At 39.1% G+C, this 144179-nt stretch overlaps 7 protein-coding genes across 20 annotated transcripts; 3 read left to right on the forward strand and 4 right to left on the reverse strand.

The window, feature by feature from the left end:
- The first annotated feature begins 3262 nt into the window (after window positions 1–3262).
- Window positions 3263–61391, forward strand: LOC121856022 (protein CREBRF homolog). Of its 8 annotated transcripts, none has more exons than XM_042351274.1 (10): window positions 3263–3626; window positions 37261–37315; window positions 43350–43511; window positions 49100–50198; window positions 51075–51179; window positions 51376–51580; window positions 52193–52301; window positions 52671–52756; window positions 53034–53299; window positions 55017–61391. In XM_042351274.1, the coding sequence occupies exons 2-10, from the start codon at window positions 37313–37315 to the stop codon at window positions 55184–55186; spliced, it is 2205 nt and encodes a 734-aa protein (XP_042207208.1). In that variant the 5' UTR covers window positions 3263–3626; window positions 37261–37312; the 3' UTR covers window positions 55187–61391. The 8 variants fall into 8 exon arrangements, with proteins under 8 accessions (XP_042207208.1, XP_042207212.1, XP_042207215.1 ...); XM_042351273.1 differs by lacking the exon at window positions 3263–3626 and adding an exon at window positions 32834–33123; XM_042351275.1 differs by lacking the exon at window positions 3263–3626 and adding an exon at window positions 32834–33032.
- Window positions 61392–65698: 4307 nt separating this feature from the next.
- On the reverse strand, window positions 65699–87453 carry LOC121856046 (luc7-like protein 3). 3 transcript variants are annotated; one of them, XM_042351315.1, is made up of 11 exons: window positions 87394–87452; window positions 85413–85564; window positions 83235–83315; window positions 81618–81785; window positions 80331–80534; window positions 78693–78857; window positions 78239–78384; window positions 77623–77826; window positions 77192–77247; window positions 74852–74982; window positions 65699–66321 (listed from the first exon to the last, which is right to left on the reverse strand). In XM_042351315.1, exons 2-10 carry the CDS (start codon window positions 85515–85517, stop codon window positions 74957–74959), a joined length of 1155 nt encoding a protein of 384 aa, XP_042207249.1. In that variant the 5' UTR covers window positions 85518–85564; window positions 87394–87452; the 3' UTR covers window positions 65699–66321; window positions 74852–74956. The 3 variants fall into 3 exon arrangements, with proteins under 3 accessions (XP_042207249.1, XP_042207247.1, XP_042207248.1); XM_042351313.1 differs by having other exon boundaries at window positions 78693–78878; window positions 87394–87451; XM_042351314.1 differs by lacking the exon at window positions 65699–66321 and having other exon boundaries at window positions 74846–74982; window positions 77181–77247; window positions 78693–78878; window positions 87394–87453.
- A 355-nt stretch (window positions 87454–87808) lies between these two features.
- Window positions 87809–102910, forward strand: LOC121856037 (leucine-rich repeat protein soc-2 homolog). 2 transcript variants are annotated; one of them, XM_042351302.1, is made up of 12 exons: window positions 87809–87970; window positions 91038–91136; window positions 92832–93065; window positions 94078–94229; window positions 94797–94904; window positions 95591–95840; window positions 96029–96258; window positions 97873–98186; window positions 98707–98831; window positions 99559–99716; window positions 99905–100142; window positions 100512–102910. In XM_042351302.1, the coding sequence occupies exons 2-12, from the start codon at window positions 91059–91061 to the stop codon at window positions 100545–100547; spliced, it is 1923 nt and encodes a 640-aa protein (XP_042207236.1). In that variant the 5' UTR covers window positions 87809–87970; window positions 91038–91058; the 3' UTR covers window positions 100548–102910. The 2 variants fall into 2 exon arrangements, with proteins under 2 accessions (XP_042207236.1, XP_042207237.1); XM_042351303.1 differs by lacking the exons at window positions 87809–87970; window positions 91038–91136 and adding an exon at window positions 93650–93763 and having other exon boundaries at window positions 92926–93065.
- Window positions 102911–102976: 66 nt separating this feature from the next.
- Window positions 102977–107415, reverse strand: LOC121856038 (elongation factor Tu 2-like). The gene is made up of 6 exons (XM_042351304.1): window positions 107253–107415; window positions 105901–106166; window positions 104610–105168; window positions 103855–103985; window positions 103357–103505; window positions 102977–103217 (listed from the first exon to the last, which is right to left on the reverse strand). Exons 1-6 carry the CDS (start codon window positions 107376–107378, stop codon window positions 103036–103038), a joined length of 1413 nt encoding a protein of 470 aa, XP_042207238.1. The 5' UTR covers window positions 107379–107415; the 3' UTR covers window positions 102977–103035.
- Window positions 107416–108895: 1480 nt separating this feature from the next.
- Window positions 108896–112212, reverse strand: LOC121856039 (transcription factor 23-like). The gene is made up of 5 exons (XM_042351306.1): window positions 111736–112212; window positions 111335–111439; window positions 110569–110681; window positions 110048–110260; window positions 108896–109870 (listed from the first exon to the last, which is right to left on the reverse strand). The coding sequence occupies exons 1-5, from the start codon at window positions 111875–111877 to the stop codon at window positions 109352–109354; spliced, it is 1092 nt and encodes a 363-aa protein (XP_042207240.1). The 5' UTR covers window positions 111878–112212; the 3' UTR covers window positions 108896–109351.
- Window positions 112213–114181: 1969 nt separating this feature from the next.
- Window positions 114182–123776, forward strand: LOC121856041 (charged multivesicular body protein 1a-like). 2 transcript variants are annotated; one of them, XR_006086876.1, is made up of 6 exons: window positions 114182–114336; window positions 115376–115449; window positions 117404–117546; window positions 117996–118152; window positions 118856–121888; window positions 122065–123776. XR_006086876.1 is itself a non-coding variant. In XM_042351310.1 (5 exons), the coding sequence occupies exons 1-5, from the start codon at window positions 114297–114299 to the stop codon at window positions 119072–119074; spliced, it is 633 nt and encodes a 210-aa protein (XP_042207244.1). In that variant the 5' UTR covers window positions 114182–114296; the 3' UTR covers window positions 119075–123776. The 2 variants fall into 2 exon arrangements, 1 of the variants encoding a protein (XP_042207244.1); XM_042351310.1 differs by having other exon boundaries at window positions 118856–123776.
- On the reverse strand, window positions 123668–138017 carry LOC121856040 (DNA repair protein XRCC1-like). 3 transcript variants are annotated; one of them, XM_042351307.1, is made up of 14 exons: window positions 137957–138017; window positions 137428–137696; window positions 135382–135576; window positions 134736–134942; window positions 134067–134202; window positions 132980–133111; window positions 132246–132675; window positions 131368–131481; window positions 130400–130536; window positions 130082–130139; window positions 129240–129528; window positions 128532–128677; window positions 127489–127564; window positions 123668–126838 (listed from the first exon to the last, which is right to left on the reverse strand). In XM_042351307.1, exons 2-14 carry the CDS (start codon window positions 137476–137478, stop codon window positions 126725–126727), a joined length of 2085 nt encoding a protein of 694 aa, XP_042207241.1. In that variant the 5' UTR covers window positions 137479–137696; window positions 137957–138017; the 3' UTR covers window positions 123668–126724. The 3 variants fall into 3 exon arrangements, with proteins under 3 accessions (XP_042207241.1, XP_042207242.1, XP_042207243.1); XM_042351308.1 differs by having other exon boundaries at window positions 128532–128665; window positions 137957–138013; XM_042351309.1 differs by lacking the exons at window positions 137428–137696; window positions 137957–138017 and adding an exon at window positions 135781–135953.
- Between the last annotated feature and the right edge of the window lie 6162 nt (window positions 138018–144179).

Raw genomic sequence — 144179 nt, forward strand, 5'->3', positions numbered from 1 at the left:
GAGTAGCGTCACCCAATTGGTCCAAAGTTTACCAATGTGTTCAACATAAAAAGTACATTTTCATTTTTATTTGGGAATGTTATTCGAGAAAGATGAAATAAAAATTCGGTAATTGTATATAATTAAATGTTTTAATTTCATATTCTTTATAAAATCCATGCGTGGTGTTAATTATTAAATTTGTAGTTAGTATTGCTAATGCGTAATTAGTTACCAATAATCATTTATCATTCTCAAAGGGACCGTACATGACCAAATTGATAAATTGTTTTGAACATCTTCACGAATTAAATGTATTATAGGGAATAAAGATAATTTTCAAAATCTCTGTTGATCGAATATTGTTAACTATAATAACAGTAAAAATAATTATTAATTGAAGTAAATTTCCGCTATTGCTGTTTATATACTGTATACACAGGGTTGAGATATGAACTCTTGAGAAAAATGGTTAATTAAATACAAATATACCACAAAATATACCGAGATATTATTCAATTTTCAGACATAATGCATTAGATAAACCAAACCAAACCAAACCTAACCAAATCTACTCGAGGATCCTGCCGTAGGGTAGTTTGCAGTCCTGTGGTGTGTTATACAGGCAAAAAATGTTTAGCTAAACTGTTTGTGGTGTTTTACAGAATTGTCTACCTAGGTCACGTACTGTGCCGTGTATCATGTAGGCTAATTTAGCTCGGCCACTTTTGTGTCATGATATAAATGATGGGAGTCATTAATACGTTTGTTACCGTGTATAGCGAGGTAGTTGAACAAGTGGTGTCAACAAGGTATTTCTCTCGTTCATCTATACTAATTCCCGTTTAGTTAAGTAACTTCAAGGTCAATCACGCGTCTATTAATAAACTTTGAAGAGTGAAATATACACCACAGTCTCCCCATGAGTCACGTGAACCACCCAACACAATAGTATCACTAGTCGGTTAGTTCTTGTTAACATCACACATCATAACATTAACCTAAACTTACCTACATTTATATCCTGATCCATAACCTAGTTTAACTTAACGTAAACTGAACAATCAACACAATGTGGTAAAAATGTGACAATATGTAGCACTGTGTCGAAAACACCACAATATTTATAGGATAGAAATAATAATCACTCTTTGTTTTAGTCGGTTAAACACCTGCACTGACCTATATTCTTAAGTAAGAATTTTGGGTACTCGTCCCTCGAAAAGCTGCCTGCCAAGGGTAGACCTATTTTAGTCTCTCTCTCTCTCTCTCTCTCTCTCTCTCTCTCTCCTAATGGAACTCTATCCTAACCTTACTTATCCTAACTTAACCTAACCTACTCTAGACTACTTTAACTTACCCTACTCTAACCTTACCCTACTCTAACCTTACCCTACCCTAACCTTACCCTACCCTAACCAAATCCTACACTACCATAACCTTACCAACCCTACTTTACCCTACCCTAACCTACTCTCCCCACCTTACCCTACCCTACCAAACCTAACCTAACCTCATACCCATCGCCCTCAGTAATACCCTCGTTATACCCTGTTTGGTATTCCGTGCCCCGTCACCAGGGTACCACTGTTGGTCTCCAGGAAGATAGATACTGGTGCCAACCCCAACCAAAAAAAAACCTTACTTTTTTACCTACCTGTTAATGAGAAGTGCCACAGGTATGTACCTCTCTCACACCTTCTGTTGTCTGGAGGTAATTCTCTCTCTCTCTCTCTCTCACTGGGCAATATAATTTGAACTCCCAGTGCAGTGGTGGTAGGGTGGTTGTGGTGATAAGTGTATGGATGGTGGTAGTGGTGTTAGGGTCGTGAATGGTGGTTGTGGTGATAGGTGTATGGATGGTGGTAGTGGTGTTAGGGTCGTGAATGGTGGTAGTGATGATAGGTGTATGGATGGTGGCAGTGGTGGTAGGGTCGTGAATGGTGGTAGTGATGATAGGTGTATGGATGGTGGTAGTGGTGGTAGGGTCGTGGGTACTGGTAAACACGGCTTGAGGTGGTGGTGTACCCAGAGTTACCTAAGACGCCCACCACCACCACCACCACACCCTCCCTACTCACTGCCGAGGTGGTGTTTGTGTGTGTTTGTGGCTGTTACATGTTTTTGTTTGTTTGTGGCCTTGTGCAAGCTTGATTGTGTTTGTGTACTTGTCTGTGTTCTTTGTGACTGTTTGTTTATATCGTTTGTTACTATGTTCATGTTTGTTTGCGTTCGTGGTAACACTGTCTAGGTATATTGTATACCTGCACTGTCTATGTACATTGAATTCCTGCTGTTTCTATGTAGATTGTGTGTATATCTGCAATGTGTATGGGGTGTTTGTATACCTACACTAAGTACAATGTTTTAACCTGTCTACATTGTTTATATTCCAGCAATACCCGTGTACATGATATAATTTTAGTGCCTATGTATATTATATACTTTTACTGTATATACACAGTCTTAATCAATGCAGTCTTCTATAAAAATGTTTACTAAATATACTGTATAGCCATCTTGCCTTCATACAGTGGTTTAAGCTTTAAACACTAACACGTTTTCTGTGATTAACACCCCCCTCCCCGCCCTCCCCCAGGCCAGAGGTTCACATTTCTACCACCAGATGGCAGAGTATTACGTGCACTTTTTATCGATCGTTCTTCTCAGAAACTTCCCGACATCTTTACTTCCAGCGTCAGGCGTACCAACTGTACTCTGTATTGATTGAGCAAATTATCCACGATGGACGGGTTGATTTATGTGATCAAACATAAGTTAACGTGAAACACTGGTGAATTATATTATTATGTTTTATCAATATACGATGAAAACATTGTAGTAGCGACAAATGTTGTTACGTGTACAGATTTTCATATATTGGTAGACCACCAAAACAGTAGACGTCATCTTGACGTCAGAGTTGTCAAGGTCTTCGTAGAAGGACAGTTTATAATAGTCACCAGAAAAATAAATCTAAACACAAATAAAGAACACATGATGAATTTATATATATTGTCAGCTACAACAACAAAAACTAAAAAAAATAATACATAAATTAAATTTAAACAAGCTGTATCTTTCGTTACCGTCGACAAAACAGGGTGTAGGAATATTCGAGAAGGCAGAGACAACCATGTGGATCCATGTTTACAGCCAGAACCGAAGCAGTATGATAACCGCGTCATGATTGGTTGATGGCTCTATACAAATGAGAGGAGGGCAGCCATTGGTGGAAAGATGCACTTCAGTAACCCCCTGGACTTCCTCGAGTAAGACCAAAACAAACCCGAGAGTGAAACCACCCGAAGTGAAACTATCCAGTGAGAAATTGTAACAAAACAGACCTCAAGCGCTTGTGTGTGTTCTTAACGTGACAAGAGTGTTATTAACGTCTTTGTGAACGTTTGGACACACAGATAACAGCGAGAAACCTGTCGTAAGTGCAAGATTTACTGGATATTAAGAGAATAATAATAAGTATTTACAACGGGGCTTCAGTACTTTCAACTGTAAGTGCACTAGAGAGTTGGAGTCCCGAGGAAACCTTTTCCTTATATTTGAACACTAATAATAATACCCTATCATTGACAACATAAAGAAGAGCACAAGTCGGACTCCCGTGAGGCAGCAGCAGCGTTGTGGTGGTGAGTATCGTACGACAAAAAATAATACGTGGCACCTCATACAAACATTTCCGACATTAATTTAATCTTGAATTTTTATTTGTTTTCTCTCAGATACAAATACCATTAAAAATATTTGTAATCATTGCATCCAATATATAATTATAGTGGTAATATTAACGTGTTGAATAGAAAAGTTTGTAGTTGTAACTGTACTCGTACCCTCACTTCCTTTGTTTGCTGATTACCAGAAGTGTTGGCTTTGTGCGTTATTTATATACCTATACCGACTATCTACAGTACATTATATAGCTACATTGTGTGTATAGTATATTAAATTATATAGATGCGGAGTCAATGTGAATTTGTATAACGATATTACTGAACATAATATATATATACCATATAATCCAGTTTAAACTGATGTTACCAGTACTGTACATTATATAATTAACCCACGCTTGCAGTCATTTCCCGCGCTTTTATGACAACAACCAATGAGGAGCGACATTTTTCCCGCCATTGGACAGGAAAGGCCCCCCACCCCACGCCATATAATAAAGGTCACATTGATGATCGCATTTTTTTCACTGTTGCTGCGTACACAAGAGTCACTGTAACGTGATTCTTTACTAATTTAACTTGAAGTTTTGTCTTAAACTCAATATTATGGTTTATTTTGTAAATTATTTGAACTGGAGATATTGTATGCGTACAGAATTCACCCTTTGCAATTTCCCTAATTCCCTATTGTTTTGTTATATAGGGATCAACCTTCTCGTTCAATCTAATTCCTTTACTTTACCATAAACACAAATTAGTAATGAGACACAAACGATAATTTGATACACAGGTAAATAAAGGTAATTGAAGGTGTGGATATAGACATAACAACAAAACAGCGAAGAGGATAAAAGTAAATAAAAGTAAAGAAACAAAATGGCAACACTCGTACACGGCTTCTCTCCCAGGGGCCCCGTATTGAGCGTAGTGGCTATGTTTACGTCAAGGCCACGGTGCCACATATATGTTTGTTTTGATAACTTAATTTCTAGTTATAAGCATTGAAATCGCGCATCACATTATATTTATTATTTATAATTAATGTAATAGATGATATGAATATATTTATTATAGCTAAAGTAGGTGTTATTCATTTAAGATTTGCCAAATTTATAGACTTGGCACAGGAGAGATTATTGACTGTGATCACGTGGTCTACCTGTGGGGTGTGTGTGGGTTAAGATAGTTTGCCAGCTAGCCACAAGGTAGGTATTGGACATATTGTTGTTTTAATATCCTCTGCTGCATTATGATTCGTGTTAATAATGAAGGGAAGTCGAAGGGACACTGTGTAATATTCTGAATAACAATAAACCGACGCTTCATCCGTTGTTGATAAGGTGCTGTTACGTAATGCCATGAAGCCTGTGTTTTCTCTTCTTTAATCGTTAATATCGGTGATTTTCCTTGTATCTTATAGTATTATTATATAAGATAGACTAAGAACACCACGAGTATGATAAAATAACAGTTTAAAAGACTCTAAAGATCATTAGGAATTATTCGTTAAGGCCAATAATTTTGTTTACACATGGTGGAGTGCTGTGAAGGTCAAATATCGTCTCTGTTAACCCAAGACCATTTATTGGTGTTTTCAGTAATTGCTATAGCCCATAGTTAGTGCTTTAACAAGGTGATTCGTAACTGTGAGCTATATATACTCTTCTACAACCATAACAACAACACAATTTTTTATACTAATATTTATTACTGTATTATTATTATATGTGTCTGACCTCAAGTATGTATCCTTGGATGAAAAGGATAAGGGGGAGGGGGGGCAGAAGAGGGAGGGGAAGGGAGGAGGGGGAGGGGCAGAAGAGGGAGGGAGGGGGAGGGAGAAGTAGAAGAGAGAAAAGGTAAAGACAAGAAAAATGAGGAAAAAAGGAAATACATAAAGAAAAAAGGAAGGAGAGGAAAGTGAGAGAGGACGAGAACAGAAGAGGGGGAATAAGAGAAGGACAGTGGGAGGAGGAATAAGAGGGGCACAGAAGAGGGAGGAATAAAAGGAAGAGGGGGAAAGATGAATAAGAGGAGGAGGGGGGCAGAGGAAGGAGAGGAGGATAGAAGAGGTCCTATTACAGTATATATACCTGTACCTGTGATAATTCCTCAACCAATCCTGAATGTAGATACTGTGTGATAATTTTGACCACACACACACACACACATACAGGGTTGAGGGGTACAGCTGCACTACATTCGGGGCGTCTCTCTCTCTCTCTCTCTCTCTCTCTCTCTCTCTCTCTCTCTCTCTCTGCGTTTGAAAGCTTTTAAGTGTATGCTGCTTGCGTGTGTATATGTGTGTGTGTGTGTGTGTGTGTCACGAAGGCAGCATTGCAGTGTATCAGGACAGGTATAGAGCAGTGTGGGGCCGCAGGTGTGGCGGAGAAACAGGTGTGCTCCACATATTGGTTCAGGGTGTGACCAACATAATTATCTCACCTGTAATCTGGCTTCTCGCTTAAGCTGCAATACAAAGGTAGAGTCTCAAAGGTCCCTACGTTAATTGATGTCTCCCTTAGCTCTTAACAGAAGTACAACTGACCCACCCACTTGAGCTACGACACAAACATGATATTGCAGAGGTTAAGTTAGGTTAGGTTAGTATAGTTTAGGTTAGGTTAGGTTAGGCTAGGTTAGGTTAGGTTTGGTTAGGTGTTTGAGAATCCACCATCACTGTGTGTCGGAAGTTAAGTGATAAATAAACTTTAGAGAATTTTTGTGTTGATAATTGTGTGTGGACGGACAGTAAACACCTGTGGCACCACCATAACACATAGTGCCAGCAAGCCTCATCACACACACACACACACACTAAACACTTGTAACATGAGAGTAGTGCCAAACACAGTGCCAAGAATACCAAACCTGTACGTGGGAAGGACAGTAACGTACAGCAGTTAATTAAGGACGGGGTAGTACGTTAGTGGCGATCATAGTACATTACAGAACATTACAACTATTTCTCTTCAGTTTAATAGTGTAGGTGTGACATATCAAGAAGCGCTCAACACACTGACCCTTTCGACTCTCACTGACCATCACCACGACCTCATCTGCAAATTTGGTAAGAAGCTTCTACACCATCCTCGACACCGGCTCTTACTACCACCTGAGATCCCTTGTCCGAGAATTGCTGTTCGACACCACAACCGCATCCAGCCCATACGTGCACGAACTGATCGCTATAAGAACAGCCCAGTCCCAACCATTGTAAAAATTATCAATAACATGTAATAAATCAGTGTATTCACTCCCGGTAAACACTGCTCCTTACACTGTCACTATGTTGAAATGAACTGTAGTTTGAGCTGATCTCCATCTAAGTTATTATATGTCTTATTTGTGTCACTTATATTACTTGTATATTATTTGTAATTCGTAACCCATTCCCCAAATATGTAACTGTATATTTTCAGCCTTCTGGCTGCCAAGCTCTTTCAATACACCGTTAATTATTATTATTATTATTATTACACACACACACACACACACACACACACACACACACACACACCACTAGCTTCATGTCTAAAAGTGTCCTGTAAAATTTGGCTAACATTCAAAAACAAAGACTTCTCGAATCCTCCTCCTCATTTTCCTCTCTGCGTATTTGACCAATGCTTATTACTGACAAGAGAGAAGCGTATAGTGTTGCGTCATCTAGCGAGGCGTATGTGTGAGTATGGCTGAGTGTGAGGGAGTGCTGCGTGCATGTGGTAGAATGGAGGGGTAAGGGGGGGGGGAGGTTGGATGGGGGCGTATCGTCATCCAGTGAGGTGTAGATAAGTGTAAAGTTGGGATGGGGTTGGATGGAACGGGGAGGGGAAGGGTAGGAGAGGGTGGAGGCGCCACGTGACCCATCAGCTGATAGTCACGTGGCTTTGTTTACCTGTGGTAGTATACTCGCGCTGTGTGGTGTGGCTGTACTTGCCAGTATCAACTACGCTGGAGGACACTAGTACTACCTCCTCCTCCCTCTTCCTCCTCCTCCCTCTTCCTCCTCCTCCTCCTCCTCCTCCTCCTCCTCCTCCTCCTTCTCCTACACCCTTGTTGTTCTTCCTCCTTCTCCTCCTAGCTTAATGAAATTCCTCTCGCCTACATACAAATTCTTCCATGTCTACATACATACATACAAATACAAATGCATACGCTCATGTCATATAAACATACATACATACATACATAAATATATATCACAGGAGGTGGCGAAAAACAACACACACACACACACACATAACGCACCCAGACGTTTCCCAGAACCTGTTGTGTAGTTGGCGTGGGCAGCGGGGTGAAAGAAGGGTAAGGCTGAGAAAGTGGGGGTTGGCAAGGGAAGGGGTAAGAAGAGGGTACAGGAAGTGGTGGGGCAAGGATTGACAGTAGGAAGGTGGTGGGGGTAAATGTGGGGTGGGGGTAGAGTTCATTGTGAGGGAGGGGTGAGGAATGGTGTTAGGGGAAGTGAGGAGGGGCAAGGGATGGTGGTAGGGGAAGTGAGGAGGGGCAAGGGATGGTGGTAGGGGAAGTGAGGAGGGGCAAGGGATGGTGGTAGGGGAATTTGAAGGACAATGAGGGAGGGGAGGAGGTGGGGGGATAATGATGGTTGAGGGGGTAGGGAAGTGGTGTAAACAGTGAAGGGGGAGGAGATCATTGTCTTGTCATTTAGAACAAACAAACAAACAAACAAACAGACAAACAAACAAGGGGTTGGTGACAGCTGTATCCTTGTGGTGATGGTGGTGGTAGTAGTGGTGGTGGTTGTAGTGGTGGTACTGGTAGTGGAAATAGCAATCACAAGCACCACATCATCACCACCACTACTACTACCTCACCATCACAACAGCTGATAGTCCAATGTTTGTAAACAAATCGATACACGTGGCCGACTCTATCCTGTTGAGTCACGTTGACACACTAGAGTTGAGTCACTATCCTTGTAGCTTGTTTTACTCTCACTATGGAATTGGAGGAAGAAGAAGGAGGGAAGGAGAATAAGGAAGGAAGGAGGGAAGGAGGAGAAAGTTTTGTAAAGTCAGCCATCTTGTTTTTGTTTTCTTGTTGTGTTGTCAGCCATCTTGTCAGCCACTGAACAACTCGGCAGTAGTGATGGTTATATATGTTGTAATTTAACGTCTTGCCTCGTGGGTGCGGTGCTTGCGGCGGCTGTTCTGGATGCCGTGAGCGCTGTTGCTACGCTGGCAGGCAGGCGGAAGTGGTAGTAGGGTGGGGAGAGGGAGGGGATGGTGGGGAGTGGGAGGGGATGGTGGGGAGTGGGAGGGATGGTGGGGAGGGGGAGGAGGGGATGGTGGGAGGAGGGGATGGTGGGGAGTGGGAGGGATGGTGGGGTGGGAGGATGGAGGAGAGGAGGGATGGTGGGGAGGGGAGGGTTGTGTGGGAAGGGGGGGGACAGGTGATGGGAGGAGAGAGAGAGAGAAGTGAAAGGGAGGGTAGTGGGGAAGGGGATAAAGGAGAAGTGGGGAGAGGAGGAAAATTATCTTTGTGAAAGTGGTTCGAGGGGGGGAGAAGGATGAGGGGGGGGGAGAGGAAACGGACGGTTAAAGACAGGGTGAGAGGAGGAGGAGGAAGAGGAGGAGGAGGGAGATATTCGGCTTCGTACTCTCATAGCAACAACATCCTCTCTCCTCCGCCCCGCCCCGCCCACTTAAAGCTTCAATACACATCTGCCTCGCTCACACACCTGGATCGTTCACACACACACACACACACACTAGGAAAGGTGAGAAATATGAGGCCACATCAGAATAAAGGATAACAGGTGTCTACTCTAATGTTGACCCAAATTAATGTTTCATAAGAGAATTGAGGAGACATAGCACTCAACTGGGGCACTCCTAGTCAACTCAGGTGTAGTTGGGTTAGGTTAGGTTAGGTTTTGGTTAGCTTAAGTTAGGTTAGGTTAAGGTTAAATTAGAGTCAGTTTAATTTTCTTTATCTAGACTTGGTTAGGTTAGGTTAGGTCTCGGTGTAATTTTGTGTATCTAGATTCGGAAAGTGGCGGGTTGAAGGTGGACCTCGAAATTGATTCACGCCGAGTAATCGCTTGATATGTCATGGGGTGCATAGATATTTTCTCCCCCTCCTCATCTTCTTCTCTTCCTCTTCCCCCTATTATTTTCTATTCCTCTCCCCCTGTTCCTTCTCCAGTGCTCCTCCTCCTCTTCTTCTCCCCCTCTTCCTTCTCCAGTGCTCCTCCTCCTCTTCTTCTCCCCCTCTTCCTTCTCCAGTGCTCCTCCCTCCTCCATCAGCTCTCCTCCTCCGCCCCCTCCCCCCTGTACAGTACATGTCACCTTCACGGCGGACACCTGGCCATCTTGTGTGTGTACATTGACCAGATGGTGTACATGTGTCCTCCGGAAGTGTACATAACTTCAGGCCCTGTACATTTCCCTCGTACACAAAGCTCCTATTGTACATATCGTCAGATTGTGTACATTTAACTCTGTACATCTCGTCTCTGTTGCCTAGAAAATTGTCACACATTCAGACGCTTGTACATTTTCTCTGTACACTTAGGAATTGTACAGTTAATCTAGAAGTTGTACATATTAGCTCCAGGTTTAGTACACTGTAATCCTGACACTCTATGTAACTTGCTGACATAATGCATGGTCCTTCAGGCACTTACGCCCTTAATGCATGAGTTAGGATGACAAGCAATAACTCCGCGTGCTTCCCTGTTGACCGCAGTTAACACTTGTACGCTTAATAATAATAATAAATAATTAACGGTTTATTGAAAGAGCTTGGCAGCCAGAAGGCTGAAAATATACAGTTACATATTTGGGGAATGGGTTACGAATTACAAATAATATACAAGTAACATAAGTGACACAAATAAGACATATAATAACTAGATGGGGAAAAGCTCAAACTACAGTTCATTTCAACATAGTGACAGTGCAAGGAGTAGTGTTTACTGGGAGTGAATACACTGGTTTATTGCAAGTTATTGATAATTTTTACAATGGTTGGGACTGGGCTGTTCTTATAGCGATCAGTTCGTGCACGTATGGGCTGGATGCGGTTGTGGTGTCGAACAGCAATTCTCGGACTAGAGATCTCGGGTGGTAGTAGGAGCTTCGCCTTACACGGGTGCAAGGGGGTGCTCAATAAACTAGCACCCTCGCGGGGCGAATCATTAAAATGTGAGGTCAACAGAGGAGGAGGACGAAGGGTACAGAGGTCCACAGAGAATGAGGGAGGGAGGGTACAGAGGAGGGAGGAGGGAGGGTACAGAGGTCCACAGAGGAGGAGGAGGAGAGGGAGGGAGGGTACAGAGGTAACAGAGGGAGGAGGGAGGGAGGGGAGAGGAGGAGGGAGGGGAGTGTAGTGAAAGGGGAGGAGGAGGAGGGGGGTACAGAGGTCCACGGGTGATTGCATCATGTGGTGCAGGCAGGCGGGGGGGAGGAGGAGGGATGGACCCGCTTGGAGGGGTTAAGGAGAGGGAGAGGGGGGGGAGTACCTCTCTCAATCCCTCACCCCATTATACATTCTTCTCCACCATTCCAAGTGAGAGAATGAGAGAACTGGTCCTAGGCATCTAAACCACACTTGAGTACAGCACTAAACCTTGAGTACGCAATGAGGCAGCCACTGTACTCAACCACACCTGATTACGAGGTGTACTGTGTTATCTACTTGAACTTTATCAATGTTAAGTGTGTCAGTGTGAGGTAACTAGCAATAGTCAAGGTTAGGTTAGGTTTGGTTAGGTTAGGTATGGTATGGTTTGGTTTGGTTAGGTATGGTTTGGTTATGTTGAATTAGGTTTGGTTTGGTTAGGTTGAGGTTGTGTTGTGGTCAGGGAACCTCAGCTGATAGTTAAATAACTTAGGAGTTGCTTCATGACTTTTCTTCTTCATTAATAAATTGGTGCCACAGTTTACCAGGTCAATAGTTAAGGGAAATATTCAACTTTAGAACTATTGAGAGCACATCAATATGTCGTAGTTTTAGTGAGACACTTTCTCTCAGCTCCAGTACGACACTTTCTCTCACCTTCAGTTAGATACTTTCTCACTGCCAGTTAGGGGAAATATTAACTTACAAGTCTTTGGGAATCATCTTTGTGTCTCGCCTTAACTGTTGGTCCTGGGGAGGAACTTTAACCTGGTGGTGTGTGTGTGGCCCCCGGGGTGGTCACTCCACGAGTGAGTGTGGCCCCCGGGGTGGTCACTCCACGTTTGAGTGTGATCCCCGAGGTGGTCACTCCACGTGAGTGTGGCCCCCGGGGTGGTCACCCCACGTGTGAGTGTGGCCCCCGGAGTGGTCATTCCACGTGTGAGTGTGGCCCCCGGGGTGGTCACCCCACGTGTGAGTGTGGCCCCCGGAGTGGTCACTCCACGTGTGAGTGTGGCCCCCGGGGTGGTCACTCCATGTGTGAGTGTGGCCCCCTGGGTGGTCACTCCACGTGTGAGTGTGGCCCCAGGGTGAGCTCCGCCAGTCATGATGAATATATTCTAGTCATGCTCCGAGACTCACCTGAGGTGACTTGACTGAGAGAAAAATAGAGACTTTCTCTTGCCCCAGCTGGACCTAGACGGTGGGAGAGACACGTCTCCTGCTGATGAAGTAAACATTTTTATCAAACACATCACCACCACCACCTTACCTCACCTCATCCTCTAGCACCAAACACCACCTTACCTTACTCCATCACCACACACACCACCACCAAGAAGTTGTAGGAGGCAGTAAGGGGAAGGGGTTGCAGGTGTTTTCCGCTGTCACTTGTCAGCTGCAATACCGAGAGTAGCCTTCGTTTCCCAGCTGTTGGTTTGGTAAATTATAGTAATGTTGTGGCATAGTGATGGTGGGTGGTGGCACAAAGGTGTGTGTGTGGAGGGCAGAACTAGTTTCTTTGTCCACCCCGCTATGACATTAAGACGTGAACCTCATCTATGACAACTGGTATATACATGCTGTAGTTAAGCTTATATAACATACCCCTCTATTAAATAATTCACTATTAAAATTAATAATGCTTGTCATAATGGACAATCTCCTTTTAAATCTCATTAATATTTATCATAAAATGTTTGCTTACAAGATACTCATTATCATTGATGTATAAAAAAAAACTCGGTAAGTTTTGGCGGGAAATCCCACGTGAGGCAGAGTGGCCAGCTCGTAGTCACGTGGCTCGCTTTGTTTATAAACACGTCCCCGTCCCACCTACCCCTGCTACCCCTACTGGGTGAGTAACAGCGGTCAGGCCACTAAGAATTGATTTCCTTGTCTCAGTATTTTTTTCAGCGGTGTTTGTTCAGTTTCGTATTTTAAATAAAGTTTTTTATGATATATATTTTTGTTTATCATGAAAGGTTATCGTCCTTATAGAAAACAATGTGATTTCTTTGTTATGGTAGCGCGCTCTGCAACAAATTCTACCGTGGTGGCCTGGCAGGCGACCAAGGCCGGATTTAGCCTGGGGCGGGCGGTGTTCCTGAGCCGCGGGCACAGGAAAAAAAAAAGACAACTCACATTATGCTCAGTAAGTGGCCCTCTGTTGAGAACGCGGGAGAACTCTTGTGTAACAACACTTAGGTTCTCGAATGCACAAGAAGGTGGATAAAAGTGATTAATTGTTTCATTGATTTTTGAACGTTTATACAATATAGATGTAAACACACTCAGCTTTTACAGTAAAATTCCATCGTTGTCACATCCGCGGCCTCTTATGCCCGACAAGTTGCTGCAAGTCGGATGTGATCAGATTAAGTTAAATATTTCGTTTTTTCCGCGTTTGTTACCATTAGTGAGGCTCCTCTTCCACTGGTATTGTACAGTGGATGCAGTGCAGTACTCTATAGCTTAAATGTTTGTTACATTATAGTACTGTACATAACAATGGAACTTTAACTTGAGTTTATACCGCTGTTTGTTTACTTGCATTGTTTACATTGTATACTTAGTCTCACTACCTAACCAAAACTAACCAAACTTAACTACCCAACCTAAACAAACCTAACCTAATTTAATACCAACCAAAATAAACCATACCTAATCTAATCCATCCTAGCCTAACTTAAACTAATTTAACCAGACCAAACCTAACCTAACCTAACCTAATTTAACCCAAATTCAATCAAAAGGACAAAGTCAGAATACTGTAATATTAACCACCTTCTAACACCTTAACCACACCCACACATTAACCAATGACTCACCGTGATCCTCCCCCCACCTTAACAGTGTATAAGTGGGGGGAGGGTACGTAGATGTGACGTCACGTGTTCTGGGTATGGAGTCAAGCCGTTCTATAAGCGATCTGTTTATTTTAAGAGTGTTTAAAACCATTGCCAACTGTTACCTTCAGCGCTGTTGTTAGTGGCACTCTGTTGTTGGCATTAACTAGTGTGGTGGTGTAATGTGCTTAATTAGTATCCTTGTTAATGGTGTAGTTAAGATACGAAGGTGATTAGAATAGTTGTTAGTGTTTATTGTTTTAATATGAAGAGGTCCCATATTGTCCCCTTGTGGTACGCAGATGTCAGTTTGTGTTCATCTCTCTCCTGCTTGCATTCCTTCCCTCCTCCATCCCCCTTCTTCCCGCGCTTGTATTCCTTCCTTCCTTCCTTCCCTCCTATGACCCACCATCACCTAACTTAACCCAGGACCAGATTTTCCAAGGTTAATATACTAATTTACCTCTTTAACTTGTGTGTGTAATGCGACGACTCACTTAACCTAACCCACGACACAAAGATGGATTATTCTCGAAGGTTCGCTCATCTGCCTGACTCATTTAAGATGAACAGAATACAACCCCCCCCCCCTCCAAAAAAAGAAGAGATTTTATCGTAACTTATGTGAACGTAAGTAAAAACGTTCTCACTTACGATAATTTGAGAATCTACCTTTGTGCTCTAACCGTCCAGCCTACCAGGTCAAGGTTAAGAAGGCAATAAGTGTGTGTGTGTGTGTGTGTGTGTGTGTGTGTGTGTGTGTGTGTGTGTGTGTGTTTAATGAGGAAGTAGGAATGTTATGAGTGGGGGAAGGGATGGGAAGGTAGAGAGGGAAGGTGAGAGAGTGGATTGGGAGAGAAGGAGGAGGAGGAAGCTCTCAAAATACACCTCCAGTGAACATGTTTGATCCTGTTTGGCCAACACGTAAACAAAACTCTAACACGTAAACAAACCTCTAAACACATAAACAAAATTAACACGTAAACAAAACTGGCACGTAAACAAAACACTAACACGTAAACAAATAAGTTACCGTAAGAAGTTATGAATGTAAACATAACACTATCTACCTAGTAACTCTTAATGCAGATATACAGTATTAATAAATAGCAGGAGATAATAGTAAGGATGAAGAATTAAGATGATCGATGATTGACAGTTAATACAGGTGAGGGAGTGAGTAGAGGTGCACACGGCTTGCTGGTGCTGCCTGGCGTATGATAATCGATGACCTTGCACGATCTCTTCACCTCTTCTTTCTTTCTTCTCTCCTCCCTACCTCTCACTCTTCCCTCTCTCTCTCCTGCATAGGGATACACACACACACACACACACACACACACACACACACACACACACACACACACACACACATGAGCGCCAGTGCGGGCAATCGGTGGCGCCTGGCTGTCTTATCCTCACTCGTCTTAGCATTTAATGACTATGTTGATAATAAAACCAATTTGACACAAGACGCTGGCAGCTGAGGACACGAACGAAGACTGTCCTCCTCTTCCTCCCTCCTCCTCCTCTCTTCATCGCCACCACTTCCCCTCCCACCTCCTCTCCTTTCACTTTACTTCTCTCGTCCCCACACCCCGCCCCCCTTTCTCATAAATTACTGACAATAATAAGGATGGTGGTGTGTGTGTGTGTGTGTGTGTGTGTGTGTGTGTGTGTAAACGAGAGCTAACTTGGATAACACGAGATAAGAAAATACCTTGAAAATTTTTATTACAAGCTAGAGTGTTTAGGAAAGGAGGGAGAGAGGAAGGAGAGAGGAGGAGAGAGGAGGAGAGAGGGAGGGAGAGAGAAGGAAGAGAGGGAGGAGAGAGAAGGAAGAGAGGGAGGGGAGAGGAAGGAAGAGAGGGAGGGAGAGAGAGGGAGGAGAGAGGAAGGAAGAGAGGAGGAAGAGAGGGAGGAAGAGAGGAAGGAAGAGAGGAGGGAGAGAGGAAGGAAGAGAGGGAGGGAGAGAGGGAGGAGAGAGGAAGGAAGAGAGGGATGGAGAGAGGAAGGAAGAGGGAGGGAGAGAGAAGGAAGAGAGGAGGGAGAGAGGGAAGGAAGAGGGGGAGGGAGAGAGGGAGGGAGAGAGGGGAGGAAGAGAGGGAGGGGAGAGGGAGGGAGAGAGGAAGGAAGAGAGGGAGGAGAGAGGAAGGAAAGAGAGAGGAGAGAGGGAGGAAGAGAGGGAGGGGAGGAAAGAGAGGGGAGGGAGAGAGGAAGGAAGAGAGGGAGGGAGAGGAGAGAGAGGGAGGAAGAGAGGGAGGAAGAGAGGGAGGAAGAGAGAAAGGAAGAGAGGGAGGGAGAGAGGGAAGGAAGAGGAGGGAGAGAGGAAGGAAGAGAGGGAGGGAGAGAGGAAGGAAGAGAGGAGGAGGGGGGTAAGTGAAGATCAGTGTTATACGTTTTATACACAGCTTTTAGTGGTTAAAATAACGTGTGTGTGTGTGTGTGTGTGTGTGTGTGTGTGTGTGTGTGTGTGTGTGTGTGTCTTGTCTCCTGCAAGTCTGGCAGGGGTGAGTGTGCGTGTATAGTCATCACCTGCACTGTCACACACACATACACACACACACAGTCACCATCGTCACTATCACTCACATTATTGTTACCATCATTAACACCAATACACCATATACCACCATCACCACACCACACCCAACAATCCATCACCACACTATCACCGCCACATCACACCACCACTACACCATACTACCACCCCACCATCACCACCACACACCATCACCACCACACAATAGCTTTCACTATAGCCTTTATACTACCTAGGCACTGTAAACGGTGCCATAACGTCGCCATCTTGGAACTGCCATATGAGTGTTTATACAGTATGTACTTTGTTTACATATAACCAACATATGTTACCCATACATATTGTTATATGTATTAAGGTGTTATATGTGTTATAGGTCAGGTAAATGATTATATGTATGTCCTGATGAATACAGTATAATATGTAGTGAATTTATGTATTATTATGTATCCCCTGTGTGTGTGTGTGCGTGTGTGTGTGTGTGTGTGTGTGTGCGTGTGTGTTTAAAAAGGAAATTCGAACTACCTGATGATTCATCCTCCAGCTTATTTCACTGAAGATTAAGCACACTAAAGTTAACCTAACCCCAGTAGCGAGTGTTGGGGTGGGTAATCTTCAGGTGAAACAAATGGGAGTGTTTGAGAAGTCTTGGTGGAGTAAACAGTGTGGTGATGGTGTGGTCAGCTGATGGGTGTGGTGTGCTCTCTCCCTCCTTCCCTCCCGTCGATATTGTTGTTGTGAGGACGACCCCCCTCCCTCCCTCTCTCGTCTTGGGCTGATCCACTGCACATCTTCCCTCCTCCTCCTCCTCCTCCGTCTGTGCGTCATAGCTACGTTACTCGCCACTTCACACAGAGATAGTAGTGAGGGGTACAGTGTTACCTAGGTACCTTGTGTTTTCCCAGGTGAGGGTATCTCTGACATAGAGGGGAGGAGGATACATCATTATCTTGTGTAGAGATAACGGGGCGTGTGGGCTGGGCTGTGAGTCATTAACCCAACGACACCTGTACCTACTGGTGGAGAGAGAGAGAGAGAGAGAGAGAGAGAGAGAGAGAGAGAGAGAGAGACCTATAAACACCAGGTCACAATAGTATTCCCTTACCTCTATTATGACAGTACATTGATACCTTGATACACAGTGAGGAGGTAGAGTAACCCCGCTATAGTGGTACAGTAAACCCGGCTATAGTGGTACAGTAAACCCGGCTATAGTGGCAGTAAACCCCGCTATAGTGTTACATAAGAGACAGTAGGTTCTGGTAGGAGAGAATTAAAGGTGGAAGCTTGGACCCGTTGCCCTCCTCCTCTTACCAATGAAAAACCTCTATTTAACGTATTATTTAAAGAGGAAAGTCCGTTATATCGAGGGTCCGTTAGATGTGAAACCAGGTTCTATTAGGCCCCACACACGTACCTAATTATGGTACAGTCTCAGCTCAGTTTGGACGCCATTTTGTATCTTATATATGGAATAATAAGTGTGATTTAACTTCGTCAACCATCACTGTAATGCGTCATCTACACCATCATCACTACCCCCCCGCCCCCCCACAGCACCTGGCAACATACCTCCTCACTCTCTACCCCCTTCCACACCTTGTCCAGGCACCTGTCACCTGCCCAGAGTTTCAGGTGCCCGCTTGACCTTGAATCTGTAAAGGTCATCTAAGATATTTTAGGGGGGGGGGGTCATATCAGGAGGTCAAATATGTCACACCTGTACACATTATTTAAAAAAGCAGTATAGCCAATTTTGAACCCCGGAAAGAATACATATAAGCAGGGCCGTCCCTAGGAGGGTGCGGGGCCCGGGGCAACTCAGCCACTGCGGGGCCCTAGAAAAAAAAAAGTATATATATATATATATATATATATATATATATATATATATATATATATATATATATATATATATATATATATATATATAGTATATTATGGGCCGCCCCTAGGAGGGTGCGGGGCCCGGGGCAACTCAGCCACTGAGGGGCCCCAGGACAGGACACAACCTGATCTCACTGGTTACTGACCATGGTGGACTGGCTGTGTGGAGTGGAGTGCAATGGATTATGGAGTCAGATTATGTGGTCAGAGGAACCCACCCCCACCAACCCCCATGGGACTGTCGCTATGGATGGTAAGGTCACGGTTGCGATGGTGGCGAAAGCCGTCAGGTCAGATTAACCAGTCAACAGGTAATGTGTCCTAGGTCACTGGGTCTAGTGCTGGGCCCCCAAAGGACGGGCCTGCATATAGGCAGTATTGCCAATGTTGAACCCCGGAAAGAACGAAATTAAAGGTTTATTTTGAGGTTTAACTCGGGAGGTGAGATGCAGTGTGGCCTTGTGTGTCACGTAACAGTATGACGTCATCATGTCATGTCAGTGGGTGTGTCACGAGGGTGTAGTGGCTTCACACTGGGTGTGTCCCGAGGTTGCAGTGACGTCATCAGGGTGCATAAGGTACACCAGCAGGGTACTGTAGGCAGCACTGAGGGAGAAGTCGTTCACCCTCTTACTGTTACTAAATGTTAAGACACGACTCCTGTCTGTCCTGTCCTGTACGACCATCACTCTCCCACAAGGAAAACGACCACACCTGTACAGTGATCGTCCTAGTCGTGTACACTGTGGTGGTGGTGAAGGTGGATGGGTGGTGTAGGTGGGTGAGGGTGGTATGGGTGGTAGGGGGCGTAGGTGGTGGGTGGGTGGTGGGGTACGTGGAGGGGGGGGTGGGTGGGTGCGACCAAGCAACGCACACACTGCCTGGGACACAGTGGCGCCCTCATGTGTTGTAGTGTGAGGCTCACGACTTAACCTAATGCCGTTCCTGCTGTTGCCAACTCTCACCAAACAAACAACAAACTCAGTCATTTTGGTTAATATTTGTTTTGTTAATGAAGTTAAAAATAATCAGAACTACCTAACAAATTAACTAAAAATCGACGTTAATCTTCACTACGGCCATTCAGAACTTTCGCGATAGATTTGTTGACATTTCCGCTAAAGTTGTCGAGGCTGATTTCCTCCTGAAGTGATCTGATTGTCTCTCACTGTCGTAGGAAGGTAGATACTGTAGGTAGGTAGGTAGGTATAGGCAGGTAGGTATAGGTAGGTAGGTAGGTAGGTAGGTAGGTAGGTAGGTAGGTAGGTAGGTAGATTAATTAATTATAAAGTCGTCATAAAAGTTTACAGTATTGTAGTATGTATACAAAACAATACAGGTAAACAATGTACATAGACAATGACTTAAAGCAAACAATAAATTCACAAAACTCAGAAAAACTGAAGAAAATTAAAAAAAAAAAGATTGATTTACACTGTGGCTAAGCTCAGTCAGTGGCGCCAAAATGGGTCCACACAGCCACGCGCAACGCCACTTTGGGACTGACCGTCTGTCTGTCTTTTCCTGGAACACAAGAGTGACGGGTAAGGTGGCGACAGGTTGTTTCTGAGAACACTACCTGACTGACGTGTTCTGTAGGTGGCGGGGAAGAGCGCAGGAAGAGGAAGAGGGAAGGGGTAGGAGGAAGGGGTGGAAGAGGGAAGTGCGAAGGGGAAGTAGTGCCAATTCCCTCCCCTCCTCCCTTTCCTCACTCAACTTCCTTCCCTCCCTCCCTCCTCCTTCCTTTTTCCCTCCCTCCCTCCTCCTTCTCTCTCTCCCTCCTTCTCTCCCTCCCCCCCCTTGTTCACATTCAGTTAGGTAATTACAGTATGATATTTAATTCTACTTAAAATAAATATATAAAGTAAACTTACAAGTGTTTATACCAGGACCTTAAGTATGGTAATGGTAGTATGGTAGTGGTGGGCGTGTAGCATGGTAGTGGTGGGCGTGTAGTATGGTAGTGGTGGGCGTGTAGTATGGTAGTGGTGTGGGCGTGTAGTATGGTATGGTGGTGGGCGTGTAGTATGGTAGTGGTGGGCGGTATAGTGGTGGGCGTGGTATGGTAGTATGGTAGTGGTGGGCGTGTAGTATGGTAGTGGTGGGCGTGTAGTATGGTAATGGTGGGCGTGTAGTATGGTAGTGGTGGGCGTGTAGTATGGTAGTGGTGGGCGTGTAGTATGGTAGTGGTGGGCGTATGTGTAGCACAAAGTGACAGACAGACAGTATCAAGGTCTCTGGTGCACCCTTAAAGTAGGTTTCTAGGGCGTGAAGGGTCGCTGGCAGTACAAACCTATGCTGATACGAGACAAAAACAACATATCTGTGTGTGTGTTTGTTTGTTTGTTTTCTCTCTGTGTGTGTCTGTCTCTCTGTCTCTCTTTGTATGTCTGTCTCTCTGTCTCTCTCTGTTGTGTGTGTCTCCCCTCCCAGTCTTCAGATAATCACGTCAGGTAAACAAAACATAAACACCGACTTGTTCCCGCCTAAAACAACACAGCCTTAGATGAGATACATTATTGGATGAACTGACTCGCTTATAGTTATCGGACTCTAGCACCTAAACGACACAGGTAATCAAAAAATTTAATAGAACAAAAGTTATCCAGAATTAAAAGATGCATCAATTATCTTAGAACAAATTTGATGTACTTATTACCGTTTTCTAGTTATAACGAAGAATATGAATACATTACTTAAATACACGAGGTAGGAGGGTCCAGTGTTTTCGTAATAACATCTCTGCTATTCGTTATATCGTATTTATTTTTTGTTACAACTTTCTTTAAATCCACAGGAATATATTTACAAAATTTTATAAACTTTGACCTGAAAATTTTTGAACTATGAACAAAAAAAGTATTAGAATGAAGATGCATTTCTAATTGCGCCACCACATGAAGTCACATTCTCATGCGACGGAAAGAGCGATTCTTCACTAGTTCCCCCTCCCCCTCCCCCTCCCCTCTTCCTCCCCCTCCTCCCCCTTCCCCTCCATGGAAGCCTCCGGTGTTGGGTGATTTACACGTGTGATAATGTTATACTCGTCAGTGGTTCCGGGGAAAGTACATTACTGTGTGGATTAAGGCATGACAGGAGCTGGCTAAGGGGAGGTTAAGGGTCATTATCTGGGTTAAGGTTAGGTTAAGGGTCATTATCTGGGTTAAGGTTAGGTTAAGAGTGCATTGAGTAAGGTCAGGGTAGGCGGTAGGTTAGGTTAGGTTAGGTTAGGTTAAGGGTCATTATCTGGGTTAAGGTTAGGTTAAGAATGCATTGAGTAAGGTCAGGGTAGGCGGTAGTTCCTGCATTAATTATAACAGTAAAACATTATTTTATACCCTGTAAATACTTGATCAAGACGTGAATGTTTACCTCTTGTCTATCTGTCTGTCTGTCTGTCTGTGTCTGGCTGTTTATAAGTCTGTCTTTACCTCTGTCTTTCAATCTATATCTTTTGTGTATATCTATGTCTATCTATCTATCTATCTATCTATCTATCTATCTATCTATCTATCTATCTATCTACTCTGTATTTATCTTATATATATTTATGTATAAATTTTCTGATTATAATGAAGAATCACGGAAGAGGAGGAGGAGGTGAAGGAGGGAGAGAGGAGGAGGAGGTGAAGGAGGGAGAGAGGAGGAGGAGGTGAAGGAGGGAGAGGAGGAGGAGGGAGGGAGAGAGGAGGGAGGAGGAGGTGAAGGAGGAAGCAGGAAGAAGGTAGACACACATAGTTAGTGAGATAAACACACTGGCGCCAAGGAGCCCCTCCCTCACCTCTCTCTCTCCCTCCCTCCCTCCCTCCCTCTCTCCCTCCCCTCTCCTCCTCCCTTCCTCTCTCTCCTCCCCCCTCCTCTCTCTCTCTCTCTCTCTCTCTCTCTCTCTCTCTCTCTCTCTCTCTCTCTCTCTCCCTCCCTCACCTCTCTCTCTCCCTCCCTCCCTCTCTCCCTCCTCTCTCCCTCCCTCCCTCCCTCTCCCCTCTCTCTCTCTCTCTCTCCCTCCTCCCTCCCTCCCTCCCTCCTCCCTCCCCTCCCCTCCCTCCCTCCCTTCTTCAGATTGGTTAGATTAAGTTCGGCTAGTTAAGATTTGTTTGGTTAAATTACGTTTAGTTAGTTAAATATTAGGCCAGATTAGTTAGGTTAGGTTCACGTTAGGTTAAGTTAGGTTCACGTTAGGTTAGGTTAGGTTCATGTTTGGTTAGGTTAGGTTCATGTTAGGTTAGGTTAGGTTCATGTTAGGTTAGGTTAGGTTCATGTTAGGTTAGGTTAGGTTCATGTTAGGTTAGGTTAGGTTCATGTTAGGTTAGGTTAGGTTCATGTTAGGTTAGGTTCACGTTAGGTTAAGTTAGGTTCACGTTAGGTTAGGTTAGGTTCATGTTAGGTTAGGTTAGGTAGGAAGGTTAGGTTAGGTTCATGTTAGGTTAGGTTAGGTAGGAAGGTGTGTCGCTGACAGAGACAACAGCTGTGGCCGTTCACTGATCCCTTCCACCTGATCCAGAGTTCATCACCCAGACCAGACCTTGAGGTTTATAAGCTTAAGACTGCCAACAAGTTCACTACCCTACCCTGAAGTTCAATGACCTGCCCTGGAGTTCATTAACCTACCCTGAAGTTCACTAACCTACCCTGGAGTTCACTGACCTGCCCTGAAGTTCACTGACCTGGAGTTCATTGACCTGCCCTGAAGTTCACTAACCTACCCTGAAGTTCACTGACCTGCCCTGAAGTTCACTGACCTGGAGTTCATTGACCTGCCCTGAAGTTCACTAACCTACCCTGATGTTCACTGACCTGCCCTGGAGTTCATTAACCTACCCTGAAGTTCACTGACCTGCCCTGAAGTTCACTGACCTGCCCTGGAGTTCATTAACCTACCCTGAAGTTCAATAACCTGCCCTGAAGTTCACTGACCTGCCCTGAAGTTCACTGACCTGGAGTTCACTGACCTGCCCTGAAGTTCACTAACCTACCCTGAAGTTCACTGACATGCCCTGAAGTTCACTGACCTGGAGTTCAAGCCCTGAAGTTCACTGACCTGCCTGAAGTTCACTGACCTGGAGTTCATTAACCTACCCTGAAGTTCAATAACCTGCCCTGAAGTTCACTGACCTGCCCTGAAGTTCACTGACCTGGAGTTCACTGACCTGCCCTGAAGTTCACTAACCTACCCTGAAGTTCACTGACATGCCCTGAAGCTCACTTACCTAAGGTGAACAGGTACAGTGACATCAAGATGGTACAGTGATCGGTGCAGTGACATCATAATGGTACAGTGAACGGTACAGTGACATCAAGATGGTACAGTAACATCAAGGTGGTACAGTGAACGGTACAGTAACATCAAGATGGTACAGTGACATCAAGATGGTACAGTGAATGGTACAGTGACATCAAGATGGTAGTGAACGTACAGTGACATCAAGATGGTACAGTGAACGGTACAGTAACATCAAGATGGTACAGCGAACGGTGCAGTGGCATCATGATGGTGCAGTGAACGGTACAGTAACACCAAGATGGTACAGTGAACGGTACAGTAATATCAAAATGGTACAGTGAACGGTACAGTAACATCAAGATGGTACAGTGAACGGTACAGTGACATCAAGATGGTGCAGTGAACGGTACAGTAACATCAAGATGGTACAGTGAACGGGACAGTGGTATCATGATGGTGCAGTGAACGGTACAGTAACATCAAGATGGTACAGTGAACGGTACAGTGACATCAAGATGGTACAGTGAACGGTGCAGTGGTATCATGATGGTGCAGTGAACGGTACAGTAACATCAAGATGGTACAGTGAACGGTAGAGTGACATCAAGATGGTACAGTGAACGGTGCAGTGGCATCATGATGGTGCAGTGAACGGTACAGTAACATCAAGATGGTACAGTGAACGGTACAGTGACATCAAGATGGTACAGTTACATCAAGATGGTACAGTAACATCAAGATGGTACAGTGAACGGTACAGTGACATCAAGATGGTACAGTAACATCAAGATGGTACAGTGAACGGTACAGTAACATCAAGATGGTACATTGAACGGTACAGTAACATCAAGATGGTACAGTGAACGGTAAAGTAACATCAAGATGGTACAGTGAACGGTGCAGTGGCATCATGATGGTGCAGTGAACGGTACAGTAACATCAAGATGGTACAGTGACATCAAGATGGTACAGTGAATGGTACAGTAACATCAAGATGGTACAGTGAACGGTACACTTATCCCTGTACTCCACAATGAATGATATGTGGTACAGTGAACTCTCAGGAAGTTCATTGAATGGCACAGGGAGAGAGACCTTGACGGTGCAGTGACTAACCCTATCCCTCCCTGACCCTCCTACCCCCTCCCCTGCCCTGCTATCCCTCCCTGACCCTCGTACCCCCCTCCCCTGCCCTACCCCAGTCAACCATCTATCTCATGCTTGGAGGGTCATCAACCTTATTTATTAACGCCAGCCACTTATGCTATTATTTTTATTACTACTGTTGGTATTATTATTACTACTACTTATACTTCTATGTTATTGTGACTGTTAGTAGTAGTAGTAGTAGTAGTAGTAGTAGTAGTAGTAGTAGTAGTAGTAGTAGAAACCCCATGAAAACCTGCAAAAAGTTTTTTAAAAATAGACAAAAGTTCAATTTGAAGAGATTTTTATAAAAAAAAAACACATTGTGTGTTTATATATAGAAGCATCTGTTGTACCGTTCATATGAAGCCAAACACGCTGAGACAAACACAACAGCTGATTTACGTAAACAAACAACAGCTGATTTAAGGAAACATATAACAGCTGATTTAAAGAAACAAACAACACCTGATACTTATGTAAACAAAACAGCTGATTGACGTAAACAAACAACAGCTGACTTATGTAAACAAACAACAACTGACTTATGTAAACAAACAACAGTTGACTGACGTAAACATACAACAGTTGACTTATGTAAACAAATAACAGCTGACTTATGTAAACAAACAACAGCTGACTGACGTAAACAAACAAGAGCTGACTGACGTAAACAAACAACAGCTGACTTATGTAAACAAACAACAGTTGACTGACGTAAACAAACAACAGCTGACTTATGTAAACAAACAACAGCTGACTTATATAAACAAACAACACGTGAGGCTTAAGTGTATCTCTTGGGTTATAACACTGAAGAGGTCAATAGCCTCTCTCAAGGCCAAGCTCCTCCCTGGGCAGTGGTGGAGGGAAGGTGAGGGAGGGAGGGTAGGAAGGAGGGTAGGTGAGAGAGGGAGGGAAGAGGGTAGGTGAGAGAGGGAGGGAAGAGGGTAGGTGAGGGAGAGAGGGTAGGTGAGGGAGGGAGGGTAGGTGAGGAAGGGAAGGAAGAAGGGTAGGTGAGAGAGGGAGGGAAGGGGGGTAAGTGAGGGAGAGAGGGGTAGGTGAGGGAAGGTAGGAGGGAGGGAGAAAAGGCAGTAGTGGAGGGAAGGAGAGGGAGGGAGAGAGAGAAGGACGGAAGGGGCAGGGGTGAGGCTTGGACGCTAACAGAAATACTTGGACCTTGCTAGAATATACACACACACACAGAGGTAGAAACATAGTAAGATATAGATGAGAATAAAAGAAACTTAAGATAAATATATACAGCTAAACACTTGTAGTTGATGAGGATGATTGGATTATGAATTATACAGTATGATTGGTCTATAGGATGATTGGGTGAGGCCTCAGGTGTTAATTAGCGTAAGCGTAGTAACACTTCCTGTAATCTATTAATATACACTTATTTACGCATCTCAGCTGGGCACGTGAGCGTAGTTTGTTGTGACGGAAGGTGGGGAGTAAGGGCGTAGTACTGCGTGTCTTGTGGAAGTCTTTGGGAACGGTTCATATGCACATAAATACACATACATACATACACACTAATATACCATACACTATACACACATGTTCACTATACTTAGATATATTCATACTTACATACTAATGTACCATACACTGTATATATGTGTTTACTATGCACACACACACACACACACACACACACACACACACACACACACCATATCGACGTGTGACTGTCCTAGGATGGTCTCTGGTCGTCTCATTACTGTAAACTTAACACTACTGTAACATTGGTACTTTTAAGACTTAATACAGTGTTGTGGTGGTGTATTGTAACCTAACCTGACCTGACCTAACCTATTCTAATCTAAACTAACCTGACCTGACATGACCTACCCAACTTAACCATACCTGTAAATTTGTAATGTGATATTTTTTGTACCTTTTTATTATACATTCATACGTTATAGTTACAGCTTCGATTTACCAGTGAGTACAGTGTCTCGTAACAATGGTTTTAAATTAGACAAATTTAGATTTCGGCGTGAAATAGGTAAACACTGGTTTGGAAACAGAGTTGTGGATGAATGGAACAAGTTACCAAATATCATCATTAACTCGAATACGCTGGATAGCTTCGAACATAGGTTGGATGCTTATATGAGCAATAGGGGTTGGGTGTAAACGGGACTGCCCAGTATGGGACAATAGGCCCGCTGCAGTTTCCTCCATTCTTGTGTTCTTATCTTATCTGTCTTGGTGTGTGTGTGTGTGGCTTCGTGTCTGAGTGAGTGAGTGTCTAGGTGTCTGGGAGCTTGTCTGAGTGTCTAGATGTCTGGTTTAGTGTGTGTGTCTACCTAGCGACCTGCGGTGTAATGGTTAGCAATCGCGGCCTGTGGTGTAATGGTCAGCACGCTCGCTTCGCAAGCGAGCGGACCCGGGTCCGATCCCAGGGTATTGGTTTGCCAGTGCAGTTGGCGAGTTGTCCGGTCGTTAACTCAGGGTGTGGTTGTTGTGTTGGCGACAGCTTCTACACCTTAAACACTGGGTCATGCAGCTCGTTAACTCAGGGTGTGGTTGTTGTGTTGGCGACAGCTTCTACACCTTAAACACTGGGTCATGCAGCTCGTTAACTCAGGGTGTGGTTGTTGTGTTGGTGACAGCTTCTACACCTTAAACACTGGGTCATGCAGCTCGTTAACTCAGGGTGTGGTTGTTGTGTTGGCGACAGCTTCTACACCTTAAACACTGGGTCATGCAGCTCGTTAACTCAGGGTGTGGTTGTTGTGTTGGTGACAGCTTCTACACCTTAAACACTGGGTCATGCAGCTCGTTAACTCAGGGTGTGGTTGTTGTGTTGGTGACAGCTTCTACTCCTTAAACACTGGGTCATGCAGCTCGTTAACTCAGGGTGTGGTTGTTGTGTTGGCGACAGCTTCTACACCTTAAACACTGGGTCATGCAGCTCGTTAACTCAGGGTGTAACCATTATTATTATATTATCTACCTGGCAGTGTGACGTCATAGTTCCTGCTTTTTTTTCTAATAAGCCAAGTGACCTATAATTTGTAATGGTATTTTAATATATACTGCATTGAAGGATACAGCTGTACTCCCACTTAATGGCTGGTTTGGCTAATGTGGTGTAATGTACTGTAATATGTATTTCATTGGGTGTGGGTACAGGTATAGAAGTAATTACAGGTACAGATACAGGTAAACACAACAGGAAGATCAACATATATTCGCCAGCCTCACACACACGATTACTGTCACAAAGCCAGAGACAGACAGACCGAGAGACAGACAGATAGACCGAGAGAGAAAGACACAGACAGACCGAGAGACAGACAGCCCAAGAGAGAGAGAGACAGACAGAGAAGAAAGTTACCTGTTGTAGCTGGTGTAAATGTGAGAGGTGACAGTTGGTTGAGAACCTATGAATACAGTACTAGTTTTTGTTGCACAGAACCGCCGCCTGGAGAAAGTCTCTCTCTCTCTCTCTCTCTCTCTCTCTCTCTCTCTCTCTCTCTCTCATGCCATCAGTTGGTTTTTTCCTTGTTGAGTGCTTGTGTTGTAGTTGTTGTTGATGACGTATTTCCTTGTTGGGTGTTTCTTTGTCTGTCGTGTAAAACTTGTGGACACACGTTCCTTGAGTCGGTAGGTGACACACACACACGGGAGTCAAGTGCTCAGTCTTTGTCTCAGTTATTCAGTCTTTGTTTTAGTTCAATCAGTCTTTGTCTTAGTTCAATCAGTCTTTGTCTCAGTTCATTCAGTCTTTGTCTAAATTCATCCAGTCTTTGTCTTAGATCATTCAGTCTTTGTCTAAGTTCATCCAGTCTTTGTCTTAGTTATTCAGTCTTTGTCTTAGTTATTCAGTCTTTGTCTTAGATCATTCAGTCTTTGTCTTAGATCATTCAGTCTTTGTCTTAGTTCATTCAGTCTTTGTCTCAGTTCATTCAGTCTTTGTCTTAGTTCAATCAGTCTTTGTCTTAGTTCATTCAGTCTTTGTCTCAGTTCATTGTCTTTGTCTCAGTTCATTCAGTCTTTGTTTTAGTTCAATCAGTTTTTGTCTCAGTTCATTCAGTCTTTGTCTTCGTTCATTCAGTCTTTGTCTTAGTTCATTCAGTCTTTGTCTTAGTTATTCAGTCTTTGTCTTCGTTCATTCAGTCTTTGTCTTAGTTATTCAGTCTTTGTCTTCGTTCATTCAGTCTTTGTCTTAGTTATTCAGTCTTTGTCTTCGTTCATTCAGTCTTTGTCTTAGTTATTCAGTCTTTGTCTCAGCCATTCAGTCTTTGTCTCAGTTCAATCAATCTTTGTCTTAGCCATTCAGTCTTTGTCTCAGTTATTCAGTTTTTGTCTCAGTTCATTCAGTCTTTGTCTCAGTTCATTCAGTCTTTGTCTTAGTTCATTCAGTCTTTGTCTTAGTTATTCAGTCTTTGTCTTCGTTCATTCAGTCTTTGTCTTCGTTCATTCAGTCTTTGTCTTAGTTATTCAGTCTTTGTCTCAGCCATTCAGTCTTTGTCTCAGTTCAATCAGTCTTTGTCTCAGCCATTCAGTCTTTGTCTCAGTTATTCAGTTTTTGTCTCAGTTCATTCAGTCTTTGTCTTAGTTCATTCAGTCTTTGTCTTAGTTATTCAGTCTTTGTCTTAGTTATTCAGTCTTTGTCTCAGTTCATTCAGTCTTTGTGTCAGTTCATTCAGTCTTTGTCTTAGATCATTCAGTCTTTGTCTCAGTTCATTCAGTCTTTGTGTCAGTTCATTCAGTCTTTGCCTTAGTTCATTCAGTCTTTGTGTCAGTTCATTCAGTCTTTGTGTCAGTTCATTCAGTCTTTGTCTTAGATCATTCAGTCTTTGTCTTAGTTCATTCAGTCTTTGTCTTAGTTCATTCAGTCTTTGTCTCAGTTCAATCAGTCTTTGTCTTAGCCATTCAGTCTTTGTCTCAGTTCAATCAGTCTTTGTCTCAGTTCAATCAGTCTTTGTCTTAGCCATTCAGTCTTTGTCTTAGCCATTCAGTCTTTGTCTCAGTTCAATCATCCTTTGTCTCAGTTCAATCAGTCTTTGTCTTAGCAATGTTATTATTATTATTATTATTATTATTATTATTATTATCATCACATAAACAACAACAATAATATAAACACAATCAACTAATCAATTGTGTAAGTAAATAATAAGACGCTGAATTGGCATCCCTTTGTTATTGCTGACAAAGTGGGATTTAAAAATGGAGGCTGTTTATTTTGGTTGTGAAGTTGTAAACAAAGTCACGTGGGCGGTGGTGCGACTGGTTACCGTGGCAACCATAGCTCCCATCATCTTCACCACCACCTCCTCTCCTCACAGCTCCCCCTCCCCCTTCTCTTTCTCTTGTTCCTCTCACTCCCCCTCCCTTACATACTCACTTTTCCTCACCCCTCTTCCCTCCCCCGTCCTTTCTCTCCTGCTCTTGCCTCCCTTCTCACCCTCCCACTCTCTTCCTCCTCTCCTCAACCCTCCCACTCTGTCTCCCCCTCCTCCTCCTCCTCTATCGCTCTTTCTTCTTCCTCCCTCCCCTCCCCCTCCTTCCTCTTAACACATTTTGTCTTTGTTGATATTCTTGGAAATTCCACTTTTACGTTTATCCAATGAGAGAAAGAGAGAGGGAAGGGGGGGAAAGAGAGGGGGCAGGGAGAGAGAGGGAGGGCAGGGAGAGAGAGGGAGGGCGGGGAGAGAGAGGGAGGGAGGGGAGAGAGAGGGAGGGCGGGGAGAGAGAGGGAGGGAGATGGTACGTAGAGAGAAGTGTCAGACCAATATGGAAATAAGCTCATAACAACTTTCCTGGGGCTGTACTTGATGAAATCGGCCGACTGTATACCACTGTGTCTACCTACTGCAGTGTTTATATACATTGTTTATATACCTGCACTGTCTATCGTGTACCTGAACTATGTACATTGTTTATATACCTGCACCGTCTATATGTACATTGTTTATATACCTACACCGTCCATGTACATTGTTTTTATGTCTACACTGTCTCCTTATTTACGGCTTGAATCAATAAAGATCTGTATAGTGATTTACTGAATAAATATCTATATCGATCTCAGTGAGAGAGTTGTTCAGCTCTGTGATGGATGGCAGAGAGGTGGTGGCGCTGTGTTGGCCGCAGGAACCACCAAGGCCACTCCTGTGCTCTCTCTCTCTCTCTCTCTCTAAATGTGTGTGTGTGTGTGTGTGTGTGTGTGTGTGTGTGTTCCCATCATTACGTAGCAATTGACAGCAGCTAGGGTACACACACACACACACACACACACACACACACACACACACACACACACACACACACACACACACATTCCACAACAACCATATTATATTAAGTTACAAAAACCTTATTTACTCCTAAAATCCCCTTGAAGATAAGTACAAAATCACCTTTAACCAATCTTAAAATTTTCGTAAGTTATCGTTTTATGTAGTTAGTAATATTACGAAATACAGTTTTTATTGAACTCATTATGGGAAATACCGACGGAATACTGTAAGAGGGCGTGAGTGTGGGAGGGGTGTGGGAGGTGTGGGAGGAGGGAGTGAGGGAGGTGTAGGAGGATGGAGGGAGGGAGGTTTAGGAGGATGGAGGGAGGAGGTGTGGGAGGAGGGGGATGAGGGCGGTGTGGGAGGGAGGGTGAGGAGGAGGGAGGTGTGGGAGGAGGGAGGGAGGGGTGAGGGAGGGAGAGGGATGAGAGGAGGGTGAGGGGCGGTGTGGGAGGAGAGGGGTGGGGAGGTGCAGGAGGATGGAGGGAGGGAGGTGTGGGAGGGTGGAGGAGGAGGTGTGGGAGGAGGAGGATGAGGGCGGTGTGGGAGGGAGAGGGTGAGGCGGTGTAGGAGGAGGGGGTGGGGAGGTGTAGGAGGAGGGGGGTGAGAGGAGGGGTGAGGACTGTGTGTGTGTGTGTGTTAGAGGAAATACATTTGTGTATAAACATGGAAAAGGAATTTATCATTTATGTAAACATTTCCATTAATTGTAGACGTGAAAATTTACCTTAAACATTTACTAACTTAAGCAAACGTAGAGAATTAATAAACATTGACAGGTGTTAGGTGAGTGGTGAAGATAGAGGCTCGGTGTAACTAACTCTGTGATAGAAGTAAAGTTAAACAGATAATGTACTTCCTTGCCTCTATCACGACGAGGAAAATTACTGCAGGAACCACCGTCACACCACGCCGTGTTGTTGTTATTGTTGCAGCAAGATGCACGTTTCTGTGTGTTGAGTTCTGGCCCTGATGCCTCTATGTTTGTGGTGATACAAGTTAAACCGCTAGAGATATTCATGTTTCTGCACTCACTAGAAATATCTACCGTAGGAACTATCGTAAGACCATGCCATATTGTTATTGTTGTTGTGAGGTGCACGTGTCCGTGTGTTTGCCGAGTTCTATCTGGCCCTGACTGATGCAATCCAGTTAAACACGTGTGCCAAATCTATAACCAAGGTTGAGTTTCTCGTTGCCTTACGGTGTTCTCTTGCGGGTAGATTAGCGAATGTGAAGATGTTGCTGTGTTTCTAGTTATATAAGAATATATTTATAAGTAAAATTCTAGGTTTTGAGATTGTTTATGGTATAAGTTTGGCACCGTAGAACGATAACCTCCCGTTTGTTAGTTCGTGTGTGTGTGGTGTGGATGGCAGGTTTGAGATTGTTTATGGTATAAGTTTGGCACCGTAGGATGATAACCTCCTGCTTGTTAGTTCGTGTGTGTGTGTGTGTGGTGTGGATGGCAGGTTTGAGATTGTTTATGGTATAAGTTTGGCACCGCAGCACGATAGCCTCCTGCTTGTTAGTTCGTGTGTGTGTGTGTGTGGTGTGGATGGCATTCGCGCAATGCCAGATAGCGCGAGCGATGTTTATTGTCCTCACATTTTTCAGAAGGACCTGTTATATTATCATAACTGTCCCTATACCTATCTTTATGAGAATATTTTACTATGTTGTATATAGAGTTATTAACAATAAACACTCCAAGGTTATCCTAAAAACAACTTAGAAATATGTTAGCGGTTGCACCAACGCACGTAAACACAACACACCCCCTCATAGACGTCACGCGATTGGCTCATCGTATCTGGCGTCAGCTATGGCCAATGAGAGGCCTCGCCCATGCTTACGTCATCCCCACCGAGTCACATGATCAAAACAAGAATTAGGGAGTTAGTCAGTGAAAGACGAACCTTTGTAGAGGTTGGTAGCGCTTCAAGTTGGCGAGACAACCGTGTCAACTACAGTGAATTACTAAGTGGTGCTTCATAAATATTATCGTGTTTGTGTAATATTGATCTAAGATAAATATTGTGAGAAATATTTAAGTGAACACCCAGCTGCGAGGGAGAGTGAGAGCAGCAGAAGGTGAGCTCAGCCAAAAAGGTTTCAACATTGCCTAACCGCGGTCGAAGGCACACAGTTCCTCGCTGCCAAACGTACGGCTGCTGTTTACAATGTATGTTATTCTTGTTTTATTATGTTTATACACATTTATTATCTCTAAGTTGACTTATGTTACTTATATATAAACAACATAATATTTATGTAACTTGTTATTAGCAGATTTATATTTTACGTAAGTACTGCCAAGCTAATGTTGATATCCACAGTGTATTTTATTATATTATTTTACACATATTTATTATCTTAAGTTACCAGTGATTATGCTGACACTAACGTCCATATAGGCAATGGAAGACGAATGTTGTAGCAATTTTATCCAACATCCTTCTTTGATGTTTACAAGAGTACTGCCTGTCACTCGCTACTATATACAGACCAGTGTTAATATTTATCGACGACTGTCCCTCTTGATAACGTTACAGCTCGATATGAAATTAGGTTTGGTTAGTGTGGCTCTGTTCTTGTGTGTAAACAAAACTTCATATACCACTTTTAGTAATACCAGTAATAGTAGAAAGATATTAAAAGTTTATTTAGTTAAAAGCTTCCACAGCTAGAAAAACAAATATATGTAGAAAAGTTGTATATAAACAGTGCAGGTATATAATGAATGGTCAACAGTTAGGGACATTGACCACGGATAGCTTCAGAAAGTCATTATCAGTTTGTCATTGTGATCATTATAAAAGATGGATGATAATGAGTGATGTTTTTGTGTATCTTTCGTGAGAAGTGTTTGTGTTGTTCTTTGTTGTGTTGTTTGTGTTGTTGTTGTGTTGTGTTGTGTTGTTATTGTGTTGTGTTGTGTTTTGTACTTGTTGTTGTTCGGTACTGTTGAGTTATGGTGTTTATTGCCACAGGACATCACAACAAATTACTACTTTTTCACTCAACACCTGACAGGCTATTTGTACTATCAAAGTTTACAATGTATACGGTACTACATAAGTTTACAGTGTATACTATCAAAGTTTACAATGTATACGGTACTACATAAGTTTACAGTGTATACTATCAAAGTTTACAATGTATACGGTACTACATAAGTTTACAGTGTATACTATCAAAGTTTACAATGTATACGGTACTACATAAGTTTACAGTGTATACTATCAAAGTTGACACTGTATACGGTACTACATAAGTTTACAGTGTATACTATCAAAGTTTACAATGTATACGGTACTACATAAGTTTACAGTGTATACTATCAAAGTTTACAATGTATACGGTACAACATAAGTTTACAGTGTATACTATCAAAGTTTACAATGTATACGATACTACATTAGTTTACACTGGTTGTTATGAGGCAGTCATATCTGTTAAACCACACGTGACTCACTGATAGCACACACACACACACACGTTTTTTGTTCAGGTTAAGTTTGGTGAAGTTACTATATGTAAGTGATTAAGTAATGTTAGGTTAAGTAAGGTATTTTTAACTACAGGTGTTAAGTGGACTGTAAACTACACAACAGCAAGTTACACGCTAAGCTAGGCCAGCATAATCCCCTCGGGTAGGTGTTTAATCTTCAGGTGATTCATTTACTGTACGTTGGCCGCCTCAAGATGGTACTGTGTTTATGTTTGATCACGTCATAGTCGGATACTGTTCCTGCCAGTCACTAGTGCCACAGTCCAACTACCAGCCCTAACGCCACAGACTAACAGCCGCAGAAAGACACTACGATACTGTACTAGTGTGGCAGCGTCACCACTAGTAGACTTGTGTGGCAGCTGTGAGAGAAAAAACTGGTCCTGAGTCTCATTCTGTACACAACCTGCAGACGGTCCACACTTTCCATGACCTACTATGTACGTCATAGATTTGTATACATCACTGTGTACATCACTAATACTTGTGTACGTCATTGATAGTTGTGTACGTCGCCGGTACGTTATTGATAGTTGTGTACGTCGCCGGTACGTTATTGATAGTTGTGTACGTCGTCGTGTAAGTCATTGGCAGTTGTGTACGTCGTCGTGTACGTCATTGATAGCTGTGTACGTCGCCGTGTACGTCATTGATAGCTGTGTACATCGCCATGTCCGTCATTGATAGTCGTGTACGTCATTGGCAGTTGTGTACGTCGCCGTGTACGTCACTGATAGTTGTAGTACCAATAAACAATGCAAAAAAATGAGTACAAAATGTTTCCTAACACTGGTACCTAACACACTCTTACTTTACCTAACACACTCTTACTTTACCTAACACACTCTTACTTTACCTAACACACTCTTACCTTACGTAACACACTCTTACCATTCCTAACACTCTTACTTTACTTAACACACTCTTACCATTCCTAACACACTCTTACCCTTCCTAACACTCTCTTTACTTTACCTAACACACTCTTACCATTCCTAACACACTCTTACCATTCCTAACACACTCTTACCCTTCCTAACACTCTCTTTACTTTACCTAACACACTCTTACCCTTCCTAACACACTCTTACCCTTCCTAACACTCTCTTTACTTTACCTAACACACTCTTACCATTCCTAACACACTCTTACTTTACCTGACACACTCTTACCATTCCTAACACACTCTTACCCTTCCTAACACTCTCTTTACTTTACCTGACACACTCTTACCATTCCTAACACACTCTTACCCTTCCTAACACTCTCTTTACTTTACCTAACACACTCTTACCATTCCTAACACACTCTTACTTTACCTGACACACTCTTACCATTCCTAACACACTCTTACCCTTCCTAACACTCTCTTTACTTTACCTAACACACTCTTACCATTCCTAACACACTCTTACCCTTCCTAACACACTCTTACCATTCCTAACACACTCTTACTTTACCTAACACACTCTTACCATTCCTAACACAACTTTACTCACACTCTTACCACTAACACACTCTGCCTTTGGCACTCTTACCCTTCCTAACACTCTCTTTACTTTACCTAACACACTCTTACCATTCCTAACACACTTTTACTTTACCTAACACTCTCTTTACTTTACCTAACACACTCTTACCATTCCTAACACACTCTTACCCTTCCTAACACTCTTTACTTTACCTAACACACTCTTACCATTCCTAACACACTCTTACCATTCCTAACACTCTCTTTCTTTTATTACCATTCCTAACACCACTCTTACCATTCCTAACACTCTCTTTACTTTACCTAACACACTCTTACCCTTCCTAACACACTCTTACCATTCCTAACACACTCTTACTTTACCTAACACACTCTTACCATTCCTAACACACTCTTACTTTACCTAACACACTCTTACTTTACCTAACACACTCTTACCATTCCTAACACACTCTTACCATTCCTAACACACTCTTACCATTCCTAACACACTTACCATTCCTAACACACTCTTTACTTTACTTAACACACTCTTACCCTTCCTAACGCACTCTTACTTTACCTAACACTTTTACTCTACCTAACACGCCCTTATCTAAACTAACTTAACACTGCCTCATATTATATCGCTAAACTATACCACTTAATATATTGTATATATTATGTGTTAATTATTGAACACCAATTGTCTTCACTACACTGTACTATTACGAATTACGGACATAATTTGGGTTTAATAATTTGAACTTTGCGGAGAAAATGACAACTTTCAGTACTGGGAAAAGCTCTTAGAAGTTTAAGGAAAATGGCTACCAGTACTTTCTTACCTTCCGTGAACGCTTAAGGAAATCACATTTTCTTTCATTAACTCATATAAACTAACTTTTCTTTCATTAATCCTTATATAAATCCTCTTTCAGTAATCCTTATATAAATCATCTCTTTCATTAATCCTTTTATAAATCATCTCTTTTTTATCAATCCTTATATAAATCATCTCTTTTCATTAATCCTTATATAAATCATCTCTTCTTTCATTAATCCTTATATAAATCATCTCTTCTTTCATTAATCCTTATATAAATCATCTTTTCTTTCATTAATCCTTATATAAATCATCTCTTCTTTCATTAATCCTTATATAAATCATCTCTTCTTTCATTAATCCTTATATAAATCATCTCTTCTTTCATTAATCCTTATATAAATCATCTCTTCTTTCATTAATCCTTATATAAATCATCTCTTTCATTAATCCTTATATAAATCATCTCTTCTTTCATTAATCCTTATATAAATCACCTTTTCTCTCACAGGAACTGGACAGCTTCAGACACCTGTTATGAATCCCAACCTCAGCACCGTGCAATGGTGAGTTGATTACTGTATGATAGTTTTTCCCGCCTTTTTAATTCTTGATTACTGTACGATAATTTTTCCCGCCCCGTTTACTCTCTAATGTAAATATTCTGTGAGTACCATCAAGGGTAATATTCAGCTGTTAGGACCTTGATCACGAATAATATTTAACTGTTTAGACCTTGATTACGAGTGATATTAAGGTCATGTGAAAGGTCAGGCATCAGCGCGACCAAATGTGGGTGACAATCTCTTGTTGACATGAAAGTTTGTGATGACTTTTGGTAATTTGGTTAATTGTTGTTGTTATTGTCATAATGATTAATGACCTTAGTATATGTACTGACTTAAACAACACGAGTTTATATATCTTACTTCGGTTGTTGAGGCCGTTGTGATACGTTACATAACACAACACTGTCTCAGTCGGTGTGAGTTGTAGTGAGGAAGATTGACGGCGGCTGAGTCAAGTGGCGCCACCCGCTATTGTGTTGGTCCTAGTGACGTCACGGGTACATTTTTTGCCCCCACGGATTATATGATGCTCGTTGTCGCGGCCTTGTGAGTGTTAAATGTCCTCTCCAAGAATGCAGAACTCGCCGTGCCTCTGGGTATTGTAGCTTTCGGCGTTTTAACAGCAAGTTAAAGAAACTATAGGTGACTGACTATTCTCAATGCGTAACTTTGGAGTAAGAGTTGTGAACTTTTGGGATAACCTGCCAGAAAATATTGTGACGGTACCGTGTTAGTTCCTTTATATCCAGATCTGACCAACACTGGGAACATGTACGGCTTCAGTGTAACAGACAACACACCGACCTACTACAGTATTAAGCTAACAGGTGACACAAGATAAATAAATTAACATTTCACAAAGTAGAACAGTCCTAGCCTAACCTTCCTCAGCTCACGCCCATGTTAGGTGAGGGAGGGTCGTGGTCATCAACCCTCACATGACAGTAACTTCCTTGGGTGGATCGACTGGTCTTAGAGCCTAGCCTAGTGTGCATACCAATTTACATTGAAGGGGCGGTATATAAATAATGTATATAGAATACAGGTATATAATATAATGTATATAGACAGTACAGGTAAGTAATGGTTAAACAACTAAGGTCTTTCAACCTCCCTAGTAGCCGGAGACAGTAAGTGAAGACGTGGCGATCAGACAACCCCCCTCCCCCGTATAAACGTTGCTGAGTAGTTTGGAACTATCGTGGCTGGTGAATTGCCTGTGTCAATATCTGCCTCACTAGCCGTGGCTCCGGGGTAGTAATTACTGTTTCTGGCCGCACTGTAGATACACAAGCCATCAACAACCAAAACATGAGCCAACCAGCCGAGTAGAGTGTGTGTGTGTGAGGACCCACGTGGACGTTACATCATGTGGGCTACTAGTTTTTCACGGGCAGCTCACCTCCCCTCCCAACCTTCTTTACTCCCCATCACCACACCATCCTCCCTCCCTCATGACACACACTTCCTTGGTTAGATCTAGTTACTGTGTACCATTGTATACCCGCAGTGTCTGTATACATTGTTTGTTTACGTGCTGTTTATGTATACATTGACAAATTCCAATATTCTGAATCCTAAACCGAGTCTTCGAACTATAAGCTTGACTGCCCGCCCTCTGGCTACTTGGTTTTCAACTACAGAAGCCTTGACATTGTCTAATGCAACACATTAAACAAATTACGAATGGATCCCGCGTTTCCTATAGTGCAACATTCTTTGCAATGTGGTTGCAAACAATAAAATAACGGAATTCGAAAGCTGGCTACCATCATAAATTGACCTAAAACTTATTAAATAGATTACATAAATATTTAAAGTTATCAACTAAGGAAGACAGAAGATGATGACCGTCTCCTTAATAATTACCCTCATTTCCTTTATACCTTTAGTTGGCCACACTATCACCCAATCGTGACCAAGAACAGTCAGGCCAAAATATGGCTCAAATTCCTCCTCCTCTCTCACCTCCATATGCACCGCCTCCCTCTCCCTCCCATTTCCCCATCTTACAACCTTTCTAAGATAGATATAATAAAAACAAAGATGTCTTTACTTACCACTTCAGAAGCAGCGTAAGGCAGAACTCAGCACCAGATACAGACAGCGAAACTGTGCATGATTACACCCAAGATTAACACAGCTCAACGACACACTGAGTAGATCATAACGTAAACCGTAAACAACAGACACAGAGAGGAAGCTCACTGGACTCATAGCTAACTTCCATAATCTAGGAATGTAGTTTGAGAGCTAAAGCATAGATGGCAGTATGATAACACTTGTGGCCGACAGTGTATTGTGTGCACACCTGTCTTGTTTATGTACATTGTTTGTATCCGCACCTACTCTGTCATGTACTGTATATATTTTTTTTTTACTTTAACTGTCCAAGTTCATTGTATATAAAATCGATTACACTTCATTTTCAATTGTTGTTTTTCTCAATTGTTTGTCTTTTTAGGGGTTCGTGCACACTTTGGCAGAGTTTGGGTCCAGTTTTTTTTTTGTGTCGGGGACAGTGTAGATAAGTACACTACTTACTATAAGCCTCCGGTACACAAGGCGGCAGCAAGATGACCAGGGCGCTGCGCTTGACCACCTTCACTTCCTCAACTTGTAAAATTAGGTACACCATCACAGCGAGCCTTGTATCCACTCAACCACCGCCACACATCATCCCATTTGTTACTTCATTATAAACATTTAGATGGTCTCCCTGTAGCATGTGGGTCCTGGTGCTCATTACATAACACAGCAACAAAACGACGGCTTTGTTGTATTGATTAGATAACACTTGATAGAAATCAAGTGTGTTTTAACTGCAAATAATTGTAAAGAGTTTCTCAAAAATATGAATGATAAGATAACGTTATTGATTCTTCACTCCATAATCACCATGAAGTTCATGCATTCGCTCACGCTGCCAGACGTACAAATATTCACTCACTGCCAGACGTACAATTAAACGCTCACTGCCAGACGTACAATTAAACACACTGCCAGCCGAAAAAATATGATATTCAAACTTCCGCTGGAACTTTATCTTTAATTTTTTTTTTAAAACTTTAGTGTTTAGTGTCAAAATGACTTTATCCAATAATACAAGTAAGTGAATTGCCATCGTTGTGTTGCAACTTCACATACCGATGAATCAAATTGACGGTGTGTGTGTGTGTGTGTGTGTGTGTGTGTGTGTGTGACCTTGTGTATTGCTTCTCTCTCTCTTTCTTATCTTTATTGAGTTATTATTATTAACATTAACTGTACAGGTTTACAAAATGCATAGAAAGTGCTAGTATAAAGGCAATGTACTTAGTGCAGGTATACAATGTACTGTACATATACTGTACATAGCAGGTACAATGTAAATAGACAATGCAAGTGTACAATGTAAATAGATAAATGCGGGTGTAAGTACGTTGACAGTAAAGATGTACATTGTACTTATATACTGTAGTGCAAGTATACATTACATAGCCAGTGCAGGCATACAAACAATGCTAAACAGTACATCGATTTGACCAGTACATATGACAGGCGCTACAAATAGTATATATATAAATAAATAAACTTATAGAAGCTATTTAAATACTGTGTAAGGAAGAACATTTTCAATACTATTACACAAATACATGGCGAGTGTAAGGGAGCAACATCACTAAACAACAGGAGGACATTAAGTGGTGGTCCAACAAAATTACTGCCTGGGTGTTTTGTAAGGTGGCTTCCTGGGACCCTCCTATTCAATTAATATTATTATTATTGTGATTTTTATTATTATTGTGGTTTTTAGTATTGTTGTGGTTATTAGTATTGTTATTAGTAGTACACCATAAACAAGAAATTATAAATATATTAGTTCAGCCGTAAGAGAGGAAAACACAAAATGTATAAATTGTATAATAATTCCCTGATATTTATGTGTCATTGTAGGAAAAGTTAATATCTTTAGTTCTTATGCCCTTATTACCTCGTTCGTTATAGGATTAATCCGTTCCAGGCCCCCAAATACAACCACTTAACACTGAAAAAATTATGTGGAAAATGTAAAAAAATACGGTACTTTATCTTACCTTAGTGTTATTCAGCATGCAGGTACCCCTAAACACTGGCACATCACTATCATATCCACTGGGAGTCTTGGCTTTAAGGTCCTCAAACAATTGTCTGGTCTTCTCACTTCACTAATGTTACCACCTGCCATTTCTTTCTCCTTTATCCACACTAAGAGTAAATTTTCCATCTCTTCAATCACATTACACTTTGCTTTGCTAAGTCTAAAGATTCCCTTAGCCACTTGCACAGTTTTTAACTCCTCTTTATTCTTCAAAATCGTACATATAGTCGATTTAGTCATCCCATACATCACTAAGTTTCGTAATGCTTCTTCCATTCTCACGTTTCTTTATAATTTCTTTCTTAGTTTCAAGGGTTATTAGCTTTCTCACTCGCTTTGGACGACTCATTGTTACAATTGTATACTTGTATAACAAAATAGTTATACAAATAACGCGAATTTCCACATCAAAAGACGAAATGTCAACAATAACACTGGTGCACAATGAGACAAAGATGGCGCCTGACGCTCTTGTTGTGGGTCGCGGTACAACAATATTCATGCGCCAGGCGAAGTAGTCCCGTATTCATCCGCGTTCGTTGTAGGAGTTGCGTTCGTTATAGCATACCCCACTGTATATATATATATATATATATATATATATATATATATATATATATATATATATATATATATATATATATATATATATATATATATATATATATATATATGGATCATATGAAGATCCTCCCCCCCAAACCTACTTGGGGGGGAGGATCTTCATATGATCAAGCCCAGTCGCGCTCATCTGAAGATCCACCCCCCCCTAACCTAACCAAACCTCCCCCCCACCAAACCTACTTGGGGGGGAGGATCTTCATATGATCTAGCCTGGGGGGGGGAGGATCTTCAGTTGGATACTTTGGGGGGGAAGATCTTCATATGATCCATATATATATATATATATATATATATATATATATATATATATAACAAAATTCATCCCTCTTATCTCGTGTTTGTTTTTATCTTTAAAATACAACAAAAACAAATGAATAAACAAGTATTTTATATATCAGTTGCCAGTGTTATCTAATGTTATGATAGCATTATCTTTGTTATCACAACCCCCCCCCCCATGTGTTATCGTCATTATCGTTTCTCTCAAAGACAACCTGTCCTTGTTGGTTAAGGTTAATGATCTGTAGTGTAATAATGGTTAAAGTTAATAATCTGTAGTGGTTATATATCAACATAAGCTTACGGTATATTTAAGGGTGCGGTGAACGAGTGGATACAGTACTCGCCTAGTGTGCTAAAGATCCCTGAATCGATCCCAGGCCACACTCATTCCCTGTCCACCTGGCTTTAAATGGATACCTAAACTAACTTTACTATTTAGGGAAGTGAAAGTGGTTCAGTACAGCATCGACTAAAAAGTTACAGTACACATTATTCCAAGTGATATTGACTGCTTGTGCTGGTGATTGTTCGACTGGCATTAAAAACAACAGACGTTAGTTCGTGATTATCATTTGGAGTAACTCGATCACCAATGTAAGGTGCAGTTGAGAGTTTGTTCACGGTACACTGTAATCAGTGACCAGGTCTTATAGTACCGTTCATGGCACCGTAACATTGCGTCGTGTCACACGTTAAGGATCCGTCGAAGCTCTGACTTCCATGTCCCACATCACTGATTTCCTCTCACGTGATCTGACCTTAACTTGACCCAACCTAACCTTAACCTGATCTGACGTAACTTGCCGTAACCGAATTTAATTTGACCAAACGTAATCATCGCATAATCTAAATGGGTCATAACTTTTACCTAACCAACGCAGCTTAATGTAAACGTAACAGAACATAAACCTTAATCTTCTCTAACTTTGATGTAACTTGAAGCTAACCTAACCTTAACCCAACCTGTTGTGAGGCCCATGCATGATACAAATATTCTCTTCTAAGAAACAACGAAGACAAACAACAAAGTGGTGCGAGAAAACAAGACAGCTGAGAAAGATGCCAAGCTCGCAGTCAAAGGCTAGGCGGAGTCCCAAGTCCCGGGTCGACCCGTTGTTAGGGCTCCGTCCACGGAACTGTGACCACTTCCTACCATTTAGCATCCAAGTAAGATATTTGCAGAAATTAGCTTTTAATAACCATTTTTCCTCCGTGGTGCAGTGGCCGACTTGGTATAGTGCTCGCTTCTTTTAAAATGTCATAGGTTCGGTCCCGATGCATTCCCAGGCCAACCAATTGTAGGTTTAAATGAGTATCTAACGTTACATTTGAGGAAGTGAAGGTCGTCGAGTACAGTGTCGGCCACACTGAAGGTTTGGTATACAGAGGACTGTACGTATTGTACCTACACAGCTGACCGTCCTGCCTAACGGACCCACCACTTCAAGTTATAAAAATCCTGCTAAGGCTTAATTACTCCACCAGTTAAAGTTTCTTTAGTAAGTTATGGTCTCTGTATGTCAGGTTGAAGGGAGTTTACCACAACCAAATATTTCCTACATTACTACAACACTCGGCAGATAGTTGACTGCAGCCACTGTTGTATCACCTGGCATGAAGGTTTTAAACTCACCACACTAACGAATGTTAATATTGTTAATAAGTTTTTTGTATTGATAATAATATCACCCTATTTTAACATGTGTAAACCTTTCCTCTTGGACGTACATATCAAACTCTTCCCCGAACATGAAACAATAACTTGATCATTTGACTCGGTTTGAATTGTAAGATGACCTTTGTTGATCAACTTCTTCATAAGGCGTTAATCTAGTTATTACGCCAACACCAAACTTTATCGAATATATAAGTAAAAGAGAGAGTTTTATAATTTAATTTGATTTAATTACAAAACTGATCATTGGCAATTAAAGTGAATAAAACATAACTTAGTTTTCACCCGATTCTCAGAGTATTGTCTTACCAGCCCGCACCTATTGGTAGTGCTTACTTACTGTTTATATATACTGTTTGCATACCTGAATTATATATGTACATTGTTTACATACCTGCACTGTCTGTACCGTAACGTGCTAAACTAACGTAAATATATATGACGGTTTGTCGGAATAAATATCCATCCAATTGCCTATCTATCTATCTATATCTATCCAGATGTGGTTTTTTTATATAAATAAATGAACTGTTAAAGAAGAATACAAGCAAGTCAGTCTACCAGTGTGAGAGACGTGGTGCAACTGAGAGGCGTGGGGGGAGTAAGTGAAGGGGGGGCGGTGATAGAGCCACCTTGGGAGGAAATGGGGAGGGGGGGTGAGAGAGGAAGAGGAGGGGGAGGGAGGAATGTGGTAGGCAAGCGGTGGGGGGGGTGGGTGTGGTAGGGGAGAGGAGGAGAAGGTGGTGTCGTGTTGATAGAAGGAAGTGGGTGTGGTGATGGAGGCACGGAGGAGGAGGAGAAGAGGGAAGGGAAGGGTGAGATGAGAGGGGTTGAGTAGGAGATGGAATTGGGAGGAGATGGAAGAGGAGGAGGAAAAGGTTCATCTCAATATTCTTCAAACGTTGGAATTCTATTAAACAAAATAAAAAGATTAATTCATATTTGTGAATTGTATTTATTATTATTATTATTATTATTATTATTACTTAGAAACATTAAAAAATGTTAATATATTATGGTTACGTAAGACATGTTTGGGGCCACTTTGTTTGTACTACTTCCGGTGACTCAACTGTTTTCGCGATATATATTTCCTCGAGTATTATAAACACCAATACTTGGACACATCTACAAGGTAATACATGATGTGTAGTGTTTTATTTTATTTTGAGATGATCGTGTGATGCATGTTTGTTTGCTGTACAGTAGAGAAGAATGTTTTGGACTGTTTGCTGAAGTGATACATGGTGGAGTATTTTGTTGTTGGAGTGATACGTGGAGGCATGTTTTGTATAGACTGAATTATAAAGTAGCTTCGTCTCAGGTACAGATAACGAGCCCAGCTAACAGACTGTCCTTCAGCTATACATATCCTAGTTAATAAAACGGTGCTTTTTGTGTGTCTGGATTAACGTGGTGTTTTTTTCCTGTTTTACCGCGGGTTTTAATGTGAACCAGGAAATTACGTGGTGGTATACTATCTGAAGGGTACCTACACAGTATAAATGTAAACTGAATGATAGTTGAGAACACAGTATACATGGAAATTGAATGATAATCAGTTGGGAACGAACACGGAGTATACATGTAAACTAAAGTATACTCAGAAGAGAATACAAAGTTTACATCTTAAGCAAATGACAACATGTAAACTCAGGTACTGATCTGGCGTTCTATGGTAGACGGTAAACTAAGGTACTGAGCTCTGGTAGTCGGTAAATTAAGTTACTGTTCTCTGGTAGTCGGTAAATTAAGTTTCTGTTCTCTGGTAGTCGGTAAACTAACAACACACAACACTTCAGCAGGTCCGTCTTCACTCTTGCTGACTCAGTTGGCAGTGAGCCATATTTTCAGGTCTTACGCTATGCATCTTGAAGAAAAACTAGTCCCACACCCTTGTTATACCCCCCCCCCCACACCCTTCTACCCCATCTCACACCCTCATACTCCCTCTCACACCCACCTACCCCCCCTCCCACACCCTGCGTAGCTCAGGCCAGTAAATTCCGGTACAGTACTTCATGACACGGAAGGACTATCACTGGGCAGACATGGAGTGGGTTTATTCAGAAAATCGTAATACCTGTACTTTATTCTGGAGAGGAATATCATGTTCTTGATATAGATAGATAGATAGATTGGTAAGAGGGTTTATATTTATTCAGTAAAGTCGGCACACAAGGTCACATTGATTTATCGTGTACAGTACTTAGAAAGTGCAATTATACAATGTACAGAGACAGTGTAGGTGCAGTAAACATTTGTAAACTAAATAGATGTGTGTGTGTTTGTGTGTGTACGGGAGTTTCCCAGAGTTGCGCAACCAAGTGGCATGTGTAAAACTGCCCATGGCTCAAACGAGATGTCCAGTGACGTCATGTACCCCGCCTCTAAGCAGGTCTTGCGCAAATGGTGACAGTGAGCCCAGAGGAAAGTTGCAACATTGATGGGGAAACACGGGATAGTTAACGGGAGATAATTGATGAGGACTAAGGAACAGGAGATAACGAGAAGTACTTTAAGTTTTGAAGACTAGGAAAACAACAGCTGCTATAATAGTAAATAACTTAACTGATTGTAAAAGATGATAAGGAAATTACAGTAGATGTGAGCTGTGATGTACTGAAGAAACCAGATCTGATCTCTGTCAAAACGAGGAAAATTTCAATCCTCCCACTACCACTTGAGGCTTAAGGTCTGCTCCAGGATACTCTTATTGTTGTTTTAAGAAAAGCAAAGCAGGAAAACTTTTTAACTACAGTACATGTATACTCCTTTGTGGCGTGAAGACACATGATTATTCGTTCAACTAATATGATCTCTACTCACATTTCTAATGGTAATCTGGAAAATACAGAGAAATATAAGCAGTAGGGTGAAGTCAGGAATTTTGGTTATCGAAAGTTATCTTGTGAGGCTCATGAGTTGTTATCAGTTTATCGTAACCACCGATAACACTTACTCTCTCTCTATACCCATAACCGTCCTCACATTTAATAATAACAAGTTAACACAAACTATAAAACTGATATTTCTAAGGTGTTGGTAAGCTCTGTTGATCACATAAACAGCTTTGAGGTACACGAATTAATGCAGTCTTCCTTGTTGTAATAATGTTAACACTTGTGGATAGAAACAACAGCCATTATGAAACAGTACAAATTGTTAGGTTGATTATAATGAATTTTGTTAGTTCTTCATCTGGATCCTCCAACCCTCACAGGAACGGTTAAGCTTTTTATTTCTTTAAACAAAATACTTCTGTTTACAAAATTACTTTACAGGTTGTTTTTGATGATGTTAAAGGCGGGTTTCAAGAACTACAGGTGGCAGAAGCACATGTGTCAATCTAGAGGTTATTTCAAATCATCAAGAGGCATTTCCAGAACTGATAGTATGCGTGTGTGAGAGAGAGAACCAACCATCACACACTTGCGAGTCACGAGAGCTGATAACAACTATCTCCCATGTTGTTATCATGTTCTAGGATATCCATACCTGTTACGGCAAGCAGTAATGAGTAGGATGACACATAAACAAACATTATGTTAGGCTGTAAGTCAAGTCATGTTTATTGGGTGTGCCTGCCTGTATACAGTGTGTAGAGTGTTGAGATGGTGGAGATGAGAGGTTCAGAGGAGGTTGGAGTGTGTAAGGGGAGCTAGTTTATGTATACAGTAATCATAATCACCTGACTCAGCCAAGGTGGGCCAGGAGATCGGGCTGGCATTGTAGCTACCCATATCTTAGAAGCAACACCTAACCTGGTTTCTCTCTAGACTTTCAACACGTAAGTTTAACTAGTACTTATTGTGTACACAGGTAGACTGTGTCCATTGCATCATTTATCATTGTGACAATATAGAAATATGGTAAATAAAGTACTCATTGTAAGTGTTAAGATTAGACTAATTACATGGCTATAATTGTTATGTAAATATATATTGGATTAAACATTTAAGTAGGAGTGCCTATGTATGATTTATTTGAAATACTAAAATGAATTGTATTCAACAGGTTTGACCGAATTATAACGTTCGAGTTTAACGTGACGAGTCTAATTAATCCTTTAACCGCCCGGATGGCGGTTACAATACCCATGTTGTTATCATGTTCTCGGATATCCATACCCCTACCTGTGTCTGTGATATCAATGGGCAATCATATCAGTTTATCTTGATTTCAGTTTCATCCTGGTTTCCCATCAATGGCTTGGCTAACACTATACTATACATTATTGTGTATCACTCAATTTTAAGATACTGTACATATATTACACACTGATTTACAGTAATAATAATAATATTATTATTAATGAAGGTATAGATGGATCCATCAACACAACAACCACACCCTAAGTTGAAGAACTGTATAACCTAAGGCTAAGGATTCAAATAATACAAGTCCGGACAACTCGCCAACTGCACTGGCTAATCATTACCACAAAACAATATATCAATGAATTAATATCCTTGTTCCCAATTACTACCTGTACAAGGTACACAGAGGGAAATGGTATAAATTCATCCATTGATTAACCCTGTCAAGGGATCAAACCAGAAATCACTCACTCACTTATAAGGCAAGTTTCTGAGATATGCACTCTATATACATTGTACACGGAAAATATTTTACATTGCATGTACAATATTGTACATTACAGTATTAGTATACATGTGTTGTTGCAGTGGCCAAGTGGATAGAACACTCCTCCTGCACCCAGGGCACCCCTCAATCCACCCAGCTGTGAGGGGATTCCTAACTTTACAGTTAGGAAGTGAAGGCAGGAAAGTACAGTGCCAACCACACTGCTTCTATAGTGTTCAGTGAGTTGTATCTGTTCTGCCCAGAACAGGCAACAAGGCCAATAAAACCCCACTTCCAATTTAAACAGATGATTTACTGCTTGTAACTGACACAGTAACCTAACTTAACCTAATATAACTATACACTTTCTCCTTATTAAATAACTTATTGTAGAATACATACAGTATAAATTTAAAATGTAGAATAATGTCTTATTTTGTGCAGCATTTGTGTCATGTTTATTTAATTTAATTTTTATTTTTTATCTTTTCAGAGTGATTTTCTTCTTGAATTTTGTGACAGTGGAATGGGGGTGGAGAGTGGAAAGGGTGGGGGCATGCCCATTCCCCGAGGCCCAGGCAACAGACCTCCACAGAACCACCACTTCCAGGGCCTTTCATCAATGGCTCTGCAGTTGGACGACCACAGCCCACTGCCAAACCAGCAGTCCGGTCACAGTTTGGGTCCTCAGTGGGATGGCAACATATCTTTCTCTACCCCAACTTATCAGGACAATAGTGGTCTCTCCCCTATTGGGCCATATTCGCCATCCCTGTGGCCACCTCAGTCAATGGACCTTGACTTGGACATCAAGCTGGAGCCTTTAGATGACCTTCTTGGTGTTGATGACTTACTACCAGGTCACACACTTGGCTTGAATTCAACAGATGATGCACTGCTCGATGATGTGAACTTTGACGATTTGCTCATGCCAGAACATTTTGCTAATACAGCAATGGAACAGCCAAATTCACCCATTTCCATGCTGACGGTTCACCCCGATGAAGTAATGGGCATGAACAAGGGATTTTCCACACCGACAAACTGTAATTTCCCATACTCGTCTTCTGTGACCCAGCCAGTTAAAGCAGAGAGTACATCACTTTACTCCTTGCTAGCTTCTTCATTCCCTCCTCAGGGGGGAGGTTGGCGTGACCCACTCCTCACATCATCATCGTTGCCTGGCCAGCAGGCCAACAACCAGCTTGGCAGCATAGACGAGTGTCCAGGCTCAAATCAACAGCAACAGAATGTATCTCAACAGCCTCGCAGTATGGATCAAGCCTCGGGCTCAACGTCAGCTCTTCAAGAATTACTCTTGCGTTCTCCCTCCACCCCATTATCTCCTCACAGTGTTCCATCCCCCCAGGGGGCGCCGTCTCCCCAAGAACCTCCAATGGGTCAGTCAGTTCCACGACCCACTTCTCTTTCAGCCGCCAACCCACTGCTCTCTGCTAGGCTTTCTTCATCAGCGCCAACCCGCAACTTTTCCTTAGAGCAAGCATGGCAAAGACGAGAGCCTCGACAGCATCTTTTGTCAACTGGTTCTTTGGCTGAGGAATTTGGTGGTTCTGCATCATCTCTGAGTACAGGTAACCAATAGTTTATTTGTTTTCATGGTTACACTTCTTTACATAAAATAATTTATAGATATAAAAGTGTGTGTGTTTGTGTGTGTGCACGTGCGAGACATAAATGATACCATTACATATTCCCATCACGTTTTTCATCACTATCATCATCATGCTTGATTATAATTACTTATACCAGCAAAGAGAGAGTGTGTGTGTGTGTGTGTGTGTGTGTGTAATGCATTGAACAGAGTTTAACATGTAAAATCTAACATCAGTGCCTCTGTCTTGAAGACCCAGGGCATCAGTGTCTAGGTACTGTATGGATAGTGAAGACAAAGGAACTGGTTCCTAGCTATGAAGACTAAGGTGATTATTCTCAGGCTCCAAATGGATTAACCCAAGATGGTTAACTGCAGTGTAGCCTGTGTCTTTTGCTAACTCAAATTTTAGTACAGTATAAGATTTTACGCAGAAACTAGTATGTTATTGGACTGGCTTTTAATAATCTCTCTTTAAGTGGATATATTGTACAATATTAAAAAGCAAGTACAATACTTAAGAAATATTATGCAGTATTATCATCGTGCTGTATACAGTATAAATATGAGAGGGTTTAGGTTGTATAGTACTATATTAAGGAGTTTGTTTGGGAAGCCCTGTTAGATATTGTAGTGGGAAATTTTGTTGAATGCATATATTATTGTAGAAGACAAAATCTATTCACATATCAAGGAAGATTATCACAATTTTCCATGGACAATCCTTCTTTTATTCTCTGAAGTGAAGTAGCCACAGGTGACATCCACTAAACAAGTAGTTCAAATGATATTTCTCAGACAATTTTCTGATCTTAGCCGGGTAATCACATACTACATGCTGAATTTTTCATTGCAGTTGGAGGCATTCTGTCTCCAGGTGGTCATGACTTATCCATAGATGAAGGGATTGACTCTGATGATGAATCAGACAATGAGCACTATGATTCTGAATCTGATAATGGTAAAGTTTTAATCATTTTGTTTTAACATAAGTTTACTGTGTATGATATTATTATTTCTCATATATTTGTCTTTTACTACAGTTGAAATGAACACCTTGTAAGGACAGTCATCCAGTGCTCAAAAGTTACCATTTGACTCCAAGAGCAAATGAGACAATTAATGAAAAATATTAATTACTATAATTTACTCCTCAGATTCAGTGGTAAGTGAGGACACTGGCAGCATCTCCAGTTCGCTGGGGAAGAAAGAAAGATACTTTTGGCAATACAATGTCCAGGCAAAAGGGCCTAAAGGACAACGCGTCAGTATCAACCAACAGCAAAGAGACCCACACAGTTTGCCCACAATCATGGATCCAGTCTTCTCTCCTCTGTGCTCCATCCAGGGCATCAAACACAGGTATGTCTCAGCTCCTTGATGCCCACATCTCTTACCTTTTACACACACACACACACTACATTCTAATTTATTTTCCCCAAATGTATGAAAATTAATAGCTTAGTTTCAAGGCTTGAATTTTAGTACTGTAATTATAACGAAATTATGATGATAAGTTTAGGAAAATGATGCACTAGAAATGAGGAAATGAACATACTGTATGAGTAAATGACTGGAGATGGCACCAGGTGGTGTTTGGAGAGAACACAGAGTTGTGTTAAGGAAACCAGATAAATGTTTGGGGCCTTGTTGTGGAAAGGGAGCACTAGTGCAGTACACACATATTACAGCAGGAAGAGTGAACAAATGACAGTTAAAAAAGAGTGAATGCTGGACAAAATTATCTACTTCAGATATTCTCTCACTTATTTGTCTATTAAATAATTTTATAATATTAATTGATAAAATATTTTGAACTGAGTCACAGGGAGCTTAAATTTTAATTTTATTTTGTCCTCATACTGAAGGTGATACTTAACCAGTTGTTATTATTAGTTGTTTTTCAACATTTACTTTCAATATATTGTAATTTGAACCGGCAAGGAAAACTCCACCACACTGCATTGTCACCAGTTTATCTCTAACTCACAGTGGAAAGGCCCGTAGGGGCGACGGCAATGATCTAACGCCAAACCCTCGTAAATTAGTCAACATCGGGCGTGAACTCGAGAAACTCAACAAGGTACGTCACTTCTTAACATATTATTAAGTCATAAGGAGTCACTGTAAAACAGTGTCACAGTACAGTACTGTACTTAAGAGAAAGTTTCTTGAAGGGTCATGTCAAGGGTTCAAAGTGTACTTTATCCACACTGTCCCCAATGGGCAGGCATGCCTATGGGATCCACTGTCACTGTAGATCACTATACAGTACAGCAAAGTTTCACACAAGATAAGGTACTGTACAGTTTGTAACTTTGTGCATGTGAATCCTCAAGTTCCACTTAAGAGAAATTGAATACCATCATAAAGTGTTCACCCATAGTATTAATCTGGGGTGTAAGATAACTATATATACAGTACCTGTATATAAAAAATATATATTTTCCAGACAATCAATGACATGACACCAGTGTCAGAGCTGCCATTCAATGTGAGACCCAAGTCCAGAAAGGAGAAGAATAAGCTGGCATCACGGTATGTTTGTCTCTCATTTTATTTCAGTTTATGAGTACCGTATCTTTACTGTACAATTATTTTTCACTTCAGTAAACAAGATCTTTCATACCTTAAGGTAATTAGCAATTTATTAACAGTATGTAAACAGTGACTGTCATTTGAGAACATTTTCCTTGTGCCAACCTTCTTCATTTATAGTAACTGCTCATAAATTAATTATTATTTATGTTACATCTTCTTAATAATTGGTTATGAGTGTTACAAGATGTTTCACTATTATTTTGCTCAATTTCAGAGCATGTCGTTTAAAGAAGAAAGCCCAGCACGAAGCTAACAAAATTAAGCTGTATGGCCTGGAGCAAGAACACAAGGGCTTGATATCCCTGATTGAAGATGCAAGAGCCTCACTAATACGGAAGGTAGAGCTGGGGGCATCAGGCGGTAACCACTCCAACTCTGTTGCACCTCTCGGTCAGCTCCAGTGTTCCCCTGGCACACCACCCCAGAACCCACAAGCACAAATTGTACAACACCTGGAAAAACTAAACAAGCTTCGGAACAGTGAGTACAGTCGGCCTCTGTTGCAGATTTAAGTTAGTCTTTACACTGTGGTCTGTAATGGTGACGCAGAACACACGTCAGACGGGGCTGTATCTTCAGTTAACTAATCTCTGAAAGCCTAACACTGGTACAGGTTTATGAAGTGAAAGTTTTTATAGTTTGGGAAGAGTAATTTTTAGTACCAAGGTTTGGAACTTGACCTCTATGAATATGAGTACAGGTATAAGTAAGTACAATGTGTGTTTCCTTCTTCCTCTAACTAATTTTTATGGCCAATCTGAATTTACAGTAGCAAACATCTACCGGTTATACACCATGTATGCAGAAGCCAGTGTCTATATACCATGTAAATTAAATGTCTAGATTACTTAAAAGTGAACCTTGATAGAAGTACAAAAATTTTAGTTTGGAGAGAAGCCATAAGAATAGTGTTGAAGACACAGAGTAGCTGGAAAAACTGTCTTCTTTGCAAAACATAATTTATACTTACTGTATGATATATATGGACACAAAGTAGTACCTTCAGCTGTATATTGTTATATTACTCTTATTAATTATGTATAGTAAAGTATTGCAGAACATGTATTAATTCTATGTAATATAACAATATACAGCTGAAGGTACTACTTTGTGTCCATATACAGTATATCATACACTTACCGGTATTTGGATTTAGAAGCAATAAATTTTTCAAGGTTAAGAATTTCACTTGGGTGTGATGGTTGTGACCTAAGATTTAAAAGATTATATGATCCCTAGGTGGAGGTGAGCGGTACTGTGGGTGCATATACAGGAATGGTACAGCAATTATTTTTAAATTTTATTATAATAATTCCTCAAACTGCAAGCCACTGACAAGCACATTTATATCAACTCTTGTATGAAGGCTTCTTTGAATGTTTCTTAACACTGACACACAGGTTTTACCGCTTTTGTTTTGAGTGCTGTGGTTTACAACATGAGACACCACAATACAGTACAGTACTGAATTTCTTGAGTACAATAAGAAATAAATGTGCTGAAAAATATGTCAGCATTAAGGTATGTGTGTGTGCTTCCAGCATGAGCATTTATTATAATGAAATTGAAAAATTCCTTCTTCTGAACTTTTGAATCACTCTGTATGGTTTATTATTTTAATCGCCCAGTAAGGAGATTTAACCCGCCACGTCAACTCGATACAGTTTATTTCGGACAAACCTCTCAAATACAAATCATCAATTTACTAGACGAAACTGAAGGTTCAGTGACATATCAGATGCGGATACATTTACTTAATCGCAACAATATAAATTGCATATTGTCAGAAGTTCCTCAATTAAAATTCTTCATGTCCACAATGAAACACGGAATAGTTTTACACTTACTTGTTGCAGGTCTGGCTCAGACCATAAAGCCAAGGTGTGTTTAGGGCGATCAGGTGAGAGGTACTGGTTATTTGTTAGCGTCTAGAGTCCCGGGTGAATATAATCATGTCAACTCGGCATAGCCTACATGCCTTGCTTTTCATTATGTCACGAGTGCTGATTCAGCCTCGCCTGCTCGTTTGATACACAACAACACTCCTCTTTCCACCTTTCCATACTTGCTGCTGTCTAGTGGAAAAAATAGTATTACTGTATATTCTTGGTCATAAATTTATACTTCTAAAAAAATACAGTAAAAAAATAAGTGGAATGCAAAATCAAGTTAGACAATGTTTTCTTCATGTTTACAGAGCACAGGATTGCTGGCCATACGACAGAATTTGTCAACCAAGTCATTGAGAACTGTCAGAATGGAGATTCAAGTGGTGGCTTAGAAGAGATCATGAAAACCTTCAGCAACACCAACCTGGCAACGAGTCCTTCCTCAGGCATCAGTTGTGGTGGGTTTTCGCCTCGTTGAAAGCTTCTCGACTCAACAGAGAAATTCAGCATTGCTAAGAATGACAGGTGCTGAAACAATACTTTATTTTGGCACCCTCATAAACTAGAGCAAGAAGATATCCAGGCTTTAAAAAACAATGTTTGGTAATTTTTAATTAATCCATGACTAATCATTGTTCAGATAGCTTAGAGATGTATTAGATACAGTTGTTCAGTCAGAATGTGACTAATTCTGTACAGTTCTCCATAGCCATGCTTATAGGATGGGTCATGGCTTATAGTGTATAGAATTTTTTTATCCAACTTTTTTGTGGAAGACAAGATCATGATTAAAAAAAAAAATCAAGCATAAAAGAGACCATTTAAAAAAATTGTCATACTAGGTGATGATGTTCACCATTAAGAGGTGGTGACACAGTAAGACTAGGCTATGCTCTAGTAGAAGAGGATAGGGTTAGCCAGGCTTAGCTTTCCCGCATGAGACGTAGGCTGTGACAGTCAGAGGAACGATTGAATTGCTACAAAATATGGAATGTGTGTTTGTTGTTAGTTTTAGACATGAATATCCAACGGGCAGTATATCACTAAAAATAAGTAATAATAATTCCCCTTTGGAGTTTTCCATGTTTTTCTTTGTTTAATACTGATAGCTTTATTGATCAGGAATTATAGACCAGCTGGCCTTGGTCATCCACTGTACACTTGCCAAGAAGAATTAAGGCTCTGTTCTTCTTCCTCTTGATGGTCTTCTCTTTGGCCACGTTATATTAATTAATTTAACTACATTTCCTTGGATTCTGTATTTCTTTAGTCATCTTTCCCTGCTCAGTCTCCATTTCTTCATGTACATAATTGCTGCGGCAACCCTAATTCTCTTAAATGTCCTTATGTTTTAATACAACCAGATAGTGGCTGCTGTCCTTATTTTATCAAGTCACAGTTATAGGCTGTTGATTATTCCTCTTAACCTTTCAAGTTTTGATGTTTCCAAAACTTGAAAACATTTAAATGATTCTGTTTCTGACATGATGAGGATAAATTCTATTTGCCAACTCTGTTTGAAGTAACATGCAATGTGATATTGTATTACTGTATATATAACTTGGATTGTCAAATAAGAACGTCCACATCACACACACCCCCAGATATGACAGCTAGAAATTTAATGGGAATTTATATTTTAACATTTCCTTATTGACATGACGATGCTTTTAGCAACACTTAAGGAATATATATATATATACTGCCCTGAGGTCCACCAACGCTTGTTCATTTGGTTAATATTGTTGCCATTGTGGAAATATTGTTGTGCATTACCGAGTCAGTAATAGCAGGAGCTTACTTACTCCAGTATCATATATACAATTATTTTTGTTGCAGCTTTGGTGTTTTGTTGATATAGGCTACAAAGTTTTATAAGTTAAGAAAGAAGTGTACGTATGGTGGTCTGTAGCATTCCTGCTGGTTGGTATTTATATTATAAGTAATGTTAAGGTAATATTAAACTAGATTTTTTAAATAAAAAGTAATAGTGTATGATTCTGTGCTAGTAGTGGACTTGCCATACCTCCCAAATATGACTCTTCAGTATAGTGTTGTGAAAAAAAAATTTGAGTTTCAGCCATAGAAACACAAGAATTTATTCTCAGCCAAAAACGTGGAATTCAAACAATATTAAGCCTTGTTACAACACTTTTGTAAGCCACAAAGAAATGCTTACCCAAACACTACCTCTACTTCATGTTTGTCTGCTTCCTCAATAAGGATTTGGCATTTTGTAAATAGCCTGCTAGATGTGTGGCAAGGAATGCAACATATTTCAGGCCTTTAGCCAAAATTTTATCATGTGGGTTCAGTTAATAAAACAGAATACATTTTAGAATTCAGGCGTCAAAGTCAAACATTGCTAGTTCAAAAGTGAGAGTGGGTCCCATCTGTTCGGGACAGCATGGACACAGCACACAGTATACTACTCTGCTGCTTCACTGCTGTTGGTAAATGAGCTGTTTCTGGTCAGAGACTCTTGACAATGGAGGTGTTGGAGTAACGTGAATTTGATGTACCCAACCAGCATCCAGTCATAAATTGCATCCAGAAGGGTAATGAGGGTTGCTCGATACTAAATGTTTTTTCTAAATTTTCTGTAACCAGTATGAGGCATAAGACTGCATCAGCATGTACTGTACTATAAGCATACTCAGACCTGCTGCTCACTTTCGTACAGTATATCTACTGTATTAGCATTAATGCATCCTATCTATCGAATAAACTTTTCCATCTGAGGACACATAATTCCCCAGTGTAGGTTCAATCAAACCCTTGAACTTCACCTCATTATGGGCCTGAATATCCCTTTGGTTATCAGTTTTGGGTGCAGTTAGTGACATGTTAGACCAAACAGGTATGAATTTTCCATTGTGTAACATTTACTTCACAATAAACCACCCCAGTGAAGTACATACAATAGTTCAATGACAATTAAGTCTGCACTACGGCTCATTGAAAATTTTTGTGCAACAAAAAGATACTGGTTTTATTTCTGCAGTTCATAAATCTTGTTAGTTCAATCCATCTGTTTGGCAAAGCATAATTAAATGCTTTTTTAATCTTTAGTGCACAGTTGTGTAGCATTCTAGGGAAATAATTAATATATAGAGGCTTATTTTTTCTGGTAATGTGGGACTTGATAGTTAAGAATGATTCTATGTCACACATCAAACCAAGGCAGAATTTCTAGTTGATATTATTTTTATATAGTTATTGATGGCCCACTATTGGTATACTTTACAGTACAGTATAGTGGTTTCCTAAACTGACTGTCTCCAGTCATTCTAAGATTGCCCTACATTTGTTTTTTTATATTTTATTTTAGTTTTATTGTAAAAATAAAAAAGTTTTTGAAAAACATTAGATATTTTAAGAAAATTTGCACACAGTGCAACAATGTTACTGATATTGTGATAGAAACATTGAGAATAGCTGTAGTGTTCATTGTTATAAGAACTTAAAAATATTATATGCAGTTTGACTGTATCCTTATACAGTACAGTGTACCTGTAGTTATCAAGGTAAACAATTATCGTATGGAGGCACGTAGCTCAAATTTATTATATGTACATTTAATGCTGGTAAAAGTCCATAGTATTATTTTCTTATATTTCATTTATTGACAACAACATTCTAGGTTTTTGTAAGCTCTATGTTTCAGGCTGCTTTTTGCAAGTCTCACAGGAATGAACAAGGAAACATGTACCCTTGGACTAGCGAGTGTTATCCCAACTTGGTATATAGTTGTACAGGTTTTCCAGCATAACTTTATAGGTGTGGTTTTTCCTCCATGTGACTAATTATATTCTGTACATAAATGTTACAGCAGGAGGCACTGCCCCCCTGCTGCAGCTGCCATTAATACATGTAATAAAACCACAAGAGAACAACACAAAGACACCCCTAAAAAAAATAAAACACTTATTTAATTATGAAAAAATTAAATTAGGACTAAAGGGGTGTAAAGATTTTTTATTCTGGTAATAATATCAGTTAGTCATTACTGAGTGTAACATACATACATACATTATCGTACAGTATATTCTGATTTTTTTAACCTTATTAAGTTGGTTACTAAAATACAGAAGATACTAGAGGATAACTGACTCCACCTCCCTCAATAATAACCTCCAGCTCAGATACTGTACCTGCTGTAATCTAAGATCTATCATTGTCCCCCAACCCCTGACACCTTAACAGATACTGTATTATTGTATATGACTGCACTCTCATCTCCTTATGATAAAGAAACATATTATGTCTGTTAAAAAAATAAATTAATTCTATTAATATATCATATCACAGTCAGCAATGCATTTGATAACATGGGTGGTACTGCAAGACTGATGACATATGAGGCTGTTTCTGTTAAAGAATATAAGATGTGAAGGTAGATTAAAGAATGAATACAAATAGGGTTGGCTAATGTGTTGCCAGACCATTATGTCAAGAATATTTTGGTTTCTGTATGTTTGTTCTACATTGTGTACCTTTACTAGTGGTCAAGGTGTGCGTGTGTGCGTTTGATGTACTGTGTGTAATACTCATATTACTATTTATAGGAGAAAATATGAGTGAAAAACATGGCACAGGAGTGCAGTTCAGTATTGAAAAGTGAGCAGTACAGTGTATGTGATGGAGATGCACACACTCGAGAACTGTTAGTGAGATTAACCCTTAAATGGTGGTCATCATTAATGGATATTTCTTGTTCCTTGCATTCCATTTTTATTATATGGAGGAGTAGGGAATCCTTAGCTGCCATTAAAAGGTTAAGGGGAAATTTTTATTCTGGGGAAAAAATTCCCCAAGTACAGTATGTCATCTTTGAGGTGTAGTAATAATACAAGTTTTACAAAATTCTTTTAAGATAACACCTGCCAAGCTCTTTCAATAAACCGCTAATTATTATTATTATTAGACTTATTATAAGCAGATCAAATTTAAACATTACTACTGTTGGGGTTGTCCACATACAGTACCAGGTATTTTGCATCACAATTCAGGACAGTAATTAGCTTTTACATTCTGCATGTATTATTTTTCAGGAAAAAATACAGTGGCAACAACATACGCATTTTAGTAGACAACTTTAATCTTGTATGGAGGTACCATACGAATAGATGCAATAACATGGGTTCACTCTAGTGGTAGATTAAAGATTAGATCCTGCCATACCACAGTCATAGACTGCATATATTATTTTAATATTAAGTATTATCACCGGTAGTACAGTACAGACAAACAGTAATATAAGCATTATCACCTCTAGTGCAGACAAAACAGAAATAAGATAATTATGTTAAAACTGTATCATGAGTATTTAATTTTTTTATCTTCCCGGCTCTAATTAACAGCTAAAACTTATCACTAAATAAGTTGGTTTTTGTGAGGTAACCTTGCAAACAAAATCACTTGGTAGTGTTAATATTAACTTTACCTATACAGTAGATATTTAAGCATAGCAAAAGTAATTGTTTTCATTTGTTGGTGAAACAAGTCTTTTTGTTAAGGAGTTTTGCTTTTGGTATTATGTTAAATAATTATATATTGTACTGTACATAATGTGTGTGTGTGTGTGTGTACATTATACACTTTAATTATGGTAAACATAGGTAGGTAGCTGGGAAAATGGGGTCAAGTTATGGCAAACCCAACTAGCACAAAATGGATGAGTTGTGTACCTGATAATGTAGGTTAGGTTACCCGGTGCCTGTCTAGTCGCACTTATTCGTCAGAGCAGATGTAGTCCTATGAGGGGTTTACTGTGGTCTCTCTCTCTTCTTGTTCTCTCTCTCTTTCTCTCTCTCTCCATCTATATATATATATATATATATATATATATATATATATATATATATATATATATATATATATATATATATATATATATATATATATATATATATATATATATACAGTATCTCCATCTAAGCTGATAACTGAAACTAGACAGCTCAGGTGGGTCAAGTAGACAGAAAGAAATCTGTCGACTACTGCCTTCAGAGGCAACCTGCATTCTGTAAAGGAAACTTCCATATAAGCTGACCTGAACAAATAACAAAATCTTGTTAAGCATTTTATATATATATATATATATTTTTTTTTTTTTTTTACAAATACAGTATAGGTACTGTACTCAAATATGTATCCGGGGCACCGGTGTGTATTAGTATAGCAAGAGACTGTTATATTCCCTCCCTCCCCTTCCCCTCATAATACATCTCAACATTGTACAGACGAGCTGCTACCGTGGTTGTAATATTTTCTTCATACGGGAAGAATTTCAAACTACTTTAGTTAAACAGCAGCTGTTAAATCTAGACTTGGGACCTTAAGGTAATGTTATAACCTTGTCCTACAGGGTTTAAGCAGGAAAATGTTCTCTATATCCTATCATAATACAAGCTGTAGAGAGGACATAGGGCATTACCTCTCTCAAACTTTAATTCTTTATCAAATTAACAGTCTACCTAAAAAAAAAAAAAAAAAATGGATTATTTTTTTAAGTTTTCATCGGGAATGTTTACCTAGTTATTAAATATTTGAAAGCTTACTCTAATTTGTTTTACTGAGAAAGTTTTGTGTTGATAATTTGTTACTGTGCTGAACCTATAATTATTATATCATGTAGATGTTATTAATCTCATACATAAAGTTCTTACATAAAAAGGAAATTGTGTTCTTTGTCAGCCCTATTTCCTCCAAGCATAATGTACATACATAAATACATACATATTATGACATATCCTTGCTGCATGCCATTCTAGAAAGGGTTTGTGGTGATCAGAAACCCAGTGTGATGACGAGGTTCTCCCCACTAACTCGTGGTCATTTCCATGCATCTTCCACCTGCAGATGATTAAGAGATAATTATGTGTTGATTTATCCCCTCCCCCACAGTGAATGTTTTACACGCTCGCCACTGCTCATTTATTATGTGTAGTGAGTGAGTTTTGCTTGGTGCGAGTGAACCCACCACTGCTTGTCTAGCATGAATGAATGAAATAAGCTGCTCCAATCATTTGTCAGTTTTAATCTGGAATCTTATAAAAAAAAGAAAGAATTAGACCCAGAAAGCCACTCGCTCTACACTCTTCCAGCCTCACATGTTTACTGTTAGTCAGTTGCAGATCAATCATCTGTGATATGAATTCAGGTTTAATAATATACAGTACGTATGTCCATATTAAAAAATTATAAAAAATATAATAAAACAAAAGTAAAATATTAAAAAAAAAGGTACATTATGGTCAATAATACCATAAGGAGAAAACAAAACTCTGGTGAAGTGACAAAATCATTAGCTTTTGATGTTGTGTTGCGAAATGACCACACATTTAAGTGTAACTAAATACCATTGATATTTTAGAAGGTAAGCATGGTATATATAACACATGCATATGTATTATAACCATTGAGTGATTATCAGCCTATCAAATAGCTGAAATGTTTAATTAAGGTTTCATGTAATATATATATAATATATACATTAGGTATATTATATATACATATATATACATACAGTATATAAACCAGTTCTTACAAGAAGGCTCTGATTCTGTGGAAACCTTTTGAGTACAGCTCCTCTCCGATTTACGACCTACCCGACTTACGACCACCCGCACTTACGACCTGCCTCAGTCGTACTAATATTTTTTGTCAAATTACGTATTTTTGAGTCCCAACTTCAGTGCACAGAAAAAAATTTCGTTTGTAATTCACTTTAAAATGGCTGGCAAGCTTAAAAGTGAGAGTTTTGTGGTGCTGAGAAGAAAAAGAGACGCCCATTTTAGATTTTCTATGTATTATTTAAGCATTTTCGACTTATGACCTGGATTTGGGTCCCTAACCCTGTTGTAAGTCGGGGAGGAGCTATACTATAATAATAATAATGATACTAATAACAATAATAATAAAAAGAAAATTGACATCCTTTACTTTGAAGTTGTAGGTACAAAGTTGGTGCTGAATAGTTTCAATTTAGTGATGCCAAATTTTGTGATATTGGTAGTTTTACTCTTGCCATGAAATGACTTAATCTTAAAATTAAAATATTACTTGTGACTGCCTGTTAAGTGTATCCTAATGTGCTGTCAACAGTGAACTTAATAAAACCTTCTTGGATCTGAATGTCACAATAATTTTTCCCAACATAATAATAGTAATGTCTCTTCTATACTTTCCACTTAACTTCTACAATACTGTTACTAAAATATGTATATATATGAACATTATTTTTGTATTGCTTTCACTTCTTCAGAGCCTCTTGAAAATAACACTTCAAATATGTAGTCCATTATAGAGTAGAGATGAACCAACAAAGTTGGCTTGGCTTAGGTCATTAATGACCTTTTAACTTGTCAGTATTGTAAATGACTGATTACTTTAGCAGGATCTTGGCTCTTCTCAGTCACATTGTCAACTATACAAAAGTTTTTAACTAGCAATTTTGGATGAAATAAATTTTCCATAATTGTTAGTTAAAAGTCTGTTTGATAGCCACAGCTTCTTCACTTTCACTGTTCTCATCTCAAAGGGCCATGGCAGCATTAGCCTTTGAGTTATGATTTCAGTTGTCAATATGATTATGCTGGGTTTGTCTATGGACAAAAGTGCACACGACTTGTATATCGTATTTAAATAAACGAATTAGTATATTACATAAACTTGTCTTTGATTATCCTTCACAGTCTTGGATCTTGACATTTGAAACATTAACTATATCAACACAACTATAGGTATGCAACATGTGTTTGCCATCAAAGGTGGCCTATTCCTACACTGCACCACAGCAACATCCAAGGTACCACATCTCTACACATCATTGCACCACAATCCTAATATACCACATCTCTGCAGTATGGCAGTCCAAGGTACCACATCACCGAGGTGGCAGAAACACGTAAGGCAAGCTGTGCAGATTATCAGTGCCTGGCAGCCCAGGTTAGAAGCTGGGCAAGTGATTTTCCATGTCCATGTGCCCAGCACTTGCCTGGGAGACAAGCTAATATTTTGATAGGTAAATACTGTACCTAGGAAATCTGCCAGGTGCTGCATGACCCCCACCTCCTTGTACAGTCGGGGTCAAAAGTCTTGAACACTTAGCAATATCTGGCATCTACTTCTGAGTTATATATGATTGGGATATACTAATAACACTACTTGTCATCACACATTATGTTTGAACCACAAATGGGATAAAACTCTCCTTAATACCTAAGATCTTCAGGTACTTACATGCCAAATACTGTACTGTTAAGTGTTCAAGACTTTTGACCCCAACTGTACATGTTTAACCCAGGAGGTCTGTACCAGGATTAGCCACCATTGTCAGCTGCAGGTAATTTATCTCTACATTAAGCTGCCAACTGGCCTTTAGTTAGTCGGTGTCAAGTTATCATCATTTCAAAGAAACCACCAAGCTGAGAGACTATAGACCTGAGATAACACGAGTTATGCCCTCACATGTCATGTGTAACTGATATCAGATTACAGGAGGGAATGGTAGTTAAGGTAGGTGATCATAGGGGCTGCCTCCCCACACACCCTGCAGATGTGAGGTGACAGTAATTACGATATCACTTGACAAGGCTTACCACCAACCAGAAGCTACAGTTATCCACTAAATGGGGCAGGGTGAGGGTAAAGGCATTTAGGTCTGAATTATTGAGGGCCAACTGTACAGTATTAAGCATGATTTAGGAGCATTTTCTAAAGAAGTAAATGTGTGTATGTTTAATATGTAAACAACTCTTGCTACAAGTACTACTTCTACACATCTAGAAAGCTCTAGTTCAGTGCAAATGATTCTAATTATTTCTTAAGTACCTGTGCTTTGAAATATGAAAAACTTGTATTCTAGGGAAATTTCAATATACTGTATATACGTGCACCCGTGGGGCAACTCGGACCCCAACATTCATACCAGAAAAGTTGATCTCACTTACAACAGACCTTCCCTACCATTTTGGATTGCTGTATACCTAATCATGAACTTCAGTGTTCCTGATCAGGGTAATTTCCTATGTCTATTCATATAATCTAATCAGAGATTGAGCTTGCCAGGAAAAAGTGGAAATACACATGTTGAAAACATTAGTTATCCCAACCTAAGCGAATTTCTAGACAAGGACCCACTATGGGTATAGGTTGAGATCTTGGAGATAAGACATGACATGTTCTTTCATGAGATTAATGGCTTTCTTGAATAGGCAACTGACACTAACTAAACTACAAACATCAGATTCTCTGATGTTTGGGCATCAAAATGATCTAATTTCAGTAGTACTCAGAAATGCCTGGCTCTAACCAGGGACCATATCCTTGGACGCTATTCGTACTGGCAGTCTCGACACTCGCTTACTTAACAAGTGTCACGAATAATAAAGACAGTTAAAGGTTTCAACATCACTCACAAAGGATCTTGTATGACTCAAAACAATGGTGTTCTCTCTCTCACCTTCAGATTTACTTTATAGAGAGGTTGGTTTCAGTAAGTCAGAGAAAATGGGATAACGGAGGACTGAGGCGTCTTGAAGCGATGAGAAAACGGACTCCTCAGATGGAGGACTCAAACGAAAGCAGAGTTACATGTTTTGTGGGCTATTGAGCGTAATATGAATCGTCTGATTTTGGCGTTAACTGACGTGTATGACCGTGGTCATTACACCACCACTACTACAACTACCGCCACACTGCCTCTCCACATACACATCACAAGTTGTCTAGTGAGTATAACATGACTAACATCCTCATTTCTTTAATAATTTTACATTTTATTATCAATCTGTAAGTAAACGTATTTCTGGTAGTGCACTTTTTGCTACAGTACTTCCATAATCATATGTGTAAACATAAGAGTTTTAAACTCACACATGGGTGACCCATACAGTACAATAAATATTGTCTATTGCTACATGAAATTTTTTTTCTAACTAATTAATGAAAATTCTAGATTAAAGAAGGGATAATAATACTTCTATTAGAATTTACACATTTATTGACACAATTCACAATATCTCACCTTACTAGAGTGGAGAGATGAGATAATTGATGGAATGTGACCGGACAACCAACGAACTTCCTTAAACAGCATCACAACTCTGTTTGAAGAGGTTATCGCACCTAAACTAAGATGAACAGGAAAGATGTTTCATCACCCTAGCATTAACATCTCAAAAGTACACATAGTGTAGACTGTAAGCAAACTACAGTATGTATATAATGTATAAATTTTACAGTCATTCAAACAATGTCTGTTCCAGAACATCACCACAGTACTGTATCTGGTAATAATTATACAATGAAACCTAAGAGGAAAAAATATACACTAACTCATGATTTATAAAATCAGACTGTTGAACCTATGAATGCCCATCAGGGAAGTCAAGATGGGTAGGGCTGGGAAGAGGCCGAGTGGGGGAGGCAGAGAGGGGAGTGTGAAAGGAGGGGGATCACCTGGCTACAAAAAGTCGAGGCTGAAGGCACGTCCTGAAATTCTGCATCGTTCTCCGTCAGACTACGCTGCTCGTTCAGTCCCAAGATAAGAGTGTACTGCAGAAGTAGCTTGACCGAGTCTTCATTGCTTGCTCCCAGAAGGTAATCCTGTGAAGCCCAAGGTCACATTACTTTTTTATAAGACCAATAAATACACCTTACAACCTAACTTTGGGTACATCTAACTGACAAACCACATTCATGTCTGGGAATACTAAATCCGGGAACTAAAGTGAAAATTTCCTTGATAAAGTTCACAAGGAAATGAGTACAGTACTTTAAACATCAAGTTCACAAAGCTCACTGTTATATACCAGCTGTGGCCTACCATCTCTCAGATCACACACATGTAATATGCACAAAATAAAATAATTTTTTAAACAATTCACTGGTATATATCAGGCAGCTGTATCAGTGCACAAGAAAGACATTCTACAATGACAAACATGTATATAAAATGTAAGAAGTAAGCTGTGCAGAACACGTGTTTATTCATTATCCTGGACTGGAAAAGATCAAGTCCTACATAGACTGCTCTCCCTATCTGCAATGCATCGAATACTAGATCAAGTCGGACAACAAAATTTACCTCCCAATAATACCATTATTATGTCCTCTCAAGCAATAAAAAAAAAAGGTCCATTCCAAAAGGTTACTGTTCCTCTACATGATTAATTATAATGAAAGGGTCTGCTGTTTAAGCACGTTTTCATGGTCACTGTAAAACACCCACTTACCTCTTAGAGACAAATTAAGTGGTACAGACAAAGCCTTGTTCGGCTACACCAACGACAATAGGCTCGACTGGTAAGACAGTAGGTGTGGTCAAGAAAACCTGAATTATTGGATCAGGACAATAATAAATATGAAATAAATACAAAAGCTTAAAAACAATACAGATGAGTAAATCCCAAATGACTTATACTTTTTTGAAGGACTGATGACATGTAGTAAAACTCTTTTGATAATACTAAATAAAATAAATTTGTACATCTAGTGGTAAACTGTATTGCTACACCTTCTTGTGTGTGTGTGTGTGTGTGTATATTGTAAGTGTGCTTGTGTGTCGTCTACATGTGTGTGTGCATATACATGTATATGTGTGTGTACATTGTTAAGTGTGCTTGTGTGTGGTATATATATTGTAAGTTTGTGTGTGTGTGTGTGTACATGTGTGTGCGTCAATAAATCTCTTTTGTGTTTTAAGACAAGTTCACATATATCATGACTGCCCACACAACTTTGAAACAAATTTTATCTTAACCAAAAATATTTATTTCTCTTTTAGTAATATTTATTTTTTCTTTTACATAAATTTACAGGAGTCTCTAGAAAAAGAAACCTTACCTCCAGATGCATGATAAATGATTCCCCTCCACTGACAGAGAATGGTGTTCTAAAGTAGTCAAGGCCACGGAGCGCGGCTGAGGAGGCATTAACGCAGTGTCGCCATTCATGACCATATGACTCTCAAAATGATGGGGCTCCATGTCAAATAGGTCCCCAACCTAACCAGTAAGACTGAGGCCTAATGAGACAGAGCCCATTCCTAATAGATTGGATGAGGGGGCCACTTTGGAATGGGGCCCATCTGACCTGTTACCAATGATGAGGTATCAAACACCTGCCACCAAGTCGTCCTTTATTTCTTTGTTCTTTACACTTGTCATTATTAAGAGAAACAGTTTTAGAGAAAAGTAATCAGAGAGGGGAGTAGACGTGTCAGGGAGTATTTTAGTTCATTAAAAATAAATCAAACATCTGAAATAACATTAATGATTCCAAGAAGTTAACCTCCATAGTAGCCATCTTATACTGTACCAAGGTGTACAACAGCAACACATTCATAACATTATAAAACTAAAATATGCTTGTAACAGAATAGTGTGTTTCAATAGCTCACACACCATACCATACAGTGTGTCTCATAGGTCACACACCATACTGTAGTGTCTCATAGGTCACACACTATACTGTAGTGTCTCATAGGTCACACACCATACTGTACAGGGTGTGTCACAGGACACCCACTGATATGTTACACATATTTGCCCAGGATGTCTCACATGTCATACACAAGTATGGAGTGTCTCATCTGTTTTACACCAGAGGAAAATCGATGTTCTTCTCTTTTCCAGGTGAGGGAATCAAAACAAACCAAGAAAAAGTCAGCTTAATATTCATGTAGGGAAAGCCAGATGCTACACATTGATCAGTTGCAAAATAATTTAACTGACAACCACCATATGCCTGGGTGTTGTTGCTTAAGTGTTTCTGTGTACTGTATTATCTGGTCTTACATAAATATTACTTATTTTTTTCCTCTGACATTAATTTCTCCTTGATCTTTGTTTTGATTACCTCACCTGAATAAAATAAAAACACAGATTTTTCTATGGTGTAAAACTGATGAGTCACCCTGTACAGTACATGTGTATGACCCAAGTCACCCTGTACAGTACATGTGTATGACCCAAGACACCCTGTACAGTACATGTGTATGACCCAAGTCACCCTGTACAGTACATGTGTATGACCCAAGTCACCCTGTACAGTACATGTGTATGACCCAAGTCACCCTGTACAGTACATGTGTATGACCTGAATCACCCTGTACAGTACATGTGTATGACCCACATCACCCTGTACAGTACATGTGTATGACCCACATCACCCTGTACAGTACATGTGTATGACCCACATCACCCTGTACTGTACATGTGTATGACCTGAATCACCCTGTACTGTACATGTGTATGACCCACATCACCCTGTACTGTACATGTGTATGACCTGAATCACCCTGTACTGTATACTGGTTTTCATAAACCCAGTGAGAAGAAATAAAATATTGTATCTAAATAAAGAAAATGTAACACTATTGTAGAGGGTGTTCAGTAGCATAAGCCATGGACCAAAATAACCAGTGTATAATGATGTTTTGGGCTGCACTGAACATCCTGTACAGTATATCACAGGAGGCACCGCAGTACAGTACAAGTCTTACACATACCTTCAATAAAATACACACCTCACACCAGCGGTTCACCATAAATCATGGAGATATAATATATACTGTTATCAATTATGGTACTGTACTGTAGTGTATACAAATCACAGTACTGGGTAATGAATTTTCTTAAATACTGCCTAAAGCATTCTCTTCAACAGTCAGCTTGTCGGATCTGCTACCACATAAGTTAAGTCACCATCAGCTTACACTACAAACTGCAGGCAGACTAAATGATGAAGGTTGACGACGCCCTATTAGAAGCCAAGGGTGGGCTTCATGCCGACCACCTGATGGAACCAGCGCACTTATCCAAAATTATTTAATTTGTATCATTGTTCCATAAACCAAAGTACAGTACAGTAATGTACTATCCACCAATTTTAAAAACTTAAAATCCACTCCTTAAAAGTGATGCCATAAAATGCTCTATATTGCAAGCAAATGCATTTATAACCACCCTTATAAATAATAATTATGAATCTGCATGTTCTTTGCAACTATGTGTATCGATTTTGTGTAACATTATTCGTTCCTGTCCACAAAGAAAATGGAAAAAAATCAGCGCATAGCATCTGTTTTTCAGTCTTCGGTAGTTTAAAAAAATCACAGTTGTTACTTCCAATAAATTCCTTCAGTCATTTAATGATGCTTAAAAACTTTTCTTTCATTCAATTATTTCAAATGTTAGATACAAAGTATTCCCTTAAGGTGGCAAATATTTTGAACTCGTAAAAAATTGGGTGTCCTAGTGGGAAATTTATTGACTCAACAGGACTGAATCTTAATTAAATCAGCTTAGCATTTCAAGAAGACCATGGTAAATGCTAGAGAAAAGTTAAAGTGGGTCCCATAGGCATAACTACCCATTAGAGAGCGTGGACACAATACTAAAAACTTAAGTGTTTGGTACACAAGGAGGCAGCATTGCTGGCACCACAATCTGGGGCATACCTCAAGGTGTCTTACTGTTTGTCCATATTAGAATTTGTTGATGCATGATGTTTCCTTAAGATATTTTACATTATATATTAGCTTAGTTTTTTAAGGTGTTGGAGGACACAGCCCAAGTTATTTTAACCCTTAAACAGCTACCACCACTAGAAGAAGTTAGCTGTAAGAATGGCAGCTATCATCAGTTTCCTGTTCCCTGCATTCCATTTTTGCACACAGAGTATTGGGGAGGAGTAAGGAATCCTTAGGTGCCAGTCCAGGGTTAAAAGTTTTCATGTGATATTTATACAGTACAGTACTTATTCATTGTTTTAGTAATGAGCACTTGGTAGTAATGAACAATTGTGCCCATCACACCAGCTCCTCATCCTGCTTCATAACTGACTAATAAGTCTATAGAAAAGATGTACTTTCAGGGGAATTAAGGTAACATTAAACATCAAAACAATTCAAAAAGCATCAGATTCATTCATTAAGCTATTAGTTGCCAAGTCTTAACATGGAGATTCTGAAATATTTTATATACTCGAGAAAGATAATATGTTAATTCATAATCGCTCAGTCTAATGCATTTCATCATAATGGAGCTGATTACTTGCCCTTCTCTCCTTAAACAACTCCTGTGTAATGCCTGAATACACTCATCTACCTTCACTTCCCCAACTGTGAATATCAGTACCCCTTTACAGCAAGCTAGACTGGGATTACCCAAAGATCAATCCAGAGATCAGTAAGACAGGAGAGGAGCACAGTACCCACTCAGCCACCACACCAAAACAGAAAGTGTTGCACAAGGAGTAATTCTCTCAAGTGATAATCCACAAGTTTTGCTAAATGATGCCAGATACAGTACAACTATTACAGCCAGAGTAAACCCAGGATATATAAATACAGAACATAAGATAAATTATAATGTCTGAGTCACAAATATTAACTCAATGTAAGACTGTCTTCACTTTCTATCCTGTAACATCATAAAAAAAAAACCAAGGAAAAATAAACGGTAATGATAACAACGAACAAATTTTAAATCAATCCATCCAAGATTAGAATATATGTTGAGATGAAAATACCAAGGTTCACACACACACACACATCCTTTTGGGTAAATCTGGCAGAGAAATAAAATGTTCAGTTCAAGACAGAGACAACACAGTCTCTACAATACTAATGCAACACAGTCCCCTAATGACAAATGCAACATAGTCCCTACATGATTGGGGCAACATAGTCCCAACATGACTGAGGCAACATAGATAAAAAAAAATGAAGAAAAAATGTATTCACTTAACAAAGTACACATATCCACCATAACAGTTGCGCTAACCCACAAAAATCGCTGAAAAAAAGCCAAGTTGACAATGTAAACGATGAATGGCTACTATGGAAGGTAACGAAGTGAATGAAGCCACAAATACAAGCAAATCTAAGTCTCGAAAGCCATGGCAGCTCATAAACCCACGTTGTTAAAACTGGAGATCTTAAAAATGGCATGAAAACACTGTCTTAATAATAACGAACTTTAACTAGGGGGGTGGGGTGGGGAGAGGGGTGGGGAGAGGGGTGGGGAGAGGGAGAGGGGTGGGGAGAGGGAGAGGGGTGGCTAGAAACTTGTAGTTACCATACATACACTAACACAAGACAACACCATTACTGTACTCAAAATCAACACTTGCCGTGACAAAAAATAAATAAAAAGAACTTCAAATGTTTCGAAGTGATCTACACCTATTGGCCGTATACGAACAACCAGAACTATAGAGGAATATTATCCATCACTTATTAAAGCTTACAGGAGCATTTTATTGTTAGTATTATTCTCTACTGTATTTTCTTTTCCCTAGTATTTCAAAACATACCTGCCCCATGCACTGAGTAAAGGCATTCAGTGTATTGACTCATCGGCCCAACTCATCGATATATTCTTGGCACTTCTTTAAACCTGCTGTACAGTGAGTGTTTGTTTTCTGTTCTGATGTGTGAAGGAGGGGTAACAAGATCAGACACATTGATAATTACCCAAAAACTATTACAGGTAAATCACAATAAGTATCTGCAACAATGATTAAAAAATAAAAATCCTTTAACTTAAATACTAGATAAAAAAAAGTAAACTCCATGACCTACCAGTTTTAAGTCTTCTCAGCTGATAGCTTTCTCATCAGTATTTTCATAAACTCTTGAGTAAAGTGTGGCCATAATTTCACAACCTGTTCTCTAACTAAACATTAAACACCCGGGAAAACTATCAAAGTGTCCGAGTAAAAACAGACTGGGGAAAAAAAAAAAAAAAAACGAAACTAGTGAATGGCATTAAACTTACTCCCACTAATAACAACTAAAATAACTGTGCTTAAGTAAATTAATAGATGACAGCGGCTATCAACTACTGTACAAGTTTAAACACATCTTGCAGTCACCTTCCGCCGTGTGATCTCGAAAATAAAAAAACAAAAACTACAACTAGCCAAAAAAAATCAATACAGCATCTATTATACAGCCAAAAAAAAATTAATAAATAAAAAAATAAATAAAAAATTACTATATTTGCAAAAATATTCTGGGAAGAGTATTACAACTTGCCCAAAAAATTATGAGATCTAGAAAAACAGGTAAAAATTCATGAGACAAGAGTAGGTTAATGATGAGTTACCGATACAATAGACGACAGAAGAAAGCAGGAATAACAGTCAACAGAGGAAACAGATGTGATACAAGATGTGAAAATAATCATCACGATCAAAAGGTCAAATGAATTGGGGGTAAGGAAAAAATAAATAAATAAATCCGTAGCTTCTATCAAACACATGAAGATCATGTCAGGTTAAGTTAGATTGGATTAGATTAGATTAAGTAAGGTCAGATTAGGTTAAGTTAAGTCAGGTTAAGTTAAGTCAGGTCAGGTTAAGTTAAGTCAGGTCAGGTTAGATTACATTAGAACAAGTTAGGTTACTTTAGGTTAGATTAAGTTAGGTTAGGTTTAGGTCAGGTTATGTTAAACCGACCAATTTAGATCATCCTTCCTCTTCCAATTTTCCACAGTAGCTACCGTAGTAAGTCTGTGTAACTTACTTGTACTACAGGTTGACAATCCCTTATCCGAAATTCTTGCCCCACAAAAATAAATTCGGTTTTCGGATAAACGGTTGTCAACCTGTATACCCAAACTGTTAACTGGATTCACATTAAATTTCTTCCAGAATTAAATGCATAGATGAACCAACCAACTGTGGGGAGTAACTAACTACACACACATTATTTCCTTATGCCTTAGCCAGCTCATAACTATACACATGTTATTAAAGTATTTCCTGAAGTCTTAGCAAGTTCATATAGTTTATATACTTGAGAATGGCAGAAAAGTATTGGGAAAAAAAGGGTAATATAAACAAGGAAAATAAAGAGAGAAAATGCGAGACTAAGAAAAACTAAACAGGTATAGCCATCAAAAAAGTGAAAAACATAACGAATGAAAAAAGTTGCTGAACAGGGAAGAATGAGAATTGGAGGAACTAATGATGATGATTACCTAAGAAGACATTAAGTAAAATCATCCCCCAATTGTACATGCAAACTTTAATAAACATTACAGTTAGTATATCGCCGATACTGTATAATGATGAGCATAAATGTTCTTGCTGGACAAACAACAACCATCTGCTATGACTAAACAAACACACACACTGGACCCAAGTGTAAACATATGTCCTTGCATCCACATACAAACATACATCCACACATAAACATACATACATCCACACACAATTTCATATCTGCATACAAATATGCATATTCATCCCAAATCACATATATCCACATATACAAACATGCTTACACACACACGTGCTTGCATATATATCAACATCCATGATCACACAACCATATACACCCACATCCACACATACAAACATCCAAAAATTAACAAACATAGGCATCCACACAAAGAGCAATACTGTACAATAAACTATAGTTATGGTAGCATTGTGTTATCCTCTATGGCCCACCTTAAAAACAATATACATATGAAAAAAATTTAGAGTTCATAAAGTTGACATGATATTGTTTTTAGAACCCATGTGTACCTCTACATACAGAACTATATATAGATGAGTTTTAATACATACTCAAATTCGGGGTTCAAAGCTGGCATGAGCAAGACACTGGTTTTAAACACACATACGCACACAGGTTCTAAAAACATTACCTCACCAATTATGAACCCTCGATGGAACACCTTAACAAACAGCTTCACATTATGAGTTACTGTACCAAGAGTGTGCACCTGTGTGACAACCACTGAATAATAACACACCTTTTACTGAAAAAAAATACTGTACCTTCAATAGTTTATCTAATGTTGAAAACAAATATAAGTAATGGATAAAATTAAATAAGGACATCGCACTTGTAAAAGAACTACAGTACATACAAGTGTTGGCTACATTCAGTATACCAACTCAACATCATTTTAAAACCAAACATTATTGTCGTCAACTCCTTACAGCAATAAAATAAGGCAAACAAATTCTTTATATGTTAAAATTTGATAAAAAGTCATTGGAGGTTAGCAGGGACCACTGACACCAGACCCTGGCAGGCAAACAATTGACCACATCCACTCACCTGGTGAAGACCCTGTACTGGAGAAAGAATTACTAATATGTTGCCACTTACCTCAAGCGGAGATCACTCACTGCTTAAGCCTTCACTCATGCCCTGTTCGTCCACCTCGTCTCTCCGCGTCTCCCTCTCGGCTTCCTCCCTTAAGCCCTGTTGCCATCAGTAGTCACGGGGTTGTACGTGTCCTGAGATAAACATCAAAGTAATAAAATTGAAAGTGGTATACAGTACTTTAAGTGGAAAAAAAACATTTACATATAAAGTTACAATCACCATTTTATAGGCATTTTCCACACTTGTGTTGGTTTGTGCACCAAAGAACAAATGACAGGCAGCAGGTCATTGTGGACACCCTGCGTTCCACACTAGGTTACAAATATAAACTTATCTCTTACTGTGTCAAAGAATTAGTAAATTTTTGTAAGTAGACATTGCTACTTCATAAGGAGAGAACAATACCATTTTTAAAGGGTGACACTTAATCAATTTGACTAACACCAGACGATTTTATTCAACTCAGAGTGGACCATACCACTTTTTAAAGAAATTGCTCTACTCCAATTCATCATAATTCCCACATGTACATTCTCAAAAAAAGTCAATAAATAATGTACCATCCAAACACTTTCAAGTGTCTTTTCAACCAAATTTTGCACTAACATGATAAAGTAAAAACGGGCCCCATAGGCCTAACTGCCCATCTGGGATAGTGCAGAATACAACACACTATGAAAAGCTTTCAATAACAAGGAGGCAGCAGCGTAACCAGCATATACTCGAATGCTTTCAAATCCCCAACTTGCGAGGCCTGAGTGTACCAGGATCGAACTAACGACCTTTAGGAAAAGATAAGTGCTCTATCCACTCGGCCACCACAACCCTTTGCTCACATGCACTAATCATTTGGCAAATTACCAAATTCATCTCAAAATCTAAATTCGAACAGTGAAGTTGTTTACATGACAGTATCACTTATACAGCATCAAGGAGGGAACCATATTCACACTATACTGTAAAGATTTGCTATGGCAGTTTTTCACCTTAGTCCACTATTATATTCCCTTTCTTTGAACTTCTGTAAAAAAAAAAAACACACACACACACCTATAATAAACTGTAGTATATAGACATACCAAACCATAAATACTACATTGTAAAATAAGCATGAACTAAGAAACAAATCATCTAGAAATAAGAACATGGTGGAGCTGGGGGGAAGCACATGCATCTTCTATGGTGATCAAGTTAATACTGAGGGTGTAAGGGAGCAGCCAAGATACACCAGGAACTACTACTGTATTACTGTATATATGAGGAGCAGCCACCAACTATCCCTGACAATTCAAACAGTGGCACAGAAAATCCAAGCCATGATCATGGTTTGGAACAATGGTTTGATTAGAACATTACCACAACACAAGATCACCGTGGGATCTTATAAGTTTATTCACTAGCCAGTTAAGCTCATACCCTCTATACTGTACTGTACTACTCTATGCTTAAGGTGTAATAAATAAAACATTCTTTATAAGCATAGTAAGAAAACACTGCATACCTTACCTTTCTAACATGAAACAAGTGGTATACACATTAAAGAGAATATTATCCTGTAACAAGATAACTAAACATATACAGGGGACCCAGACTTACGAACGCCCGCCAATATGAGAGGGGTTCAACTTGAAATTTACAGTAGTTTATTTACCGGAGGACTTATTTTTTACTTTCATATACTGTACAGTATTTTGTCATTCTATTTCTTTTGTCTTAAATTAAGTTAGAGGACTTAGACTATGATATAGTGGGATTTTAAACGTTGTTCTGTAAGTACAGTATGCACATAGCCGTGTTTCGACTTATGTAAAAATCCGACTTAAGAACGTCCTCGGGAACGTAACCCGGGGACCCCCTGTAATGAATCGTGACCTTGGTGTACCAGCTGGCCACCACATGGTCACCTACTTCCTGCCTTGCACATTCAAGATATTTCTATTGTCAACATTGTTTTGCTAAGGTAAGCTTCAATACTTTAGGTTTCCTGTAATGTCTTGCTCGATCTACTGTCAATGGCACTTCAACAATGGCCTTCTCTTAGACCTGCAAACACCACATCAACTTTATTTTTGGGTTTATCTTATTTATGTATAGTACATGGTACATCTCTTCACTGTCTTTTATCTTAATTTTCATTTATTTATTTATTTATAATTTTCTCTTAGTTCTCGGATGCCATTTTCCCCTAAACATTAAAGTATTAACATCCTCGGCTGCAACATTCACATCACTTTCCAGGAACATAACTCCCCAGAATGTTGAGGTCCACCTTTAATACAGTACATATACTCTACAAAAGCAGATATTTAATAACATAAATGCAACCTACTTAATAATTACCATTCTCCTCCCTGTATCTTCTGCGTTCGTGATCACGGCTATGAGACCGATGATGTCTGAAAGAAGTTTGACTGTTAGAAAGAATAATATAATTTCCTCTTGCCTCTACAGTGGTATACAGTACTGGGGAATTGGGAAGCACTTCTAACTTGTCCACATAATAATACAGGGCCTCTCAATAAATTTATACACACTACCTTACAGATTTCCGTGGAGATCACGAGAATGCTTGGAATACCGTACAAGCATTCACACAGTCTTCACAAAAACCTGTAAGGCAGCATATATACATATTTTTCTGAGACACCCTGTAGATTTGCCTAAATTCTAACTCTCGTTATCATGTAATTGCACATCATAGTTTCTATTTATGGTACTGTAATGGCCGGAGTAGTCTAAACAAAAGAGGATACATACACCCTAAGACTCACCTGTCCCTGTCTCGTCGATCTCTGTCCTTTGAGTGAGAGCTTCTGTAACTCCTCTCTCTGCTACGAGATTGTCTTCTCTCTCTGCTGCGAGACTGACGTCGATCCCTCCGGTCGCGCTCTCTGTCCCGGTCTCTGGTTCTTTCACGCTCTCTGTCTCTCTCTCTACTACGATCCCTTCTCTCCCTGTCGCGCTCTCTATCCCGGCTAAAACAACACAATATCTCATGTATTATCACAGTTAAAAAGAGGCCAAGATAAATTGATCATCACCGATAAATTCTGGAAAATGGTTGGAAATATTAGCACAGATGAAATCACTATTCAAACCTAATCTTACCTTACACAGCATGCATGTCTTATACAGTCCCTATAAGAGGATAGGTGGTGGACAGCTGGCATCAGTAGGTCAACAAGAATCCTTACATCAGTGTTGGTGTCAAGAGATAATGTTAGGATAATCCCTATATCTCCTGGGAGGTAGTTTACTTTGAGAGATGATAAGTACAGTACATCTGAGATCTATCAAGAAGACCTCTAAGTGATCATAAATTTATACATCACACTAAGGATTAACATGTATGGGCGACACCGAGGGTAACTTATCTGTTATACTTACCTCCTTCGTTTTCTTTCTTCTTCTTTCTTCCGTCTATCTTCTCTTTCTTTTTCCTTGCGTTTCTCTTCTTCTAGCAATGCCTTACGTCTCTCCTCCCGTTCCTTCTCGCGTAGTAGCTCGCGCTCTGTTCTTGCCTTTTCACGACTCTGGTGAGTTGGAGTACGTAAAATGATGAAACACAGTCCAGTACAGAGATCACAAAGAAAATATTTATGTTCTTACTGCTAGCAGCTTAATTATACAACAATCCATGACAATACCTAAGCCTGCAGAATATTTGTGAAAATCACAACACAATATTTTAATAATTCTCACAAGTTTATGAACATCATATAATAGTTCCCTATCAAAATCAACTATTACTTCACTGACCCCTTACAGTCCACGAAAATAAAATGTAACACCACCACATACCACTTCCCTATTACAATCAACTAGTTTACAAAGTCCTCACATCTCTGATTTCCTGGATGGCCTGGCGGAGTTTGGCAAACCCAACGTGCTGTTTGCCCGTGAGGTGATCATCGATTCTTTGCTGGGCGTCACCCACGATGAGGAATGCACCGCACACCTCACACACTTCCATTTGCTTCTCCTGGGAAGCAGCCATCTCTGCTGCCTGAGTGAGATAAGGGCTACCCTTAACAGGTATCATGTATTTAAGTCAGTCATATATATACATGTTAACCCAGTACAGTATAAATATTAAACTAAACCCACTATAAATATTAAATTGAACCCAGTCTAAATATTAAATTGAATTATGTTTAAGTAAATACAGTGTTCTCTAAAACAGTACAAATACCGGTACAGTATATTCAAAAGAAGTTAAGGAACCTTCTCTTCTTAGAAAGAAGAGATTATTCAAACTTTCTTAGGTGCACCTTTCTTTACTAGCAAGATGTATTAATTACTTTACAGCCCCTAACACTCCACACCCAACAACACTTAGGTGCACCAAGCTTTTGGTCTAACAATAAGTTCTTGATAACTCAGAATATTCTTGACATTAACTACTGTATCATACATAACTGATAAGTGAACAAAGCATGGCATCTAAAATATGTCAACCATAAGGATCATTTGTATAATATATTAAACTGTCAGATTAATTAAGGAATCCAATATATATACAGCACACACACACAAACATACACACCTGGCTTTGTCTAGGTAGAGGGACAGGAGACAGTGCACACCAATAACCTATGCCACCCACACCTCCCTACCCTCTTATCTTCAAAACTGTGGGCTGATTTGTGGATGGGGTCCTTGGTCAGTCCCCTTGGGGAGGGATAGGAGATGGTGCACAACCAGCCCCTAAGCCACCCACACCTTCCCACCAAATTTTAGCTCTCTTTCTTTAAAAATGTGTAAATGCATATGGAACAGACACAGATATACACACACAAAATGCACATTATGTAATACTGTATATAAATATATAATGCAAACTCAGCCAGGGATAGACAATCATTTTAAAGATCTGTAAAGCACCCTACATAAATACTATTAGCATTATTAAGATTTTAATCACAAATCACCATAAATAAATGTAATCCACTGGTAGTCAATCCTCCCTCCCTCCCCTTGCTCCTCTCACTAAATACCAAAGTTACTTAGCCTCCAGATGCTCACTTCAACACTCCATCACTAAGTGCAATGGTAGATGAAAATTCTAGTGTTTTCATATTTATACTTCTGCATGGCATCTCATTAATTTTGTATGAAAACTGTACTGTATAATGTACAGTATTTAAAAATTTAATACAAAATCAAATTTCTTACACAAAGGTGGTAGCCATGTTTTCCCCTAGTTTACATAAGTGTTAACGTTCTTCATACCTGGTGTGGTGACTCAGTTCACATAATAAAAATATGAACAGACAGTGATATAATATCAGGGTCGCCGATCACCCTCGTTTCCACAGACTAATGCAGAGTTAGGGTTAAAAAATAATGACTGTACACCTCATCTCCCAAGACAGATTCCATACAGTACTGTGTGCCTGAGTCTTTAGCTCTTAACATTCTTAAATAATCACACGAGGAAACTACGACAGAATTTTAGTCATTAAAAAAATAATTTTACCTGATGCCATACAGAGTTTTCACTACTGCGACGGAGTGCGTCTCTCTCTTCTCTCAGTTGATCACACAACTTCAGCAAACCTTGTGCTTCTTCAACATTGCCTTCCGACCCTAAACGTTCAGCTTCACTGACTAACCCAGTTATTCTCTCAGAGAGAAGCTCCAGTTGCTCATCAACACGTCCATCACCAGTGGTGCTGCTATCCTGTAAAATAAATATTTCCATTACAAACTTTTCTTCAAGCCCTTTCCTGCTTAATGCAAGGTGACCAGAACAAAGGTAAATATTGTACTGCACATAAATATTTTCTTTCATTCATTAATTCACTCTCACTGTTGTACAGTATGTGTTCTACTATGGTACAGTAGTCAGCTTCCACAACAACATCCACAATCTGGTTTACCTGCCACTTCACACAAGCAATAATCACCCAATAACAGAACATCTTTCCTCAAAACTCACTAATGACATTTTCTCCGCTCATTCATGTATGCTACTGCCTTCTGTATGTCCATTTCCTTCACTTCTAGCCCCCCCCCTCTCCCCCTACCATCCATCTCAGACTTATACCAGCATATCATTTTTTGTTCTCCAAATAGGTAAAAAATCTCTTATATCGTCATCTAACACTTTCACCTTCACATCAAATTTCTGTATTTTTTCAATCTTGCTCTTCTATGTAGCTACTACCCCCAACAAACTGCTCTTTAACATATCAATTGTCACTTTTAATTGACCCATTCCTTTTTCATCCTAAGTTCATACATCACACAAACACACAGGATGCTTATGTCCCAGACCTTTGAATCCCTGGACTGTATACAGTAATATCTCTGTTAGCCAGAACAATTGGTACAGAGCACTTCCACGAATGAGAGATTTCCGGGTAAAAAAGCGGCTCCCTCAAAGCCAGAAACAAAAAAAAATCCCCATCCCCAGAATTTTCCAGGTATCAGGAAAATTTTTCGGAATTTTCTGGAAAATGTGCCCCTCGGAAAATAGTTCCCAAAGACGGAAATTTCCAGGTTTGGGAACGATTTTCAGAGAAAATTTCAATTCCAGCTATCAGAGAGTTCCGATGTCTGAGGGCTTCCGGCTAACGGAGATATTACTGTACACGTATACTCCAGTAATATCAACATGACATATTACAATTACACAACCACAGATGTATTTTTAATTGTCGATGACTTGTGTCAGTAATACATACAATAAATACAGTTGAAGACCATAGTTTGGAATACATTGTAACATCAACAATTACGGCTGCACAAATGAATAACTCACCAATGCTTCCTTAACTGATAGAGACAGACGTTGCTTCCCTTTTCTTATTCTTTTATCAACATCGGTGAGCATAGATTCAGCGTATCTGACGAATTCATCTTCGAAGGCAGTGCGGCGATAGGAATTTGACGCTTCAAATTCTCGCTTAAGGTCCTCATCGTGAATGTTCTGAGGAAAACAAAACCAATATATATATATATATATATATATATATGATAAGTTGCAGATTTGGGGAGAAACTACACAAGGTGATTCAAAAGTCTGAAATAATTGGAATGATTTTCAATTTGTTCTTTTCATACTTCAGAAAATAAGAAAACAAGACTGTACTGTAATATACCAGTCAAGAGAAGGTGGTGCTTGTGTTGTTGCAGGTCTCCAGAAATAGTCAAGAGGAGATCATGTCCAATAGTACAGTATTCCACAAAAGACATCCTGTACAGTTCAAACTTATGATGTCTTTGATGGAATACTGTACCTAGTAAGCACAGGTTCCACCTCCTCTTAATTGGTATAATTCACCGCTAGGGTCTTCGTGTTTTCTGAAATATAGACAACAAAACTGAAAATAACTCCTATGATTACAGACTTTTGCCTCGAGTATACAGTACATACAAATATATAGAGGTAACATGGCTCAGCAAACGGCAGTATGAGCCATGTGTACACTCACTCTAAAGAGTATTTTTACGATTTTGTGAGACAATACGACAACGATGACCACTCTCAACGGCAGCTACAGGTCACACTTATGACGGCTTTGCTAAAAACCAAATTCATACATGAGTGGTTTACTTGTTTACTACCCAAATTTTGTGTATCAAAGCTAAGGTTTAGATGTACCTGGATACACATACTTTTCATCTGTCCCACATGTACTATACAGCAATGCATTTGGGGGGAAATCTTGAAGGCCAGAGCACTACTGGATGTCAAGACTTCTTGACATGTAGTGATAACAGTACTTTCTGTAGTGATAACAGTACTTATATCTTCAAACAAAGTTTATATAAAGATTAAAAACTCCAAAACTGCTTCCAACTATTACAGGATGTTCATGCAGATTTCATAGGAAATTACATAATGTTGGATAAACATGTTTACAAAGAGAAGTTAAGTGTACGTATTTTTTTAAGTCAAGTATGTGTATAATGGTAAGATACATCAAATACCTTGCCAATTGTAAGTTCTCATAAAGTGCCCAATTTATTAATACAGGTACAGTACAGTATCTGTACAGTACTATGGTACACCACGAATAGAGAGGCAGATGACATCATTTATGTTAAATTATTTTTTTATTTGTTGCTTCATATATTTCATAAATACTGTACATACTTGTAATACAAGCAGCTAAGTATCATTGATGCTTACGACTGGCATGAGACCTCAGAAAGGCGTTTAATAAACCCATTCATGTGTGGGGAACTAACTCCGAACATCTAAGAAAATAGCCGTAAGGATAATGCCATGCACAAACTTGCCATTAGTTGCACCTTAATATATGTAATAACAATCTGTATCAAATTAAAAATCTAAAAAAAATTAGTTCTAATTACAGTACTGTAATTCATATTTAACAATACAGTATTTCCACAGAAGATAATCAACACTTACCTTCTCACAAGGACCGAGGTCTGATTTAGTGTTGGTGAAGAGGTCATGAGGGCAGAACTTGACTAAGAAGTGACGGCACACCTGGCACAAAGAAATATAATACAGTGAGCATAAAAGACAACAGGAACACCTTCCTCAACAAGAGAGAAGAGTTTACAATCTACTCAAGATCCATCAGCCTGATATAGTTGATACTACAGAACTTGTAGGCAAGAGTAGAACTGTTTTTGATGAATTAGAGTTTAATATAGGTGACTACGATTCATTATGAACTTGTCAGAGGCAAAACGAGGGGTAGTTATTCATTCAACAAAACAACCTAACCTTGGCTAGGTATTGTTTGGTTGGCTTAGTCTTCTTAAATAAATTATAAGCACTATTTACAGGTATCATTGTAGCCTCTATATACCTGTTATACCTGCATTTGTCTGTAGTATATAACAGTACATATCAAACCATCTGTAAACTTGTATGATGATTTTACTGAATATATTTTATCAATATTACTATTGATACTCTATTACAGTTATTCAAAACAAATGTCTCATAACCATTAACACTTCTGTTCAATATACACAAAAAACAGCAAAAAAAATTTAACACGTTTGTATTGAGGGTTTGTAGTAAATTTGGGTAATTTTATCGTACCTGTAGTTCACACAACATAGCTACCCCAAATCTATTATCGTATTTGAAAAAGACGTCTAATTTTAAGATCATTTTCTTCTATTACATTACCATCAGAAACGTATAATAACGGAGACTGAGCATGACAAATCTCTCTTATTTAATTCCATAAATCTTCCCTTCATGAATCATCATGCGCATGCATTCCCGTACACGTCACGCAGTCAATCTAAAACTTTTTTTTTTGCCACCAATTAAAATGAATTGTGGTGTCTGCTTTTAGAATTTGCAGTATTTTTTGCCCAATCAGATTCGATTGTGATTCAGGTTAGGTTGGGCCAGGTCAGGCTGGGTCAGGACATCCAAAATAAGGTTAGGTTTATATGTTCTAGTGTTTTTTGGTGTTTTGTATTCACCTGGCCCCACCCAAAACCCAGGTTCCCAACAGGGCAATTTTCGACGGAAATCAAGGTCAGAACCAATCAAAAAACATACACACACACACATAAACACTAGAAAAACATAATTTGACTTTCTGACAGAGTTGTGTGAACTACTATAAATTTACCTCAACTTTTTCTTAGTCTAATAACATTCCAACAAATAACAAGGTTTTACAGTAATTATTGTATAACCAATTTGGTGATATTGTCCTGGACAGCAACTTGTACCTAAAAAACTCTGTATTGTACCCACAAACGTTTGGCATCGACCAGCAACAAATGATTTATCAGAAATAAGATAACACTAAATAAGCCTGACCTAACCTACCTGTCCTAGGATACAAGTACAGTACATTATTTTAGGTTTGGTAGGTAGTATACCTGTTATCGTCTTAACAGTTCACATGGAAAGATTGCTGGGAAGGATTTGGCTACTAAGCATTTGGACCGCTCGCTGGCAAGTGTCATCAGTTTAACCATAAACACAACGTCCACACTTCTGCGGAAAGTATTCCCTCAATTACGATAATTCTTTAAAATTAAAATAACTCTAGAAAAAACCACAAGTATTTAAGCAACAATTCCTCCAACTTTTTATTTGGGATATTCAAGAGGGAAGGAACAAGTTATCTTTTATGAACATGTAAACTATTACCCAGTCTCTTCTCAGTACCTACCAACATACCTGACAACTGTGGAGTATAAAGGTTACAGAATATATCTACATCCTATCTATCTACAACACAAACCTATATAGAAAACTCAAGACGAAATTGGTGGGTAATTTACGAGCATTTTTGTAACTACAGTCCAGTACGACCATTACTACATGTACATCCCCTAGAGACTTTATAAGTGGCGAATGAGTAAGGATTCACCTCATTACTGATAAAAATAACCATGTTTACAATATCCTCTAACTGAAAAACAAAAAACACATGTTTACAATGTCCTTTAACTCATAAACATAAACAAAGCCAAATAGTTTGTTTTTCCCACACGATGGAGGTCTCGTCCTCAAGCGGGCACCACCACAATAACCCATATTTCCTTTATTTGGCACCTGAGACATATATTTTGTCAATCATATTAAGGAAAAATGTCTTACATCCGGTGAATCCCAACTGAGCTGTTGATTTCTCTCCTCGGGCAGGACATTTCTGGCTCTTCCCATCAACTCATCGAGCAGAGCGGCCGCCGCCTGAGTCGCCATCTTGTCCACACATGGAGCTGCTCCCAGTGTTGGAACCTTAATATATTCTGTAAAATGCAATAATATAACAAATAATAATGGTAATATTAACTAAAGTAAAAACAATAATAAATATAATAAAATAATAATAAAATAGTGTAATAAAGGTTTTAGTAAAGACATGTACCTGTGTAATAACATTTATAACAATAATATTTTAAAATTTTCCCCTTTAAATAACATGAACCAGCATTACTGAAACCTAACAACACACTAATGAGACTGACTTAATTATACATTCTATATAAAAATATTAAACTTTAGGCAATATTAGATTGTCAATAATATTCCATCGTTGTTGTCTTCATAAAGAGTTTGCCGCGTATTTTTTATTTTGGGGGGAAGGGAGCATTATAAATGACTCGAAAACCTCCCCTGTGTCAATTATTGGATCGATTTGTATATATCCAAGATTAAAGCATAAAAGTTTGAAGCAAAGTTTTAATTAAATACTCAAGTAAAGCAGTAGTCAATTGCATAGTTTGGGCAGGAAAACCCCTGTTTGAGCCCCAAATCCTCATCAGAGATAACGACCCTTTATTGCTTGCCGTAATAATACGTAATTAAATAAAAAAATAACATCAATATCGCTTAAATCTAGGTTAATATTTGTTAAAAATCTACTTATTAGTGCAAATATCAATTATGAATAAGAATCTCAAATTGTCAGGTCTTATAGTTGAGCAGTTCTGGGACTCGAGTGTTTGAGGTCCGGTACCAACGCTTGAGAACACTTTAACATATTGAACAGCGGGAGTGAGTCTATAAAACTGAAACTAAAATTGCTGTAATATATTTTAGAGGCGCAGATCTGTAGCTGTTTAAAATACTTGTTTTTGGCCAGTTACTCAAAACACAGAGCAACTAAGATAATTCCGGAAATATCCCTTCGATTATCCATCCAAGTACACATCCAAAATCCTAAAAGCCAATTGGATTTAAAACGTGAACTCGGAACATTTTTATGTGATGTCACTTGTCACGCGCCACCAACACGACAGGACATAACTACAAGATCGTCAAGTTATCATGCAGAATTAATATAAGGAAATACTCTAATATTTTTCACAGAGAGGCTGGTAGACTTATGGAACGGTCAACAACAGTACTGGGCTTCAAAATAGACCTTGACAAAAAAACCAAGAACAATGGAGGGATCTTACACTCCTTCTCTTGGTATGGCCAACTCTAGGGGATGGCCATTAGGTAAATAAGAATACTTTGCTATCCCGTTTGGCCTCAATGGCTATCCGTCTCAAATTATACCTGCATGTTTCACCTGAATTAATACTTCTCCGGTCATCTTAACTCAGCTTTTAGTTAACCTGGTGATAATTTAACCTAATTTAACCTAACCTAATCAAACATAACATTATCTAACCTAAGGCTAACTTAGCCTAATCTAATCTAACCTAACATAGCATAACCGAATCTAACCCGAGGATAGCCTAAGCTTATCTAATATAACCTAATAACAAATTTAACCCCTATGGCTAACCTAATCTAACCCAGGGTTAACCTAACGTACTTTAACCGGTGACGAAGAGTCCTTACCAAGCAAGGTCTACCATATTGAAGGTTTACATGAGCATGTTCGTGCAATAAAATACGATTAATATGTAACACAGCCTAACAGGAACTAAGAAACGCACAGAATAAAAGTTTGTGAGTAATCTACAAGATAAGATATGCTGCAACACAACTCTAATAGTTCTTATCAAACGTCACTACACCTATTACAATTATTAACACCACAGACTAACAATTAATATCTTAGTTTCAAAGTTTTACACAGGTAGGTCCCAAAAAGAGTGTGGTGCCAACTTTGAACACTTACGGGTGTCGTGTAGCTGAACCTCGTAGTAAATATTAGAAGACTTTTGAGAGTTTCATCCAAGGTTAGCCCCAGCATCTAGGTCAAAATGTGGATAAAATATTTGATTTACGTTATTCTCGTGCTGTGTTATATATTCTTACATATTGAGGACTAATATATTATAGTTTACTCTCTCTTGAAATGTTATTATAAAGAAAAACACACAAGTTAGAGATTGTAATATTGTTGTTTAATATCGGTTCATGTACGTTATAGTATTAGTATATGATATATCTACTCATATAAAAGAATTATATATAATAATATATCACGATTTGAAACGATATAACAGATAATAATAGAAATTAGAGGCGACAATGAGATAATTTCATCTTGTATCCATATTCCAATGACGTCAACGCGCATCAGTGTTGGCGCAGGCAGAGGCAGACATTGCTTGGCAGGAGTTGACGTGAGCGACATCTCTGTAAATTGTATCCAAATTTACCGCTAAGTGCCCTTTTCCAACCTCCATTCCTCAACCCAACCCACACTGGAATACCAAAGATGATTTTACACGCCAAATTAGCATTATGAGGTAAGTTTAAACCCCGGATATCGAGTGAAATAATGAGCTGGACATCTTGAAAATCCCATTTTGTTTAGAGTTGTGAGAGAGAGAGAGAGAGAAGCATCGCTGGGAGAGTCGGATATCAGGTGGATGATGGACGTGCTCTATCACCTCTGCCATTATCTTGTGTTCAACATCCACTACTCACTCTGTTTATGGAGGCAAAATATCAAGGATAAATCGTTTGGAAGAGAGAGAATATATCGTGCAATGTGAATCATCATCATCATCTCTTGACTGTACGTGTAATATTACTCTCTTACATATATACTACCACCATTATCTTCTCCTCGCCTCTCGCTGATATTTAACTGGTACATTATTGACAGGAACTGTGGTAATATTTTCTTGTGTATTTGTCTCAATGTGAATCCTTATCCAAGATTTATTACGTGCATTATAACTAAGGTGTACTGTACTAGTACACAGTGCTTATCTTATCTACACCACAGTATTAACCATAAATTTTAAGATAACTGAGAATAACTTGTGTAGGTATGTAAAGTGAGTCATGAACGTCATCTATTGACTTTATATATATATATATATATATATATATATATATATATATATATATATATATATATATCACCATGCAAGTTTTCATTGGTTCAGCATGTATGGTACATAGTGTAGGTATACAGTAGACAAGGTAAACACTAGGTATATAAAATACAGAGTGTAGGTATATAATTCATTGTAGATATACATTTTACATTCAGTGTAGATGTACAATACAGTATTCCTGCATAGTATACGGTATACATAGGCACCTAAGGAATATGTTACCAGAGGTCACTAGTGTAGGTTGTGTGGCTCTCCTTGAATTTAGTCCTAGAGTGTATACTATACAGTACATAGAGTAGGTATACAGTACATGAACAGTGTGGATATACAATGTACATAGTCAATATTAGAATACAATATACTTATCCATTGTAAATATTCAATGCACATAATGTAGATTTATATGCATTGTATGCCTATACTCTTAATGTACATTGTATACCTGCATTTGCACTGTATACTTACACTTTACATTATTAGTATACCAGCCCTGTCTATGAACATTGTTTGTATACATACACTAGACATTATTTATATACCTTTACCGTCTGTGTACATTGTTTATATATGTACTTTGTATGCCCTGCACTATGTATCTTGTTTGCATGCCTGCACTGTCCATTAAAATTTATACCTACAATCTATGTACAGTACATTGTATACCTACCTTGTTGGTATGCCTCCACACAGTGGTGGAGAGAACATCATCTGTGTGTCAGCAACAGAAACAGTGCTGGCTGGAGATTTTTGGCAAACTTTTTATTTTGACTGTACTGTACTTTGTATACCTGCACTGTCCATGCTTACTTTTGTAGACCTGTACTCTCTACATTATATTAGCTCACTAAGTCCATTTTTGCTTACCTACACTTTCTAGACATTTTTGTGTGCTGTCACTGTCTATACAGTATACATGTTTGTATACAGAACCTGCACTGTCTGCGTCTGTTGTTTGAATACATTAACTATATATACGTACTATATATACATTGTTTATACAGTACCTTCACTATGTTTATTGTTTGTATACATTCACTGTTTATAAACATACAGTACAGTACTATACTGTAGTCTGTACTGTGCTGGCTGAACAATATTTTCTATCCCTACATTACCTGTGTTCACCCGCTCCATAAAGTATCCTAAACGATTTTGAGACAATATGATAACGGTCAAAGGATTTTGATAACCCTACCGAGACAACAGGAATCAGGGTGTTCATTTTGAAATTCGTCGGACCCTTCCTTAAAGATACTTTTTGGAGTGAGTGTACATATGGTACTAAAATAATGTGAATTTGTATGACAATTTTAATGACTATACAGTATTGTTTAAATATGCATCTATCAACTGTGACAATGTTTGTCTGGTACTGTAATCATCATATGTGCATTTTTTATTATTGTCTTGGCAGAACCTGTGACATAAGTCTCACCAGGTGTAACACTTTGATGAGGCTGAGAATTATTTGTATAATTTGGGATAATTTCACATGATTTAACACACACACACACACAGTATAGAGAAGAATTAACAAACAAGGAGTTCACTCATACAGAAGATATGTTGTGAGAAAGTTGTGATAAATGGGTATTTCCGTTGTGAGTGATAGCAGTTGTCAGATAACTTGCATCAGTTTGACAGGAACATAACATGGCCATGTCAGATTATGTCTTCACTGTCCATGTTGTAAATGTGATGTTATTTTATCTATTTGTTGGGAGGGTTGTGCATATGAAGATGTGTGTTCCTTGTTTTGTGCGTCTGAAGGAGATGTGTGTGTGTGTGTTCCTTGAGCTTAATTATAAATGGATCATAAGTTGCATTAAATAGTTTACACCTGTGGATACACAAGAGAACTATAATGTAGTACATTAGTTGCTTTATAAATTAGTGATCAGAATTTATCACTACATGGTATAGTCAAATGTGATTAGGATGTAAAAGTACAGATGCCTAAATGGCCAGTTCACAGTATCTATTGGTAAGTATGACCCCTTGATAGTCAGGATTTTTTTATTTTTTTTTTACCGGGGATTAGCCCACTCGAGCACAGGTCACTGACCCACATCGGGGCCTGGGGGGGGGGGCGAAAGTGTAATAATAGTAATAATAATAAAGATCCATAAAGAAATACAAAAATAAAAAGATATCAAAAGTGAGAAACAATATATGTATGTTGTGTTGTCAATAGTAAGAGAAACAATTGAGACCCTGCAATTGTGTGTAAATGAGGCAGAAAGTCAGATCAGCAACCTGGGACTTGGTTACAATTTTCGTGATGCCATGTGGCAGCAGGGTCTACCATAGATAACACATTATGCTTTACAAACAGAGACCTGAGTTCCATGAGCTGAGCTGTACTGAACAAACAGGGCCGTACAAGCAGTGTAAACTACCCTGTACGTATCTATTGTTAATGGGAATTTAAGATTTTTAGACTGATTTTTTTTATTATTATTTTTAGATGGAAGGCACATAGACTGAGATGATGAGAAAGACGGCCAAGTCTCGGTCTACTGAGAGCTCTGCTGCTGCCGAGCGTTTAGCTGACTACAAGGGAGATGTGAGTGGTTTTTTTGTTTTGTTTTATTAGTGTGTTAGCCAAGTTCTTTGAATGTCAACCCTGATTTACTGACTAAACCTTTTGATTAACCTGCACTTACTCAGTTCATGAGAAACATTTGAGGTTTTCCTTTTTTATTCCTTCACTGAGAGCAAAGTGGCTAGAAAATTTTCTTCCCAAACTCTTCACCTTTGATCATCGGTCATCATCGGTGAAAGTTCGCTGTAGGGACGAGGACGGCAGCCATTATCAGTGGCATTTAGCTGTAGGGATGGGAGTCGTTTTATGTGTCTTGTGTTCCAATTTTACACACATGGGAATCCTTACCCTAGCTGCTGTTTCAGGGTTAAGATCTATTACAATACCAGTGCAGGAAATATTTTAGTATTTAACTTCATTATCACACAGTTGAAGCAGATGATGGCTGTTCTTACCAGGAGAAAATATGCATAATGAGGCTTTCAGAATATTTTATTTGAAAAGGTACCTGTAGTTTTTTCTCAAAATTGGCTTGGGAGTAGCACCTGAACATTATGGGCCAATATCTCACATTTCACATGGCACAGTACAGTACTATGGGGTCCAATATCTCATTTTATGTAGTACAGTACAGTACTATTGGGTCCAATATCTCATTTTATGTAGTACAGTCCAGTACCAAGAGGATCAATACAGTATCTCACATTTCATATGGTACAGTAGCTGATTGGGTTTACTTGTTTATACAGGGTATGTGTGTGTTGGGGGGAGGGGGTATTTTTTTGTGCATTTGTAATAGGAATTTCATCTCTTACTATTAATAGAACAGTTATGAAAATTTTTCTGTATATTTAATGGGGTGAAATTTTTTACCTCCAAACTCTGAAGTGATAGTTTATACCTCTCAGGAGCCGTGTTAGTCTGTTATGGTTGTCACCGTACAGTAAAGCAGCTGTAGTATTGCAGCGTGTCTTGTAGGTGGCCATGTGGGTATAGCACTCGCCCCTTGTCCTAAGGGTCAAGCCTGTCTGGGGCACTTCTTGTCTGCCCAGCTGCAAATAGGTACAGTACTGTACTTAGTTTACTGTTGGAAGAGCAAAGTTAAGTGCAGTGTCAGCCTTACTTCCTCCTTGCTTACCAAAGTGTGCTGTATTTACACACTCCCTAGTGTGCTGTCGTCCCATTTGGACCCATTCTATTTTTCACTAGGGGGTCCTTGAGTCTTTGGACAGTACATTCTCGTGTCAGGTTTGGTTAATCTTTTAATTTTTTTGGGTAGAGCAATCATTCTTCCTTTCCTACATTACTGTTTGCCTCCAATGAAGGGGACCAGTATGGCAGGTGCCCCGATACACTGTGACTACTTAGTTACCACCCATTAAACCAAGGTGGCTATTCATCACCACTCTCCATTGCCTACATTTCATTTTAATGGGTTTATTATTTACAAACTTTTCAGGGGACTGTCAACTAAACATAGTAGAGGTGAAGTTTAAGATCACTAGATGTGAGCTACCCCACACCCAGCTGTTAATAAATATTGGTAGGTAGCTCTGGGCCACTCATTCCTGGGGACAAGTTAAAAGAAGTGGTGGTGTTATGTCCAGTTTCTCTCTCAGGCAGCATTAGTTAGTACATTATTATCATCTACCATTTCTTATGTATTCATATTGAAACTGTAGTGGTTGTTTTTAGAATGCCATGTAATTGTTTCAGTTGGGTACTGCGTGTGAGGATCAGGGAGGAGGTGGGTGCTGTAGCAGTGGCGGTGGAGGCAGCGCCAACTCTGACAATCCTCCGGCCTCCAGCCCGGCTACTACCAACAGTGGTGGAAGTAGTACACCAGTCAGTTCACAAAAGGAAGGATCTCAGCATACACAACCAACCACGGCCAACCAACACAGTTCTTCATCCTCCACAACGAAAGACCTCAGTATAAAGGGCATGAAGGTGAGTTCGGTACAGTAGTGTCTAACAATGAAAAATGGTGGAAATCTTTTTGGAGGTTTTATAGATATGTGTCACCTATTTGATAGTTTATTATTAATAGCATAAGTCCTTTCCTGCTATATAGTAGTACAGGTGTGATGTTTGTCACAGTACAGCACCAGACTAGCTGTTATATTGGCTTGTCCAGAAGAGCAGAAATGGCCTTAAAAAATGACACTAAGTATTCATATGTACTTTAAAACAACAAATTAAACAGGAATACTATAAATATATACTAGGTAAATTAATGTGGAAATAGTACTGATTTTACCTATTTTCTCCCTATTCATGATCTTTTTATTACTGAGTATATTACTGTACCTGACTTATCCATTACTATGCAAGTTTTGTGTAAAACAAATTTTCCATGTACTGTATATGAACCACTAAAGTGAACATAAAAAGTTGTGAAATACTGCACAATAACTTGTGATTAATCTCAGTCCCCCCACCCACTCCCCACCACCCACCACCACTACTTATCAGCTTGTTAGTCATTCGGACTGTGTGTTATTTGTTACCTTGTTATGACTTTTATTGTTCAGTGTTGGTCCAGGAGGAAACTGGAGAACCCGGAGAAGACCTTCCACGTTTGGTAGTGTAACACTGAATAACACTCTTCTCACATCTGTTCTGGACTGGGGATTGAACCCAGGATGGTAAGAGATGAGATACAAGCATTACCACTGTACCACTGAGATTAAATTATATATTTTTGTGGATTAATATAATGGCAATATACCTACTGGAGTATCCCTAGTAGAATGTTCCAGATGTACAGGTGTTGGGTGGTACATTAATAACTGAGAGTTCATAGTTACTGAACAGTGGTACAGTACTGGTATTTCTTTATCAAAACTTGTACTACCTGTACCTGTATAGGACTCAGAGCAGTTTTAGATGTAAAGTAGATGATTAAATATGATTTGTTTAATTTAATTTGATTGTTTACTAAGTTTTTCTTCCTCCACAGGAGAAGAAGTCCTCTACAAGCTCTTTGGTCTCTGGGGACAGCACAATGGTAAAAGTTGTGAGGGTTTTGGTTGATGATTGTAAACCCAAGCCAACAACCAAGAAAAATAAACCCATACAAGCTGATCTAGATGTCTCCAAGGAATTCAACAGGTACGTTCACCCACGAGGAACTTCGTTAATTATAATTACTGTACATCCCCAAAGAAAGAAGGTTAACCTTGTAAATAAATATATTTGTTGCATCACTCAGAGTTAATGTAGTTTACCCAACCTGTTAATGACGTACACCATGTTAAGCCACAGACCAGAATCAAGATCAAACAGATCCTTCATTAGTGACTTCTCCATTGTACTGTATGTTTCATTAAACGTTTCTTTACATTGACATATGGATTTTAGCACATTCATTTATAATACTGCATCACTATTTGAAATAAAAAAAATTAATGTGATTAAACTGATGTGTCAATGTTCAGCACCATTTAACAAAACCTACATTCAAGAATTGATATGTACAGTATAAGCTTGACCAAGGTTTGCCATTTCAGCAGTTATAATGAAATTGAAAAATAAATATTCCTATGATAAACTTTTTGATAGGTCTGTACATACATCCATCCATCCATCTATCTATCTATCTATCTATCTATCTATCTATCTATCACCCCAGCATAACACCCACTCCACAGTTGTGTAATAATTAAAAATGGTTTATAGATGCAAGGATGATGGAGCCCAACGCTTGGACCTCAGCAACTCTAGCATCAGTCACCTACCACCATCTGTGCAGAACCTCACACATTTGATGGAGTTTTATTTATACAGGTAAGGTATATATATATATATATTTTTTTTTAAAGGGGTGATAACTGAGGGGATACAGGACTTGCTTCCTGTCCTGAACGTCTCTAGTTTGATCCTGGGGCACTATCAGTCCAACCAGCTGTACCTACCTTAACAAGTTGGGGAAGTGAAGGCAGTTGAGTATGGTGCTGGCCACACTGCTGCCTCCTTGTGTACAGAAGGCGTGATTATACAGTGTGCTGTATTTAGTACTGTCCTTAATGGGCACCCATGCCTTTAAAACCCACTTTGACTCTCAACTGTAAGACTAAATTATCTATTATTGTCTGACGGTTGAACAAAATTTAATTCCTGCCTTAACAGTAAAGCTAAAATACACCAAGTGTCAAACATAATAAGAAAACATACTTCAAGCTTTGTTGTATTTTAATGGGTATAATAGTCTGCAGGTCATAATTGAATTTGATGTACAGTACTGTATAGAATTTATAATAATTAGTTATTTGTGTGTGTGTGTTAAGTTTCTTTTTAATTCAAATACTCTCTTTCTGTTATGTAGAGAGGGAGGCTGCACATACCCAATTTATTTATATATATATAGTATTCAACATGTAAACATGGATGTATTAAAACAAATTATATTTTGAATAAAAATAGAATTTCAAGTTTGCTTCATGACAATTTGTGTTTTGAACTTATTTTCACAGTAACAAGCTGGTCACGCTGCCTCCAGAGATCGGGTATTTGGTAAATCTTCAAACGCTTGGCTTATCGGAGAACTCCCTCACATCATTGCCAGACACCTTAGCCAAGTTGGAGAAGTTACGAGTCCTTGACTTGCGCCACAACAAGCTCAATGAGATCCCGGACGTGGTGTATAAGTTAACATCACTCACCACGCTCTTTCTCAGGTTCAACAGGATTAAGGTCGTTGGTGAAGACATCAGGAACCTTAAAGTACGTATGTTGTGAAATAAGACTCCTGATGTGATCTTGATTGTACTTGTATTAGGTAACAGTACGCTATCATTCAATATGACTTTTGGATGAATTGCAATAATAACATTAGTAAGTATATGGGGGCTAGAGAAGACTACGGTACCTCATTTACTATTTTAATGCATTTTTTTTTAAATATCTTGCAGAATTTGATAACGCTGTCATTACGCGAAAACAAGATTCGAAAACTACCAGCAGGTATAGGAGAACTTACGGGATTGGTAACACTGGATGTGGCCCACAACCACCTCGAGCATCTGTCTGAGGAGATTGGTAATTGTATTTGTCTACAGACACTTCACCTGCAACACAATGAACTCTTGGACCTGCCACAGTCAATTGGCAACTTAAAAAACCTCACCTGCTTGGGACTCAGGTAAGGTACTGCTTGTATGATTGTTGTATCCAACTTTGTAAAATCATATTTCTGAATAAGATCACTATGTAATAAGATTTATTTCATCAACCTCTAATTTTACCTACCTGAGAGAGAGTGTGTCTTAAGTTGAATGTATGCAAGACATTGTGTTCCAGCTCCCTCCCTGCCTGATTAATTTGCCCCACCACCAATCCAGGTTAACAAGGCCATCTTCTGCAATTACAACTCTAGTACCTTGGCTCCCACCTGTCCACCAGACATAGATGAGATTCAACCTCAGGTCAGATTTGCATTTCAGGCCCTTGGCAGACTGCAGATCTGTGACTCCTGCTGTTGGGAATTGAAACTGTTAACAAAGCTGCACATCTATCAAGCAGTAGTCTTCCCCACAAGGTTGTAGGGCAGCGAGACATGAGTCACATGGAAGACACCTCAGGTCACTTGAGAACTTTAAACAATGTAGTCTCTGTTCCATCCTCTGAGTCCACTGATAAGACAGGAGAACAAATGTAATGCCAGTATTCTTGCTGACACAAGCTGTAGGAGCACTGAGGCTGACACTATCCATGATACTCTATGTTGGACTGGTCAAGTTACCCACATGGACAGCAGTAGACTGCCAAAGCAGCTACTTTATACCAATTCAAAGATTGACAGATGGGCAACATAAGAAGTACAAGATAGTATTTAGACAAACCTGAAGGGGTGCTGAATCATCACTCAAGTGGAAGACAGTCACCCCAACCATAGTGTTTAGAGATGAGTGTGTTAAAACTTTTGAGTTTGTTTAACAATGTGCAGAGGCAGACAGACACCAATGCTGGAAAAGCACTGCAGCTGCCCCTCCTGTACTAGTACGGTGGTACCCCTCCACACATGCATCATCTTCACATGATTCTGTTGATCTCTTGAGCCATATTAGAGCTCACAAATGAAAGGGACATCATAAATAAGATTCCTATCATTTTGTCATTGCTGCTTTGCTGAATGATTTTCAAACTTACTTGTGTGTGACTGCACCAGAGAAATATGTGTACAGTATGTGTCATGTTGTGTATTGTTTTCTATCTTCACAACACAATATTCACAGAACATGTTGGTTATAGTCCTGCTCCAAATTTTCCTGTCAGCAACATAGAAGTTGTATCAGAACATTGGCAGCAAAGTTGAACAAGGAGTTCAACTATGTCAAATGACTACACTGGACAAGAAGTACAGTAGTGTATCATACATTTTTAAGTTGGCAGTGAGGAATGTTTCATGAACAGTACTCAAGAAGAAATTACAATTTCAGATTCAGAAAAATTTAGAATCTGCAGTGATAAAGATAACTATAAAGAGATAATTTAGAATTTAATGTGGCAAGGTTGAATGAATGTGGGTGAGCCTATCTTCATGATTTTGGCTATCACCTGAAGCATAAAAGTAGGTTGTATTTTTTATGAACTCTCTCACTTACACCATACTGTAAATTATATTCCTTACCAGGAGAGAAAAGATTTAGTGGATCTTAGTGCTAGGGTACAGTAGTAATGTATCTTATGAGTTGTATCCTAACATTTTCTTCACTGATATAATCTAAAAAAATATATATATATATATATATTGCAGGTATAACCAGTTGACTGCTGTGCCACGATCACTAAGCAAGTGCATCAATCTAGATGAATTCAACGTTGAGAGTAACCAAATTTCCCAGCTTCCAGAAGGCCTGCTCAGCTCTCTCTCAAACCTCTCATCTCTCACACTCTCACGTAATTCCTTCAACTCATACCCAGTTGGAGGACCGTCTCAATTTACTAATGTTCACTCAATCATCCTGGAGCACAACATTGTGGACAAGATACCTTATGGCATCTTCTCTAGAGCCAAGTACCTCACCAAGCTCAACATGAACTATAATCAGCTCACCTCGCTCCCACTTGGTAGGTGTTGATGTTTGTACAGTATTCATAATTTACAACTCAAAATTGTTTTTGTCCATAAATGATAATTGTTCGCTCTCATAATTCATGAATTAAATGAAGTTTGGTTGAATTTTTGGTTAAAGTTGTTGCCTTTCTTGGATATTCAGGCACTATACTGTATATTATATCTGTAGTGACAGCATAAATGAGTTAAAATCATCCTGTTTCAAATATTTAATGGACAGATTTGACAATGACATTCTCACATCACGCCTTGCATGTTAAGAAGAGCACATAGGTGTTTGCTCATTTGTATCAGTCTACTGGATACACCTGTGGTATAAATTAATATAAAATTTAATCTTTATTTGCATGTTTTAACTTAAATAAAGGCTTTGATGGAAGGAAATAGTGCCTTCAGTTATTGCTTCTATGGATGATTAGAACTCCTTTATGCCCACCAAGACTATATTTAGCTTATTCTTGTGCAGTTATATGTGTAGAGACAAACTACATATTTTCTTTCTTTCTCTTGCAGATATTGGGTCATGGACGAATATGGTGGAACTTAACCTAGGCACAAATTATCTGACCAAAATACCGGATGATATATCTTGTTTACAGAACTTAGAGGTCCTTATATTATCAAACAATCATCTCAAGGTACAGTATTATTGTTCTTATTTTGTGATGAAACACCTATTTTAATACAGTACTTTTATCTTACTACGTACAGTATGTTCTTTCTCCTCTTGTCTCTTATTCCATACTTTTTCTCTCCTTAATGTGTTGTCCTCCCCCCCCCCCCCTACACTGCCCCTCACTATCCAACCCAGGTGCTGCATTGCCTCTGAGCACCTCTTCTCTTCCTGCATCCTTCTTAAATATATTATTTTATTTATTTATTTATTTTTATACCGGGATTAGCCCACCCGGGCACAGGTCACTGACCCACAGCGGGGCCTGGGGGGGGATGTACTAATAATAGTTATAATTCATAGTAAATAAAATTTATAATACAAAATACAAATTTGAAAATAAAAAAATAATAACAATAATAAAAAAAATCAAAAGTGAGAAACAATATATGTATGTTGTGTTGTCAATAGTAAGAAAAACAATTGAGACCCTGCAATTGTGTGTAAATGAGGCAGAAAATCAGATCAGCAACCTGAGACTTGGTCACCAAATGTTTGATGTAAGGCTAGTTACCTGCAGGTGGCTAATTTGTGTATTTTCTTTAGGTAATGGAAGGCGTTGGAAATGCCATACATATTTTTACCCTGTAATTATGACAAGTGATTCATATGTGTGATTGAGAGAGAGTGAATAGGTTTGTGTACATGTACTTTAAATTTTGAAATTCACAGAGTAACTTTTTCCTTTGCAGAAAATCCCTTCAAGTATAGGCAACTTACGGAAGCTGCGAGTGTTGGACCTTGAAGAGAACAGACTGGAAGGCCTCCCACCTGAGATTGGTTTTCTGAAAGACCTGCAAAAGCTGATAGTCCAGTCAAATCAGTTAACAGTTCTACCCCGGTCTATTGGGTTAGTGTTTACTGTTGTTAGTTGACATATTGGAATCAGCCACGAAAGGAATATATTTTTCTGTGATGAACTTTAGTCAGACTCCATTATTATACCTCAAATACATTAGAACCAAGGAAGGGAAGGGGGAAAATATGCTAGTATGAGAATTACTATTTTTCAATATTAATATTGCTCTTTCTTTGCAGGCATTTGGTAAATCTGACTTACCTTAGTGTAGGAGAGAACAACTTGAGTTACTTACCCGAGGAGTTTGCCACACTGGCATCCCTGGACACTCTGTACATTAATGACAATCCTCTGCTGCACAACCTGCCCTTCGAGTTGGCACTCTGCACAAATTTGCAGATTATGTCTATCGAGAGTTGTCCCTTAAGTCAGATACCTCCTGAGATTGTGGCTGGTGGCCCATCTCTTGTTATTCAGGTAAGAGTGGAGTGTCTTATTACCCACATTATTTACACTTCATCTTGAGTATATAAACAACCTTTTTGCATGCACAAGGAGACGTTGGTAAGACAGAGTGACACCAAACAGAAATTGTAGCAGTTAATCGAGTTTAATTAAAAATTGTTGTTTTGTGGCTTTTATTATTGTTTAATAATTAAAAAAAAAAGAAGGCTGGAGGCAACACAAACAAATAGACTGAGCTAAGAACTGAAAGGGTTAATTTATATATGACACTATGTATTAGTTATAATTTGAAGATGTGAAAAAGTATTACATATTAACTGAGCATTTTTGTTTTGCTCTAGTTTATATATTAGCTGAGCACTTGTGTTTGTCTATTTTCAGTTTTTGAAGATGCAAGGTCCATACCGCACAATGTGACTTGAAGAAATTTTCTCCTAATGAAGTAATGAATGGAGGTTCGAGTAGGCATGAGTCATGAGAAGCAGCTTTTTACAGTGGCTATTGCAGTTTCTGGGAACTGCTTCAACTCTCCTGCAGCGCCTACATTGTTTCTGCTGCTACTACTCCCACACCCAAAAAATTCTAATTGCTGCTTGTGATTCTGGGTGGCACAGCAGCTGGATGTCCATGTTGTTTCCCATTGTGACTTACAAAGGTAAACAGGTGGCCAATGAGCATTGGTGCCTGTTGGCCACTTGTGTCATTGGGTGACTTGAAGAAACAGTGGATATGTGTTAGGGATTCAGGCTCCCCCTGTGAAATGTGATATTGTGCTTTTCTTGTTAGGTATAAGTGTGTGGCCAGGCCAGTGGAGAAATTGGTAGTAATGTGTACCTATCTGGCCTCGGTGTGGTGGTGTGTAGTATGACAAGCATGGTATGGGGCTGTGGTGGTGTTAAAAGGAGGCCCCCCTCCCCCAACTACCCATCTTGGCTAAGGTGCAGAAAACAAAACAACAAAAAATCTAAAAAAAATAAAAATAAAATTATATATATATAAAAAAAAAAAAAAGAGATTGACCACCACCTATCCATTCTGGCTAAGTTGAATGGTAGTTTCTGGTGTCACAAGTAGGAAATTAAAAAAAGCCAAACTCCAACACTGCCAGCTACCAATCTTGGCCATGATGTGTGGTGTATGGTCCAACAAGCATGGTATGGGGCAGCTGCAGTGTGAGGAGGAAGCCCCCCCAACTCACCACTGTTGGTAGCAAGCAGAGAGAGAGGAAAAAGTGCTTGTGCTCAGTGTCAGGTGTTGATTGTGCATGCGTGGCTGTGCGTGCACAGAGTGACGACAGGTAGCCCCCGGTGGTGCGGCTCTGGTCTCCCCCCTATACAATGTCGTTCACTGACCATCAGTTGGAAGCAATGTGTGACTTCTCCCTCCGCTCCACATTAGCTGCCAGATGGTTTCTGGATGATATTGAAGCAGTGCCGACCACTGGATCCCACCTTCACTCTGTGCTGCTTATGTGTGAGTGTATATATGTAACATAAGCCTGCTACTAGGTTGCTTCAAGCCATTGCTGGTTTTATCCTCTCATGACACTGCTGCCTCCCAAACCAGTGCTTCGGTGTGTGTCTGCGAGTATGTGTGTGTTTGTTTTTGTATGTAATATGTAGTGAGTGTTAACTGTCACAGAAATTACACAAAAAATTCTGTGTGGATGTGAATATCAGTATTTTCTAGAAAGGCCTGATTTGCTTTGCCATGTAAATAAATGCTTTAACTAACTCAGTCCAGGAATAATATATGGAAAAAAAATGATCATACTTTGCTTCCTGTGCCAAGCTAAAGGCTTCTTTTTTCTATTTATATAAATTTTTAAAAAATCTCTAATTAGTTATTTTTGAAGCCATGAAACTAAAGATGAGATTAGTTTGGTGGCAACAGTGGACCAGTGTGTGTGTCTTTTGGTGAGGCGAAATTGGTTTTATTTGATACATCCATGCCACGTAGAGCTGGATTGCATAAGGTGATAAACCACAAGTGTATTGATCACCAACAGATGGATGTCCTCTTGAGAGGCACCATTTGTTGGGTGTGTAGTATCACCCACATTACTCCCACCAGTAATAAATGACTAACACTTGGCAAGGAAGGTCAGAGAACACATATTCTTATAACATTACTACATACCCCATTCCCCTCGGAGGCTCATTGGTGCTCTACAACTGGAGCCTCGTCCCTCTTTCATTTTTAAAAGGTGGATGGATATACCCGACAAGAAACATATGTGATGGCATGATGCTTCACCATATCTTCAGAAAGTAATCCCAGATGTGGTCATACAGTGTTATTATGCAAGTTATTAAAGAGACTTTTGTGGAGCAACAAGGATGTGATTATGCAGTGCAAGGCAATGTGGGCATAGGCCAGACAACAAAGATGAAAGCACAATTACAAATGTTTGGAAATGGAATTGTTTAGAGTAGATGACCAACTGACATGACCTTGCACAATTAGTTGCTTGAACACGACAATGTTGTACACTACAGTGTTCAAGTTACTGCTGCTCTGTGTGAGGCAGTTAGGTTTTAGTGTACTTCAGTGACTGCTGCTGCAAACTCCTTGAAGCAGCTGTGAATAATAACCTAGTCAGTGTCCCGTGGGATGATGTGCCTCTAGACTGGTTTGTCACTGGTCTAAGACACCCCCACACCATCCATTGCTTTGTAGCCTCAAAACCCCACAGAAATAACCAATGCTTATTACTCAAATGGACATGCTGTGTATCAGTCGCCTCTCAAAAATGTTACTCAATAAACCTGTAGGTGAAATATTTTTTCATTGCAACCTTTCATGTACTGTAAATATATATCATGTAGGTACCATAAAAAAGTGTATTAATTATATAATTTATTAAATATACTCTAAAACCAAGACTAATTATATTAAAAATTATTTAGTTAGAAATTGCTTTAAAATCAATTTTATCTAATCTCTTCTGACTGATTACTACACTTGGTGATACTTTAGTTATTATGCCGGTGGCAACAGTAACATTGTTTTCCCTGACGGTAAATGGCTGGTTGGGAGCCATCACCATGCGCTCTTGTAAGGTCACCAGCACTGTTCCGTGGTCACCTGCATGAGAAAAGCAATTAAATACAATCAATCTGAACTGCTATAGTACATGATGGTAAGTGGAATTGATACAAACAATTGCTTAGTGATGCTCGGTAACTCTCAGGTCAAGGATAAGAGAATGTGTGGAGTCACATACCTGGCATCAACATGTCCACACCCTCTGGTAAGTCAACACGACAAGTCACATTCCAGGTGTTGCTATAGAGTTGTTGTATGTACTGACTAGTTACTGGGCGAGACCTACCACCTTCTCCACGGCTCAAGAGGTACAATGCAGCTTCAAACCTGAAACACATTGAAAAGTTGGCTACAATAAACTCAGGTTATTTAAGTAAGGTGAAAACATACGACAGGTACAGCATGCATTTAAAGGGATGTAACACCCCAGGACAATGAAGATAATACTGTTAGGAATCGATTAAGCAGACATCACTATGGGTGAAAAACATTAAACAGTGCATACAACATCAGGTTTCTTCCTATGAGCAGAATCTCTCACACCTATCTCAGCAGTGCACTCACCTGTAGAACTACTAAATGACCATCATACATGTACAGTATTTATTCTTGTTTCTAGCCATCATACTTTAAGCTAAAAATGGTATGAAAACAAAGACATATATATATAACTAACCTATTGCCGTATTTTTGGGAATCTAAAGCACAGAGAGTCATGCCTCTACTGAGTACCTCCAGACGAACACCTCGAAGTAATGCACCCAAGTTCTGCCCTGCCTCTACCCTTGGTACAGATTTCTTGAATACCTATGGAAATAGCAAGTGATCTTCAGACCTCTACACAAAATAGGCTTTAAATAAACAGTCATATACTGTATGTATATTAGCTGCATACATGCCTTCATTAAGGTGTATACTATACATAGGTTTCTAAACATATAATTTCCAATACAACTTTCATAATTTAAAAGAATCACTAATATAAATTGAGACCAAACACAGAATTTACCCCAAGATCAGTACAGTAGGCTCCTGTGTTTCCCCAAGAGCAATTCTCAAGTAATGATGGACCAGAGTTAAGGAGCAAATCTAGCAGCAAGAGTAAACCTAATCTTAGCAATATTAATACAGTACCATAGGTGGTAAATATAAATAAAACAAACATGAATAAAAATAATATTAAAAAGCATCGAAGAAAATTTCAAATGAGGAGATGATGCAAGCGATCATATGATCTTACATTACTCATTCTAAATTCAATTCTATGTTAAAAATTGTGCTAAACTTTCTTTAATAATGTAATACCTGTACACTATAAAACTCAATCTATATTTCACCCTTAGTAACTGTCTGCCATACTACTTCACAATTAAACCATTCCAATCACTTAACCTTTATTGTACTGTACACAGTTGTCACTACACCACCTACCTGAAGGTCAGTAACAACAGTCTTTATTCGACGATCAAAGCCAAGTAGTTCTGCCTCTTCTCCTTTTCTGATGATACCCTGTTTGAGAGTTCCAGTTACTACAGATCCACGGCCAGGAACACTAAAGTAATTGTCTATGGGCAGCAGGAAGGGAGATTTAAGATCTCGGGTTGGAATCGAAATATATTCATCCAGGGCTTTCACTAGCTTCAAAATGCTCTTTTCCCCATATACTCCCTGATCTCCCTGTAGGGCAAGGAGGGCAGAGCCATTCACGAAGGGTGTGTTAATACCATCAAAACCAAAATCTTCCAATAACTCCCGAACCTCGAGCTCAACCAACTCTAACACATCATCTTCCACGAGGTCAGACTTGTTGATAAATACAACAACTTTCCCCACTCCCACTTGCTTGGCTAGTAGGAGGTGTTCTCTAGTTTGTGGCATTTGTCCATCACTTGCTGCAACAACAAGGATGGCTCCGTCCATCTGAGATGTGCCAGATATCATGTTCTTCACATAGTCAGCGTGACCTGGGCAGTCAGTGTGAGCATAGTGTCTGTAAATGGCAAAAATTTGAAAAGATAATTCAGTGAAATACTATAGTATTATTATATCTATTTTCATTTTAAGAATATGCAATGATAGATGTTTAAACCTCTTAAAATATGGCAGTACAGTACAGTACAGCGTACTGTAATTAAATAACCAATGAATAAAATTTAAAAAAAAGAAAGGTAATGAAGAAATAGAAAATCTCTGGATAATTCAATAAAGACGATGTGGATAGGTCTAAGATGTGCAATATCAAGGTGTAACAAGTAGTCTGATGCAGTATTGTTCATTGTACACAGTCACTTCTAATGAGGTAGGTGGGAAGAATACCTCTGTGTGTGTGTGTGTGTGTGTGTGTGTGTGTGTGTGTCACTGGAGGAACCCTGAACGCTTAGGTTAAGGGACTTCATAACATAAAGATGTGCTAGGCTATGTGTTTTGGGTCTTGCGATCTCCCTGACCATGCTATCCATAAGAATCCAGAAGCCACATCAAACTACAGGAATCAATAATGAAAAAGTCAGTTGGGCCACATTCCACCTCATTTCACAGCATAAGCAGTCTAGTTTATTATTTTTGGGGCAGAGCAGCAAGGGGATGGAACATGAATGGTACACTGACACATTACCCCTCTACTATTGAGTGAGTTTATAGCTTGAGAGATCACTCATTCTGGCACCTTCATTAAGAAACTAACTACAGTATCACAAATAACAATATTTAGAAGCATATTTACCTTAGTGACGAGGAGTAGGAAACATGTGCAGTGTTGATGGTTATGCCTCTCAATTTTTCCTCAGGTGCACGATCAATCTGATCATAAGTAATGGGGGTGGAAAGTCCATCCTTATGGAGGACCTTGGTGATAGCTGCCGTCAGGGTGGTCTTCCCGTGGTCCACATGGCCGATGGTTCCAACGTTACAAGTTGGCTTTTCTTCTTTTCCATTTGTAGAAAACCATCTTGGTGACACTTTTGGACAATGATTGTCACTGTTGATCCCCTGAAAGTACCATAATCTTATACTGTACTATACCGAGTAGAGGACAGGGGTCCCGGTTAACCAGCTACCTAATGAAAAATATCGAGTAGAAAACTTATTTTTTTACCTCAAATATAAAACAAATCAGGTGGAGGAATAGCACTTTTCATCGTCTGTTTTTCCATAGTTTTCTCATAAATAAATAAAATGTGTGCCACCCGCCTGACATCAACACCATGTTTGTTGCGCCCCTTCAGTATTGGATGCAATTCCTCCACCCAATTTTGTCTAATATTTAGGTAAGAAATAAGCTATCTTATAAGGTAACTTTTTGTTAGGTAGCTAGTTTGCCCAGACTATTACCATATATGTATACATTGGTGTGAGAGTCCTCGGCGGTCCGACTAATTACCCAAATGTAGTAAAATGTAGCCGCAATGAAGTCAAATAATGGTTCTACATGAATAAATCGGACTGCCAATCACTTCTCGACTAGTATTTGGTGTCACAAAGTCACAAAAAATTGGTAAACTTAATTTAATCTGAGTTGTGTTAGGTTAGGTTAGGTACATGCATTTGATCTATTAACTCAGATTAAATTAAGTTTACCAATTTTTTGTGACTTTGTGACACCAAATACTAGCCGAGAAGTGATTGGCAGTCCGATTTATTCATGTAGAACCATTATTTTACTTCATTGCGGCTACATTTGGGTAATTAGTCGGACCCGTCCTCGGTGGTCCGTTCTTGCTTAAACCAGACATATTCAGTCTTTGTTTTTTTTTAGTTTGTAACCAAAAGATGAGGTCACTGTAGAGTTGCTACTAGAAAAGTACCTTTTTAATCAATGAATGAACACTTATTTAACATTGTTTGTATACCTGCACTTACAGTACTATACTGTATACCTATAGGCATTGTCTTTACCTGCACTATGTACACTGTTTGTATAAATACGCTTTATATGCACACTGGATATATACACTATGTAAATGCTAAATCAATGTAAATTTGTATAATGATCTTACTGAATAAAATATCTATCTATTCTATTTGTGTATCTATCACCAGACACGGGGAACCACCACCACAAGACAGTTAACTTACCCATAAAGAACCTATCACAATTTTCTTTCTTCTTGTTGGGAAATTATGATGAACAATCTGTCGTGGTGAGAGAAATAATACCTGTCTTGCCACACTAGTGACAGGAGCACACCAATACATGGCCATCCACCACTGAGGCACTAACACCACAACAACAAGAAATACAACTTAGCTTTAACCAACGTCCAATGTAACAGTAATATTTATATCTAATAAAACATAATTTTTAACTGTTTTTATATCGGTTATGACTATTTTTATCCATCTATAAATAAAGTTCATAAATTTCAAAGTTACCTGGATGAGCGAGTTTCCTTTTAACCCGGCGGACTAAACAAAACAACACTTATTCTCTCCCAGGGCCGCACGGTGTTGGTCATCAAGTCTCGTGACCTTTTTTTTTTTTTTATCCTCTTCGCCACTGATCGGCTCGCTAGCCGCCCGGGCGATCGGTCACTTCTCTGTCACGCACTGTTGGCAAGTACTGGTCGCTGCACCGGCTCCTGAATGTACCTGAACCCGCTCCAGTGTTGGTCAAGTCTTCTCTTGAAAGAGCTCACACTCTGTGCCGTCACAACACTCTCTGGTAGATTGTTCCAAGAGTTCACAACTCTCACTCCGAAAAAGTTTGCCCTCACAGTTTTCTGGACTTGCGGCTTCTTCAATCTTGAGCTGTGACCCCTTGTGGGGCGAGCGTCTGCCTGCTCCAAGTAAGGACACTCAACTGAGTAGTGCCCCCTGAGATGCTTATACACCTCAACTAGGTCCCCCCTTGCCCTAACACTGTGACCTAACACTGTGCTGTCACAATATTCTCTGGCAGTTGTTACAAGAGTTCACAACTCTCTTAAAAAGTTTGCCCTAATATTTTTTTCTCAACTTGTGCATGGTTTCTAAATACCTGAGGCTGTTACCTCTAGTGGGGTGGGCATCCGCTAGTTGTCACAAGACTGAGTAATGTCCTCTGAGGTTGAGAGTGCAGGCACCAGTTTGGTAACCTTTTTATAGACGTTCTAATTCAAATGACAGTACTCCAAGCTGGGAAAGACCTCACATCCTCACCTTGGAAGAACGGGATGATGAGGGACGGTGCCATCAAGGTATGTGTGTGACCTTTGTGTAAGTCCTTATATTGTAATTTGGTTACTTGATTTACCTTCTCACATTGGTCCGAGAATCCTTTCGTTGCTAACATACTCACTCTGGTCCTTTTTACACTTAGTCTTCGTTATTGATGGATGTTTCTTGGGACCTGTGATACGTCTCGATCTTACTATTGGTATGACCTATAGGTCCATCTGTCTTTCATTTCGTAACGTTAAAACACCTTATTTTTACTTACTTTACTTTTACTTTATCCTTTGACCACTCCTGTAATCAAGAGATATTCCTGTAACACTTCACAGTCCGTCTGGTTCTTAATTAATGTCGTCCACAATCTTTTGTATGATGATGACATAAATTAAAGAAAATAAGAACCAGACTGACAGTGAAGCGACAGACACGTCAGGAAACAGTAATGGGTTTTATGATCTTCCATTAAGAGAATTGTTTTTTTTTTCATATTTCTCTTTTCTTTGTCTTGAAAATTCCTGAAAGCAAGATATGTTTTCTCAAATTGTGGTATGACGAACACTAACGTCAAATATATTAATTTTAGTGTACAATATGTAGTTCGGTGAAGAATACAGGATTAATAAACTTTCAGTCTAGTAAAGTGTACAGAGGCTGATCTAGTGGGGCTCTGGGGCAACACAGCAACACGGGGTCCCCTTCAGTATATTAAAACATTAATGTTAACAATAAGCAAACAAAAAAGTTGAAGAGTGACATAATTAATAAATTGTTGATTATTATAAATGTAAAATAGATATGTATTTTATTCAGATGGTACTTAGTATGTGTTATTTAATATTGCTTCTTCAGATAAATGTTCAGTATATATCAGGTGATCAGGTGCCGTCAAGAGAGCTGCAACACTCGAAAGGCTCTCAGTATTGTTGTTCACTTTGTTTGTGTATTATTCTGGATTAATCAACTGTGGCAATTTCAATTTTGATACGTCATTTTTCAGGTTCATGTCAGACACAGGTGATATCCTAGTCGTGCCAGGCTGCCCAGCGTGCCGTGTAAGCCGTGTAGGGCTGGGTCACCCTACAGGGGGAGTGGCAGGAGGTGGGGTCATTGTATGGTAGGCTGGGTCCCCACAAGCCCTCACCCTCCCACTCGTCCATGTAAGGGGCGGGATATGGCGGTGGGGGAGGGCCTGGTGGACACTGGGGGACCTCACACATGTTGGGGTAACCGTAGGATTTATCCCCCAGGCCGCCAAATTCGTCCACGAAGACTCCCGAAGACGTCATGCTGGCGGATGTGTAATCTACTACCGCCGGATTTTGCGACTTGTGGTGGACGGGTGTGGGAAGGGTAGGCTGGGGCGGGACCTGGTGGAGGGAGGGCCCGCGTGAGTGTAGCGTGGTGACCGCAGGACCCATTATCTTGTTGGTGCGGTATTGTCGTGTGGTGGTGGTTGTGGTGGTGAGGGGCTGCTCTGACAGGAAGGTTGCCGCCTCCGTCGCTCCCACACCCGCGTACAGACGGGCGCGCATCGGCCATTTCTGAAACATATAACATGAAGTAATTGATCATTCAGAACTTGACAGGAAATGTAGCTATTCTCTCTCCTGTTCATGTCCATCCACACCCCTAACTCCCTTCTCCCCTTCCTCCCTTCATCGTCCCTCCTATTGACATCTTCACCTACCCGATCCTCAAGGTCCTACAGGAACACTCGCCTTAACTGGGTGGAGGAGGCCCTTCTGCGTGATCCTACGGGCGCCTCCTTCCAGCGTGGTGGTACCGGTGGGGGCATGGTGACTTTGTGGTAGAGGCTTGGTTGTAGTGTTGGTAGTGTTGTTGTTGGTGTCGTGGGTGGCGCGGGCGTCATCTTCCTCCAGCAGCTGCGACAGGTGGGAGATGTAGGTGGTGGCCAGCACCAGCACGTCCAACTGTACGGGGAGGAGGGGAAGCCAGGTGTAGCGAAGGAAGATTACGTACAGGCACGACGTGAAGATAAGTGTGTGTGTGTGGACAAGTTTCCCTGTTGTGACTCATTCTTATTTTTGTTTAGAGTACAATGGCACTTTTGTGTGTGAATATTCCTCTATACAGTAGAGATGCAGCGCCTGTAGAAATGTCTATACCTGCAGATGTTAAACTGAGATGTGACTGGTTGTTTACTATGGTTAGTTTCCAGCACTGAACTGACGCAGCTTTGGGACTCAGCCACGGGCGTGATGGACTGTGTGAAACCCACCTTGGAGAGCTTCGTGTTGGGGGGAACGGAGGGGATGGCGGCCTGCAGCTCCAGGTAGGCTCTCCGGAGACTCTCAACGCGGGTTCTCTCCCTCAGGGCGTTCTTCGACGTGCCTTAACGAGGAAAAGTTTGGCACAAAGAAGGTAAATATTATACACTAGAGCTGTAAATTAGGCGTAGAGGGAAAGATGTGTACAGGGGAAGAGTTAAAAAAGTTCCACTGTTGCGAGGAACAAGGAATACTCGCGCGTGTGTGTGTGTGTGTGTGTGGTTTCAATGGGATACTGATGGCAGGCAGTGGAGTAAGGAGGAGAGCGTCTGGGATGAACTAAAGGGGATATGATTAATTGGTTTTCGTTCGGTGTTTTGACCATTGAAGTGACTACAATAGAGTTACAGCCCTCGAAAGGTTCAGCCAAGTCAATACTGTTGTTGTCACTTTGTATCTGTATTATTGTGGCTAAATTATCTGTTTCAGTTTCAAATAAGGAATAAGGAGGGGGAAGATAGCGAGTGACGGAGACAGAGGAGAGGAAGAACTAGAAGCAAAAGACATCGTTGATAACTACTGTAATTAACTTGTGTAATGTTCCGTCTGCTGATCGCCCAAGCGACTAACGAGCCGATCAGTGGTGAAGAGGATAAAAGTAAAAGTAAGTAAAAAGTAAGGAAAAAGTTATGTTGTGTTGTCATGGTGTAGAGTTTGATCTAACTAGGTTTAAAGAAATATCTGTATCCATATGGAACACAACTTCCAGCCACCTACCTGACCCCGGTAGCTCCCCTGACTCTATCTCTGTTGCCGAGGGCACAGCAGAGAGGAAGTCCCTGCTTCTGCTACCGCTGCTCTTTCTGCTACTCCCGCTGCTTCCTGACGGGGGTAAGTGAGTTAACCAAACTGATACAACAGTCTGAAGAATATAGTTTTATGTAGTGAGGAATATATAAATAAGGAGTGATGGGATGGGATGGGATTGATGTGGTACCTTGTGAAATCTCGTGGTTTACCCTGAAGAAGTCATCACACACTCAAGCAGCGACACAATTTAGAATCTGTCTCTTTTTCGAAACTTAGGTGACCAGGATGTGTTCTTAACCTGTAGGTAGTAGGAGACATGAACGTTCAAACCTTTGAGTATCCTAATGTCTGTTACTGTTCATCCTTACCTTTCATGGCTGACCTGGAGGTCCTCCTCGTCCTGCCCTCCATCAGGCACCCGCACACGAGACTCACTGCACACCCTTGAACATGCAACACGACCCCTCCTTTCCTTCTGTCTCCTGTACCGTTCACTCTCTCCTTTTTCATATAATCTCTTTCTTATAACTTCACCGAGTTATCACTTCTGTTGAGTCTTCCGTTCTTGAAAATTCACGAAAATTTAAGGTGTCTTTCCACGATACAGTACAGTATATACTTTTCTTCAAGACGGCAGCTGGGTTGAGAACACGTCATGAGGTAGTAACTCGAGTCTCCCTTGATGTAGAAACGGAGACTTGGTAAACAATGCTTGAGGTCGCTGGCTGTTAAAACACATATAAGACAACAGTGACCAGGCTCGACCTCACACACAGGAATGAGAGGTACACACACGCGCGCACCGTGAAGTGCCACCTGTACTGCCACAGCACCTCCGACTGTGCCCAGCTTTGTGCCCTCACGCTGTCATATGATATTCGTTCACTACAATTAGTCACCTGTCTGACCCGGCCATAACCCGCCTGGGGGAGGAGCAGTGGGAAAGGTAGGAGAGATGGGGGGAGGGGAGTTAGAGATATGAAAAAGGAAAGGGAGAGACAGGATATTTGGGGAGGGAACATAAGGAATAGGGAGAGATATAGACAGGAGGGAGGAGGAAAGGAAGTGAGAGAGAAGCATCATGAAAGTGAGGTGCAGCAGTGGACCAACTTGTGTGGGATAAAAGAACAAACAAACATTCAATTTACTTGTATTATTTGTTTAATGGCAACGGTACAGGGAATATATTTTATAATTATAGGCAGTGAGATTGAAAACTTCAAAAAGAGGGCTGCTAGACTGGTGCATCCACTCCGGCACATCAGGTACCCAGAGAGATTGGAACACCTGCAACTGTCTAGCTTATACTTTGCTGTAGATGGGCAAGCGGTGACCTAATATAAGTCTACAAGCACCTCAGAGGACATACTGGACCGGCTGATGCACCGCCCCACTAGAGGTCACAACTTCAGGTTGAAGAAGCCACAAATTCAGAAAACTGTCAGGGCAAACTTTTTTGTAGTGAGAGTTGTGAATTCTTGGGATAATCTGCCAGTGTGAACTCATTCAGGGCCAGACTTTACCAATACGTACACAGTACTTGGCAGTAGTGCGTAGTGGAGGTGGTAGTGGTGGTGGGAGAGGGTAGGAGGGGGTCAGCTCAAGTGACGGGTGTAGCCAGCCATCAATCAGTACAGCGGTGGGCCGCTCTAGGGTTACAATCACCCCGGATTTAGTCAGCGTTTACGAGGTGTCATGAAAGTTATGTTGTTGAGGTGTCAGGTGTTAGTCCGTATCCTGGTGTGACATGTTGCACTGTTTTTTTTTTGTATGTGTGTGTGTGTGAGAAACCTATCCATGGCCCCACGCGCGAAGGTAGGAGTACGTGGGGTGGGAAGAGGGATGGTGAGGAAGGGAAGGAAATGGGGGATACAGGGTGTGGAGGGAGAGTGGATAAAGAGGAAGGGAGGAAAAAATATTAAGAGTGAAAAGGATAGAAAGAGAGGTGAGAGGAGAGAGAGGGAAAGAGAGATGGTAGATATGAAGGAGGAATGGAGGGAAAAGGGGGCGGGAGAAGGAATGGAGGTAGGAAGGAGGGAAGGGAGAGTCACGTGACACTATACGCCCCCTTGATCACTTTACAACCAGCCGTGTCCTTCCATGTCCCCATGTCCTATCTATTATTGATATTTTTTATCATTTCTCCACTTATCAACCGTCCTAGCTGTTGGTTTGTTCTTTGTTACTTTCCTATGAACTTTATTGTTTTGTTTTCTATAAATTTCCTTTGAAAATACAGTGGTAAAGAGGATTAGTAAAGTTAGTTGTAGGTATACGTGTATGGTGAACCGATGGGAATCTGTTTAGCGACTTTAATTAAAATAACCTCAAATTAATCAAACTTTCGTCCTCTCATCAAAATAACTTTTGTCTTCTTTAATTTTACTGGATGATGAACTTGTAACGAACAATCATCGATCTATTATTGTTTTGGTAAAAAAGTAGCACATATATATATACGTTGTTGTTTTACTAAAGTCTGTCCTCTATTTGGTGGTTTTCTGTGATTATAAATTCTGGTTCATGGATAGATTTAACCCCTTTTTCACACTAGGGTTAGTACTTTTATAATTTACAGCATTACCTTTAGGATAATAGACAATTCAGAAATATCTTACTCACATGAAAGTCCTTAAATTATTATCATTTAACCCTAATGTTTCCCTCACCAGGGTTAGTTCTTTTGAATTTCCCGCTGTGATTTTTGACACCATAAATGATAAAAAGTCCTTAACTTACAGAGAAGCTATTGGATTCCTTTACTGTAATCTTAAACTCTTTCAGTGTTAGAATTAAATAGTATATAAAGATTTCTGAGGTAGAGGATACTGGAGTTTATTGTACATTTGTTGTGGCCTTGGAGGAAAGAATTTGTGATCGTGACTCATTGACAAAGTAAAGCCAGGTAGTGACTTAACTGTGTAACACTATGTCGTGGTTTGGTGGGAACTCTGACAAGAAGATGCAGGGTGAGTTGATGTGATCACTTTTAGATTAATCACAAACAACTGGATATATCTTTGTCTTTTTTTTTGTGTAAGAATGTCGACCTGAAGATGAGCAAGAGTGAGAATCCCTTGACTTTTTTTGTGATACTGTCTGGGATCCTCATGTTCTTTGTTCATATGTTCATTTATAACAATAGTGTCAGCTTGTGTTCTGTCATATGTGAAGAGGGATAATACAACCATGGTTGGAATATCATAGAATTTAGGGTAAAGTTCACACTAGCTCCACACTCTTGGGAAATGTATTTTATTTAAACATGAAGTAATACTGAAGGAGAGAGGTCCAGGATAACGGCTCCATATCAGGTAAACTTCATAGAAGAAAACTTCTTTCTTACCTTTTAAATACCAATAAAAGTTTGGAGGAATTGCAGCTTTCCCAGTCCGACTAATTACCCAAATGTAGCCAAATATAGCCGGAATGAAGTCAAATAATGGTCCTACATGAATAAATCGGACTGCCAATCACTTCTCGACTAGTATTTGGTGTCAGAAAGTCACAAAAAATTGGAAAACTTACTTTAATCTGAGTTAATAGATCGCGTGCATGTACCGACGGAGCAAGGAATTACCCAAATGTAACCAATTGTACAATCTGAGTGCTGTATAGGAAAAGGATCGGGCAGCAAAGAACATTCCTGTACTGCTCTGGGCTCGTCAAGGTGTGAAGGATCATAACTACTACACAAAATTATTTCAGAAGGTGAAGTCAGTGAAATTACTGCAGTAGGTTGGCCAACTAATTCTACTGACTACGCATTCTGAAATGATTTAGCATAGTAGTGTATGGAAAAGGGTAGCCCATTTATTGGAATCTTTTTATTTGATCTTCACCGCTGTGTTCATTTTAAACTAAAGAATGAAAATTTGGCGGTGTAGCAAGAAAAAATGAATAATAATTCATGTAAGTCATGATTTTTCCTTCAGTTACTGGCATCGTTTCCTCATATACTGTACTGTACAGTAGTGATACAATAGTAATTATTATTTGGTATTTCAGACTGCATGTTCCAGTTGAAGTTCTGTGGCAAACAAATGGAAAGACTCTCCAAGAAGGCAGAGAAGGACCAGAAGGTAAGAACGGAAACATTTTTTTATTATGAAGCTTATGAAGACGCTGTTGATGTGTTATATTGAATGTTTGTTGATTAAGATAGTACAGTACAGTACAGTATAGGGATATTATATGGAATGTTTGTTGAATCAGACAGTTTTGAAGTTTAATACTGAATTGGTTTATGTTAAGACAAGGTTTAAGTTTTGTTCTGAAAATGTTATAGGATACAGTAGAGTAGAGTATATTAAAACATGGTTGAAATTTTCTGCAGTATTAAATGTGTTGAGGTAATGACGAGGATTAAATGTTGTACTGTACTAAATCTTATTATGCTAATGAACACGTCAAGTTTACATAGTATATAATAATGAGAAGATGTAAATTGATACTGACTGATGCTATCAGTTGTATTGATTTGTGGGGGGTTGGAGACAGGTATCCAGGAGTGTACGGTAAGGTTTCCCCTCAGTGGACAGGGTACAATAGCTCTGATATATTTGCAGGTGAAAATTAAAGAGTGCAGGATGTTATGTAAACATAGGGAAGAAACACTGAATAAATGTGACACTAAACTAATATGATTTATTGAGCTATAAATGTTTTATCAGAATTTGTTGCTGTAAAAAGATTATCAACAACCAGAAGGAAGACTGTTCATTTGTTATTCATCATCAGTAATTGTTTTTGTCCATTCTTAGACTGATTAACTTGAATCCTATCATGGATACACCAATAATCTTATGGAAGATTCATGAAAGCCAATTGTAGGTTTTCAAAATTAAAGCATTGATCTAGAAATCCCTTTTTCAGATGGAGCTTGTAGCTAGACATCTAATTATATATACTGTACATACATGGTGTCTGTCATTTGGGAGGCATTCTTTGTTCTTAGACAGTCCCGTTATTTAGCTAGGATGACTCAGAGGACACATGCCAGTCATCGCCACCTTACCACACCCATCAGCCCAGATTGAGATGAGATGCATCAGTTTTTTGAGACTCGTAGAAGAGAATAGTATAACCCTCACACAGTACCACATTATTGATATACAGTGAAGGGATCAATCAATCCTTCAAAACTGGAAAAATAAATCAAAATTGTGTCAATACAGTACATGTAAGTTCAACATTACAAGTGGATTATATAATATACTGTACAACTTGTCAAGGTATAAGGTTAAAGATTCTCCTGGTTTTAAATCCCAACAAGTGCATTTTCCAAACATAGGCAAAGTCTGTGTCCTACTGTGGGTTAACATGCATCTTTTTTTCTTTTCTTTTCCCCGGGAATTAGCCCACCCCGGCACAGGTCGCTGACCCACATGAGGGCCTGGGGGGCAAAAATATAATAATAATAACAATAATAATACCCATAATAATTATGATAATAATTCATAAAAATTTATAAAAAATTATAACAATAAATAAAAATTATAATAAAAAAATAAAAAATAAACCCATGGAACTGCCCATGTCACTAATGTTTCACGGGTTCAATCATAGAATACTGGACTGTAAACTTTAATTTTCACCCCCCATGCACTCCATTGACCAAACCTAATCTATCTAAGCTAGTTACAGATCCCTCTTAAGGGTTTATGAATGATTTAATCTTGAAAATCATATATAGACTCACCAAATCCTCTGGGAAATGTCTTCTTACAAGCTTCAAAACAGCTACTAAAATAAGGTTTTTCCTGTAATGGATGTCTCCTGTATTCCACAATAAGGCCAAGATGTCTGTGTGATTTATTCCTGTCACTCCACACAACTTTTCATCACCCATCAGTAGTACAGTACAGTATATTCATCCCCATAAACTGCTCACCACCACCATGCTGTCTTGGTCTTCATTAAATTTGGTGCTTCTTGGGTGTCCATTCCCTAATTTGGTCCGTCAGAGTAATGACCTTCACCACATACTTGTATGACCTCCTTTTTATGTTTGCCTGGAATATAATATTTTTTCAGATTCAAGAAGGAAAAATCAAGAAAGCTCTGCAACAGGGAAACGTTGAAGGTGCCAAAATTTATGCTGAAAATTCAATTAGGAAGAAGAATGAATCACTCTCTTACTTACGGATGGCATCAAAGATAGATGCTGTAGAGTCAAGGTATTGATTTTTGGGGTATCTAATTTGTGATATATAATTTTATAAGAGTTTTGTAGTTGAAATATGTGACGACAAGATACATTATATATGTATTGTTTATCAAGAACAATGATCTTACTTTGAAAAATCATGGGACACCTCCACCTTACTTTCAGTTTTGTCCTGTAACAGTCTGCTCTTTGAACTCATAAACAAAACTGTACACTTTCAGTCAGTCTTTATTTAAGCATTTCCATGGGGAAGTTTAGTCTTTGCATCAATGATATTCTAGAAGTCCAGGGATTGTGTGACATTTTATAATGATAAGAAACATAAAGTTGCTTTATGACAGTCCGTAATTGATAAATCTTGCATTGTTTAATTCATATCTCTGGAAAGATTGAATACCATGTTCCTTCTCTTCATTATAATATTGATTTCAACACAGGTCCTTTATTCCTGTTATTTAGGATTCAGTCAGCAATGGCTATGAAGGGAGTCACCAAGAATATGGGCTCTGTGGTGAAGGCTTTGGATCAGGCCCTCAATGCCATGGACTTACAAAAGGTTTCCTCAATCATGGATAAGTTTGAAACACAATTTGAGGACTTGGACGTGAGAACATCGGTATGTATCTTTTTACAAGACACTGTGTAACAAAAGATTTCAATTCAAAATACTGTACAGGGGGTCCCCGACTTACGAACGTCTGACTTACGAACACTCGCTGATACGAATGGCGTTAAGCTTTAAATTTACAGTATTTTATTTTCCAAATGACTTCTTTTTTTACTCTCATTTACTGTACAGTATTTTGTCATTCTATTTCTTCTTTTGTCTTAGATTAAGTGATTTTAGATGTACAGTATATAAGGACTTTGGCTATGATATAGTGGGATTTTAAACATTGTTCTTTAAGTATGGGAATGGGGGTTACAGGCAACCCCCGACAATCCTTTGTAGGACGCCGAAGATGTACATCTGACCCTTATGGTGGTAGGCAGTCCAATATGTGTGTGTATGAATAATTTTAATTAAAGTGTTCAGTTTATCTTGGGTGAAAAAGACTACTGTTTTTTGGTAAAAAATGCACTTTACAAGATATATGCTTTTGGTGCTCAAAAGGAAAGGTAATCTTTATTTGGTAAAATTACCATGATGAGCTAGTGTCAGTAAAACTTAATTAGAAAAGCTTAAATCAGTACCTAATAGGTTTTATAGAACATTTTCTTTTATCCAGCATGCCATCAAGTAATCATGCCTAACCCATGTAAGCATAAAGAATGGTTGAAAAATTATGATGATGATGATTCCTTTTATTCACGAACAGGTGCTGGAAGACAGCATGGGAGCTGCCACAACACTTTCCACTCCAAAAGAGGCTGTGGATGCCCTTATCCAGCAGGTGGCAGATGAGGCCGGTCTGGAGGTTATGGATCAAGTCAATGCCCAGGATGTGCCCACAGCAACACTTAGTTCTACTGCTGGTGAACGTACAGCTGACCAGGAAGATGTGCTCACTAGACGGCTTGCAGCTCTGAGAAATTAGTACTGGAGTGTAATGAATGGTTGTGTATCATGTATATATGAAAATGATATCTACTTAAACAGACTTTCAGTTTATTGTAGAATATTGGTTACATTATATTATCTTTGCTGATTTGTTAATGAGGTTATTATCTTTGGAAGTGAAGAATTATTAATGATTTTGAAGAAAATAAGGGAACCTCATCACTGAATGGAATGATAAATCAGAGAATGTTTTTTGTGACATGCAGCTTCCTGGTGTTAAATATGTACCTTGATGTACCTTTATACAAATTAATGTATTTCTTTGTTCTGTACATCATAATTTACATAAATTGTAAATCTCTTCCCGAATATCTGCAATATCTAGATGCTGTTGGATGTTTTGGAGGAATTTTTCCATCTGTTGAAAGTTAAGTCTTGAGGACAAGAAGGATAAATAGTAAGTGGACTTGATGGTCGTCTGGAGAGAACATGTGGCACGGAAAGTGAATCAGAGTGGCTTTGATGCTAATCTGAGGTCATTAGGGAGCACTGCTAATGTTGCATGTAGAATTATTGTTTTGAAAGATGACATTTTGAAAAATACAAATTGGCAGGTGCAGTAAACTCTCGCAATTTTGGACTTAATTTTTTTTTTACACTTAGGCCATCAAGTAAAAGTACTGTACAGTGCTGTACTGAAATTTGGAAAAGTTTTAAAATATTAAATTCATACAAAACTTTGGTGGCCCATTTGTTGAATTGTCTTATGAGTAGCATGTAACCATGTACTTTACACTTCCTCTTTCAACACTTTATGTCATCTCTGCACAACCACAGTTTGTACGAGGTAGACTTATTTTAGTTTAACACTTAGTGCTCTAGTAGTAGCTTCCTTTTAGTGGGAAACACTTCTGAAAATGATAGACTGCTGTAAGTGAAGTGATTGTGTGCTCCTTCGGCCTGCCTACACAAATGCATCTATATTTACTCCATTCCCTTGTGCACACTTGTTTTCTTAACACATCCATGTGTGTTCTCTGCTCAGCCATAGTTTGTATTTATCTTTCTTTACTTTTATTTTTGTAAAACTTTTAGTGCTCTAGCAGAAAGCATCTCAGAATAGACAAAAATGATAAAGCCAGCTTTATGTAGAGTAGTTGTGTTAAATTCCTTGTAAATGCTGATACTGCACTGTACAGTATATGCTTTTGCCTTGACCTCGAGTGGCAAAAGTAAGGTTTGTATACTGCGTGCAGTATAGGTGTTACATTTGTTTTTGTTCTTTTTTGTTTTTTTTAAATGCTGTAGAAAACAGGGCATTAGATGGTTACTTGTGCAAAGGGGTGGGTGTGAGACAAGTGTTATCACTTAATTAACACCATTTTCTCTCAGGAAGTCTCTCCAGTTTCAGAAAATTAAAAATTTGGGATTGAGTTTCCCCGACTAGTCCAAAATTGCAAAGGTTTTCTATATTGTGTAAAAGCAGAGAAAATGCAAGAGTTCTTTTGGCATTTATTAATTGATAATTTTGAAGAAACTTGGTACCTGTAATTAAGGAGAACTTAAAAGTATTGGAGTGGAATGCTAGGTAATTTGGGTTGATTTTATATTAAAAAATTATATTTGGTGCAACATTTGATAATTAAGTCATATAGAGATTGTTTGAGGTCATTTATACAGTACAGTACAGGATTTTGAAAATTTTATGGTTTGCAGATGTACTGTATTTAATGATTTTGGAAGTAAATTTGGTGAATATTGACAATAAGTATTGTTATTAGGGTATGAGACATTATGAATAAGCTAGAGTGTGAATGACATTGTTTGTCTTACGTAAGATCTTTCCTTATCAGTGAATCAAATCTTACGGACATAGAGGAATTTTTGCTGATAGTGATAAAGATTATGTTGGTCGTGGGAGTGGTACTGTACCTAATTTCCACGTCTAATATGCAGGGTGAGAGGCATTAGGGTCACTACTTTTGGAAAAGAGGGAAGTGTTTGCAATATTGGGAAATTTTTTAACCACTAGGTACATGCTGGGAAATTTTATTGTTGTTTTGAGATGCTTTATGTCAGGTACAGATTCTTTAAACCTAGTCTCATAAAATCAGAGGTTGTTGAAAGACCCATTTTTTCCTTAAGTTTTCTTCCTTTGCCAAGTCAAGTTTTGCATCCACTCAACAGACCTGGTTGAATGTTTGTTTTACATCTTAAATAAGAAAATAAAGAAAACAGAATTGTTTGTAAGTACTGTAGTGTAAATTTAAAAGATATATTCAATAGATGACCCATAGAGAGCAGGTAGCATTTGGCATAAGTTACCTTGCCTCTTTAGTTTAATTTCACTAATATTAATTTCAAAAGCTATGTGAAATAATAACAATATTTCATCAAAACAAATGAATATAAAAACCGATAAACAAAGCTACTGTATATATTCATTCAGACAATAAATATAAACTCTGTACTTCTAGCAGATGTCCCCTGACTTGCTGGGATGTAAACAAACCTTTCAACTCTAGCAACTCCCAGCTTCCAAATAGACTACAGTATAGTTAATGTGTGTTTATAAGTTAGTGTGTTTACAGTGATGTTTTCCATATTTTGTTATTTAAGAAGTAAAACCAACATTAGACTAAGTGTGTGTGTGTGTGTGTAAACAAGTCTTGACAGTCTCCTCCTAGGCCCAGGGTACAATGACCTATGACCCAGGAAGCCAGCAAATCCTCAATACCAGTTTAGTCTTCGTCCCATGGGTCCTGGATATGAGGGTTTACACCTGTAGCATAATGGTAGTGAAGAGCAAATACACAAATGGAACATCTGGAAACAGGCTGATACCAACCAGGTTAGTGACTATGTAAAATTTATTATTTTTATTATTATATATATATATTTTTTACATGGAACAATGATATTACCCTGGAGGTGAAATGTGTTGTTGTTATAAACATTTTAATCAGATGCCAATATGTCTCGTGAAGTTGGTAAGTAATTTTATTTTTTTTCTTTCTTTCTCGTCAGTCTGCCTTGAGATAAGTACAGTATGTATTTCAGTTTTAAAGATTCATCAACAAGTAATCCACTGTGATGACTTACAGTACAGGATATTTTGGGTTATGTTGTAGTGTGGTAAGAGTGAAGGAAGTCTTTTTATATTTTTTTTAACATTATTGTACAACTGAACTACAGTATTCCCTTGATGGGTTACTCACCTAGGATCCTGATGTAGTTAGTTCATACAGTGAATATTATCTGTAACTGGAACCAAAACATACATTTTAATCAATACGTACATTTACATCACTTCATTGTTTTCTGACTAGCCAATCACAAACCAAGATGAGAGATAGAGGGCGGGGCTATTTGACATTTCCATAATGAACAACGGTAAAGTTACAATACAGTACAGTATTTTTGCACTTTAGCTGATGTTAAATATTCATCGTATCAGAACTTTGAGAATCAGGTTCTTGGTGATGTTTCTGTTGTCTTGAGGTCTGTGTTCAATGCATTTCTGTATTTTATCTTTGGTGTCCAAATTATTTTATACAGAAGTAGGGTTGGTCATGTATCTTTTTGGATCAAGTTTTTTATTGTAAAGTTCCAGGTCGATGTAACTGACAAAATTGATTTTAAAATTGTTCTTTTGACTAAGAAAACTTTTATTTGTAGATTAGAGAAATCTCTTTGGTGAGTGTCAGAGTTTAAAAATGGAAGTAATAATTCCAGTTCATTCTTACACTGAATAACATATAGAGAACGGGCCTATATCTTTTCAAAGTTTGTATGGAAATGTGTGGCTCTTAAGAATGAATGAATGAGAGGTGTTCCTGACCCTGACCACCCTGCCTTGTAGTGGAAGAGCTTGCAGATGCAAAAAGAATGTATGTTATCTGTAGATTTATGGTTTGAAGAGACATCCTTTACATAATAGCTTGAGGTATTGTCTTATGAATTTGAAGTGTACCCTTACAATGTGGCACTGATATTCTTAATCACGTTAGTATGCATAGTGTGAGTCTGTTAGCCTCTCCCTGCTTGTATCACTTACCATTGATGCCCTTGTGAAATTTTTTTTGCTTCAAAGATTTTCAGAGCCTTAATGTGATTCACAACAGATGTGAACACAATGTCTGCTATACTATACTGTACCATAATTTTTGCTTTATGATATTTCTGAGAATTATTTGTTTTGACGATTGTGCCTTTGATATGTGAATTTTGTATCAGTCATTTTCACTGGAAATTTTTTAATAACAGATGATAAGTATTACTCATGTACAAAGTGGGTTTACTTACATAATACTTGACTATTTGTTAAACATGATTGGTCAGATGGGTTCCATTCCTAATAGGCTCCAACCTAACCTAACCATAAGGATAGGCACCCAATTCTAATGGGGAACTTAAGGACTAGGGCCCATTTTACTGTGACCATGCAATTAGCTGGGTAGGAATATTACCAAATAGATACTGTACCCTCATGTAGATTTGCTTCCAGGTATAATTTTCATTTTTTTCTGTACTTTTCTATTGCCGAGTATCATGAAGTTTACACCAAGAAATGAATAAGATTAAGGTATTGATGCTTGGAATGTATGTGTAATGAATGAAAACCTTCATAATAGGATTGTTTTGTCCATGTATTGTCCTGGTACTTAAACAATGTGATTTCATATTCTATAGTACAGTATAATACATTATACAGAAAATAATAACATTTGACTTCATAACCATATGTATTAATTTCACTGCCTAAAGATGAAGAAAGCAAATACATAGGCATACCAAAGGGGGAGCACAACGGGGGTGGTCGATCCCCCTCGAGTTAGTAAATTATTCCACATGAACCATTTTTAACAATAAGAAGATAAATGAGAAGGAAATAAATAAAAATTCATTTTGTATTTCAACAATACATATACATTACTGTACAATACCTCAGTAGTAAGTTTCATTCAAAGTTCACCTGCCCACTACCTGGCAAATTTCTGGGTACACCACTGGATTTTGTTCACATTTCGTAAAAAGGTACTGTACTCGTTCACATGCTGATGAAGGATCTGGGTTCATAATTTAAATTTTTGAGTAATTGGTGTTAATTAATGACTCCAGTCCATGTGGGCTCAACCTAATGATATTATTGCCCAGGAAAGGAGGGCTGAGGGTAATTATATGTATGTTTATACCTAATAAGGTATTTCCAACATTAAAATCCAGACAGTATTATTTATACAGTCGTGTGTAATATGTATCGTACAATTTGGTTTTTGGACACGCAACACCGTCTTCAAAACGTCTCCCTAGATTTCATAAAATTATTTAATTGTTGTAGAAAAAAGAAATACCATTTTAACCTACTGGTATTTATTAATGTTCTCGGTACAGTAGTGTTCCACTTGTTCTTCTTTTCAATACTGTATTCTAAAACTTCCTCTCTTTCATTTTCACCTTTGTTGAACATCTTTATCATCACATCTCACTTCCATGCATAAAGACATTAAATAACAAGGATGACTTCTTTTCTTGTATTTTAAATAATGTACAAGTTGATATTTCTTGAAATCTACATACAGTACAGTACTGTACTGCATATAAATATATTCAACAGGTAAAATTTACCATGAACTGTGCAGTACATTTAGCTACATATAAAAGAGGGTACACATTCCTTAAAACTATCTTTACTTTACAGTGACCCTAAGTAGAAACCTTTTCTGATAAAACTACCAAACTTAATGAAATAACACTGACGTTGATATAATTCATCCATCTTTGTACTTTGAAGACATAATTTAGGCAATAAGGAACAACCAACATAACAAAGTAGTTTACAGAACAGAAATGGTTTGGACTTTGTGAAATGTAATAACCACTCAATAGCAAACTGCTTGGTACTATGAGGGGCCATGGGGCAAAACATTGAATACTAAATAATGTAAAAAGTTTAAACAGTAAACCCTTACATACACTCAAGCTTTAGAATGAGAATTAACATTGAGAAGAAACGTGTACAATATGGGGGAGAAATACTGTACAGTATAGTTATTATGGTTGGCTGTACAATGCTTGCAGTACCTTACTAAAGATTGTGGTTGTCAAGTGGTGTGGCAGTAATAATTTTTCCTGAGTCAACAGTCTATCTATGGTCACCTTCAAAGACCCTGTTGAAGAAGTTTATGAAGCTGTTACCTTTATTGACAACAAGAGGGCCTTCTCTCTACTTGAGAGGAAAGATTTATGCAACCAGTGTGAGACATATCATGTTTGGGCAGTTAAAGAGGGTGATATACAGATACTAAAGTGACAATGGTGAGATGGATGTGTAATGTGACATTTAGAGACAGGAAAGCCTGTTAGGAGGGTAGCTTAATATCGAGAGCATTGGTGAGGTTTTGTGCAGAAGTAGGCCGAGATTGTTTAGTTAAGTGGAGAGAATGGAGGAGACCAAATGGGTCAAGAGTGTAAATGGGGAGGGGACCTAGGGGTAGGGCAAGAATGACATGGGTCTTTAAGAGACCATACAGCTTGGAGAGCTGCCATCAGGTAATCAAGGGTAACCCAAGCAAGCATGGAAAATTGCTGGTGGGTTTTTTTTTTCTTCTTTTAATACCACAAGTGTGTGTTCTTTACTGCCTTGTGCAAGACAGCTAACCCACAAGCTCACATGGGTGATGGGTACATTGAATACTGTATTGGGTATTAACTTTTGGTAATGGAAAAGGTTGTTCACATATCAAGTATTACTTCTGGTGGGTCCAGAGCCCAAGTAAACTGTACCTATCACTCCTCAACAACTGTCCCACTCCTTATCAACTCTTTATTGTATGTCCTAAAATATATTAATCATTTGGAGTTTAAAAAAAAAAAATACTAATTGCATTAAGTGCCATAAATATCTTGAGCAGAGTCAACAACCATTAGCTATTTCTGCCGTCATCCTGTCTATACCTTTTGTTCACTTTTTTGGCCGAGTTCAATATCTTTTCAAACACTTTGGTGACAACAGTAAAAAATATAAATACTGTACAGTACATCTGTAATTACCAGAGACAATGGTAAGCTCCACGTACCGGTAACATATTGTGTAAACCAAGAATGAAACGGCATCAGGCAAACTGTGCAGTATGACATGGGCTCTTGATAAATCTTTTGTAAATACAGTTAATATTTTTCCCTACATTATATGTATTGCAAAATACAGGTACATAAAAAATAGTGGGTTACCTGTATATTTACAGCCTTCCTGTCTTGAACATAAATTAACTTTCATCCAACCTTACGGCAGATACCAAGTGTGGTACTGAAAATTAAGTTTAAATTTTCCAGATGAAAAATTTTTGTTTCCATACAATATTCAGAAGAACAACTCCTTTGTCTTCTCATGCACACAATAAATAAAGAAACATTTCTTAACAATTTTGAAACATTTGTTGCATTTTAAAAGGATCTTTTATTGGAACAATCAAAGGAGACTCAGACCTGCATTACAAACAACATGTACAGTATAGTCCTGTAATAATTAATCAATAAGAACTTGTAAATAATCATCATGTCTGCCAAAGCTACCAGGACCTGAGGTAATTAACACTGCAATAGTTTCCATACATACACATTTCAAAGGTTTGTACATTAACTGTCACTATCACCCTAACTATTAAATGGTCACCACAAAAATGTTTTACTCTGCTGGCACCACCAAATATGGCTGATAAGGAACAAGTTTCTGCTTGTCACAACAGCGCCATATCCACACAGGTTTGACAAACTGCAGGTTAGGGTTGTCATTCAGAGCCTAGAAAAAAGAAGTGAAATTTTCACTAAAGACATGAGACTACTGGTACAGTACTTACTTCAAATTAGGAGTCTACACTGTTGGTACAACCTGTTAACTTCACAGTGTTTCCTGTAGACTTTACCTCAATCACCAGCCATTAAAGTTCTTCAGGGGTGGCCAATTTAAACCATTTAAATCATTTTTTTTAATCACTGCCTTTTTTCTTGATTTTAATAAGTTTTTATGTCTTACAAATAGTTTTAATGATTTATAAGTTTTCTTACAGCAGCTACACACATCTCAAATCTTAATTATAAGGAAGCCAAGTTGCCATTTTTCAGTATACGTAACTGTCGACTGCTTTTCTTTATGGTTGGGCTCCGAGAGAAAAGGGGTTTTTAGCCATAATCTTGAGATCACCGATTTTGTTCAGTATCTCAATATATGTACTCCAGAACATGCTGATTAAGGATCTGTTGTCTGATACTTGATATCTCTATAATTACTTGCCCAAATGATATCTCAAATATTTTAATTACATTTTCTAATGCTAATTACTCACTACTTAATGTTTTTCACTTCTAAGTAATCAATACTCTATACAAAAACATTAGCCTCACTTATAAATAAAAATGGCAGAGAATATATAAAAACTGATGAATACTAACCTCATCAAAGTTCTTGTCCCATCTGTCTTCGGTAATGACAATTTGCACTTTTTCACTCATGTAATCCTCTAACTCTCTGAAATGGAATACAGTTGTATACAGTAATAGCTGGAACTCCTGAGAGAGAAAAATAAAAAAAAACAGTAAACTAAAACAATCGTGATTTAATCCTGTTGCAGGTAAATATATCACGAGGATGGGCCCGGGAATTATTGTGAAATATTGAATCATGTCACGCCGTTTTATGTTACATATGGTACGAGACGTCACCCTTGAAAATACATCCCAGAACACTACCCCCGAAAATTGCCTGTAAGAATGACAAAATGTGAAATATAATCACAGAAACTTTAAACAATGAAGAGGTACAGCATGTAATAGAAATGTTATGGAAAAAAAAGTAAAGTGTTAGCTTAGTTGTAAAAATTAATGTGTTAAGGCACTCTGAAAGTGGGAGGGGGGGGGAACGTCATTAGTAGTAAATTCCAACATCCTGTATATAACATCACTTCTGACTTTCCTATTTAATCCCCCAAAAAAAACCAATCTTTGCTCATGAATTTATTGTTTTTAAATGAAGAACAATACAATTTATGTGAAATATGTTAAAAAAAAATTAACCCTAACTAATTACATTTAAATTACAGTAATTTTGGCACAGTTGCAGCAGTGTGAATGAGATACATTGGTCGACATTCTCACCCTAGGTTTACCTGACTTCTTACCATTAACACATGCTAATTTTGCCTCCTGGATGATTCCTGCCAGCTCGTGTAATTTACTTGAGTGTACGAAATACTGAACAAAGTTGGAAGTTGTTGAACTTTTGTTAACCGAAGAAGTTTTTAAATTTTTTAAAGCAAATGAAATTACATATAGGACAGACAATGTTTTTTACAAATAGTAAAGCAATAACAATTACTGTAGAGTAGTTTCAAAATTAAGCTAAGACCAACCATTAAAATATCTGAAAACTCCTTATTTGATATTAAAACATCGATAACTAGAAAAAATAAACAAAACCATCATCATCATCATCTTACCCTTTAAAAGCAATAATATAACGTCGCAACAACTGCTTTTTCTCTTCTGCTAACTTTCCATAAATATAAAAATATTTTCCCTTAAGGAAATCTCCAAGGCTGGGTAGTGGCAAAGCTGAGGTGTCTGGGGGTTTCTGTTGGAGAGACTAGAACAGTGAGACTACCAGATAATAATACAGTACAGTACAGCAGTTTCTTATTTGTTTGCAACATCAAAATATTACATTTAATTTGGTAACCTAGAGTATATAGCAAACAGTCCAACATTACGTGACAACTGTCCATAAGGGAAATAATGAAGGGTCAAAAGGTTGAATTGCTTTACTGAAATCTTATCAATGTTCCACTTACCTGTCGAGTTTATTTCATTTACCAGGAGGGGGAAGGGGAATGTCATTCTCCTGTCATATTTATTTCTCATTGTAGAAGCATAACCTATTTGATTTGTGCTGGAAGTACTGTACTATACACTCATGTGAGGAATCAAGCAATAATGTTAGGTTCCTGTTCTGGCATAGAAGTGTTTCCCTGATTCTGAATGACTTTCAACTTCACAAATATACAAGCATCAATTCTTGTAACTTCTATAATGAACATACATACATTCATACACATAATACATACATTCATACACATAATACATACATTCATATGATACATGCATACATACATATACTGTATACTAAACATACATTACATGATACATACCAGGTACTTAATGTTTGCTTCATCTACATCCGTGTCATCATCGTACACCTCGTCATCACTGCTCACTGTAGCTCCATTTGCCACGTGTGTGTCTTTATCTGTTCTCAAACCTTCATTTGTTTTTACTGCCTGAGATGTAGTTTTGTTTTTCCTTATATTTACTTGAGGAGGCAGTTTCGTGTCTTTCTCTACTATTCTTTTTTGGGTATCTGGCCTTGTGTTATTTTCTGATGAGTCTGCCTTCTTAGAGGTTGATTCTGCTTCATTCTTCTTCTGTCTTGCAAGAACCCTATAATATTAAATTAAATAGTAAGTTTATCATGTAATATTATATGTAATTTGCATTGCAGCCGCCACAGTTGGTATACTCTAGAGATACTGTACACTGCTGCCATCTTTTATCAACAATTTATTAATTTCTGGTGGTAGACTATGTGGACTTGTCTCAGGTCGAAGAGTAACACTAAAGTTACTAAGAGATGACAGGAACACACTGTATCTATCATGACACCTCTGGACCTCAGGACTACAGGTTGAAAATGTTTAAAAAAGTTGACCATAAGTGTCCAAGGACCGTCATCATTGGGGATACAGAAAGGGCCGTACCACCAAAACATACAGGGAAAAATACTGATTGATGAGCTCATTTAAAATATTTTAAATTGCATCAACTACCAGATAAGTTTAATCAAAGTCAATCTCTGTTTATTCATATACAGTAATTAATTTCACAAGATGCACAGAGAGATGGCCAGACAGACAGACCGGTATGACCGCATCTCTCCATTGGTGCAACAGAGACAAAAGGCGTCACTCTTAAAAAATCACAAACAGTAACTCACCTTTCAATTTCATCATCTGTATCTTCATTGTCATCTGAGTCAGTATCATCATCAAGTTCTGAAATGCAAAAATAACTACAATAAATGTGGTTGCTATCTTGTACAGTCACCCAAAAAAGTCCTGTCGCGAACCATGAACCCCGAGATTCAGACTCTTGAATCCGAAGCATTTATGGACAGAATAATGTATCAGTGTCTACTGCTTCGGGTTCACGAGTCTGAATCGTGGTTCGCGACAGGACTTTTTTGGGTGACTGTACATACAGTATAGTACAGCAAGAAATAATGTCCAGTACATGAGAAAATGCTGATACGAACCTGGGGTGGCAGTAGCTCCTGGGATAGGTGAAGGAGCGGCTGGTTTTACAACTGGTTTGGATTCTTTAGGCAAAAGTTCTTCCGCCCAGACTTCCTCTTCACTCTCAGCCTGATCACGCCCCTTTTCCAGAGAGTACCTGATGGTACAACATACTGTACAGTATAATATTATGGCACTAGTGCATGTGTTTAATATTATTTGAAGTACAATTTTCTTGAATATATACAGTACTGTAGTTAAAGGTGTAGCAAGTCCTCGATTTATATAAGGGCATGATCCTAGAAATTGCAATGTAAATAGGACTGACGTTAATAGGGAATATTTTCCCAGAGATTTAGTGATATAATTGGGGGTGCATTTCAGGGCCAAATTTTTGGACAACTTAAACTTCACTTAATTAAATATTTGATAAAAGTTTAACAAATTAGTTCAGAAGTCAAAAGAAATACCTAAACAGACAATTAAATGAACACTACATAGGCACTCCTCAAAATAAAATTGAAACTGCATCTTTGTACCACAGTAAGTGTAACAGTACTTGGAGTAAGTTTTCCACTCATAGTTAAGGGGCTTTTTAAAGTATAGCACAAAAATACTCTCAGTGAATATTATTCAATGTTATCTCACTGAGGTAGAGTCAGTGGCTGGGGTTCACAGGTTTGAATGCTCAGCTGTTGGTAACGGTGCTACATGACATTGTTTCTGGTACAGTGTGTGGTATGAATTTTCTTAATTTCATTGTGGCATAAAATATAAAAATATTCCCCAACATAAATCAGCGACTTGCTGTATTTCCTCGGTACTGACAATATCATACGAAGTATTGTACAGTAGAGTATATCTTTCTTGGAGAGTACAATATATTTTCACTTGAACTATCATTAACAGTACGTAAAGTCTTCATGAAAGCTACAATTCTTTACAGTATTTTAGCTCAGTTTACATGAAGCATAAAACAGGAGGGTACCTTTTACAGGGGTATCTAATCTTATTCTTGTGGCAGTCGGTGATCCACTTGGCCGAGACAATTTTACCACGGCCCTTCACTTGTTGGTACTTTGGAGTGTTAGTGAAGGCACAACTGCAAATTTAAAAAAAATATAGAATACTGCTTAAAGTAACTTAAATTAATTTTGCATTAATTTGAAAGTACTGTACCATAATTACAGAATGTGAAAATAGTACAATATAGTACATGTACTGTATCGGTAAGTAATAAAATATTGGGCACAGGAATTCGGGACAGTGTGTATCTAATTGCTTAAAACCACGTGTTAATAATGTTGTTTTTCTAAAAATCTAAACAACATCTAATATGACACTTTTCATATTCAAAGACAGACAATCCATTAGGAATCTTGTAAGTGACACCTCCAATGTTTAATGTTTAACTTCCTCCCTTCTACCCAGGCTATCAAAAAGAGAAGAAAAGAAGCATTTAACGCTAAGCCATTTCATAAGGTCAGGTACTGGAATAACACTACACACTATCTTTAGAACCAACTACATTAAGTCATTTTCTTATTTACATATATCCTCCCATGAGACATTATTACACAACAAATTTAAGATTTTTTTTAAGCATATCTATGACTCCGGCCCATAAACACTCGGTGATTATCTCTATACAGTATGCTAACTCAGAATGTATGGCAGGTCTAAACATGCTCTACACATAATCCACCCAGGACAAAAAGTAACATACCATACACACACTACAATATACAGTATTGTAATCTCCTTAAATCATTTACATTATTTGAGAGTTGGAGATATTTTCAGGCACAGACAAAATGAGAGCACACTGTGATAAATATTACAAGTGAAATGTAAGCATAAACTCACATCAGGTGGGTGCATTTTTTGTCCCAGTCACCCTGGTACCTGGCTCCCATGTCTAACATCATGTCCCTCAGTTGTGACCGCTGTGGATTCTGATAACCGCTCATCACGAACAAAATGTCGTCCATCAGTGAAGTGAAAGGCTTGGACTTCTTAGCTTTCTGTGGCACTGGTCCTGATGCTGTTGGTTTGGGTGTAGTGGCAGTTTGGGTTTTTTCTACACTGCTGTTCTTACTCTTATGTTTCTCTCCTTTTCTCTCTTTCTCACCACTCTCTGAAGGTCTGTGTTTCACTTCATGTTTCTCAATTTTACGTCCATTTACTCCAACCTTATCTCTTTCTCTATCATAACTCTGGTCATTCCTGTGAGGGGTGGAGGCAGAGGGAGGTCGTGCAGGTTTGGACACAGGTGAAGTCTTTGTTGGATCTGGGTCTGTAGATAATGATAAAGAAAATATTTCAAAGAAATCAAATAAAAAACATTAATTCCAATAAATCATTTATCCTCCACCCCATCCACTCAACACCACCTCACACACACACTTAAACTACATGTATTTGTTTATTATTTCTACTTGTTTTCTTAAGACTTAACTGTCATTTTCTACACTTGTCTAGTATCAGTCATTCTCAATACTTCCATCACATCTTTGGTTTTTCTCTTGATTCATCACACATAAAAGTGGAAGATAATTGAAGAAAATATACACCAGTAAATAAATAAGCCAATTGTTTACCCGAAACTTTTGTTTTCTTCAACTGGTAGAATCCTGACTCAGGTGGTGGGTCCTGACTTTTTCTCTTATTGGCTCCTGGTGACGAGACAGAGGCTAGAGCAGCTGCTGATGCAGCTCGGATGCCTGCTGCACCTGTAACATGTATAACATATTTCTCTACCTCCTTTATTTATCTAGCAACAACCTGAGTCATGATGGACCACAAAATGTCAACATCTGATACATATTTGTATACGTCAAACACATCCGCCTGTGTGTGGTATACAAAAATGTCCAGTACTGTACATCTCTGTCTGGTATGGTACTTCACCCATTAAATAGTCTCCATGTACTGTACTGTACATATTTTGGTGACCCATCACTGCCAGCCCTCAAAGCTCTAACACAACATTTTAAATCTTTGCTGAAGAACTCACTATGTACAAAAGGTGCAACTATCAACAGCTTAATTTTTTAGACTAGCAAGTCCTTTCCCACAATGGTGCTGTGCAGCAAGAACTTTTTTTTATAATTTTCACCACTTATCAGCTTATTAGCCAGTGTTAGTACAGGAGGTAATTGGAGTCTCAAAAACCTGTGATGTTTGGTAGTGAGGGTCACACTGGATAACACCTTTCTCACGTGTGTCTGGGCCAAGCAGGACTCGAACCCTTGACATATTGGTGAGAGATACACACGTTACTGCATCCCCTAGATATACTTAACCAAATGTGTTCTGGTCCAAGCATAAGTGATATAATTTGACTCAGCCTAGTGGATTATGTGTCCACAGTTGGTCAGGGAAAGGGATTTATTTTAAGGGCCCATAAATTTCAAAATTGTCCAAAGTAAACACCACCTGTGTTTTGCTAATATTTAACATTCTCAAAAAATATGAAAAATCTGTTACCTAAAACTAAAGTTATTGTAATGAATGGAAACCAAAATGTTAATATACAACAAACTTACAATACAGTATTGTACTATAAAGTATGTAGACAGCATTTCCACAAGCATACAGTATATAAATATGGGTCACATCAACAAATAGGACACTAGTAAATGATAGACAAGTAAAACAGTTCTCACCAGTCCTCCGGAAACTAACCAGATATGGCTGGAGAAGATTCCTTTTCTTTTCTTCGGGCAAATAAATCGCCAGTTTTTATATTGTCGTCCTCCTCCTCGTCCTTCAGCGTGAAACTTCCAAGTCTGGTCATTTTAGGTGGGGACGGTTTGGGGTCCTGAGAAATAATATAAGCAATTAGTAATGGTAACTGGTATACACTATATACAGTACATATATATTATTGATTTATATTAATATCATAAAACTATAACTTTTAATAAATTAATATAGATATTGGGTACGAGGTGTCTCTCTGTGCCGAATAAAATCGTCTGCCATTAGCCAAATAAAAAAAGGTGTCCATTAGTTAAAGGCCCAATGATCTCCCTTTCAAAACACTTTTAAACATCAGATGTACCAATTACACGAATAAAATAGTTTCATGAAAAAAAATAAATTTGAAAATTTTTCTGAACAAAAAACTAGGGTGAGGATAAAAATAGTGTATCATTGTTTCAGGTTCCCAGAAGCTTTACTATCAGGAGAATGGGCATCTTACTATAGATACTGTGCCACCTAAACTTATTTATTTTACATCTAATACAACTTAATAGCTTAACAGAAAAATAAACAAAAAACATCAAGGTACAAAAAGATCTCAGCAAGAAAGATACTGTGTAATGTGTGTACTGTACAGCAGCTACTTACATCTCCAGGGGCTCGAACAGTGATGAAGGACAGGCCATACTGCATATTCTTGTTGAATGGTTGTGTGCAAATAATTTTTAGGCGATCCCACTTCTGTGTTGCCACATTTTTGTTCAGCTTATCAGGACCAAACATGCGGACACGGTGCATGTCGCTGCAATTTCTTGACTCAATAGGAGTCATAAAGGATGAAGCAACAAGCAGTACCTAAAAAGTATATAAAAAATACCAAATTATATTGTCTATATTGTACCTCTATCTAACAGACCCTTAATATATCACCATTTGATACTTCACTTTCAATACAACTGTATTTCACAACACCTTAAATTACTCACATTGTGAAATAAAGGACTCTGACCACGCAATAATGAAAAATGGAAGTGTTTACTGTATACAGTATTTTGAATAATGAATAAATATTTTGTTATGCCCCAGCATAATTTCCTTTGAAAGCAACAGTATCTGTTTCAGAACATGGAAAGAAATTTAACTGATAATTTCTAAACTGGGTAAATTACCAAACATGACCTTATATAAAAAAGTTTATTCAAGCATATCTGGGAAACAGCTGCTGAAGCTCATAACTATACTATCCCCGGTTACAGTCCAGGTAGAGGCTAAAAATCCTGCATGTTCTACCAACCTGAAAAGCTGCAGCTCCTTCTCTGCCTGCCAACACCTCCACAAATGCTGATCCTTCATTGCCGATGTCGATGGACTGGATAGAACTCAACTTTTCCAGCTTCAGTGTGACTGAAGATTGTTTCTCTGCTGTCCCAGGAGCACACTTCCACTTACGAAATGTGTCAGCACGTATGAGGTTTTCTGCTGGATGATTCTGAAAATTGAAGACAATCATTTGGGTTTTAATAGTACATAACTATTTAATGAAGTGCAATACTGCACTGCCCTATTAAAGGAAATTTAATAGTGACTCTTTGAAGCAAGTGCAATACTCTAATGCAACTAGCAATATCATTTATATAAAAATTTCCTCAAATCACTGGATAATGTGCAATACTCTCTTTCATTAATACTGTACCTTAAGTTACTATATGGAATTATATGCACAGTATGTCATAGTGCACATGCCTCTCACAACAGTGTCCTGGGTTAAGTGAGAAGAGTGAAATGACCAAACAAACATGGCAAGTTTTCTCAGGATACTCCAGTTTCCTCCTGTACTAACAGTGGACAAATAAGGTCAAAACAGAGAAAGAACAGACCAACTGCCTGAATAGCTAGTACATGTACTGTAGGCTGATATGTGGTACAAATGCTGAATTAAATTAAATTCATGCAAAGTTTATGAGTGCTGGTGGATGTTGCTGTACCAAAATTAGACACAATTCATCCAATACTTCATTATCGTTATCTACTGGTAATACGTAAGAACAAGGGTCCGGGTTATCCTGCCAGCTAACAAAATATCTCTGCAGAAAAAATTAATTTTTACCTCAAGACTAAAGGAAAATAAGTGGAGGTTTTCCTGTAAAGACACTGCCACCTGCCTACTTCACAACGATATCATGTTTGTGCATCTCTATTAACAAGAGATTCACAGCGATCAACCAACCCAGAGCCCGATCTTCCTTCCTTTCAAACCAAACCTAAAATACAGTAACAATATAATACTGTACTGTCATAATAATAATACACCCGTACTGTGTTTCCACCATTGGATCGGTAGGTTTTGTTGGTTCATCTTGGCTAAGATAAATCTTGACACTGTACAGTGTATAGTGTACTGTACAGGTAGTCATAACAACATCTGGAAATATTACGGAAAGGATGATAATGCTGCTGCTAGGAAGCCACTGCAAATCATTATTATTAAATGTCATTTTCAGGGACAATATCATTATTCTTACCATAAAAAAGATTAATTTATCATCATTGTCTTTACAAAAATTTTCTAAAGCTATTGATGCTGCTCCTGGTGTTTCTTAGTTAACATGAAACTGAATAGCATTATTATGGTCTATGGAACGTTCAGACTCCTCCTGACGTAAGTAAATAAAGAAGGGTCCTCATGCAGGTGTAGGGCAGTGTCTTTTATTTATGAGAAACACTTGGGACAAAACCTGAATAAAAAGTGTGTTATTCCTCTAATTGCTTTATTCTTTAAGTAAGAAAATAAGTTTTCTAAAACAAATATTTTTCTTGAAGTAGTTGGTTAACCAGACTCTTGTTCTTAAGTATTGAGGGACTGTATGTACCTTTTCTATGGTATTGATCTGTACCAGTATTGCTCCCTAACTACCAACTATAGACCTTATCGAAACAGAAAATAAATGTGTTTTTTTTTAAATCATGAGAAGGCCAGAGTGAGGAATATTCTAAAAGAAAACCTACCTAACCAACCAGACAAATATCCACAGAGTATCTCTTATCGTCTATGGTGATATGTTCCATAGTAGATAGTTAATTAAGGAACAGTGATTTGGTCTAAACCTGTATTTAATTATAATTTCACCATCTTATCAGCTTACTAGCCGCACAATCTGTTATTCTGCCGACCAGTGTTAGTACAGGAAGAAACCTTAGTACTTAGAGGGTCACACTGGATAACACCCTTCTCACACCTGTCCTGGGGGCCGTCAATTGACCCCAGGACACAATAGTGAGATATACGCGTTATCCAGGACCAACAGCAACATGTCCTGACTATGCATTATACTCTACTGACCGGATCTTCACTGGAGAACGTCAGCACCTCGGTAAACACAATAGGAGGCATAATGATGTCTGGAGAAGTTTTAATAGAGTGTCATTTAACGTGAACAGTATCAGTCGTTCACTTCCTCTACACATGAAGAGCCTCAGTCAGTCAGTCACTGTTGTGTTGCCCTCAGATCCGGATTAGAAGTGTTGGTCCAGGTGTTGTAAAATCAGGATTCGTAGGTGTTATTATGACGCCATGTGAGCCAATTTGGAAGGGTTTAGCAAACGATTGACCTGTAATTATTTAACCATTCAGTGGTATTTTAATGTCACCAGGTACAAATATGACGGGATTTATAGTTCGGTGAAGAAACTATCAGACGGCCGCCAAAGTCAGACATTAAAATACCTCAAAGTATTGAACAATCAATAATTTAATTATTTACTGGACTAAATTATTCTTTAACTTTAGTCATTCTATCCATACAGACAACAATATACTGTAAGTGGGCGTTAGTCAATCACCGATGACACAAAAATTAGTATCTCCTAACTTATTAGAGTTTGGCATCAGGAGTTATCACGCAGTCTCTCTTGTCTTGTAACAACACTCCTTGATCACCATGACTGCACTCTTGACAAACTTCGAGTAAATATGAACAAGAAACAAAATGGTGAACCAATCTGCTGTACTGAGGGTAATGTGTGGACAAGTAGCAGAATGGTGGATCTAAAACACCGGCACTTAGAACCAGTAAGCAGGCAAGGATTTTGTAGAGGTGTGTACAGTATATTATTTTCTAATTACTAATGATAAGCTTTTGTAGTGTAAATGCTTCGTCTTTGAGTTATGGCAACCTTCTCCTGCAATATTAATACCTCAGAGGTCGGGACAGGGCTGACGTCTCAAACTGTCGGCTAGCCATTAGCTTTACTAATTCTCGCCATGTTTATAACTTTGCTGATTTTGACTACTGACATCTTATAATTATTATGATTCATAAATGCTATGTACAGGGAAATGTTGTTTGACAAGAGCTGATGGGACAGTCGGATCCATCTTGTGTGATAAGCTTGGACCGTGTCGATGGTAGCGAGGTAGTGTTAAGTACGGAGACGTGAATTGGAATTATTTCTTTATCAGGGACAAATATCTACTCCCAATACTTGTCAACAGTGCTTAACAGTGACACAACCGAGAGCCCAAGCGACTAAGAGGCCGATCAGTGGCGGAGAGGATAGTGTAAAGTATCCTGTCTTATCACCATTGTATGACCACTATAAATAGGTTACTTCTGATCATTCACCTCAATATTCCCCTGATGTTAACACGTCTCTACCAGTTCTCGTTAAACCTACCAGCTGCTGCAGGCGATTTTTTTACTCTATTTTTTTTTGCGATTTATAGTTTTGTATCTACCTCCTTTTTATTTCAACATTTTTATTGGGATGTGTTATACATAATTTTTTTTAGTATATCGAGTGAAAACAATTTAAAATATAACGTGTACCCATAAAAGATTATGTTTTCTTTGATATGCTTATAATAGAAAATGAGTATAGTCTGCTAAGTATGGGGATACTTAAATATTTATCATTTCACCACTTCTTAGTAGTACTGTAAGTGCTAGGTCTAGGTTAGTTCGAGTGACTTAGTAAAAGATGATGGATAAATTTCATAAGAGGGAACAAGTATAGATTAATCTATTATTATGAAGAACACCCAACAGTTTTTTTAAGGAAATAAACCTATGTTGTTGTATTAATTTTTTGAAGAATAATAGAATACTATATAAAGCATTGCAAGTACGCCACTAGAAAATGATATCTGAACATTTTGGAAACTTGCCTTATTTGTCTCATTGATAATCCATCCACCACTGCTTACGAACCTTTCATGTGTGTGTGTGTGTGTGTGTGTGTGTGTGTGTGTGAAAAGAGAGTCAGGTGTCATGGAGAGAGTAGACAAGCCCTCCTCCTTCCCCTCCCCCCACACGATCAGCTTGCATGAGTATGTGAGCATTTCTCTCACATGACACGAGTGTGAGGTCAGAAGAAAGGTCACGAGGTCAAGTATCACGCGCCAGCTGGGCAGAGGTCAGGTGGTGGGGAGAGGGGAAAACCTGAAACCACACACACACACGCACACAGTCATGGTGACGCGTCAGTTCTGTGGGAAGGGGTATTGAGTCATTCACGACCGCAGTCACCGTGACACACGTAATGCCTGTGTGTGGTTTTGGGGTATACACACACACACACACACCGCCGACAGTAGACCTGCCTCCAGTTTTTGAGGGGACACAACTTTAAGAACAGTGTTTGTTTTTTTAATTTCTTACTCGATTTTCATAATTTCTAAGACAAGAATATTTAACAATAAACAAGTCCTCTTTACCGTCTAGATAACTTAAGACTAAAGCGCTCAAGGTGACAGAACCAACGCAGTGAAAATCAAATGTCTTCAGTTAATGCAGTCATCGTCACACAACCCCGTCTAGTATGGCAGACCTGTACTGTTTTGACTCTCCATCACAAGAGTAACTAACGGCGTGGTGTGCTTTATAGGTTTCACATCATTTCCTCCTTTTAACTTAAGTAATATTTAATTCCTTCTCAAGTTTTACCCTTCTCATATATCCTGTTTTGGTTTTAGTTAACTTACCTTGAATCGCCGCCGCCTCTTGGACCACCTGCATGCCGTATATTTATCACTGTTCGCTTCACTCACCCTACATCGACCGCCTAACCTAATCTAACATACCCAATCTATTATATTTTCCTCAACTCTTCCAACAACTCGAAAGAAAAGTAGTGAAGTTTCCTACATATACTGTGAGCTGCCGCTGTGTCGTTTGTTCATCAGTATTCCAGCTGCTAATGTTTTTTTATGTATATAGATGCTTATCATTCATTAATTCGTCTTTGTTTTTACCTTGTTTAAGCTAGTCTCTCTCTCTCTCTCTCTCTCTCTCTCTCTCTCTCTCTCTCTCTCTCTCTCTCTCTCTCTCTCTCTCTCTCTCTCTCTCTCCTAGCTCTTCTCACTAGGTGCGGCCATCACCTCATCTCTCTCGCCCACCGCCATCTTGCCTCCCTCTCTGCATCCCACTCTGCAACATCTTCTCCTGACATACTGAAAGACCATCCTTGGGGCTCTTGAAGTCTTTACCCAGTTCCTCATTACTACAGTCATCTACATCTGTTGGTTCATTCACTCTTACGTTTCCTTATGGTTTCTAAGAAGAGCCGCGTCACCCCCAGTTCGTATCTCACTCCCGCGTCATCTGAATTTCTCAACTCTTCCCCCCTCCCCACAAGTTCTTCAGGTCATAGTTCTTTAGGTCATAGTTCGTCAGGTCGCGTCTAAATGATTATATCTTGGGTTTTAGTTCTTGTTCGTGTTATTCTCTACGTTTCTCTCTTTCTAGATAAACCATGAAGTAAGTGTGTGTGTGTGTGTGTTTGTGTGTGTGTGTGTGTGTGTGTGTGTGTGTGTGTGTGTGTGGCTGTGGTGGTTTTGGTATAGTGGTCGGGTCATTGTGGTGGTGGTGGCTGGTAGTGGTGGCTGACCTGTGGTGGTAGTGGTCGGGTCGTGGTAGTAGTCGGGTCGTGATGGAAGTGGCCGGGCCGTGATGGTGATGGCCAGGTACAGGATGAGTGGCACCGCGGGGATTGACTGGTTACCAACACTTAATTCATCATAACAAGACTAACTGACCTGTCTGTCTCAGTAAGCGACCTGTTGCACGTGTCTCACCAACTGATGCCTCTCTCACGACTGGGAGTGTTGATCAAGTAGTGAGGCTTTTTATATCTCTTCTCTCTCTTTTTCTCTCCCTTGGTCTGCCTTTCGCTCTTTCTCTCCCTCTTACTCCTCGCACCAGTCCTCCACTTCTCTCACCTAACCTAACTGTGTATCGCCTTGTTCCCGTCAACATGCCAACGTCTGAAAGAATGTCGTCTGATGGCTTAATCTCTGTGTTCCCAAATACTTGACAATTTATCCCCTGCGTTTACCGAATCGAAATTGTCAGTAGGATGGCTTCGTGTTACAGGGTGTATGTGGTCCGTGGTACAGGGTGTGTGTGGTCCGTGGTACAGGGTGTGTGTGGTCCGTGGCACAGGGTGTGTGTGGTCCGTGGTACAGGGTGTGTGTGGTCCGTGTGGTACAGGGTGTGTGGTCCGTGGTACAGCGTGTGTGTGGTCCGTGGTACAGGGTGTGTGTGGTCGTGGTACAGGGTGTGTGTGGTGTGGCAGTGTGTGTGGTCCGTGGTACAGGGTGTGTGTGGTCCGTGGTACAGGGTGTGTGTGGTCCGTGGTACAGGGTGTGTGTGGTCCGTGGTACAGGGTGTGTGTGGTCCGTGGTACAGGGTGTGTGTGGTCCGTGGTACAGTGTGTGATCCTTGGTATAACGTGTGTGATTCGTGGACCGTGGTACAGTGTGTGCGGTCCATAGACCTGAGTGCAGAGTCTGTTGTCCATGGTCCATAATGCAGGATCTGTGGCTCACGGTCCGCAGTGCAGGGCCTGTGGTCCATGGTCCGTGGTGGTGGAGGTCCGGGTTGGGTGGTAGTGGTGCTCCATTATCCAATCAAACGGCGTGAGGCAGCCGTCACGCCAGGCCGCCCGCCCCGGCGCTCACTAAAGGTACGGCGGTATTGTTACTTGGCCAATATTCCCCCCTTCCCGCCCGCCAGCCAGCCCCTCTCTCCTTGTTCCCACTCATAACTCTCGAACCCTCTCACTTATTGTCTTCAAACTTGTAAGGTAGATACTTTAACGTCGTCTCTACTAGTAGATAAATTTTAGTTGAATTCGGTCGTTGTTTTAAGGTAATAGTGACGCAAAATTTTGAAACTATTTTTTGTATACGTTCTAGCAACTTAAGTTACTGTTAGTGTTGATGTAATCCTTAGTCTCTACCTCAGTGTAAAAATTATTATTATTATTATTATTATTATTATTATTATTATTATTATTATTATTATTATTATTATTATTATTGTTGCTCTTGTCCCCTTTTCATCTTGTTTTTATTCTTGTTCTTTTTGTTATTGTTTTTTCTCATTGTCGTTATTATTAGAGAGAGAGAGAGAGAGAGAGAGAGAGAGAGTGAGAGAGAGAATGTTTATGTATATTTGTACTGTACATAGTGTGTGTGTGTGTGTGTGTGTGTGTGTGTGTGTGTGTGTGTGTGTGTGTGTGTGTGTGTGTGTGTGTGTGTGACCAGCTACGGGAGGCTTTGTGGTGTACCATCCATCTACACCAAAGTACACAGATACTGGTGCGATGCTGGGTGTAGTGAGGGAGTGACACCAGCTACACACCTGTACACACACTCACACCTGTACACACACACACTCACATACATACACTGCCTATTTCGTCGTGTTGTTATTATTATTTTTTCTTTTTACAATTATATTTAATCCTGAGGAGTTGAAGAATGCGGTCAAGGATGTTGTTGTTGTTGTTGTTGTCGTCGTCTGTCCACACTACACTACACCACTCACATCGCCCTCTGCCCCCCGCCCTCTGCCCTGTCTCTCTTCCTCGTCACCCTCCTTCACCCCTCCTACAGGCAGTCTGACACAGTGTCGGGGTTGTTGAGCTGGGGTTGGGGGACTCCTCAGGTTGCAACATACTCACTCGTGGCGGGGAGGTGAAGGGGGGAGAGAAGGAGGGGAGGGGTGTGGGAATGGCGCTGGCTAGTTCAGAGGGTGTCAGGGATAAGGTGGGGTGGTAGAAGGAGGGAAAATGAGGGAGAGAGGTGTGAGGGAAGGGAATGGGGGAACGAGATGCTGGACACTACACACACACACACACACACACAAATCAGCCCATAAGAGCCCGCACTGATAGATATAAGAACAGCACCATCCCATCTATTGTTAAAATAATAAACAGCTCCTGATTTATGTACTATACAGCCTTGTAAATGTATTGAATGTATATTATTATGTCCAAATCACATGTAAGCTTGTATATTTTCAGCCACCGGCTGCAACTCTATTAATAAACCGTTTATTATTATTATTTTTTTTACACACACACACACACACACACACACACACACACACAGACAAGGTTTATTACTAAGAGAGATAACACCAGTACAGTAGCCAATGTCAACCTAACCTAACCTAAACTAACCTAATACCAAGTTTGGCTCTGTTGGGTCCCGCTCACAGCAGTAATTCTCTCACTCTCCCGCCATCTATTGACCACCAAGACGTGATAATATGCCACTCATCCCCCCCAGTGTTTGTTGATTGAAGGAATTATATTTGTTAGTCTCTGACATTTGCCACAGTTGAGGTCGTTGAGTGTTTGTCATGACAGGTCTGAGATGAACAACCTGACATATTTTTAGTTAGGTTGGACAAATACATTTCCTCATTAATGGTTACGTGTCCTATGTATTTTGTCTATGTTATCACGAAGTCAGTAATATTGTCAAATTTAAACTCTGGATTGTTCGTAAAAGTTTAATTAATCATTCACGCAAAATATCAGAAAAATGTAAATGGAATCCAACTTAACACAGTAACGCTGTCATTCAAGAAGGAGCAACAGAGGGGGCGGTGTGTGTGTGTGTGTGTGTGTGACCTTGGTCGGGATGTCTGATACTACGCCCTGTATGTTTAAGCCTGGAGACACTGACCTCCTGAAGAAGTGAGACAACAACTTGAGGGTCACCACGCTGCCACAATGGTGATGTTAAGGGGCAGGGCGGAGCGGGGCGGGGGGCGTCTGTAGTCAGTAATCAATCTATCA

Source organism: Homarus americanus, unplaced genomic scaffold (genome assembly GCF_018991925.1).
Source record: "Homarus americanus isolate GMGI-L3 unplaced genomic scaffold, GMGI_Hamer_2.0 scaffold19117, whole genome shotgun sequence".
NCBI classification, from domain to species: domain Eukaryota; kingdom Metazoa; phylum Arthropoda; class Malacostraca; order Decapoda; family Nephropidae; genus Homarus; species Homarus americanus.

Bases quoted from the DNA above. Each gene is read 5' to 3' on its own strand.
- LOC121856041 (XM_042351310.1), top strand. From the start codon at position 114,297: ATGTCGTGGTTTGGTGGGAACTCTGACAAGAAGATGCAGG. The intron at 114,337-115,375 runs GTGAGTTGATGT...TTGGTATTTCAG, and splicing joins CTCTGACAAGAAGATGCAGG to ACTGCATGTTCCAGTTGAAG. The intron at 117,547-117,995 runs GTATTGATTTTT...CCTGTTATTTAG, and splicing joins ATAGATGCTGTAGAGTCAAG to GATTCAGTCAGCAATGGCTA.
- LOC121856039 (XM_042351306.1), bottom strand. From the start codon at position 111,877: ATGAAAAAGGAGAGAGTGAACGGTACAGGAGACAGAAGGAAAGGAGGG. The intron at 110,682-111,334 runs GTAGGTGGCTGG...TTCCTCGTTAAG, and splicing joins AGGGGAGCTACCGGGGTCAG to GCACGTCGAAGAACGCCCTG. The intron at 109,871-110,047 runs GCGAGTGTTCCT...TATATGTTTCAG, and splicing joins GCCTCCTCCACCCAGTTAAG to AAATGGCCGATGCGCGCCCG.
- LOC121856040 (XM_042351307.1), bottom strand. From the start codon at position 137,478: ATGCCTCCTATTGTGTTTACCGAGGTGCTGACGTTCTCCAGTGAAGAT. The intron at 132,676-132,979 runs GTAAACAATTGG...CATTATCTACAG, and splicing joins GAAGAAAACAAAAGTTTCGG to ACCCAGATCCAACAAAGACT. The intron at 131,482-132,245 runs GTGAGTTTATGC...TTAAATTTGCAG, and splicing joins AAAAAATGCACCCACCTGAT to TTGTGCCTTCACTAACACTC.
- LOC121856022 (XM_042351273.1), top strand. The intron at 37,316-43,349 runs GTGAGTTGATTA...TTCTCTTCTAAG, and splicing joins AACCTCAGCACCGTGCAATG to AAACAACGAAGACAAACAAC. The intron at 51,581-52,192 runs GTATGTCTCAGC...CATTGTCACCAG, and splicing joins ATCCAGGGCATCAAACACAG to TTTATCTCTAACTCACAGTG.
- LOC121856046 (XM_042351313.1), bottom strand. From the start codon at position 85,517: ATGGCGACTCAGGCGGCGGCCGCTCTGCTCGATGAGTTGATGGGAAGA. The intron at 83,316-85,412 runs GTAAGACATTTT...TCTTTGTGCCAG, and splicing joins TCAGTTGGGATTCACCGGAT to GTGTGCCGTCACTTCTTAGT. The intron at 77,827-78,238 runs GTAAGTATAACA...GTGTTGTTTTAG, and splicing joins GAAGAAAGAAAACGAAGGAG to CCGGGATAGAGAGCGCGACA.
- LOC121856037 (XM_042351302.1), top strand. From the start codon at position 91,059: ATGATGAGAAAGACGGCCAAGTCTCGGTCTACTGAGAGCTCTGCTGCT. The intron at 98,832-99,558 runs GTACAGTATTAT...TTTCCTTTGCAG, and splicing joins TATCAAACAATCATCTCAAG to AAAATCCCTTCAAGTATAGG. The intron at 100,143-100,511 runs GTAAGAGTGGAG...GTCTATTTTCAG, and splicing joins GCCCATCTCTTGTTATTCAG to TTTTTGAAGATGCAAGGTCC.
- LOC121856038 (XM_042351304.1), bottom strand. From the start codon at position 107,378: ATGGCCATGTATTGGTGTGCTCCTGTCACTAGTGTGGCAAGACAGGTA. The intron at 105,169-105,900 runs GTAAATATGCTT...TGCCATTTACAG, and splicing joins TCCTACTCCTCGTCACTAAG to ACACTATGCTCACACTGACT. The intron at 103,506-103,854 runs GTTAGTTATATA...AATGTGTTTCAG, and splicing joins TCCCAAAAATACGGCAATAG to GTTTGAAGCTGCATTGTACC.